Source organism: Anser brachyrhynchus, assembly GCF_964034855.1.
Source record: "Anser brachyrhynchus genome assembly, chromosome: 28".
Classification (NCBI taxonomy): Eukaryota; Metazoa; Chordata; class Aves; order Anseriformes; family Anatidae; genus Anser; species Anser brachyrhynchus.
In genome coordinates, this window is record NC_137721.1 from 2,437,439 (window position 1) to 2,577,023 (window position 139,585).

At 47.1% G+C, this 139,585-nt stretch overlaps 9 protein-coding genes and 3 long non-coding RNA genes across 19 annotated transcripts; 8 read left to right on the forward strand and 4 right to left on the reverse strand.

Annotated features, from left to right (window-relative positions):
* Positions 1-15,723: 15,723 nt before the first annotated feature.
* Positions 15,724-37,482, forward strand: LOC308183802 (uncharacterized protein). 4 transcript variants are annotated; one of them, XM_080570214.1, is made up of 3 exons: positions 15,724-15,884; positions 30,982-31,800; positions 34,977-37,482. In XM_080570214.1, the coding sequence occupies exon 3, from the start codon at positions 34,997-34,999 to the stop codon at positions 37,064-37,066; it is 2,070 nt and encodes a 689-aa protein (XP_080426340.1). In that variant the 5' UTR covers positions 15,724-15,884; positions 30,982-31,800; positions 34,977-34,996; the 3' UTR covers positions 37,067-37,482. The 4 variants fall into 4 exon arrangements, with proteins under 4 accessions (XP_080426340.1, XP_080426341.1, XP_080426342.1 ...); XM_080570215.1 differs by lacking the exon at positions 15,724-15,884 and adding an exon at positions 21,581-22,592; XM_080570216.1 differs by lacking the exon at positions 15,724-15,884 and adding an exon at positions 21,581-22,592 and having other exon boundaries at positions 31,014-31,800.
* LOC308183803 (uncharacterized protein) lies at positions 17,805-21,563 on the reverse strand. The gene is made up of 3 exons (XM_080570217.1): positions 20,749-21,563; positions 20,109-20,268; positions 17,805-19,975 (listed from the first exon to the last, which is right to left on the reverse strand). The coding sequence occupies exons 2-3, from the start codon at positions 20,244-20,246 to the stop codon at positions 18,347-18,349; spliced, it is 1,767 nt and encodes a 588-aa protein (XP_080426343.1). The 5' UTR covers positions 20,247-20,268; positions 20,749-21,563; the 3' UTR covers positions 17,805-18,346.
* Positions 37,483-42,421: 4,939 nt separating the features above from the next.
* LOC308183816 (uncharacterized protein) lies at positions 42,422-44,510 on the forward strand. 2 transcript variants are annotated; one of them, XM_080570242.1, is made up of 2 exons: positions 42,422-42,529; positions 43,516-44,510. In XM_080570242.1, the coding sequence occupies exons 1-2, from the start codon at positions 42,437-42,439 to the stop codon at positions 44,074-44,076; spliced, it is 654 nt and encodes a 217-aa protein (XP_080426368.1). In that variant the 5' UTR covers positions 42,422-42,436; the 3' UTR covers positions 44,077-44,510. The 2 variants fall into 2 exon arrangements, with proteins under 2 accessions (XP_080426368.1, XP_080426369.1); XM_080570243.1 differs by lacking the exon at positions 42,422-42,529 and adding an exon at positions 43,127-43,147.
* Positions 44,511-50,064: 5,554 nt separating this feature from the next.
* Positions 50,065-54,092, reverse strand: LOC308183916 (uncharacterized protein). Its single transcript, XM_080570480.1, has 2 exons — positions 53,908-54,092; positions 50,065-52,056 (listed from the first exon to the last, which is right to left on the reverse strand). The coding sequence occupies exon 2, from the start codon at positions 52,033-52,035 to the stop codon at positions 51,091-51,093; it is 945 nt and encodes a 314-aa protein (XP_080426606.1). The 5' UTR covers positions 52,036-52,056; positions 53,908-54,092; the 3' UTR covers positions 50,065-51,090.
* Positions 54,093-63,492: 9,400 nt separating this feature from the next.
* LOC308183496 (uncharacterized protein) lies at positions 63,493-67,450 on the forward strand. Of its 2 annotated transcripts, XM_080569693.1 has the most exons (3): positions 63,493-63,514; positions 64,208-64,251; positions 65,148-67,450. In XM_080569693.1, the coding sequence occupies exons 1-3, from the start codon at positions 63,508-63,510 to the stop codon at positions 66,552-66,554; spliced, it is 1,458 nt and encodes a 485-aa protein (XP_080425819.1). In that variant the 5' UTR covers positions 63,493-63,507; the 3' UTR covers positions 66,555-67,450. The 2 variants fall into 2 exon arrangements, with proteins under 2 accessions (XP_080425819.1, XP_080425820.1); XM_080569694.1 differs by lacking the exon at positions 63,493-63,514 and having other exon boundaries at positions 64,213-64,251; positions 65,032-67,450.
* Positions 67,451-69,536: 2,086 nt separating this feature from the next.
* On the forward strand, positions 69,537-73,378 carry LOC308183497 (uncharacterized protein). Of its 2 annotated transcripts, XM_080569695.1 has the most exons (3): positions 69,834-69,885; positions 71,484-71,580; positions 72,007-73,378. In XM_080569695.1, exon 3 carries the CDS (start codon positions 72,028-72,030, stop codon positions 72,994-72,996), a length of 969 nt encoding a protein of 322 aa, XP_080425821.1. In that variant the 5' UTR covers positions 69,834-69,885; positions 71,484-71,580; positions 72,007-72,027; the 3' UTR covers positions 72,997-73,378. The 2 variants fall into 2 exon arrangements, with proteins under 2 accessions (XP_080425822.1, XP_080425821.1); XM_080569696.1 differs by lacking the exon at positions 71,484-71,580 and having other exon boundaries at positions 69,537-69,885.
* Positions 73,379-77,437: 4,059 nt separating this feature from the next.
* On the forward strand, positions 77,438-81,057 carry LOC308183498. Its single transcript, XR_013942451.1, has 2 exons — positions 77,438-78,001; positions 79,825-81,057. It is a non-coding gene; the product is annotated as an uncharacterized lncRNA (long non-coding RNA).
* Positions 81,058-88,312: 7,255 nt separating this feature from the next.
* Positions 88,313-90,801, forward strand: LOC308183557 (uncharacterized protein). 2 transcript variants are annotated; one of them, XM_080569762.1, is made up of 2 exons: positions 88,313-88,470; positions 89,744-90,801. In XM_080569762.1, the coding sequence occupies exon 2, from the start codon at positions 89,779-89,781 to the stop codon at positions 90,373-90,375; it is 597 nt and encodes a 198-aa protein (XP_080425888.1). In that variant the 5' UTR covers positions 88,313-88,470; positions 89,744-89,778; the 3' UTR covers positions 90,376-90,801. The 2 variants fall into 2 exon arrangements, with proteins under 2 accessions (XP_080425888.1, XP_080425889.1); XM_080569763.1 differs by having other exon boundaries at positions 88,330-88,470; positions 89,761-90,801.
* A 25,273-nt stretch (positions 90,802-116,074) lies between these two features.
* On the forward strand, positions 116,075-118,781 carry LOC308183662. Its single transcript, XR_013942481.1, has 3 exons — positions 116,075-116,099; positions 117,309-117,377; positions 117,699-118,781. It is a non-coding gene; the product is annotated as an uncharacterized lncRNA (long non-coding RNA).
* Positions 118,782-119,444: 663 nt separating this feature from the next.
* On the reverse strand, positions 119,445-121,036 carry LOC308183499 (uncharacterized protein). The gene is made up of 2 exons (XM_080569697.1): positions 120,919-121,036; positions 119,445-120,406 (listed from the first exon to the last, which is right to left on the reverse strand). The coding sequence occupies exons 1-2, from the start codon at positions 121,019-121,021 to the stop codon at positions 119,982-119,984; spliced, it is 528 nt and encodes a 175-aa protein (XP_080425823.1). The 5' UTR covers positions 121,022-121,036; the 3' UTR covers positions 119,445-119,981.
* Positions 121,037-124,591: 3,555 nt separating this feature from the next.
* Positions 124,592-125,786, forward strand: LOC308183817. Its single transcript, XR_013942503.1, has 2 exons — positions 124,592-124,808; positions 125,112-125,786. It is a non-coding gene; the product is annotated as an uncharacterized lncRNA (long non-coding RNA).
* An 8,017-nt stretch (positions 125,787-133,803) lies between these two features.
* On the reverse strand, positions 133,804-134,145 carry LOC308183537 (feather keratin 1-like; the record flags this gene model as incomplete). The annotated part of the gene is made up of 1 exon (XM_080569731.1): positions 133,804-134,145. The coding sequence occupies one exon, from the start codon at positions 134,143-134,145 to the stop codon at positions 133,804-133,806; it is 342 nt and encodes a 113-aa protein (XP_080425857.1).
* Between the last annotated feature and the right edge of the window lie 5,440 nt (positions 134,146-139,585).

Here is a 139,585-nt window from a genome sequence, read left to right on the forward strand (position 1 = left end):
CGGCTTCGGCGCTCGTGGACCTCCACCTCCAGGTCCCGTTGGCGCTCGAGCCTCCTCTCGCGCACCACGGGCTCTTCCCTGTCTCGTGCGCGGCAAATCCTCGTCTCGTCCTCTGGTTCCTCGCACTCCCGGGAGCGGTCCCTCCGTTCTCCCTCGTCACGAGGCTGCAGTTCCCGGGACACGCGGTGGACCTTCACGTCCGCTTCTGCGGAGACCTCGGTGGTCTCCCGCGTCCTTTCGTACCTCACGGCTTCACGGCGTCTGCTGGCATCGTCTTCGGGCTCCCGGGTGCGACACTCACGACCATCGTGGGCCTCCCGTTCTTCTCTGGGGGCGCCTCGCTCTTCCCTCTCGCGAGTGAGGCGGCTTCGGCGCTCGTGGACCTCCACCTCCAGGTCCCGTTGGCGCTCGAGCCTCCTCTCGCGCACCACGGGCTCTTCCCTGTCTCGTGCGCGGCAAATCCTCGTCTCGTCCTCTGGTTCCTCGCACTCCCGGGAGCGGTCCCTCCGTTCTCCCTCGTCACGAGGCTGCAGTTCCCGGGACACGCGGTGGACCTTCACGTCCGCTTCTGCGGAGACCTCGGTGGTCTCCCGCGTCCTTTCGTACCTCACGGCTTCACGGCGTCTGCTGGCATCGTCTTCGGGCTCCCGGGTGCGACACTCACGACCATCGTGGGCCTCCCGTTCTTCTCTGGGGGCGCCTCGCTCTTCCCTCTCGCGAGTGAGGCGGCTTCGGCGCTCGTGGACCTCCACCTCCAGGTCCCGTTGGCGCTCGAGCCTCCTCTCGCGCACCACGGGCTCTTCCCTGTCTCGTGCGCGGCAAATCCTCGTCTCGTCCTCTGGTTCCTCGCACTCCCGGGAGCGGTCCCTCCGTTCTCCCTCGTCACGAGGCTGCAGTTCCCGGGACACGCGGTGGACCTTCACGTCCGCTTCTGCGGAGACCTCGGTGGTCTCCCGCGTCCTTTCGTACCTCACGGCTTCACGGCGTCTGCTGGCATCGTCTTCGGGCTCCCGGGTGCGACACTCACGACCATCGTGGGCCTCCCGTTCTTCTCTGGGGGCGCCTCGCTCTTCCCTCTCGCGAGTGAGGCGGCTTCGGCGCTCGTGGACCTCCACCTCCAGGTCCCGTTGGCGCTCGAGCCTCCTCTCGCGCACCACGGGCTCTTCCCTGTCTCGTGCGCGGCAAATCCTCGTCTCGTCCTCTGGTTCCTCGCACTCCCGGGAGCGGTCCCTCCGTTCTCCCTCGTCACGAGGCTGCAGTTCCCGGGACACGCGGTGGACCTTCACGTCCGCTTCTGCGGAGACCTCGGTGGTCTCCCGCGTCCTTTCGTACCTCACGGCTTCACGGCGTCTGCTGGCATCGTCTTCGGGCTCCCGGGTGCGACACTCACGACCATCGTGGGCCTCCCGTTCTTCTCTGGGGGCGCCTCGCTCTTCCCTCTCGCGAGTGAGGCGGCTTCGGCGCTCGTGGACCTCCACCTCCAGGTCCCGTTGGCGCTCGAGCCTCCTCTCGCGCACCACGGGCTCTTCCCTGTCTCGTGCGCGGCAAATCCTCGTCTCGTCCTCTGGTTCCTCGCACTCCCGGGAGCGGTCCCTCCGTTCTCCCTCGTCACGAGGCTGCAGTTCCCGGGACACGCGGTGGACCTTCACGTCCGCTTCTGCGGAGACCTCGGTGGTCTCCCGCGTCCTTTCGTACCTCACGGCTTCACGGCGTCTGCTGGCATCGTCTTCGGGCTCCCGGGTGCGACACTCACGACCATCGTGGGCCTCCCGTTCTTCTCTGGGGGCGCCTCGCTCTTCCCTCTCGCGAGTGAGGCGGCTTCGGCGCTCGTGGACCTCCACCTCCAGGTCCCGTTGGCGCTCGAGCCTCCTCTCGCGCACCACGGGCTCTTCCCTGTCTCGTGCGCGGCAAATCCTCGTCTCGTCCTCTGGTTCCTCGCACTCCCGGGAGCGGTCCCTCCGTTCTCCCTCGTCACGAGGCTGCAGTTCCCGGGACACGCGGTGGACCTTCACGTCCGCTTCTGCGGAGACCTCGGTGGTCTCCCGCGTCCTTTCGTACCTCACGGCTTCACGGCGTCTGCTGGCATCGTCTTCGGGCTCCCGGGTGCGACACTCACGACCATCGTGGGCCTCCCGTTCTTCTCTGGGGGCGCCTCGCTCTTCCCTCTCGCGAGTGAGGCGGCTTCGGCGCTCGTGGACCTCCACCTCCAGGTCCCGTTGGCGCTCGAGCCTCCTCTCGCGCACCACGGGCTCTTCCCTGTCTCGTGCGCGGCAAATCCTCGTCTCGTCCTCTGGTTCCTCGCACTCCCGGGAGCGGTCCCTCCGTTCTCCCTCGTCACGAGGCTGCAGTTCCCGGGACACGCGGTGGACCTTCACGTCCGCTTCTGCGGAGACCTCGGTGGTCTCCCGCGTCCTTTCGTACCTCACGGCTTCACGGCGTCTGCTGGCATCGTCTTCGGGCTCCCGGGTGCGACACTCACGACCATCGTGGGCCTCCCGTTCTTCTCTGGGGGCGCCTCGCTCTTCCCTCTCGCGAGTGAGGCGGCTTCGGCGCTCGTGGACCTCCACCTCCAGGTCCCGTTGGCGCTCGAGCCTCCTCTCGCGCACCACGGGCTCTTCCCTGTCTCGTGCGCGGCAAATCCTCGTCTCGTCCTCTGGTTCCTCGCACTCCCGGGAGCGGTCCCTCCGTTCTCCCTCGTCACGAGGCTGCAGTTCCCGGGACACGCGGTGGACCTTCACGTCCGCTTCTGCGGAGACCTCGGTGGTCTCCCGCGTCCTTTCGTACCTCACGGCTTCACGGCGTCTGCTGGCATCGTCTTCGGGCTCCCGGGTGCGACACTCACGACCATCGTGGGCCTCCCGTTCTTCTCTGGGGGCGCCTCGCTCTTCCCTCTCGCGAGTGAGGCGGCTTCGGAGCTCGTGGACCTCCACCTCCAGGTCCCGTTGGCGCTCGAGCCTCCTCTCGCGCACCACGGGCTCTTCCCTGTCTCGTGCGCGGCAAATCCTCGTCTCGTCCTCTGGTTCCTCGCACTCCCGGGAGCGGTCCCTCCGTTCTCCCTCGTCACGAGGCTGCAGTTCCCGGGACACGCGGTGGACCTTCACGTCCGCTTCTGCGGAGACCTCGGTGGTCTCCCGCGTCCTTTCGTACCTCACGGCTTCACGGCGTCTGCTGGCATCGTCTTCGGGCTCCCGGGTGCGACACTCACGACCATCGTGGGCCTCCCGTTCTTCTCTGGGGGCGCCTCGCTCTTCCCTCTCGCGAGTGAGGCGGCTTCGGCGCTCGTGGACCTCCACCTCCAGGTCCCGTTGGCGCTCGAGCCTCCTCTCGCGCACCACGGGCTCTTCCCTGTCTCGTGCGCGGCAAATCCTCGTCTCGTCCTCTGGTTCCTCGCACTCCCGGGAGCGGTCCCTCCGTTCTCCCTCGTCACGAGGCTGCAGTTCCCGGGACACGCGGTGGACCTTCACGTCCGCTTCTGCGGAGACCTCGGTGGTCTCCCGCGTCCTTTCGTACCTCACGGCTTCACGGCGTCTGCTGGCATCGTCTTCGGGCTCCCGGGTGCGACACTCACGACCATCGTGGGCCTCCCGTTCTTCTCTGGGGGCGCCTCGCTCTTCCCTCTCGCGAGTGAGGCGGCTTCGGCGCTCGTGGACCTCCACCTCCAGGTCCCGTTGGCGCTCGAGCCTCCTCTCGCGCACCACGGGCTCTTCCCTGTCTCGTGCGCGGCAAATCCTCGTCTCGTCCTCTGGTTCCTCGCACTCCCGGGAGCGGTCCCTCCGTTCTCCCTCGTCACGAGGCTGCAGTTCCCGGGACACGCGGTGGACCTTCACGTCCGCTTCTGCGGAGACCTCGGTGGTCTCCCGCGTCCTTTCGTACCTCACGGCTTCACGGCGTCTGCTGGCATCGTCTTCGGGCTCCCGGGTGCGACACTCACGACCATCGTGGGCCTCCCGTTCTTCTCTGGGGGCGCCTCGCTCTTCCCTCTCGCGAGTGAGGCGGCTTCGGCGCTCGTGGACCTCCACCTCCAGGTCCCGTTGGCGCTCGAGCCTCCTCTCGCGCACCACGGGCTCTTCCCTGTCTCGTGCGCGGCAAATCCTCGTCTCGTCCTCTGGTTCCTCGCACTCCCGGGAGCGGTCCCTCCGTTCTCCCTCGTCACGAGGCTGCAGTTCCCGGGACACGCGGTGGACCTTCACGTCCGCTTCTGCGGAGACCTCGGTGGTCTCCCGCGTCCTTTCGTACCTCACGGCTTCACGGCGTCTGCTGGCATCGTCTTCGGGCTCCCGGGTGCGACACTCACGACCATCGTGGGCCTCCCGTTCTTCTCTGGGGGCGCCTCGCTCTTCCCTCTCGCGAGTGAGGCGGCTTCGGAGCTCGTGGACCTCCACCTCCAGGTCCCGTTGGCGCTCGAGCCTCCTCTCGCGCACCACGGGCTCTTCCCTGTCTCGTGCGCGGCAAATCCTCGTCTCGTCCTCTGGTTCCTCGCACTCCCGGGAGCGGTCCCTCCGTTCTCCCTCGTCACGAGGCTGCAGTTCCCGGGACACGCGGTGGACCTTCACGTCCGCTTCTGCGGAGACCTCGGTGGTCTCCCGCGTCCTTTCGTACCTCACGGCTTCACGGCGTCTGCTGGCATCGTCTTCGGGCTCCCGGGTGCGACACTCACGACCATCGTGGGCCTCCCGTTCTTCTCTGGGGGCGCCTCGCTCTTCCCTCTCGCGAGTGAGGCGGCTTCGGCGCTCGTGGACCTCCACCTCCAGGTCCCGTTGGCGCTCGAGCCTCCTCTCGCGCACCACGGGCTCTTCCCTGTCTCGTGCGCGGCAAATCCTCGTCTCGTCCTCTGGTTCCTCGCACTCCCGGGAGCGGTCCCTCCGTTCTCCCTCGTCACGAGGCTGCAGTTCCCGGGACACGCGGTGGACCTTCACGTCCGCTTCTGCGGAGACCTCGGTGGTCTCCCGCGTCCTTTCGTACCTCACGGCTTCACGGCGTCTGCTGGCATCGTCTTCGGGCTCCCGGGTGCGACACTCACGACCATCGTGGGCCTCCCGTTCTTCTCTGGGGGCGCCTCGCTCTTCCCTCTCGCGAGTGAGGCGGCTTCGGCGCTCGTGGACCTCCACCTCCAGGTCCCGTTGGCGCTCGAGCCTCCTCTCGCGCACCACGGGCTCTTCCCTGTCTCGTGCGCGGCAAATCCTCGTCTCGTCCTCTGGTTCCTCGCACTCCCGGGAGCGGTCCCTCCGTTCTCCCTCGTCACGAGGCTGCAGTTCCCGGGACACGCGGTGGACCTTCACGTCCGCTTCTGCGGAGACCTCGGTGGTCTCCCGCGTCCTTTCGTACCTCACGGCTTCACGGCGTCTGCTGGCATCGTCTTCGGGCTCCCGGGTGCGACACTCACGACCATCGTGGGCCTCCCGTTCTTCTCTGGGGGCGCCTCGCTCTTCCCTCTCGCGAGTGAGGCGGCTTCGGCGCTCGTGGACCTCCACCTCCAGGTCCCGTTGGCGCTCGAGCCTCCTCTCGCGCACCACGGGCTCTTCCCTGTCTCGTGCGCGGCAAATCCTCGTCTCGTCCTCTGGTTCCTCGCACTCCCGGGAGCGGTCCCTCCGTTCTCCCTCGTCACGAGGCTGCAGTTCCCGGGACACGCGGTGGACCTTCACGTCCGCTTCTGCGGAGACCTCGGTGGTCTCCCGCGTCCTTTCGTACCTCACGGCTTCACGGCGTCTGCTGGCATCGTCTTCGGGCTCCCGGGTGCGACACTCACGACCATCGTGGGCCTCCCGTTCTTCTCTGGGGGCGCCTCGCTCTTCCCTCTCGCGAGTGAGGCGGCTTCGGCGCTCGTGGACCTCCACCTCCAGGTCCCGTTGGCGCTCGAGCCTCCTCTCGCGCACCACGGGCTCTTCCCTGTCTCGTGCGCGGCAAATCCTCGTCTCGTCCTCTGGTTCCTCGCACTCCCGGGAGCGGTCCCTCCGTTCTCCCTCGTCACGAGGCTGCAGTTCCCGGGACACGCGGTGGACCTTCACGTCCGCTTCTGCGGAGACCTCGGTGGTCTCCCGCGTCCTTTCGTACCTCACGGCTTCACGGCGTCTGCTGGCATCGTCTTCGGGCTCCCGGGTGCGACACTCACGACCATCGTGGGCCTCCCGTTCTTCTCTGGGGGCGCCTCGCTCTTCCCTCTCGCGAGTGAGGCGGCTTCGGCGCTCGTGGACCTCCACCTCCAGGTCCCGTTGGCGCTCGAGCCTCCTCTCGCGCACCACGGGCTCTTCCCTGTCTCGTGCGCGGCAAATCCTCGTCTCGTCCTCTGGTTCCTCGCACTCCCGGGAGCGGTCCCTCCGTTCTCCCTCGTCACGAGGCTGCAGTTCCCGGGACACGCGGTGGACCTTCACGTCCGCTTCTGCGGAGACCTCGGTGGTCTCCCGCGTCCTTTCGTACCTCACGGCTTCACGGCGTCTGCTGGCATCGTCTTCGGGCTCCCGGGTGCGACACTCACGACCATCGTGGGCCTCCCGTTCTTCTCTGGGGGCGCCTCGCTCTTCCCTCTCGCGAGTGAGGCGGCTTCGGCGCTCGTGGACCTCCACCTCCAGGTCCCGTTGGCGCTCGAGCCTCCTCTCGCGCACCACGGGCTCTTCCCTGTCTCGTGCGCGGCAAATCCTCGTCTCGTCCTCTGGTTCCTCGCACTCCCGGGAGCGGTCCCTCCGTTCTCCCTCGTCACGAGGCTGCAGTTCCCGGGACACGCGGTGGACCTTCACGTCCGCTTCTGCGGAGACCTCGGTGGTCTCCCGCGTCCTTTCGTACCTCACGGCTTCACGGCGTCTGCTGGCATCGTCTTCGGGCTCCCGGGTGCGACACTCACGACCATCGTGGGCCTCCCGTTCTTCTCTGGGGGCGCCTCGCTCTTCCCTCTCGCGAGTGAGGCGGCTTCGGCGCTCGTGGACCTCCACCTCCAGGTCCCGTTGGCGCTCGAGCCTCCTCTCGCGCACCACGGGCTCTTCCCTGTCTCGTGCGCGGCAAATCCTCGTCTCGTCCTCTGGTTCCTCGCACTCCCGGGAGCGGTCCCTCCGTTCTCCCTCGTCACGAGGCTGCAGTTCCCGGGACACGCGGTGGACCTTCACGTCCGCTTCTGCGGAGACCTCGGTGGTCTCCCGCGTCCTTTCGTACCTCACGGCTTCACGGCGTCTGCTGGCATCGTCTTCGGGCTCCCGGGTGCGACACTCACGACCATCGTGGGCCTCCCGTTCTTCTCTGGGGGCGCCTCGCTCTTCCCTCTCGCGAGTGAGGCGGCTTCGGCGCTCGTGGACCTCCACCTCCAGGTCCCGTTGGCGCTCGAGCCTCCTCTCGCGCACCACGGGCTCTTCCCTGTCTCGTGCGCGGCAAATCCTCGTCTCGTCCTCTGGTTCCTCGCACTCCCGGGAGCGGTCCCTCCGTTCTCCCTCGTCACGAGGCTGCAGTTCCCGGGACACGCGGTGGACCTTCACGTCCGCTTCTGCGGAGACCTCGGTGGTCTCCCGCGTCCTTTCGTACCTCACGGCTTCACGGCGTCTGCTGGCATCGTCTTCGGGCTCCCGGGTGCGACACTCACGACCATCGTGGGCCTCCCGTTCTTCTCTGGGGGCGCCTCGCTCTTCCCTCTCGCGAGTGAGGCGGCTTCGGCGCTCGTGGACCTCCACCTCCAGGTCCCGTTGGCGCTCGAGCCTCCTCTCGCGCACCACGGGCTCTTCCCTGTCTCGTGCGCGGCAAATCCTCGTCTCGTCCTCTGGTTCCTCGCACTCCCGGGAGCGGTCCCTCCGTTCTCCCTCGTCACGAGGCTGCAGTTCCCGGGACACGCGGTGGACCTTCACGTCCGCTTCTGCGGAGACCTCGGTGGTCTCCCGCGTCCTTTCGTACCTCACGGCTTCACGGCGTCTGCTGGCATCGTCTTCGGGCTCCCGGGTGCGACACTCACGACCATCGTGGGCCTCCCGTTCTTCTCTGGGGGCGCCTCGCTCTTCCCTCTCGCGAGTGAGGCGGCTTCGGCGCTCGTGGACCTCCACCTCCAGGTCCCGTTGGCGCTCGAGCCTCCTCTCGCGCACCACGGGCTCTTCCCTGTCTCGTGCGCGGCAAATCCTCGTCTCGTCCTCTGGTTCCTCGCACTCCCGGGAGCGGTCCCTCCGTTCTCCCTCGTCACGAGGCTGCAGTTCCCGGGACACGCGGTGGACCTTCACGTCCGCTTCTGCGGAGACCTCGGTGGTCTCCCGCGTCCTTTCGTACCTCACGGCTTCACGGCGTCTGCTGGCATCGTCTTCGGGCTCCCGGGTGCGACACTCACGACCATCGTGGGCCTCCCGTTCTTCTCTGGGGGCGCCTCGCTCTTCCCTCTCGCGAGTGAGGCGGCTTCGGCGCTCGTGGACCTCCACCTCCAGGTCCCGTTGGCGCTCGAGCCTCCTCTCGCGCACCACGGGCTCTTCCCTGTCTCGTGCGCGGCAAATCCTCGTCTCGTCCTCTGGTTCCTCGCACTCCCGGGAGCGGTCCCTCCGTTCTCCCTCGTCACGAGGCTGCAGTTCCCGGGACACGCGGTGGACCTTCACGTCCGCTTCTGCGGAGACCTCGGTGGTCTCCCGCGTCCTTTCGTACCTCACGGCTTCACGGCGTCTGCTGGCATCGTCTTCGGGCTCCCGGGTGCGACACTCACGACCATCGTGGGCCTCCCGTTCTTCTCTGGGGGCGCCTCGCTCTTCCCTCTCGCGAGTGAGGCGGCTTCGGCGCTCGTGGACCTCCACCTCCAGGTCCCGTTGGCGCTCGAGCCTCCTCTCGCGCACCACGGGCTCTTCCCTGTCTCGTGCGCGGCAAATCCTCGTCTCGTCCTCTGGTTCCTCGCACTCCCGGGAGCGGTCCCTCCGTTCTCCCTCGTCACGAGGCTGCAGTTCCCGGGACACGCGGTGGACCTTCACGTCCGCTTCTGCGGAGACCTCGGTGGTCTCCCGCGTCCTTTCGTACCTCACGGCTTCACGGCGTCTGCTGGCATCGTCTTCGGGCTCCCGGGTGCGACACTCACGACCATCGTGGGCCTCCCGTTCTTCTCTGGGGGCGCCTCGCTCTTCCCTCTCGCGAGTGAGGCGGCTTCGGCGCTCGTGGACCTCCACCTCCAGGTCCCGTTGGCGCTCGAGCCTCCTCTCGCGCACCACGGGCTCTTCCCTGTCTCGTGCGCGGCAAATCCTCGTCTCGTCCTCTGGTTCCTCGCACTCCCGGGAGCGGTCCCTCCGTTCTCCCTCGTCACGAGGCTGCAGTTCCCGGGACACGCGGTGGACCTTCACGTCCGCTTCTGCGGAGACCTCGGTGGTCTCCCGCGTCCTTTCGTACCTCACGGCTTCACGGCGTCTGCTGGCATCGTCTTCGGGCTCCCGGGTGCGACACTCACGACCATCGTGGGCCTCCCGTTCTTCTCTGGGGGCGCCTCGCTCTTCCCTCTCGCGAGTGAGGCGGCTTCGGCGCTCGTGGACCTCCACCTCCAGGTCCCGTTGGCGCTCGAGCCTCCTCTCGCGCACCACGGGCTCTTCCCTGTCTCGTGCGCGGCAAATCCTCGTCTCGTCCTCTGGTTCCTCGCACTCCCGGGAGCGGTCCCTCCGTTCTCCCTCGTCACGAGGCTGCAGTTCCCGGGACACGCGGTGGACCTTCACGTCCGCTTCTGCGGAGACCTCGGTGGTCTCCCGCGTCCTTTCGTACCTCACGGCTTCACGGCGTCTGCTGGCATCGTCTTCGGGCTCCCGGGTGCGACACTCACGACCATCGTGGGCCTCCCGTTCTTCTCTGGGGGCGCCTCGCTCTTCCCTCTCGCGAGTGAGGCGGCTTCGGCGCTCGTGGACCTCCACCTCCAGGTCCCGTTGGCGCTCGAGCCTCCTCTCGCGCACCACGGGCTCTTCCCTGTCTCGTGCGCGGCAAATCCTCGTCTCGTCCTCTGGTTCCTCGCACTCCCGGGAGCGGTCCCTCCGTTCTCCCTCGTCACGAGGCTGCAGTTCCCGGGACACGCGGTGGACCTTCACGTCCGCTTCTGCGGAGACCTCGGTGGTCTCCCGCGTCCTTTCGTACCTCACGGCTTCACGGCGTCTGCTGGCATCGTCTTCGGGCTCCCGGGTGCGACACTCACGACCATCGTGGGCCTCCCGTTCTTCTCTGGGGGCGCCTCGCTCTTCCCTCTCGCGAGTGAGGCGGCTTCGGCGCTCGTGGACCTCCACCTCCAGGTCCCGTTGGCGCTCGAGCCTCCTCTCGCGCACCACGGGCTCTTCCCTGTCTCGTGCGCGGCAAATCCTCGTCTCGTCCTCTGGTTCCTCGCACTCCCGGGAGCGGTCCCTCCGTTCTCCCTCGTCACGAGGCTGCAGTTCCCGGGACACGCGGTGGACCTTCACGTCCGCTTCTGCGGAGACCTCGGTGGTCTCCCGCGTCCTTTCGTACCTCACGGCTTCACGGCGTCTGCTGGCATCGTCTTCGGGCTCCCGGGTGCGACACTCACGACCATCGTGGGCCTCCCGTTCTTCTCTGGGGGCGCCTCGCTCTTCCCTCTCGCGAGTGAGGCGGCTTCGGCGCTCGTGGACCTCCACCTCCAGGTCCCGTTGGCGCTCGAGCCTCCTCTCGCGCACCACGGGCTCTTCCCTGTCTCGTGCGCGGCAAATCCTCGTCTCGTCCTCTGGTTCCTCGCACTCCCGGGAGCGGTCCCTCCGTTCTCCCTCGTCACGAGGCTGCAGTTCCCGGGACACGCGGTGGACCTTCACGTCCGCTTCTGCGGAGACCTCGGTGGTCTCCCGCGTCCTTTCGTACCTCACGGCTTCACGGCGTCTGCTGGCATCGTCTTCGGGCTCCCGGGTGCGACACTCACGACCATCGTGGGCCTCCCGTTCTTCTCTGGGGGCCCCTCGCTCTTCCCTCTCGCGAGTGAGGCGGCTTCGGCGCTCGTGGACCTCCACCTCCAGGTCCCGTTGGCGCTCGAGCCTCCTCTCGCGCACCACGGGCTCTTCCCTGTCTCGTGCGCGGCAAATCCTCGTCTCGTCCTCTGGTTCCTCGCACTCCCGGGAGCGGTCCCTCCGTTCTCCCTCGTCACGAGGCTGCAGTTCCCGGGACACGCGGTGGACCTTCACGTCCGCTTCTGCGGAGACCTCGGTGGTCTCCCGCGTCCTTTCGTACCTCACGGCTTCACGGCGTCTGCTGGCATCGTCTTCGGGCTCCCGGGTGCGACACTCACGACCATCGTGGGCCTCCCGTTCTTCTCTGGGGGCGCCTCGCTCTTCCCTCTCGCGAGTGAGGCGGCTTCGGCGCTCGTGGACCTCCACCTCCAGGTCCCGTTGGCGCTCGAGCCTCCTCTCGCGCACCACGGGCTCTTCCCTGTCTCGTGCGCGGCAAATCCTCGTCTCGTCCTCTGGTTCCTCGCACTCCCGGGAGCGGTCCCTCCGTTCTCCCTCGTCACGAGGCTGCAGTTCCCGGGACACGCGGTGGACCTTCACGTCCGCTTCTGCGGAGACCTCGGTGGTCTCCCGCGTCCTTTCGTACCTCACGGCTTCATGGTTTCTCGTTCCATCTCTTTCATATTCTTGTGGCAGACTACGTTCTGTTTCATATTCTTCTCTTTGGTGTCTCCTTGGCTGATCCTTTCTCTTTGCATCATCTTGTTCTTCACACTTGTGCACCTGATAGCTGCGTCTCTGAGTATGTCTGTATTCATTCTCATCTTCTTGTTGCTTTTCTTCTTCATAGACAGTTTCTTTTTGCCCACATTTCTCAAAGTATCTTTTGTCCAGTTCTAGCGGTTCCTGGATATATGACTGATGGGGCCTTTCTGAATCCAGGCATTCAGACTCACATGGCTGGCGGCTGCTTTGTTCAAGTGCTTTTTGTTCCAGCTCACGTAGGTGGTAGCGGCTTCTCTCATCTGTGAGTAATTCATGCTTACGTGGCCATTTGTGACTTCCCCTATCTGCTTCTTCTGGTTCATGTGGCCAACGACTTCTTCCTCCATTTGCCACTGCTTGTTGGTGTTGTAGCTGATGGTTTCTTTGATCATATGCTGGTAGTGCTGGCTCACGTGGCTGGTGGCCACTCCACTGGTCTGGCAGTGGTTTTGGTTCACAGGGATGTCTGTGACTCTTCACGTCTGCCAGTTGTTCTGGTTGTGGCCCCTCTCGGTTTTGTCTCTCATCCGCCTGTGGTCCAGGCTGACGTGCCTTCGAGCTGCCGCACTTGCGGTGTTGTAAATCTTCTAGCCTGTCCTGCTCAGGTGGCTGACGTTTTCTCTGGCTGTTATGTTGGTCGCATGGCTCTTGGCTTCTCTCTTCATGTACCTGAGGGATCAGCTCTCTTGTCCTTGTGCTTCGTTTTGCATCGTCTCTGCTTTGTGTGGTCCGTTGCTGGTGATGACTCTCCGTCTCCTCTAGCGTTTCAAGCTCCTGGATCCTGGTGTCTCGCTGTGGCTCAGGTTCGCAGGGGGGATGGCGATTGGTCTCACGGGTTCGTGGTTCCTCTTCCTGCAGCTGCCGACGGCTTCCTCTATTCTTAATTTCAGGCTCTTGCAGTGTCTTGCCACTGGTTACCAGCTTTGTTTTTTGCAGAAGGCATGGTCCCTTCTGCAGGTACCAGTAGCAGGCCTTAGCCACTCTGAATACCAAAAGCAGGAACTCATTAAAATCTATTTCCCCATCCCCATCCCACTCCAGAAACTGCAGAATCTTGTCAATCGTCTGAGGGTCATGTGGGTTCTGCAGGAAAAAAACACACAGGCAAACAAAAAAGGGATTTTAGCCTTCCTGCTCCTCGTCAGAGAAATGCAAACTCAGGGATAATGGCCATCTTTTCTCCTTGCATCTCTCAGGTTCTCTTTTATAGCTCTGCATCTCCTCCGTGTCTGTGTTCTCCTTTTTCCTGATGGCCACAACTAACAAGCTCTCTTTTTGGGAGATGCTGTACTGCTCCACTGGATACATTTCCTTCCACTCCTTGAAGGTAACCACACCTCTCCACAGTCCATTCTCCATTTTTTTCCCATTTGCTCTTTACAAAATTGATAAAAAAGAGCTGTTGCGGACAGTGCAAAAGCACACATCTGCTGCTCACCCTTGGTAAAAGCCTCTCCATCCCTATTCGATCTGATCATATGAATTACCCCCTCTCCAGGACATTTTGTGATCCCGACCTCCAGTCTCAGCCTCAAGCCCTCCCCATTGCTGCAGCACTCACCGCTATGGCATCTGCAAACTCCTTCTGGATGAACTCTTTCATCCTCCTTCGACTGAGTTTGGACTGGTCTCCATCTTCCTTTGCGTGTTTGCAAAAAGTGCTAATGATGATGGAAACGCTGTCTAAGAAGCGAGACATCTTCCTGCAGATTCACGAAGCCTGCAAGAAAAGTAGCAGACCTAAGGATGGGAGCTTAGCTTGCCTCTGAGAGTGGGAACTGGGGGAAGAATCACTGGGGCCAGCTAACAAGATGCGGAGTGCCGTGAGCTCTGTGTCCACTCGTCTGCCATGGTGAGCTCGGCTTCACCAGAGCACTGGGAAGATATTCAAATGCTTAGGGGTTTTGGTGGGATGGGGAGTGTCCTCCAGCTTGTCTGCTGACGTATTTGAATGATGTTTGATATGGGATGGCAGGATGCCCGTGTTTGTGGGTCGCAGGGAGGGGTCTGGGGGTGGTGACTCAAGAGACACCCCAAGAACCAGTCTCCGTGGGCTCTACCCAGGCATTCAGTCGCCAGGCTCCATGCTTCTATCTCTGGTTGGTGCCAAGACACAGCAGCTACTCTGGAGCATGTCAGAGGTTGTCTAACACAGCGCTGGCATGGCCTGAGACAGGACCATGCTAGGGCAGAGGCAGTTAGTTAGAGTGCTCACAGAGAGGTAAAACAAGCCCTGTGGCCAGTCCTCCTGTGGCCAGTAGTAACGCAAATGAATTGATGAATCTTTCCTTACACCACTGAATCCTTGACAACTAGATTTTGGCCAAGAGGGACCTGTCATATCACCTAGGTCAGAGAAACTTATTTAATTTTACTGCAATCTGCTGGGCAGAAAGCACTGCTCCTGATCGAGTTTTGTGTCTGGAAACCTCGAAAGCTACCTCTGTCCTTCTCGCAGGATCCCCGACCCTGTTATTGGGTACATCAGTGCTGGGATCTCAGCTCACAGCCAGGGAAGCTGTGCCCTGCCTGCCTCGCTGCCGCCGTTAATGAGCTCAAAGCAGGAGCGAGCGTGTGCACCTCTGTGTACGAAACCCTGTTTCTTGGCATTTCTGTAGAAAACTGAAAATTTCGGCAATCTGTCCATCCTGGCTGGGAGATGAGTGCAGACCAAAGTAAGGCACCAAATCTGGCTCCCACTCTCTTTTCTGTTTGGAGGAAAGCCGCCTTGCCACACCAACAAAGGAGAGCATGCAGGTGGCCAAATTGCACAAAATAGCACTTAATTGCAGATAAACCCAAAAGGCTCCCGGAAAATATTGAAGCAGGAATGCCATTGTCACCCAAGATGAATCCTATAGAAATAACTCATTTTCACCCAGCAAAGTATGCATTTCAGAAGGAATGACTTACCCAAATCACCAGCGGGATCAAGTGGGATTCCTGTGAAGCCGTGCGGAGTGATCAGAGGACCTGGGTGCTTATATAGGGTCCCCGACAGAGGAGCAGAAAGGAGCCACCCTTTGTGGACGTTGTCCTGATTCATCTTTGGCCAAGCCCAGCTGCACCTTCATGTCCTCAAACGGGTTATTTAACTTATCATCCCCTTACCTATCATTTTAACCCAGAAATAGCAGGTGCCATGTGGCAATTCAGGCATCAGCTGGTTCCACCTAATCCGGACTGTAAAGTTGTTTTACAGGTGATTGTATTTCAGATTTTTTTAAAAAAATATCTAGAATAGCTATGAAGCAGATATATATGTATTAATGGGAGGGTGTATTTTTTATGAATGCCCGTTTTTATAGGTATGCACTTATATATGTATAATACACACCCATAAAAGTAGTACCAGATTTGGAGGATGTCGATAGAAGTGCTGACGTTTGCAGAGTTGTTGTAAGCACCCTGGGGACAGAGGGGATCTGCATGGCCCTCCAGCTTGGTGCTACACCACCAGAGGTGATTTGTGCTTCCTTTTTCCTTGTGCTTTGGCTTTGGGGCTGGTTTTTGCTCATAGAGAAAGGACAGATGAAGACCTAACCATTCTGAACGTGTTGAAATGCAGGTGCACAGCAGAGAGATCCCAAAATCTTCCAGGAGGTCTAGGCTTGTGTGGTGTCCTTGTAGCACGTACTCAAAAATATCCTTTTTTTTTTTTTGATAACTTCTTATTAAGGAGCCTTTTCATTGTATTATGCAGGTTTTTGATGAAACAAACAAAAAAAACCGCAACAAATCGAAACATTTGTAAATGGTAAAGTTTGCAAAAATATATATATATATATTTACAAGAAAATGCCTATTAAATAAGCAATGACTTTTCATTGAGAAAAATTGTGATAAAGCATTTTTTATGTTAACTGTCTTCTGTGAATGACTTCTATTTTCACTTTGCTTGATCTTTAATTAAAAATGAAAGCAGAAACCTTTTGGCTGGGAGGTCAATTCATGTTGAAGCTTCATCTGGTTGCTCTAGGCAGCTTTTCCTGTAATTACCTGTACAATCTTCTTTTTTTTTTTCTTTTTTTTGTGAAATCTTTTAAGTGTAAATTAATTAGAGACCAACAGATTCCTTTATTCATTCTGAACTTTCCGTGTGCAGGGAGCAAATAAGAGAGACATCAGCCATGCCACTTGGGCCCCTGCGTTTGGTTTTGGAGCTGGGCTGCTGCCTTGACAAGCGTGCTGGAGACATTGCGGAGAGCCTCCGGAGCATGAACCTGTCACGCAGCCTTGGGTGAGTTGCTGATCTGGCCCATCTGTAAGGTAAGATCATACTGGGTGTAGGAGCCTAATTAATTAGTGCTGGTAACAGCTTGGGGATACTCATATAAGTGCGCACAGAGGATTGTTACTAACCATACTTCATTTTTGAGCTTTTTTTCAAGATTAAATTATACTTGTGTAAATTATACCCCACCTGTGGGATAATGATACCCTTGGGAAACTGTAATTTTATGGTAGATTGGGGTTATTATTAAAATTAGAACATTACAGTGCGGCTGGAGCTTGTACGCACGGTGTCCTATAACAGTTTGCAATCCCCTGCGGGCGCTGGGGACGTCAGGAGACACTGGGCAGATTTCGGGAGAGGTACATCAGGGCAGCACCAGCACCCCAGGTCTCTAAGGGCTTGGCTTTCCTCTAGGACGCTCTCAAAAGCAGGGACTCGAGTTGGTTTTTCAAAGCTGTTACCCAACAGGGTGGGCACTTGCTTCCTACCCAGTTCTGTGCCCATCCCCGTTGCCATTTCTATAGGGTGGCCAAACCTCTGTTGCATTTAATCAAGGTGGAACTGGGCTCCCCACAAGACATATAAAAGACCTTTTCTCTTCTGACACCTCCCAGCCTTGCAGGTTTCTTAAATAGGTATTTGTGTCAGTGGGATAATATTCATTGGGCTGTAATGTTCTCCTTAAAAAGAACCAAAAAAAATAATCCACCCCAACTTCAAATACAGCACTCCTGATGGCAAAAGTAGCGATATTCAGAATAGAGCATATAATTAGCCCGTCACTAACAGGGCTCAATGCCTGCTGAACTGGGAGGTCAGTTTTTTATTGAAGTTACAAAAGGCAGCAGCTGCTGGATGGGCAGATGGACAGGGGGCTGGCTGGGTCTGGAGGTTTTAGACCCTCACCCAGAGCTAAGAAGTAGCAAAGAGCTATTTGACAGTCCTCCAGCTGCGATCTATTTTGTAAGGAAAATGTTTTTGTTTTTTCTTTTTTCTGGAAAATGAAATGTTTCAAGGAATGAATCAGTCGGATTGGGAGTTTTGATGGATAGGTGATGAAATTTAAGTCTTGACTGTCTCATTTCGTTTTGACAATGTCCACAGCTGTCATTAAGGTAGGTCAGAACCTGTTTTTGCTAAGGTGTTTTATCAGCGGTAGAGCAGACTGGTGTATTTTGTGTCTAACACATTTAACTTTGACATCAGCACTTTTAGGCCAAATCATTTTTGCAACGTGTTCTAGGGATCATTTTGAAACGCTGGTTTTTCAGTTCTGATTCAGCGTGCAGCAAATTGTGAAATTTTGGGGTGTCCCAGAGGAGTGACGTTTTATTTCCTCGTGAGGTCTCTGTGTGCTGCTTGTCACCGGCCACAGAGCAGGAGGTGCGGGTGCATTTGTCGTCTGCTGATTTGGCTGATAGGTCGCAAGTGAAAGATAGTATGGGGAAAAACAGGCTGAGCATCACCCTCCCTGCGGGATGCGGAGTCCTGGGCCTGCCTGGTGGTCCAGCACGTCCGAACCCTCTAATAATCCCCACTGACTTCACCGGGCTGCTCGTGCCTGCAGAGTTACCCACATTCCTACATGCACGTCTGGACGAGTGCCCAGGACCCGGTACCCCAAGCCACCTGAGTCTGAGGTTGGCTCCACTCCACGTGAGCTTGGTTTGCGTGTCAGCTTTTTGTCGCTGGCCTCCCAGGTGTTGCTGGGACTGCATGTACCTGAATAACATTTTTTTCTGTTGTTTAGTATATCTCAACTCCTTCCTTTGTAACCTTCTGTAGCTAACAAGGTTTTTTTGATCTTCATACCATGCTCCACATTCCCCTTGCTTCTGAGATTATTAATAAATGAGGTTAAATAGGACAAATCCCTCCCATGGAGTGTTAAGCAGCTGTTTATTCTTTTCACAGCAGACATGATCAACGCCCAGAGCAGATGGATGCTGCAGGGGATCTGTTCAGAGGCTGGTCATGCCATTGTATTAATCCAGACACCTACCCTCTCTGAAGACATCTCTAGCCAGGATGTCACATCCCTGCCCATGAGAAGTGATCAGTTCACCTTGGCTAAATTGCAAAGGTGAACAGCAGCTCCTGCAGGCTGCTTGTCCCCGAAGCACGCTGCCTCCCTGCAGCCACCCTGGGGCAATGTGGCCGTGTGGCATGCAAGGGACAGGTGCCCGGGTCCTCTGCACCGCGTCAGCCTGCTCAGAGCTGGGCCAAGGGCACGCTTGCAGCAAAACACCGGGACACTGTGCTGTTTTGCCTTCAGTTTTATTGATTTGCTTACACAGGCAGAGGCAGTCTAACACAGGATAAGAGAAAAGGTCTCAAGCCTCGAATAATTCTATACAAACCAGGGGTGTGAAGCCCAGGGTTAATAAAGAGTGGGACAAGACATAACAAATAGGAATGTAAAATCAGGGTGGCATTGGACAAAAAGTCCCACCTTGCAGGGGGCAACAGCCTTGGTCACACAGGGTTTCAGCCTTCACTGCTGTGGTGGCCACTGAGGCTGCAAGTGCTGCTGCTCCACAGGGTGTTGTCCTTTGCCGTGACTGCCCTGTTGCTGCTGTCCCAGAAAAGGCTGAGCCTCAGCCCCCCTGTTGTCCTGCACCTTGGGTTCGGGGAATGCAGGTCGAGCCTGGTTGTCGTGCGTTTCCCAGGGCCTGGGGTCTGGCTGGGGGCTCCCACCCCATCCTGGGGGCAGCAGCTTCTGGGTCTCACCTGGGTTGGGATCCTGCCAAGAGGTCTTGCAGACCTGGGTCTTGTTTGTGTCTCTCCCTGCTGTCTCAGAGGAACAGCTCAGGTTCTGCTCTGCTTGCTCCGTCTGCGGGCTCTGATTGGGGTTTGGACCCAGCTTTGATGCCTTCGTGTCTTGGGCCTGGTGACTTTTTGGGTTCTGTTTTGGTGTCTTTGCAGCTTTATGCGTATTTCTGTCCTGCTCTGGGGTCTCAGTATACAGGGTCTCACCTCTCTTTGGATCCCCTTCTGGTGCCTTAGTCTTGTCATCCTGATGGGTGTCCTGGCCCTTCTTTGGTGTCTCTCCCTTCTTGGTGTCCTGATTGGTGTCCTGGCCCTTTTTTGGTGTCTCGTCCTTCTTGGTGTCCTGATGGTCATCCTGGTCCTTCTTTGGTGTCCTCTTGGTATCCTGATGGTTGTCCTGGTCTTTCTTCGGTGTCTCACCCTTCTTGTTGTCCTGATTGGTGTTCTGGTCCTTCTTTGGTGTCTCACCCTTCTTGGTATCCTGACTGGTGTTCTGGTCCTTCTTCGGTGTCTCACCCTTCTTGGTATCCTGATTGGTGTCCTGGTCCTTCTTCGGTGTCTCACCCTTCTTGGTATCCTGATTGGTGTTCTGGTCCTTCTTTGGTGTCTCACCCTTCTTGGTATCCTGATTGGTGTCCTGGTCCTTCTTTGGTGTCTCACCCTTCTTGGTGTCCTGATTGGTGTCCTGGCCCTTTTTTGGTGTCTCGTCCTTCTTGGTGTCCTGATGGTCATCCTGGTCCTTCTTTGGTGTCCTCTTGGTATCCTGATGGTTGTCCTGGTCTTTCTTCGGTGTCTCACCCTTCTTGGTATCCTGATTGGTGTCCTGGTCCTTCTTTGGTGTCTCACCCTTCTTGGTATCCTGATTGGTGTCCTGGTCCTTCTTTGGTGTCTCACCCTTCTTGGTATCCTGATTGGTGTTCTGGTCCTTTGGTGTCTCACCCTTCTTGTTATCCTGATTGGTGCCCTGGTCCTTCTTTGATGTCTCACCCTTCTTGGTCTCCTGAGCATCCTGATCCTTTTTCGGTGTCTCAGTCTTCTGGGTATGTTGGGTGTCCCGTTCCAGCTTGGTTGCTGCACCCTCCTGCACCTGTTTGCTCACCCGCTGCTCAGGGTCCTGCTGTTGGGGGGACACCGGCCCTGCCACGCGCGGCTCTGGCGTCTGCTCCTTGCCTGCCTCCTCTTGCACCGTCGTCTCCTGACCATCTTCTGGTGCCTGGCACTGCTGGAGCTGCCTGTAGCAAGCCTTGGCCACCCGGAAAACCAGGCTGAGAAACTCACTGAACTCAACCTTGCCATTGCTGTCTTCATCCAAGAAGCGCAGCACCTTCTCGACGGTGTTGGGGTCCCGGGGGTTCTGCATGGAGACAAACAGCATTGGCAAAGCCCGTGAGCCTTTTGCTACATCTCTCTGGGACTACTTGAGCAGTCTTGGGGCAGAGCCAACCCCCGTGCCCCCCTCCCTGTGGCTCGCCTTGCTGGATCCTCACCACTATCACGTCCGCAAACTCCTGCTCGATGAGCTGCCTCAGCTCCCCCCTGCTCAGGGCGCTGCAGTCGCCGTCCCTCCTGGCGTAGTTGTAGAAAACAGCAATGATGCCGTTGATGTTTTCCTGGAGCTGGGCCATCTCCCCACAAAGTTGAGGCAGCCTGCGAGAGAAACACGGGCAAAAAGGGGCTTTTGTCTGTTTGCTTGGTTTTCAGGTAAATTACACTTGAACAATGCAGCTGGACAGGCAGAGAGGAGGACGAGCCAGAAGGACACAGATAAAATGATACAGAATAAGGGAGGGAAAGGAGAGAGCAAGAAGAGACTTGCAGGAAAGCAAATCCCTGAAAAAATGAAGCTCGCCATGGAGACGGCTGGGTGCAAGGATGGGCGAGCAGTGGCCGGAGAGATGAGGGACAGCAAGAGCCAAGCTGCTGGGGGCTCAGAGAGAGGAGAAAAAAAATAAATCCCACTTGGCTTTCTCCGGAGCAGAGCCGTGAATGCAGGGTGTCTCTAATGAACCAGAGAACAGCATAACTCCCAACCCCTTTCCATATTTTTTCTCTAGAGGAGCTCAGCTCCAGGAAGAAGCTCTTGCGTGAGTGTGGTGGCAAAGTCCAGCAGCGTCTGTCCAGGCTTACCTGGGCAGGAGCAGGAGCGCTGGCCTCGGGAGCGCGATCTGGAGCGGCCCTGCTCTCAGCAGCCTTATATACAGTCGTCAATCACGGCCCGCACCTCGCAGAGGAGACACCCCATCAGCAGGGTGCCGCATCTCGCGCCCAATTACACTGTCATCCCCCTGTCTTCATTTGTCTCTTTCTCATTAACTTCGGCTCTGATGCTGTTCTCTGGAGTTAAGCCATGATCCTTCCTAAGCTCGCCCCACCTGCAGACGCATTTTAGAGGAATTAAGTAGAAAAGGCTATTTTTAGTGCTGCAGGATTTAGTTTAAGGTGATGCCCAAGCAACGCCCGGGACTCTTGTCTTTGGCGAATGTGTTTGGTGAGCAAGCGATCCGAGTGACTGACACCAGGGAGGAGGCTGCCCGGGAGCGCTTGCATGGTGGATAAAGAGAAAATAAAACAAAGGTAGAAAAAATAAGGATATAGTGATGCCAAGATTAAAGTGATTCCTTCCAGAAACTCCCACTTCTGGAACCCGACAGGGAGGCAGGCACCCAGTGAAGAAACCTTTTCCAACAGTGCCACCAAGTGGCACTTGGGGTGGGACAGAGGGGTGACACGGCGTGGCCAGGGGCTGCAGTCACTGCGGTACCAGGCAGGGAAATTGAGGCACGGTGCGAGGAAGGGGCTTCTGCTCCACCTTTGTATGTCCTTGCACTGCCATATCCCCCCTGCTGCTACAGCTGCAGTGTGATATGGAAGTTATTTCCTAGGCAGTTTTGTGCAAGACTTTTAATTGTCCTCGCTTTAGCTGTCTGCTTTTAAAAGTCCTTTTCTTGGCGGTAAGAGAGTCTGAAAAAAAATACAGCTGGAAATGCACGTAGCTTGTAAGGTACAAGGTGTTTCGGGCACAGACAATAAAACACAGCCAATTTTGTGTAAGGAAAAGGACTTTCAGGAAGATGCCCCAGCTTGCTCCATGCCTGGCATGGGGAGGGTTAATGGGAACCAGTGTGTTTGGGTGTAATACTTGCAGGTGGGCAGGGGCACTGGGAGGGGATAAACTGGGGGGCCAAGGAGCCCCCCTAATGCAATGGGGGTGCTGCAGAGCTGGAGGGCTTTGTGGCTGTCCTGTGCCTTGGTTCCTGTTACTCCAGCAAGCTCTGTCTGAAGCCGTGCCTTTTCCTTAAACCGGGAATTTTCTGATCCATCCCCGCTTCCATCCCTCATGCAGGGGCACCGGCTGCCCCCGGTTCCCGAGGCGCTGCCAGCTGCAGGCTCGGGGCCTTTGGGAGCCTCTTCTGATGGCTTCTGGTTCTTCTCCCATGCTCAAGCTTCGGCTCTGAACAAAGAGTCAGCTTGAACCTGAATGAAGGAAGGGAATTTGAATCTTGGAAGCAATAATTCTGCTTTTATTCCTCTCTATTAATCTATCGACCTGTCTGTTGTATGTGCGCGGGGGCACACCACTTCTCCTCTGGCGGGGCACGTTTGCTGCTAATCCCATTAAGATGCAGGGAGGGTGGGGGGCAATTACTGGGGTTGCCTTGGAGAGGCAGAATTGCTCAGGGTGTTCTTGCAGAAGTTATTTCTGGCCAAATCACCCAGACCCTGGGCAGGGCCGTTTCTCCCTCATAGACAACCATAGACAATAAGAGGTTTATGTTGTGCAGGACCTCATACGTGCTTTACAAAGCAGAAAAGGTCAGGGGGTCAAATGGGACGTGAAGAAGTTGAAAGAATGAAGTGAGAACGGCATAACAGGAGGCACTGCTTGCAGGAGAGCTGGAGCTAAATGAGGAGGAACCCAGAGGGCAGGTCCTTCTGGTTAACAAAATCCCCGGGAACTCAGCGGTGCTGCGGTGAGAGGTGTGGGGGAGGCTTTGCACGAGCTTGCAGCTGGTTTCTAATAATCCGGGGGGGGGTTCAAACAGGGCTGGGGTGAGGTTGGTGGCTGGTTGCTGAGCTTTCCGACAGCTCTTCCTGCAGCACAGGAGCAGTGTTTCGGCTGCTCTTCGCCAGGAAAATTGCTCTGCCAGTCTGCAGAGCCTAAACTTTTTGTGCAATTTGGCTCAGGTAAAGCACGAGCTGCAGTTTCTGTGTTTTTCCCCCAGTATCAGAAGAGGCTGGCAGCCTCCGAGGCTGTGCCCCACGTGTGAGAGGCCGGTGCTGGGAAGGCGTTCGCACCACGGTTCTGATGTCAGGGCAGGATCTTGCTTTAACATGAGCGATCGCTCCTTCCCTTGTGATGCCACCCGTGCTCATGAGAACAGCAAATATTTTGGGAGCTTGCGTTTGAAGCAGCCAAAATGCACATTAATCTGGGCTGGCTTCCCGAGGCTGGTTTGCCAGGGAGGCGCGGAGGGACGGGGCAAGGTGTGGCGGGGGAGTGAGCGAGGCTGCAGCCTTGTTTGCTTGGCAACTGAGCTGCAGTGATAATCGCAGATTTTGGAGGCGTGTTTGCCAAAGGAGCTCTGTCTCCTGAGCTCACCGGTAGAAAATGTGCTGGGGCAATGGGCAAACCAGCTCCTCTGGCTAGGCAGTGTGCACTCAAACTTGGTCTGTTTGTAAAATACTCTGGTTGCTTTCTTTAAAGAGTTTGGACGCTAATTTTATCCTCATCCATCCAGTCTGCCTTTCTTTCTGCTGTGGGTTCTCCGGGCTGGGGACCTGCACAGCCACAGGGGGCTGGGGGTGATGCTGTGACCTTGGCGTGGCCGTTTGGAGCGTGATTCTCGTCAGGTGGGCAGGAAAAAAGAAAGGCGTGGAAAATCTAAGTGTGCACGGTTGCACAAGAGGCTTTAAATAATTTAGCAGCTGTTAGCTCTGGGGTTGCAACGAGCAGGCGTCGGGCGGTAACAGCAGGGACCGGTGTTGAGCTGGTGTTGGGACTGGGGGTGCCTGGGGGTGCGGGTTCGGTCACAGCGGTCAGGTTTCTCAACAAAAAGGAGCAGGAAATTATTGTTTGTTCCTGCATGAGTCAGTGGGATTGTTCCTGCTCGGCAGGGAAGAGCAGAGGTGTAGGTTAGCGCTGAGGAAGGAGGGAAAGTGTTACACTGAAGGTTTAACCTGATAAAGTGTTTAAATGCAGGTTTTGGGGGCTTGAAAGAGTTGGGGTTTGCTTTGGGACGTTAGAAGAAAAAGCAAAAGCCTGCTGTAGTGTCTTCACTGTATGCAGCAACAGGATCCAGAGGTTTGTCCGCAGTTATTGTACTTTCTGCCTGGTTTTTCCCCCTTTTTTTCTTTCGTCTGCTGAGAGCAGTTGATGCTGAGGTTCCCTTTTCTTGCCTCATTGCACACACAAAGCGCAATTCCCAAACTTTCCCAGAGCTGGAGCCCATTATGCAGAGAGCTTTATCACTACATCTATGTCATTATCAGGAATTAAGCTAATTGCAATAAAATGCTTTATTTTCCTATGCTGCCTAGGCATTTCAGCAAGTTATTTCTGTTGCTGCCTTCTTTACTGCTAATTCATTGTGACATTAAGGAGTGTAATACATCAGCTTTTCTCTAATACACATTTCTACTTTCTTACATGTTAATGAGCATATTTAACATTTCTTCAGAGATAATTGGATTCCGAGGCTCCCTGTGGTAATGCACTGAAAGCCAGCTAGCAGTGCCTTTAATATCTAAAAGACTTTCTGCATTTGAATAATCCCACAATTAAAATTAGGAATTAATCTCTTGGCTGAAACAAAGCTTTCGAGGATACTTTGTTTTGAGGCAGTTTTAATACATATGTTAACCATAGTTACGGAGAAGTTAATTAAAACCTTCTTTTGCATTTCTACCCCAGATCTCACAAAGGGGCACAGGTATTTCAGATTATTTTATTCCCCTTGATCCTTCTTGTGACAGCAGGATTTTTCTGTGCTTCATTTGCTCATGGCTTATCCAGATGGCTGTTTTAATGCAAAATATAGAAGCCATCTTCAAGTAAACTATTTTCTGAAGGGGCAAAGGGACTCCTAAGTTTCTTTCCTCTTCCATACCCAGAGCTGTTTAAGTAAATGATGATAGGTGCACTGCCATGCATGGTGTTATATGGAGAGCACATATGAATTTCTGTATTTCATGTTAAGCAAACCTTTAGTAATTAGAGATCGAGAATAAAGCTAAGGGAAGCAGAGGTGAGATGAGATAATTCTTCATAGCAGAAAATGTGGGATAATCTCCCCTCCCTCTGCAGGCACCTGCCTTTCCCTGCCTGCAGGAGGATGCAGGTGCAGCAATGTGTGTGCACACACGACCACAGCTGTGTGTGCTTGGGTGGTCAGCCAGGACTCCAGCCCTCCCGCCGGGTCTGCTGCCCACCCCCAGACCTTGCTTGGACATGTCCGGCTACGGGGATTTTTGGAAAATCCTCTTCTAAGCATTAACCAGGTTTTCGTGGCAGTGCGCAGAAGGCTGGAACTCTCCTCTGTGCTCTTCTTCCCCTGCTGCACACGGTTGAGCTCGGCGCTTCTGCTGGGCTAGGGATGGAGGCAGCAGCAGCTTGTCCCCACCTGTCCGCAAGCTGTCCTCACGCTGTCTGCGGGGCAGGTGGGATGGGGCAGCAGCTCCCTTGTGGTCCCTCCTGGCTCTGTCTGAGAAGGCTGAGGGTTGGGTGCAGACCTGAGTCACCTCCTGCGGCCGCGGTGGAAGTGAGTCACTGCTGCGCTCCTTCGGGCTGCTCCCCTTGGTGGTGGGGACGATTTCGGTGCCTTTCCCCGTTACCTTCCTCGCTGCCCGGCACTTCAGCGGGAGAGTTTTGGTTCTTTTTTTGCTAGCTGGTTTTAGAAGGAAGGTGTGATTTCAGGGAATGGATTTTCTCTAGCTGGGGTGGAAAGATGCTTTCTGCTGCCCCAAACAGCAGCTCCAAGGAACGACTGCGGGAGCATCCAGGGCGGGTGGGGAGGAAGCGATGGGGAAGGGCTGGGAGGCGGCCGTGCTGCAGGGATGGGAGCGTGTCTGCAGCAGGGGGTGGGAGGGGGGGCAGCGAGGACGTGTTGGGAAACTCGACCTGATGGAAACCCCACCAAGGGCAGGCCGGCGGGGTGGAGGAGCTGGCTGGATGAGGTGCGCCAGGGAGGAGCAAGGCATTGCACTGGGCTGGCAGCCGAGCACCGGAGCGGGTGCTCTGGGGCACGACAGCGCTCACCTGGCAGGGACCCGTGTGCGGTGGCAGGAGTGGGGCAGGCAGCTGCCTGCACAAGTCAGGAGGGATAGTGGGGCACAGGGGGTAAAGCCAGGCTGGTGCCCCTCGTCCTGGCTGCATTACCCATGCCACTTTCAGCACCGCAATCCCTGACTGCCCTGCCCACTCCACTCCTGTTTTCCCAGGAGATGGATAGACAGGGAAATCACGAGCTTTCTCTTAAACACTGGGATTGATCTTCCTTTAGCCTGACTTTCCCAAGAAGGACAACTTCTACGCTCCCAATTTTTATACCCTAACCTGTTATTTGCAAACAAATTTGACACAGTGGTGTGGTTCAAACAAACGCTAAACTTCTACCAGTTTTACAAAAAAAAAAAAAAAAGAGGCAGTATAGCTTTGGCTAATGCTGCCGCCGTAGAAAGGATGGGCCAGTTCTCCCTTTGTCGGGCAGTTGGACACAGGAGAGACGGTGGAAACCAGGCTCTACCAGTTCTGCCTGTGGGCTGCCTTGTTCCAGAGACATGTTTCTGTTTGTTTACGCTGCGAAGGCGAACACGGAGGAAGAAGCTGGGCTCTGGCAGGCTCCCAGCCAGTCTCAGGAACTTCTCCCCATGCTGTATGTTTCTGCTGAAGTTCAGAGCTGTGCTGTATGGCAATGGAGCCGGTCACAGCCTATGGGCAAAAGCCACCTGGCCCTGAATCCACCGAGATGCTGAGCTGAAGCCTGAAAACCAGAGGGGAAAAATGGGATTTTTAAAAAAAAAAAAAAAAAAAAAAAAAGGTGAATCCAGATCCAATCTGATGGTGGCCGAATGCTATTTGTGCTAAATGCTTCACTTTGTGCAGCTTGGGTGTGCTGTGAAGAGTTTCCCAAGCATGCTAACGGGGTGCTGAGCTCTCTGCTTTCAGCAGCGGGTGGGAGATGCTCCTCGTAGCCCTGCTTCCTGGTCTCCCTGTGCCTGGAAGCCCCTCCGGAGCTGGTGACTCAGGCCAGGGGAATGAGGACTCCAGACTGGCACCGCTCAGGTTCAGACGTGCAGCGGCTGACCGGCTCTGAAGGATCGGCTTCCTCAAATGACTCACCTAGCTCCATGGGATACGCAGTCCCAGCCTTGGGGACAGCAGAGCTGTCATTACAGCGATGCTCCTGCCTCTGGCTTGAGAATCGTGGGCAGGGAGGACTTGTAGCAGCCCGGCTCATGCTTGCTGTTCCCACAGGCTGAAGTTGATTTGGGGAATTAACAACATTTGCCCTCCGAAAGGCCAAGAGAAGGATGTTGGAGCTTGCCACCAAGTGGCTCATGCTCCCTGAAAACAGTGCGTCCCCCAGGGGTTTCTTATGGCAGCTGTGGGTTCTGGATTTGGTGCCAGGCTTCTCTCTTGCCTGTTGGATGCTTTGGGAAATGGGATTTAAGAGATGTCCCGAGAATGCTGAGCTCCCACCCCGTGAAAATGAGAGCAGCTGGGAGGTCTGTATGACAGCTCTCAGCGGCACTGGCTGTGCCTGAGAAATGAGGCCTTTGCCTGGGGTTTGCAAACAAAGTTCGGCCAAAGCCAGGCTAGCTGGCATTTTGTCTTTTCCTTCCTCTCTGCAGGGAAGCGATAAATGGCTAGCTGATATGTTCGGAATGCCACAATCACACCTAATGCCTCTTTTCCAGCTGTACCAATTACGCTCCACCCTGATGATGATGAGCTGTCACAAGGCAGAATAATGACAGACAAGTGAGGGGAGGAGATCATGGCGAGGGGAACATGAGAACTGCTAAAGGAACAGAGAGCTGGGGAAGGCAATGAAAGGGCTGTTCATGAGTGCTGAGATGCAAACGCAGCACGTTGCCAGAAAACATGGACCAGTGAAAAGATCTAGCTGGATCTGGTCCTCTTCTTGATTTCTTGCTTTGCCATCAGCACTGCAGCGCATGCTCAAAGCCTCCCTCTGCCACAGATTGTTTGAATGAATAAATATTCACTGAAGTTACAACTGTCGTGCACAACAAAAAAGGAGATTTTTTTTTTTTTCAGGCTTAATTTTCATATAAAACATGACAAACTATCGATACTTGTGGCCCTGGGTAGACTCGCCAACTGAAGAGCTAAAGAAAACTTTGCTTGTCTTGATGAACTCCTCCAGCTTCCTGAAGGCAATGGCTCTGCCTCCAGATTTTGTTTTGTTGTCGTTGTTTTGTGCTCAGAAGCACCCAGGATGATGCCAGCAAGCTCTGAGCATCAGAGGATGGGTGTTTGCGTGTCAAACCCGCCGGCACGGAGCAGGCTCTGTTGGCATAGCCATAAATGCTGGGGTTGCGACGAGAAGTGCCAACCGGGACGATGAGAGTGTGTAATGAGAAGTTATTTTGGTAATTGAGATCATGTTGGAGAGCACAACAATTTGTAAAGGACAGCTTACTAATACCGTGTCAAAGGAATATCTATCTTGTAACAATGAGCTGAGCTTATCTGACTTTGCAAGCGCACATTTGGGACTACAGTAAACAGTATTCCTCTGGTTCATCCTAGTTATTTTTACATTACTATAGGCTATCTTCACTAATGTTTGATTTATAATTGTTTCCGAAGTCTGATACTGCAGATCTAATCTAACTCGTAAAAGAATTGTATTACAACATAATGGGTAATATATATAGTTCCAGGCACGATAATCTGGCACGGTGTCTTGAGAATGAAATCTGTTGATTTATTTAATGGGAGGGAGGTGGGGTGGGTGAGGAAATAGCTGACAAACTTTTCAGATTCATGAAAATTTATTCCCTCAATCCAGTAAGCTGCAATTATTGCTACAATATGAGGAACTCATTTAATCTCTTTGCAAATGCACGCAGTGCACTAACACGTAGGGATGTTTTATTTGATGTGCATATGGAGGCAGAAAAATCCTTCCTAACAGAAGACATTAAAGACCCAGCCATAATCCAATAAAACCGGCTTCCATCGAGCAGCTGTTTTGGATGCCTGAGCTTGTTCCCATCATTTTTCCAGGCTGCCCTGAGCCGGGAGCGGGCTTGATTGCAGTGAGCAGCCATGCCAGCAAGCAGAAGCCTGCGAGCGAGTGCCCCTGGGAGCACAGAGAGCCCGGGGTGCCAGCGCTGAGCCGGAGGGGGATGCAAGAGACATCAGGCTGTGGTACCCCATCTGCACGGCGGGCAGCTGCAGAACGACTGGCGGATCCTTCTCCCCCTGGCCTTTCTATTACTCATTTTTTTAAGGCTTTATCCATCTACTGCATCAGGCTGCTGCTAGTATTCAGAGATATAGCTCCATTTCTGGGGAATGTTACGTGCGGGGAACTTTTAATTACGCATCATTTTACTCAGTCTTAACTGGACGTTGTGCAACAAAACTTGCATTTCTCAGCATTATTCTTTGCCTGGTGTTTTCTGCAAGTTCTTCCTATTCAGCATTTGCTCTTTCTTCACCTGAAATACCTTCTGTCATTTTATATCTCCTTAAAAGACCTTTCTCGAGCTATGTTAAAATCACGCCTTTGAGCTACTTTTCTCAATATTCTCATAACAATTTCAATCTAAGAGACCATTAAAAAAGAAGATAGAAAACCCAAAGGCAAAATCCTAACTGAATTTAAGGCAGATTGTGAAAGTAGTTATTTATATGTGGGAAGTAAAAAGGTTGAAGATGATGAAACGGGTCTCTGTGAATTCAGTTAATATGTGCATTGCACTTTTGCCATTATTATTGCAGTTAATATTAGGCAATAAAAATAAGGGCTGTAATTATCAGATGATTGAAAAGTATTTTTTATTTAATGTGAAGCAATTTTCTCTCCTGTTGATACACAAGAAACTAAGAGACTCACCAGCAGAGGTCTCGTTGATGCAGTGGATCCTTTCCCATCTGGTGCGCCTGCTGCTGATGCCACTCAGTTCTTGCCTCGCAGCCAGTTCTGACACCGGGACAGGCACCGCTCCACGATGGCCGCGGTGCGGGTGTTGAGGCGGAAAGGTGCTCGTGGGGACGGGCAGGCACCAGCACCTTTGCTTGTGCCCTTGGTGGAGTCGGTGGCCGCGGGTTCCCCGGTGCTCTGGGGTGCGCAGGGTCCCGCAGTGCTCTGGGGCATGCACGGCTCTGCACAAACCACGCTTAGAGGCGTACAGGGATCCACGTGTGTAACCGGGCACTGATCGGGGCAAGGATCACTGCTGATCGCAGCCTGAGCATAGCAGGGCTCCACCGGCAAGGCTGTGCAACCGACGGGGAAGGTCTCCATGCCGGTCTCAAGCACTTCGATGGTGCAGGGTTCCATCGGTGACACGGGGTGCTGGTGAGGGAAGGTCTCCCCGCATGTCCCCACGATCTCAGGGCTGCAGGATTCTATTGGCAAGGCTGTGGGCTTCAGCGGGAAGCTGGTCCCTCCCTGGCTTTGCTGGAGGTCACAGGGGACAACCGCTGGACACACACAGGCGGTGACACACGGAGAAGCGCAAGAGTTGCAGGCAGGTGGCAGCTCGGGGCAGCAGGCGTCCCCAGGCACAGGGACAGTGGGGGGTGCGCAGGCAGGACCCAGCTGAAGGCACACATCCAGGCACGGGGCTGCACCCTGGCATTGGCAGGGATCCACCTCAAAAGTCTGCTCCGGACAGGGATGCATATCCTGTTTGGGGCAGGTGTCTTGGTCCACTGCAGCACAGCACGATGGGCACGCGTCAGTGAGCGCAGCCGCCCCCATGCAGGCAGGAGGGTGAGACATCTTTCACCACTGCAGGCAAGCCTGAAAGAAAACAGATCAGTTTGGTGTCCAGCAACACAAAACTTCATACTGTTTGCTTTCTTGGCTGGTGAATTCTTCAGCAAGGTACTTGCTGCTCATGCCACAATGTGGGCATGACATAAGGAATAGAGAGAAAATTGGCTGTTTGTTATTTCAAATTCTGCAACCATTCCTTACAAAGAGAACTTTGGTCATGCTGTTTTTCTTTATGAACATCCAAACTCAACTTTTCTATTTAAAATTGGTTTTCAGCCAAACAGTTCCACCCTAGTAGTATTTCCTTGCACAGATAGCGATGGATTTAATTAACGTTTTCAGCAGAGCTGTAAACTTCAAGATATTCTCCTCTCTTTTGCAGGTATTTTCTAATTGCCCTGTTTGCCCTTGCAGAACACCCATCTTGCAGCCGCTGCAAGAGGAGCAGCTGTCACCATCCTGTCTTTGCCATTGCTAAAGGCAGCAACAGGCTCAACAGGAAAAAGCCAGGACGTGCTGCCTACCATGGGGCCAGGTGCTCTTACCTTGGCCGCTGCCGTACCGATGCTGTAGTCACTTCACCGCTTAGATGACAGCCACATGCACAGCAGTTTCGTCTCCTCGGTGAGCAGGATGGTGTGTTAGCCCTCTAAATCCAGTGCTGGGACGCCAGAAATCATTTTGCAGAGCATCCATGGGAGTTACAGCAAAGTAAGCATGAAGGGAGAAGATTATTACTCTTTCAGACTCTTATCACCAATGAGATGTGAGAGCTAATAAACAATTTTCCTTACACAGCGGGTAGCAGTAATCTATCTCAGCAGAAGTTTCACGCCAGTAGTAGGCTTAGATCTGTAAATCCTGAAGATACTTACCCGGCTCAGTATCAGCAAATAAAGCCAGCAAGCAGACCCAGCAACTTTAACCTGGGATCTGCCTTGTATATTCAAGAGCCTGGCCTCCGGAGATGAGGTGCCTCAGGCACACAGACAAGCAACCCTTTGCTAACATGGACCTGCTCCGCCTCTGCCCTGCCTAATTATTTTTAATGGAAACCATCTATTTCCGTGGCTGCAGCATAACCTCGAGTGAGCCCAGATAGCTTGCGAATTCACGTGTCCTTCCAGCAGGGCTGACGTCAGAGAAGAATTTGGGAAATGAATGGATTCAGGGCTTGCTGTCAAATAGTCAGCCTGTCATGGTCAGTTTTTCTGTGACGGTAAAACATCCTCCAGCCCAACACATCATTGAGGGCCATTAGAGACTGGGTGGGATGTGGGATGTGGGAGATTCCTTTACTTTTAGCCATATCTGACCTGCTTCTGTCACTGCCCCTGTCCTGTTTGGATGTGGCACTACTGGTTGTAGGGTCCTGGTGTGCTTCTGGAAACTCTTATATCATCGCCGGTCTCGTGATGTTTTGCATTTTCTCCTAGAACTCTGACTCAGGTAGCAAAACAATATTCCTTCACCAGGTTTTTGCCTTTATCCCCGTGCAGTTGCACCCCTCAAGAGCAGAGGGCTGACAAGAGGATTGACCACCACCCTTTCCCCTTCAGCCCACTGGTTTACCAAAGGCAGATGAATTACGCCAAAGGTTTACTCAAATCGCTGTGGTCGGAAGAACATTGGCAACCCAAGTGGTCACGCATCCTGAATTTATTTCTTTCAATTTAAATAACCAAAAGCCACTATGTGGGGCATCACCATGCTCAGCAGCATGTACACCACACACTTAGAGGGAGGTCAGAGCGCAGACACAAGCATGCACCTTTGTCTCTGGATGATGTATGAGCTCGTCTCTGCACGCAAGTAATACTGGTTCGATGTTTGTGTCACTGAGTGACTTAGGGCTAGTTCGGAGTGAGTAGAGAAGGAAGTCTCAGCCTCTTTGATCTCTCAGAGGCAATGCACTCGCTGGCTCTCCCTTCTCCCTTATAGTGAGGGGATTTCAAATGAGAATTTCTTTACTTGACCACAATTGTGGCAGGCAGAACCCAGCTGCTCCATGCTGTTGCAGTCACACACCATTTGCTATCTTGTGAAGGGTGCATCTCGGTCTCATTTTAGCCCACATTGTGAGCACAGCAAATCAAACAGGGGCCCTAATATAGCGACTGCGGGAGGAACCTAAATGACATTAAAGGTCTTAGCACAGTGAAGTCTTCCCTGGCTGGCTTGCTGCCAAAATCATAACAAATTTATGTTGGAATACTGAATATATATATATACATATATGTATATATGTTGTCCATAGATTCGTGCCCGGTGTGCAGTGCCCACAGAATCAGAATCCACTCAAAGGCCTTTTAATTAAAAAATTAATTTCATTCTTTCCTTATTTTCTCAGCTAAAAGACTACACAAGCTATAGAAAGACTATACACTACACAAGCTACAGGCCTCCCTATTTTCTTCAAGGTTTCTTTGTCTTTTTCCCAGCTTTGGGACTACATATATATATATGCATATATATATATACATATTTATATATATTTTTTCTGGAATACTGAGTTTGATTGAGGAGCACTGATGTTATGGAGCCACCCAGAAGATGTGGGTCCTCCCATTGCTCTGCTGCTCTTTCAGGAGCTCACCCTCAGGTGCAGGGTCTGAGTGCTCCTCTCCTGAGACATGTCTGTGCTCCAGTCTGGGGCTCACAGTACAAGAAGGCTTCCAACAAACTGGAGCAAGTCCTGCAGGGACCCCCAAGGTGTCCAGGGGCTGGAGCAGGTGGTGGATGGGGAGGAGGCCAAAGGACCTGCTCAGCCTGGGGAGGAAGAGGCTTAGGGGAGATCCTTGTGCTCCCTGCAGCTATCCATAGGGTATTAATGTTGAAGACAGGCTCTTCTCAGAGGCACCCAGAGACAGGGTGGGAGAGAATGACTGCATGTGGCAACAAAGGAAAGGCCAGGTTACCTGGAATACATAATTTTTGTAAAAAATAAAATATTTTTTTGGTGTGAGGGATAGTGTATACAAGGAAGAGCATGGAAACTGACACTAAAGCAGAACAAAACTGTTCTGACTCCTATCCCACGTACAGGTCGGGGTGTCACAGCAGAAGGTGCAAGAAAATGTACTAAATTAACTTTTATTGAAGGATCAATTTAATCCCAAGGGGACTGTTTCCATGCTGTATCACCTGTTCTTTGCTCCCCACCCCCCATACGAAATACGTAGATGAGGAATTCAGGCTTGCAGGCAGATGTCATAGGTTGCATGTACCACCTCAATGGAGAGGTTTCATTAAAAATTATAATGTAAGCAGGTAATTTAAGGATTGGAGGTGGAGCAGGTCTGGATTATTACAAATTTTATTTCCATACCCCTGAGGTGTCTCACTTCCGGGGACACTGACACTGAAATCGTATAAAAGGGTTCATATCGTGGTGTTTCTCAAACCATTTTGGTTTCGTATGCTAGTTCCCGGTGGTGAATTGGGTAAGTCTCTCTTGGCTGACTGGGAAGTAATGTAAGGGCTGGGGTTATTTAGTTTTAAATATTATCTGCAGAAGCAAGCTAGAAGACTTACAAGTGCTTCTGCTTAGCGAGATTTGTATGTGGTACTTATCAAGCAGCTAAGTTAAGGGTGACTGGTCATTCCGTCTTCTTCCAACCTGTGTTTGCTTTATGTTTTGCAATTGCTGCGTGCTCTCCATCAAGGTGCGTCTCAGGGTAGGCGAGAGTGGCCCAGCCTCTCTCCTTCCCCAGTGACACTGTTGCCCGGTTTTAACCAGGAAATTGTTGGGTTTGAGAGAGATCAAAAGGCAAGGCAAGGACTTCAAAGGCAAAAAAGTGGGAGGGAAGATAAGAAGTGGAGCCTGGCAGGCTGCAGGGGTAAGCGGCGCCTGGAAGGGTGTCTGGGTGGGGAGAGCTGCGAGGAGCTCTGTGGGAGAGCCGGCGAAGCCGCGGCCCATGAGGGCCAGGCCCTGTCCTGGGGGAGGATCCCAGCACGGGGCCTCGCCGCTCGGCCTCCAGCCTGTGTGCGGACAGGGAGCCTTCAGAGGCTGGAAGTATCCTTCTTGGGCGGATACCAGGAGGTAGTGGCAGAGAGGTAAACCTAAACCGAGGGGAGCCCTGGGAAGGTGGAGGCAGTCGCGCCTTCAGACCCCGTCACGTAATCTACCAAAGTCCGAGTGGCACTGCTTCTCACGCCTCTTTTGAGAAGTTGTTTGTGACATACGTGCAGCTGGTGGCTACAACCTAAAATGCTTTCATGTGGTGTTAGTGCCCTGCTATGGGTTTCATTTTGTTTCCCCAGTATGTGGCTCAGAGTTCCACTGGAAAAAGTGCGGATTAACTCAGTCTGTGAAATAGCCTTGGGAAAGCTGAACGCCTCTGTTTTCCACACAGTGTATTCCTTTCCCTCTTTCAGACATTCTCCCTCCCTCAAAGATGCTTTGCCAAAATGACTGCCAGCGCAGACAGCCCTGCCTCCCTCCTCACGTCGTCTTCTTGAGGAACTTACCCATGAATAGAAGCGTTGGTCCCTCCAGCGGCGTCTGTAACATCGAGCGCTTGCCACCCTGTGTGGATCCCTGCTACTATGCCAGGGTTCCTCGCGGCACCACCACGTACATAAACCTGTCTAATCTTGGCAGGAGACACATTGCGCTGGATCCGTGCTGGTTCGGGATCCCCACGTGTGTGGATCCCTGCTGCCAGGACCAGAACAGGTGCACTACCAGGTGTGTGGATCCCTGCTGCCAGGACCAGAACAGGTGCACTACCAGGTGTGTGGATCCCTGCTGCCAGGACCAGAACAGGTGCACTACCAGGTGTGTGGATCCCTGCTGTCAGGACGTGACCAAGTGCACCACCACATGTGTGGATCCCTGCTGTCAGGACGTGACCAAGTGCACCACCACGTGTGTGGATCCCTGCTGTCAGGACGTGACCAAGTGCACCACCACATGTGTGGATCCCTGCTGTCAGGATGTGACCAAGTGCACCACCACGTGTGTAGATCCATGCTGTCAGGATGTGACCAAGTGCACCACCAGATGTGTAGATCCCTGCTGTGAGGATGTGACCAAGTGCACCACTAGATGTGTGGATCCATGCTGCAAGGAAGTGACCAAGTGCACCACCACATGTGTGGATCCATGCTGCAAGGAAGTGACCAAGTGCACCACCACTTGTGTGGATCCGTGCTGCGAGGAAGTGACCAAGTGCACCACTAGATGTGTAGATCCCTGCTGTGAGGAAGTGACCAAGTGCACCACCAGATGTGTGGATCCATGCTGCAAGGAAGTGACCAAGTGTACCACCAGGTGTGTGGATCCCTGCTGTAGACCGGTGACCAAATGTGCCACCACATATGTGGACCCATGCTGCGGCAGGTTTACCAGGTGTACCACCAGATGTGTGGATCCCTGCTGCAAGGAAGTGACCAAGTGTACCACTAGATGTGTGGATCCGTGCTGCGAGGAAGTAACCAAGTGCACCACCAGATGTGTGGATCCCTGCTGCAAGGAAGTGACCAAGTGTACCACTAGATGTGTGGATCCGTGCTGTGAGGAAGTAACCAAGTGCACCACCAGATGTGTGGATCCCTGCTGCAAGGAAGTGACCAAGTGCACCACCACATGTGTGGATCCCTGCTGTGAGGAAGTGACCAAGTGCACCACCAGATGTGTGGATCCATGCTGCAAGGAAGTGACCAAGTGTACCACCAGGTGTGTGGATCCCTGCTGTAGACCGGTGACCAAATGTACCACCACATGCGTGGATCCATGCTGTGGCAGGTTTACCAAGTGTACCACCAGGTGTGTGGATCCCTGCTGTGGGGGTGTGACCAGATGCACCACCAGATGTGTAGATCCCTGCTGTGAGGAAGTGACCAAGTGTACCACCAGATGTGTGGATCCCTGCTGTGAGGAAGTGACCAAGTGCACCACCAGATGTGTGGATCCATGCTGCAAGGAAGTGACCAAGTGTATCACCAGGTGTGTGGATCCATGCTGTGGCAGGTTTACCAAGTGCACCACCAGGTGTGTGGATCCCTGCTGTGGAGGTGTGACCAGATGCACCACAAGATGTGTAGATCCCTGTTGCAAGGAAGTGACCAAGTGTACCACTAGATGTGTGGATCCATGCTGCAAGGAAGTGACCAAGTGCACCACCACGTGTGGGGATCCCTGCTGTGGGGAGGTGACCAGGTGCACCACCAGGTGTGCAGATCCCTGCTGTGGAGGTGTGACCAGATGCACCACCAGATGTGTAGATCCCTGCTGTGAGGAAGTGACCAAGTGCACCACCACGTGTGTGGATCCCTGCTGTCAGGATGTGACCAAGTGCACCACCACGTGTGTAGATCCATGCTGTCAGGATGTGACCAGATGCACCACCACGTGTGTGGATCCCTGCTGCGCGCCCTGCTTTATGCAGCCCACCCCCCTGTGCGCCAGCGTCTGCGGCCAGCAGTACTCCATCAGCTGTGCCGATATCTGTTTGCGTAAGTGATGGCTCCCTGAGCGGCTGTGAGCAGGGGGCTCCTGCAGCGGGAGCCACCAGGGGACCCCCTGAGGTTCCTCTGCTCTGTGGTGTCCCCAACAGCTACGGAATGAAAACGGTTTGCAGACCCCTGAACCCCTTGACGTCTTCCTCACCTCTCGGCTTTCCTACTGCCCTTCCTCCCCTAGGAAGGGTAGAACCACACATGGTTTTCCTTGCATTCTGCATCGTTTCTAATGTATTTATCTAAAGCACAATGCCTTTCCTTGTAACACAGAACCACTTGATTTTGTGCCCCCAGGATTATTGCCTGGGAGAGGGATTCTGTAATTCTTTTCTGCATTGATGTGGATGGAGGAATTTCCCTGTTTGTTCTTCCTCACCATCTTCTCCTTTTCTTGTATGAAGCAATAAAAACAATTAATCTTGGCAACAGCTGGCTGCAAGTTTTCCTTCCCTTTTGCACACCCCCAGACTCACACTTCCTCCTTTTAATTTATTCCTAAAAGTCTGATCTCTGCAGAGTGGCAGCTCTTGCTAGAACACATAGCAAGGTCTAAGGCAATAGCCAGGGTTCCCCAGATGATGCCTGCGGAGGGGGGTGTTTGTTGTGTGTGTCGAGGAAACACAGCTCTGCCATGGTTCTGAAAGACATTGAAAATGCAGCTGAAGTGCTCCTGAAGCTGGAGGAGCTTAGGGCCAGCTGTGTTTGCGTCCCACAGGCAGAAACAAAATATTCCCTTACTAGCAATGGGTAAAAGAGCCACTAATGAGGGGAAGACAAGCAGGGCTGGGAGACTGCTTGTGCCTTGTGACATTGTCACCTGTGCGCAGGAGGTTCTGTCTCAGCCTTTTGCAATCGACCTGCACTTCCTTGTCTCTGGTGGCAATTGGGCAAGTCTCATCAGCTGGGGAAAGCAACATGGATTTGCTCACCACTGAATTCTGCAGAAAGGATAGCAGTATTAGCAGGGTATCTTGGACAATTTTAGTAGCCCTCCATGAACATTTATTGACAAGGATCTGAGTGCTTCCTCCTTAGCACTGTATTTGCTTGCAAAGCTCTCCTCCAGGCATGAGCAACGTCCCCAAGGACTCAAAGTCATGCTGTTCTGCGTGCCAAGGTTGTGTTCTGTGGGTTCCCCGAGTGGAGATGGTGCAGGGTGGGCTCAGAGCCAGCAGCAGCTGCTGCAGGGAGGAAAGATGGGGAGGCAGGTGTGGGGCAGCCAGCCCAGCTGCTGAAGCAGCAACGTGGGCACATCTCTGTCTGCAAGCACCCACTGCCTTCTTTTTAAAGATGCCCCAGAGGCACGAGGCTGGTGACTAACCTGCAATTATCACCGTCTCGCTTTTTCTAGTAGAGGAGATGGACCAATAGTGGGACGTGATAACTCATACCTGGCGGACGTGGCATTGCACGCGGCTGGGGAGATCCGGCCTCGCGCAAATCACCCCACCCTCGTGGCTCTCCTGTTTCCATCCTCCCCTCCCAGTGGGTCGTGGAAGAGCCCAGCTCTCCCTGCTGATTGTGCAGCACTTGCGGGCGCAGGGTCCTTGCCAAGGGCTAAGGCATTGCCTAAGCACAAATGCTGCCCAACAGAAACACCAAAGCAATTGAGGCTTCCTAATCACCCCTCTGTGGAGGTCTGGTTTGACTCCAAGGCTCCTCTAAAACTCACTTAAATGTTCTGTGCAAGCAAATATTACTTTTGCTCCTGCTCCCAAATCCAATGGAACACTCTTCTGGGAAATAAGAAACTGTAGATGGAAAAAAATAACATTCAGAAAAGATTATTCCTTAAAATCTTTCTCTAAGGCATCCTTCTGATCGCCTGAATCTTGCATTATCTTTAATCCTACATATGAACTTGGAAACTCAGTGTTTTAAAAGGATGGGGCCTTTGTAGCAGAGAGCAGACACTTCATCACTAGGTGGGCATAACAAGTTTATGCCATAGGACGAGGAACAGAGACCCTTCTTCCTGAACCACTGAAAATTTACACTACCTCTATGAAACTCTCATAAACGTTTGGGAGAAAAGTGAAGTTCAGCATGAACAACTACAGAAGGCCTGCAGTTTTTGCTCTCAGGCAACATGCTCTGAGCTCTAACATGTATTCCTCAGAGATCAGGACACTGCTTTGTTCAGTAAAATAAAAGTCCTAAAGAAATCCAGATTCCCATTCCAAAGTGTTGGGAAATCAGAGCAAATACCTGCAGTAGTCGGAAGGCAAAAGATAAAATGGATGAGTTATTTTTTGTCAACCACAGCTAGTTCCTCTTTTTCAGATTTAATTGCATTCAGATGCTCACTTGTCATTCTTCATGGAGCACTCACCTTCCTGAGTAAACAGGAAAAGAGGCGGATAGTGCAGTTTGGGATCCTCTCAGCCCCAGAAGTAATGATGTAATTACTTGATCAAATAGTCCTGAGGGCATGGACTAGACAAGCCACTTGTTTTCATGTGAGGCTAATTGCATTCTGCACTCAGACTCCTGGCATCTCAGCTATGCGAGGATTTCCAAAGCTGGAGCGAGGTCGGGCAGCCTGGGACCGGCCCGCCCTGGAAGCTGCCCTCTGTGCCGTGCATGTTCCCAGTTGTGGTAGGGAATGATGAGAGGGGAAAGTCAGGTGTAATGACGCCAAGGACTTTAAGATTTAATTGCAGCAAAGTGCAGGAATGTCCTGGGAAGGCCTTGCCATGTTGAGAACAGGGGGAGAATCTTTGATTTCTATGAAAATGCTTTGTTCACTCAAATGTGGGTAGTGTACTATATGGGATGTTGCGCATACACAAAGCTTCTTCCAGTACAGGGTCTCATATGAAATCCCCAATGCCAGCCGGTGCTAGATGCAACAGAGGAACAAATCTTATTTAGGAAGTTTTTGGGTAAACCAAAGGATTCAAAGAAAGCCACAGGTGTCATACTTTTGACATCTTTAGGAGTTTTTGAAATAGTTATTTTACATTAGCAGAAATCCAGCTAACAGCCCAAAGCAGTGCATACTGAAATAGTTGCACAGGGAAGAATTTCAGTTTAGGAGGTTTCCATCAAAAATTATGACATCTACAGATATTGAAGTTGTGTATTTGTGTTAACAATCACATCTCTGTGACCATGGTGTGTTTCACATCTGCAGGCAAAATTTTTATAGGTATAGGAAGAGATCTCCAGTCTGGATGTGCCACCATCTTTGGTAGCTCTTGGTGGTGAGATATGAGGTCTCTCTTGGATTATTGGGAACCAAGTGTGTTGACTATGCCTTTTTTTTTTTTTTTACTGATTTCTTCATAAACATTTTTCTGAACACCAGAGTACTTTGCCCAAGGGGCTCCTCTTCTGCAGCACCAGCCAAACCTCTGGGTAGAAGAAGTGTCACTCTGACTCCTTCTGGGATCCAGGAACCTCTTCTTGTTCAGGTTGCTCTCTGCTGTCCTCTTTTCATCAAATAGCTACTCATTGCACCAGCCACTGCTTCTGCAAGTGAGCTTAATGTCTACCATTTAATTAAGTAGATCCCAGGAGCTGCAGCTTTGGAAAATCATTTCTTTCCAGTTCTTTTGCCAAAAGATGATGGCCGTAAACGGATGTCGCTGTGGAGTCCTGACTCACTGAACTTAATGTGACTAGTCAAATAGCCAAATTGCTCATAAATATAATAGAGATCCACAAATAAGTGTCAATTAAAAATAATAATCCATCCCTCTGGTGTTCCCACATATTACAAATGCAGATCAATTTATATCTCCTAAAATATCTATTTCTCCTGGAAGTTGTTACAATTTCTTGCTAATCAAATATAACAATAGGGTTCACAATAACACACTATAGAAAGGGAGACGTAGAACCAGTCATCACCATTGGTTTCAGAAATGAGCCTGGAGCCCCAGGAAAGCATGAACGGTACAAACCAGGCCAAGAGAACCCCCCCAGCAGGATAAGCGATGGAGGTAGCTGCTGCGAGGGGACCTAGAGGAGCTGGAGGGCAATTGCTGGTATTGCATAGCAGGGTTAGTGCTAGGTGGAGAAGATGGGGAGATGTTTATCCATCAAAATAGTAGACACATAAATCTCATCTGGTTGCTCTCAGTATGGTTTATCATCTGTGGGGCCTATTTGTTGCAGTCATGGCTCTTCCTCCTCACCCTGAAACAGATACGTAACATGAGCAAGACCCACTCTACAAGTCCCTATTCCTGTCATCCAGAAAAGCTGCTGGTGCAAGTCTGGGGGGAAAAAAGGCACATGATGCAGCACGTCTATGCTGCAAATGAAGAGAGGAGTGGAAAGAATGAACAAACCATGAAGTGCTCCCAGGAAGATGCCAAGAGCAATGCAAATCTGCTCACATGAGTTTAGGTCAGGAACTCCAGTTCCCCCATGTAAACACTAGAAAGGAATTGGCGCCGATGCCTGTCATTCTCCAGCAGAACTCCTGATGTCTAGTATAAACAGGATGCACTGCTCGTGTTGAATGGATTGTTGCTGTTTTTTTCCGCCCATTCAGCAGTTTTGTAAGTGATCTAGTTGGGGAATTTGGCCACCTAAATGTAGCCCAGTGATCATATTCCACCTCTGTGATTGGAATATCTTGGAGAAATAAAGATTTTCTGTGCTGTGAAGCTGAGTGACATATCACAACTAGGAAAATGTTTCAATAGCTAACATGGAGTTCTGGGCCTAAAATCCACTTAAACTGAAGTACTTTACACTGCTCTGGCAATGAAAAAATAGGCCTTTAAAACGTGTGCCCCTCTGTTTTGCCCCGAATGGCTTGAAGAGGTCCTCAGGGTGACTGGAGTTGTGTCACCATTGGCATTGCCAAGCATGAATGCTGTTAATAGGGCAGCAGTATGGAGAGGAAGGGGCTGGGTGTATTTAATGTTTAAAAAGGTCCTGGAGAAACAGAAACCTCAATATACTGTGGAAATATTGATGGCACACTGTAGCATTAGCTCCCTCTTACCATGAGAATTAGGACAAAAGATTTCTCATAGTAAATCAAATCAATTGCCCATCTTTACTAATAATAGCCATCTGTACTTACTTCATTGAAAATACAACTAAGGTATCATTCAGACATTTAGGAAATAAGGAGTTTAAAATATCCAAGCATACTAAATCTTTTTGGAAAAGCAATTAATGCTGTACCTATCTGATTATTATTTTTTGATTACTGTGTCATTCCCGTTGGGAACCGCATGACTTGGGTATTAGGTGGAAACAGAATTTGCTCAGGATCACATGCCTTGCCTGGAAGAAGGTTTCCATCAAAAATTAGGTTGTAAACAAATATGTAAAGCATGTATAGGTGGAGCTTATTCAAGTTGTTAGTGGTCAGGTGTCCATACCCCTGGGCTCCTTCGTTTCCGGAGATGACGCCACGCAAGCCATATAAAAAGGTTTGCATTTTGATGCCCACATCAGTTCATTTGACTTCTCCCTCACTCACTTGTGTTGGTGAACTGGTAAGTCTTTCTTGGATTTATCAGGGAATAATATGATAACTGTGTTACTCGGTTGTTCTGGTCAAAAGAATATACTAGCTATCACAGGAGAGCTTTGCTTCAAGTGTTCCTGTTCCAGGATTTTGTCTTGGGATAGGGGGGAGAAATGTTTGACCCTTTTAGAGTTTGCTCTTCCTTAAGTAGCTTGCAAACATCCTGTCACCTCTTGAGAAACTATCTGTCTCTTATCCTCCTTCATATTCAATCTTCATTAATTTATTTAAACCTCATTAAGTCAGGAAATTATATAAATTACTGGATGCTGCAGAGTAAGACCTGGGACTTCAAAAGAGATGGCTGGGAAGAAGCACTGTCAGTAAGAAGGAAGCTGCAGGACACCTGAGGGTTGCACTGCAGGAGGCATCTGGGAGAAATCAGGATGAGGAATTCAATCAGAAATAGGAGCTGCAGCCTCTGGCCCAACCCTTCCCTTATGAAGGGATAAGCCCATTAATTTTGATGCAACTCCAATGATGAACCACGATATACAGCAGGGAGAGCGTCTGAACTTGTGGTCTTTGGGCTTTATCCTCTGGGATTAGCAGCTCAACATCTACACAAACAGGGATGTGCTCTGTGGTATGTTTGAGGAACTGAAAAACTGGGGGCTCTGGAACATCTGACGACTTAATTAAGAAAATAAGGAAATAGACTATTTTCACGTTATGGCTTCTTCAAAGTTAAACTGTGTGCAACTGTTAAGGGTTTATGGTTGTAGTTTCTCTAACAGCGATGCTTGCAGGTTCCCAAGAAAGGAATAATCTGGTAGTGCTAGTTGTATGTATTTGAATGCAGAAATCATTCACACATGCAACTTTTCCTAAGAGGCCTCTTCTGAGTCCACCAGCTAACTGCTATTTATGTTTTAAGGGCTTAGGTTGGGAACTGTGGCTTACGGAGAAAAGACAAATGTCCTGATCTTGTCTCTCTCTTGTCTTTGCCTCCAGCTTTGCCAGCACCCCAGAAGGATGTCTTACTACGAGCAGTGCAAGCAGCCCTGCCTGCCCCCTCCCATCTGCGTGCAGAAATGCAACCAGTGTGTGGAGCCCTGCAAGACAGTGTGCGTGGAGCCCTGCAGCAACATCTGCGTGAAGCCATGCTCCACGCAGTGCGTGGAGGTCTGTGCCCCTAAGTGTGTGGAAGTCTGCCCGGCTCCCTGTGCCTCCGAGTGCACCACATGCTGCACCACCCAGTGCGTGGAGCCCTGCAGCACCCAGTGCACCACCCAGTGCACCACCCAGTGCACCACCCAGTGCGTGGAGCCCTGCAGCACGCAGTGCGTCGAGGTCTGTCCCCCCACATGCATCGATGCCTGCATAAAGCCCTGTGCCACCCAGTGCCCGACCCACTGCACCACCCAGTGCGTGGAGCCCTGCATCAGCCAGTGCAGCACCAAGTGTGTGGAGCCCTGCCCGCCGGCATGCGTGGAGGTGTGCGCTAAGAAGTGTGATACATGTGAGACCGTGTGCCTGGAGCCATGCAGCACCGTCTGCTCTCACCCATGCTAATTGCCTTAATTGAATGGGCCTTGCGAGCACCCCCAACACTTTGGTGCATTGCAATATCCACGGGCTCATGAGCATCCATGGAATGAAATACAGATTACAGACCCACCTGCGACGTACCAAGACCTCTCCCGACATGGCTATCCCACATTTTCTTTGACTTGGAAAATATTTCTCTGAATTTTTCCAGCCTGGACCTTTTCTTCCTATGCTACTTCTGCTAGTTCTACCTCAGCGCCTTTTTCTTGGTAACTGCGGTTGGCCATTATTATACCACGGGGCATCTTGGGAGGATATTCTGCAGAGGCTGTGCTGTGAGCAGTTGGTGTTGGAAGATGTCTCCCCTTCTATTCTATAATTCTCATCTTGTCTTTTAATGCATGTCTTCTTGCCTTTCAATGTCTATGTGCAGCAATAAAAATTGACCATCGATGGCATGATGTGTCTTCTGTCTTTCTTTTGTCCCCCAGTTGCTGTGTCTTTGGACCCAAGAACATCTTCCTTTAGTTTCCTTTTAAAAAGCTGGTGTGGCTGTAGAGGATTTGTGCCTAAAATGCAGTGCTGTGAACAGAGAGAGCACGCATTAAAACGTTGAACAATATTAATACCATAAACAAAACATCAGCTGATGAACACTTTCCTGACAGATATCACAGTTCTGTTCTACCTCAGAGTAATGATACAAAATTATTTTTGATCTTTATGTCTCTGGATTTTGGGGCCAAATCTTAGGAACTGTTAAAACATAAATTTAAGCAGAAGAAAGCCCCAAACCCAAGAGAGAAAGCATTGAAACATACTGGTGGGTTTTTAATTATTTATTTAAATCAATCTGATGGAGATGAAAATGGTATTTTCAGGGAACCTTTCCCACGATCCTCACTGACTAAAGATAGAAAGTAGGGGATTCGGCTTCAGGAGATGAATGTTTTTGTGGTTCAGGAACAGGTCCTAGCCCTGCAAGATTGCAGTTTTGGTCCAAAGTTTGCTGTAGATACTTCGTGCGGCTTTGGGCAAGTCTCGCCGTTGTTATCTATCCATTCCCCGTCTGCAACGAGGAGAAGTTACCTCCCCAGCTGATAAAGTAGTTGGCATTTCAGGTTCATTAACACCTGGCAGGGGACAATAATATTTTAATCCACTTACATATGCATCCTCTTTATCTAGAGACACAATTTTGAAACTGAAGGAGGCCCATTGTCTGGATGGATGTTGTACCCATTTAGATGTCGAGTTTTAGAGACAACGCTCCCATTGTCTTACATACCGTGCATGTGACTTGCTTACCTCTGTCTCCATGATGGCCATACAATTTCCATGTCTGGGATGAAGAGAATTATTACCTACCTACTATATCATTATGTCAAGGGTGGAGAAGGACTAATCTAGAAAAGAAAAGAGTTATATTTAGGTGTGTGTAAACACTGTTACCAAATCAGCATCTAATGAAACCTTGTGTGCAGGCGTAGAGAGTTTGACAGTAGATTACTTTTTGTCTTATTTCTGTCAATGCCAAATGGTGATATCATCAAATAGGAATAATAATAGACAAAATACTGTATCTCACTAAGACAAACAAATTCTACACCGGAACATGCCTTCAGTTCAAATAAACAAACCAGTGGTGGACCAGATATTTAACAACAAGAAGGGGGAAGGGGAGACTAAGAACATGCACCTCCAATTCTACTGTTGAACCCAAACCTTTAGGGATCCAACACAGAACTTTGCCATCCACAACCTCACAAATGACTGCTTGCTGCTGCCACATACTTCACATCAATGCCCAGTTTCAGGCATGGAAAATGTCTTAGTCAGGAAGTCATATGCAGCTACTAAGGAGCTCTGTCCCACAGGTTAGTCACCCATAATTGATGTCCAGTCTTCTTCATCCAGATCTATAAGACATGTTAGTCATTTAAAATTTCCTCTCTTTTCTTCTCTCTCCGCTGCAAACTCTGGACCAGGCACAGTAATGATAGATGTGAGCACGCTGCTCCAAAAACCCTAGAGGAAGTGGACAAAGAGACCTGTTGGGCTGTGCTCATCATGCTTCCTGTGCCTGTAGGAACATGTGTTGCAAAAGCCCTGACACATTGCTCTCCTATGCACCTGTGGTTAATGTTGAGCATTGCTAAGGTTCTCCTATACATTTACAAAAATTAATGATGTTCGGTCCATGTTAACCACGCGATCATTAAGACCCCTGGTAAATCAGCAATGAATGGGCGACATTAAGGTGTGGGATTTTCCATTAGCACCTTCTGCTCTCCTACACCCAGTGGAAGCCATGCCCGTCATGTCTTTGCATATCACACCACTATAATGGACACTGGGCTGTAATTCATAGGGCTGAATGTGACCCCACAGGGCATAGCATTGAGGGATTCACAAGGAAGGTTGAACTACCTTTTCCACTAGAGCTAGGAGCAATGTTTCAGTTGAAACAATTTCTCTATTCCTTCCTGGGAAAAAAAAATAAATCAAGAGGACTCTCATTTTTCTCTAACATAGGTCCATCCCCAGAAAAAGAAATCCTGCCACAACCCCAGCAAGCCAAACCCAGTGTTTGTAAATAAGAAGATTTATTTCCATCAGTGAAAAACTAAGGGAAATTCTAAGAAAAGATAAGGGGAAAACTTTCCAATTTCTCAGTAGTATAAAAAGTTTCAGTCCCCTTTTGGGGAAGGAAAATGGAGAAGGACAGAAGCAAGAGCTGAAAACATGGAGTGCCAAATGTAGGCCTGCTGCCCTTCCTGGGAGCCAGGAAGGACGGGTCTCCTGCGTCTAGCTCCAACATATCTCATCCAGACAGAGATCTACCCTGGTGATCACAGACAAAAATTACTGGGGGACACCTAACCTTTATGCAAATGTCTTACTAACTCCAGAGTGAATCTGAGCTGGCCCAGAAAACTGAGTTCAGTTGTGGGATCTTTGCCCAGGGTCGGGACAAGATGAATTAATAATAAATTAGCCAGTTATTACCAGACTGGGTGTGCCTTACATTAAAAACAACAAATCCCCCGCACCCAAAAGAGGATGCATCTCTGACAGACCTTGACTGAAGTCCAGGAGTATGGAGGTGTCAGTGGAGCAGGTTCTGGTTGTGAAAGATTCTGGTCATCACATTAATCTGTTGTCATCAACTCCCAGGGCTGACTTCTGAAAGCGTATAAAAGCCTCCTGGTTGGGAGGCTCCTTAAAGTAGGTGGCTCTTTCTTCCCTTCCTCCAACAGCAGAAGACGCTAGGTGAGTCCCTTCAAGCAGATTTTGCTCTACAGATCGGGGGTTCTGGTGCTCTGTTATTGGGAAACAGGATGATTTTTCTTCATTTTGTTTCTCTAGTAGCAACTCCAACCCATCTCACTTTCAATTTCACCTCCATGAAGGTGAACACCATATTATGCTATTTTGAGACGGTCTGAGGCTCCATAGTGGCTGGCTGACTCTTTGATTCAGCAAGCCTGTGTTATCCCTCATCATTTTTTCGAGCTGATAAGAATCCTTTTGGATAACCATCAGGTATTTTGTATCAGATACCAAAGGATAGCATCCACCAACTCATTGTGCATATGTAGAGTAGCCATGTGCTGATCACCACAGCCTCCTGCATTTCCAGGGGCTCTGAGTTTCACTTTTTTGTACAAGATGGTAGCAGCACACAGAAGGAGAACAGTTCACCTACGCCTACAGCCAGAGACATGGCTCCTGCTCTAAGGCTTTCTATGGTATTAGCAGAGACGTGGCTGTAGCCAGAAGGGATTGCTGTCAAGCTATTGTCTCTTTCAAAAAACATTTGCAACACAGAAATATCACTGTCTTTTTGCTCCTCTTGCAGCAGTTTTAAATATTGCTCTGAGGTTCTTTATGATCTAAGCATGCTTTCCTTACAATTTGCATTGCTTTTTAATCTGTCACTTGAAATATTCAGAAAACAATGAGCAGAAGGAAAGAAGGAAAAACCCTCTCATTATTTCTCTCCCTCTTCTTCTGTAACCGTTTACCTGTTGGGATCAAAACTTTGTTAGGGCAGTGCTTGCCTCTTATCCTCTTTTATGCTTATATACAGTTATGCCCCAAGGCCTCAGCAGAGTGGCTGAGCACCGTAGAACCCACACAAGAAGTGTGGGGAAGCTAAAACAAACTGGAGTCACAAACAAAAATTTGTGTGAACAGCAGCATCCTAAGTGATTTCCAAGTATTTTTTTGTTTGATTGTTTGTTTGTTTCTGTTGTTACTTATTTACTTATTTATTTATTTATCTATCTATCGTGTTTTTACTGGTAGAATTAGATTTTAAAGGCTTTTCATTCTTAGCTTGATATCAAGGCTGAAGAACTGACTGAAACCTTAATATCAAGAAAGGAGAATTGTGTTGGGCTCAATTTAACTGGAATGGCACCTTGTTTTTCTTCCAGGTTTAGCCAAAATGTCTTCCCACCAGCAGAAACAGCAGCAGCAAATGCCTTCAAAATGCCAGGAAAAGTGTCCTCCAAAGTGTGTGGAGCAATGCCAGCCTCCAAAAGGACAAGCCAAGTGTCCTGTGAAGAGCATTCCGCAGCAGCAGCAGCAGCAGCAATGCCCAAAGCAGAAGTAGCACTAACAGCAATGGCTACGAAGTGCTGTGGAAGAGGCAAATGCATTTTTCCAAGCTCTCCCTCTGCCTGTTAGCTCTGCCAGAATAGCTGGGAATTTGCAACACACCTTCTTTGTTTGCAGGCAGAAATCATGTTACAAAGAGATGCAATTAATTATCTCGGATTTATTCACCTTCTACTATAAATATGTCACGGGGGCATTTCCTTCTGATCTTTAATTTGGGACATGCTGCAATAAAATTGTAATTGACCTCATTATTTGCTGCCTGATATTTTTGTGCTTTACTTGTGTCATTCATTCTCTTTTGATTTCTTTTAGTAGTCAAAGAATCACCTTTAAGCATACACATACATATAGGGCTCACATACACTTGGGCCCATGTACATTTGCCTTCCAGATTTCCCATGGAGGAAACTGCATTCTCAGACATTGAATATTTATGTAGGGATTATAAAATCTTGCAAGTGTTTTTCACCCTGAACTGGAGCAAACTAAGGAAACTTGGTGTTCTGCAAGGTATAATATTCTGAAGTACGTTCCCGTGGAATCTATCAAAGCAATTAATTGTGAATTTGAGTCCCAGATATACTATAACTGCTGAGAGAAAAACAGTCTTTGGAAGTTCTTAACACTGAAAGGAAGCTTTTGCTTGCTCAGAAAGAATATTTTAAGTTCTAAAAGAATCAGAAATGGGATTTTGAATGTTGCCATTTCTCAGCAGGAAATACTGGCTCAGATAATTGATTTCCAGCCAGCTGTATGGCAAGGTGGGGGAGGAAAATTATCATAAAGGCAGAAGCTGTTGAATGCTATGAGAGTGGTGTCTCGCAGACAGACACAAATCTGCTCTGCAAACCAGAAGCCGTGTGTCTCAGAGTGATTCTGTGATCAGACGATGAGGTTGGCTGTATCTAACCCATCTAGCAAGTACAGGGCCAAACTAGCGAGATCACATTGCTCCTGGCTCATCTGAAGTGTGGGAAAAGCTTGTCTGCCTGTGCTTGCAACCCTCCTGATGGGCACACCCATGCCTTCTGCCTGCTGGAGGTCACGGGGTGGCTGTGAATGTGTTTAAATTGGGCAGACTGAGCACTGGGATAGCTGGGCATAAGCTGATGCCCTGTGTCCTGCTTTGGGGTGGGGTGTCTTGCAGAGAGCTGTGTCAGTGCTATTAATTAGTGTTTCTGTGCAATCAGCCATCCCCTGGCTGGTACAGCCAAGGGGCTCTTGCAGGTGCCTGGAGGAGAGGAACAGAAGATCCAGGGTCCTCTGCAAGCACCCAAGTTTCTGAGTCCCAATTTGCCTGGTTTTCAGCCTAAAAAGTGAGCGATTTGCAAGCTGAGACTCCTTGTCCTCTTCATAAGCAGAAGATATTACAAGTATCCACAATTCAGTATTCAAAGTCATTTTTATTGTTGATTTTCACAGTGAAATAAACCTGGATACAATATCAGCCTAAAATAATTAGCGTTAAGCACCAAACACATACGCAACAGCACTGTGTGGTGAAATATGTTCCAGGGTGTAATTCTGACAGCACCGTGTGTGCCGCCTCCTTTATCCTGTCTAACAGCTGGAAGCCATGCATGAGGTTAAACTATTTCAAAACATGTCTGGGTTGCATTTAATTATCTATATCTTTTCCATAAATACTCTCAGCTCAAGCTGCTCTTTACACATCCTAGAAAATCAGAGGCGAGCTCTCTCAGGAAAGCGCTGATGACTACCAGCTCAGCTAAGCAGATAATTAAGAGGTGATGGCTCTTTTGTAAAAATCTTTCCTTTCCTCTAGCTGAATGGATTTTTTTTATTGCATAAAATATTTAGCACTGTGGATTCATGATTCAGAAAGCCTTCTTGCCATCAACCAGAACCCCTTAGCGGCAGGTTCTGCAGAAAACTCAAATCCTATTATTAATAGGCAAAAGCCTTAAATGCAAGGTGGGAGATGGCATTCGCATGCAGGGAGCTGGGGGGGGAGGGGGGGGTTGTTGCATGAAAACCAGGAGGCAGTGTGCAGGTCTGCAGGATGAGCTGGCTCATTGGGTTGAGTTCAAACACTTAGCTTAATGAACCCTGGCTCCAGCCTGCCATCATGCTCTTCGGTTTCTCTCCAGGTGTTTGAAAGCCATGAATGGTTGGGAGAGGGCAGAGATTCAGGTTGCTAGAAAGTCGAATGCACATGCCTACACCACCACTCGAAGCCTTCCTATCTATTGACAGTCCTGATGTGTCGGTTAGTGTGTGGCTGTTAGTATGGGATAACACTAGCGTTAGTGGGGGGAGTTGGGAGCTGTGCTTCTTAACAGAAATTCTGCGGTGAAAAGGGTGTTGGAAAATGACCTTTGTGAGACAAGGGGAGAGGAGGTCTTGCATCCTGCTTCTCTCTTCAGGGCTTCCCTTGTCAGCTGCAAGTTACTTCTGCATCAGTGGCCACTGGTTGGGCTGCTTCACCTGCTGCTGCTCGATGGGAGGATGCTTCTCGGGAAGGGAGCACTGCTCCGGCTCAGGGGTCGGCACCGGGATCTCCTTGCACTCCTGCTTCTCCTGGGCACATGGTTCAGGGTCAGAGCATTGAACAGGGACAGGCTTCGGGATCTCCTTGCACTCCTGCTCCTCCTGGGGACATGGGGTGGGCACCGGGATCTCTTTGCACTCCTGCCTCACCTGAGGACATGGTTCAGGGTCAGAGCATTGAACAGGGACAGGCTTCGGGATCTCCTTGCACTCCTGCTTCTCCTGGGGACATGGTGCAGGGTCAGGGACAGGCACAGGGACCTCCTTGCATTCCTGCTTCTCCTGGGGACATGGTGCAGGTTCAGGGCATTGAACGGGAGTTGGCACAGGGATCTCCTTGCACTCCTGCTTCTCCTGGGGACATGGTGCAGGGTCAGGGCTTGGAACAGGGACTGGCACGGGGATCTCTTTGCATTCTTGCTTCTCCTGGGGACATGGTGCAGGTTCAGGGCAGATAACAAGGGTGGGCTCTGGCATCTCTTTGCATTCTGATTTCTCCTGGGAGCATGAAATAGGCTCAGGGTGTGATACAGGAGGGAAAGTTGGTGGTAGCTTGGTTTGCTGCTGCTGCTGCTGTTCCTGGGGTGGACACTCAGGTATTACGACCACTGGTGCTTCTCCCTTGTCTGGTTCCACCAAGGGTGCTTGCAATGGCTCTGTTTTCTCTGGGCACTGTACCACAACTACTGGGGTTGGGTCTGGGACTTGGACTTCAGGTTGCTGCTGTGGACATGGGACCTGCTCAGGGCATGGAACTGGCTCTTGGCTTTGCTTTGGAATCGTTTTGCTCAGGCCAGGTGGGAGGGTGATTTCCTGCTTGCACTGCGTCTGATTCAAAGACATCTTTGCAGGAAACAAGATTATCTGAAAGAAATGTCAGAGCGTTATTGTGTCTGCTAAATGAACTCCAATGGGATAAGGATGAAACAATTATAAGAAACATTAATCATCTGCAACAGTAAAGTTCTCTTAGCTTGCCCTCAGTTACCCAATGTAGGCTGGCTCAGAAGGAATTATGATTTGCTGTTTCTTTTTCATCCTGTCTTTCAGCTCCTGCTCTGACTCTACCTTATCTTGTTCCTCCTTTCAGTTCTGCAATGTGGGACAGCCCTGTCAGGTCTAACAGAGATGGAGTCACTCCTTTGAACTTGGAGCTGATTTACATTTCAGAGCTATTCCGCCTGTTGCTTAGCCCTTCCCAACGTGTTAACTCCCTTTCATTTCTTTCCTGGGGGACTGATGAGAGGAGCTGGAAAATAACAGATTTTCTGGTTTGATAGAAGTTTCAGAAAGTCAAAATAATAATAATAATAATAATAATAATAATAATAATAATAATAACGATGCTGAAGACAAGCATTTAAAAGCATGTGGTATTTCAAAAAGTAGAAGAATATAAATCTGGGGCCAACAGAATATTCCACACTGAAAAAAATGAAATAATTTGATTTTGCCCATTTTGAAATGGTTTCCAGATTTTTCTTGGAATTCAAAAAATGAGGTGCTAAGGCCCCAGGGTGGACCTCCTCAGTAAGCTAATGTGTTTCTGTAGTATTGAGGGCCTTTACAGTAACTATGTAATAGGCCAACTCCACCTTTTGGTATTGCTATCACTCACTTCACTAATGATGCAATGGACTTGAGGCTACCTGTGTCACGGTCCTGCTAACTGTCATGGAAAAAATTAGCAGTGGTGATGCTGTCCTACATTTCTGGATTATCATGGCCATTAAGGATGCATGTAGCTTGCATGAATCAGAATAATCAGGAGGGATTTCTTCTCCCAAGGTCATTAATATGCAACAGGCCAAATGATTTTTCCTAACAATTTATGAAACTCCCTCTCTTTGGTGTGCTGCTGAAGGTAGGACCAGGTTTGGCTGGCCTCGTGCTGTGTCTCTGGCAATTCCTATGCTGCTCTTTTTCTAAAGTCAATCTAAGAGCACAAATAAAAGGTTAGAACCATGGAAGCATGAATTGGAAAGGGTATTTCTAAGTCCTATCAACAAAGGAATGGAGCCAACACAGGTCAAGTGAGTGTGTGCAAGTTTGTTCTCCCTTCCCCACTGCACCTGCCCCTCTTAGCACATCTTTAAAGCAAATTCATTCCTCTCTTTCCCATCCTCCTAGATCATCTAGATCAGTGTCTGGTGTCTCTTGCTATTTCCTTTATAAGGATATGATAGCATCTTAAGTCCAATTAATATATTGGTTAGCAGGAATGACAAAGCTCAAGAGGGATATTTTCACCTTTCTGCTCCATACAGTCCCTCGTAATCACAGATCTGTCTTTTCCAAATACAATTCTTCGATTAAAGTTTTTAAAACATTCATGTTATAAATAGAAGAATCATAGAAAGTGGGTTTAGATTGAACTTTAGGAGGCCATTAGACTTTCTCCTTCCCTGAAGGCAGGATCAGTTATACTTAAACCAATATAATTTTATCTAATCTCTGCTTCAGAAAGGATCTAATTTAGTACTTGACTATCCTCAGATTTACACACAATCTGAACTTGCCTTGCAGAGTCATCCCCAGCCTACCTGTACTACCCCAATGCCAACAATTTCTCTCCCTTGTAGGAATCCTTTGCATATTCAAAGGTATCAAATAAAACGCTTCTTTAAAGACTCTGCCTACACTAAACCTCAGTAAAATTACAACCGGCAATAAAATTATAGGCATCACAAAAAGGATCAGTATTCTCTGACTTACCCAACCAGTCAACAGGGTGAAGCGTGAAGTCGAGTGGATGGTGGAGCATGGAGATTTGAGAACTTTTATACGGTTTCAAAGCCCTGCCTTCTGGGAATGAGTCCTCCTAGGTAATGAGCTCATTCTTTCACAACTGCTGTTGTGCATTTCCTCCACAGACTTGTTTTACACGTAGGCAGTGTGAAGAGACAGCTTTTGGTGCAGAATGCATTTTAATCCTGATTCTGACTAATCCGATTTACAAAAAACTTTCTCTGTGAATAAAGGTCATAGCCTCCAGTTAATACAGCCATTGCAGAGCCCACCGAGATCAGGGGTCTTGATGTGGTGTCAGCCAATGTGGTTCCACTTCAGCCCATGCAGCTGAGTCATTTCATACCAGCTAATGGTCTTGCCCCCACTTCTTTGGATGTCTTTGTGGTTTAAGACTGGGGGACTAATCTCGACTTCTCTCACCTCCTTTTCATCAATGAATTCTCTAAAGTGACTTTTTTTGTGATTCTATCAGAGCATGATGGATGGGTTTGCTTTTTTCCCATTAAGATCTTTACAGATTTCATTCTTCTTTCATTTCAAAACAGATCATTTTGAATGCATATTATTGTCTATGGTGCAGAAGATTTAGCTCCCACCTATCCAAACATGACAGAATAGGGAGTTGAGTTTATCTCCATACATCATGTGAAAAGTAAAGGGACTTCTAACGGCATACAAAATTTATCACACCCCAACGGAACCAGGACATTGGGCTGCTTTGGTGCTAGGACAGCACTTGAAAAGATGTTTCAATATACCTGTGAAATTAAGGGAGCTGGTAGTGTATGCAGTGTATTCTCTTAACATAATTCCATGTAAAAAGTCTTTTGAGTGAAAACAGTTCACTGATTGTTATCCTCAACATCTCAAGAAGCTGTTGGGATATAAGTCACAGACCTCACTGCTGATGCTAGGATTATTTTCATCAGCAGAGAAGACGTGTCCCACACAGAGGTGAATTTCATCATATTTGGTTGTCTTGGGACTATCTTTGTCCGGTCTCCTCGATTTTACCAGAGCTTTTATCAGCACACGCACTACAGATGCAATCGTTGCAACAGGCTGAGCTGGTACCCGACATTGGTTGGGGTTCCTGGGGTGCAAATATAAAAAGCTGCTTCTAGCTGTGGTGTAACTTCCTCTGCTGATAGTTGTTTAGTAACTGAAGGACAGAACACCTGGATTTGAGACCACATCTTCTTTTCCCATGGCGTGACTTCACCCATGCAACTTCCCTTCTTACCTCACTGCAGGTGGGGCCCTGCCTTGCTGGTGTCAGGCTGGCCCTGGAACCTGCTTCGTTTTGGTTGCCTTTGCTAGCAAGGGGAACATCCCAATCTGGTGCCTACCCTCAGCGAAGGCCTCACCTCACTGCTGCAGCTGCTGCTCTGCTGGCACAAATTGTGGTTGTAGGTCTGGTGAAGGCAGGAACTAGGACACTTTCCAGCATTGGAGAACCTGCCCGTCTGCTTTCTAGGTAGCATCAGGCGTCGCGGTTATCAACATAGCCTTTCTGCTGAGGTTTGCTTTAGGACCTCAACCCTGCGGAGCAGGGCTAAAGTCAGGGGGAATATAGCAAGGGGGAATAAGCTCAGACTCATAAAAAACATATTTTGTAATGCACCTGTTGGCCTGCAGAGGACAGACCAGCTGGGTTCAGAAGAAGACGGTGCAAGTCATTAGATCAAATGTTGCAGCTGAGAAAAGTGAATGTGCACCTCCAGGCCAGAGCTCCAGTAACCTCTGCTCTGCCCATCAGTGAGAGAGAAACTGGGCACGTAGCACCTGTGGACCATTGCTGAGGTGCAGGTGCAACAAACCACAGCCCTGTGTTGTGACACTGCTTTTATTAAAGCAAGCAGTCGGGTTTCTGGAATATGTAGCCAGTTTGGTTGTCAAATTTCCAGCCTCGACTTGCAACATCCAGTGAGCAAGGAAAATCACTTTCCATAGCTGGAGGGGAGACGACCTGAACCATGTCTGGAGACCAGAAGGTGGGGCCATCCTGACCTTAAACCCTTGTTTGGATCCAGGTCTGCAGAGGCTTGGGGAGGTCACTTCACATCCATGTCAGCAACCTCAGCAGAAAAATGATGGTAATTATCATCGAAGAGGCTCTGAAGTCAGCCCGTGGAAAGGGAGTGAATGTTTTTCCCATAGTAGCGGCGTAATTGCTTTCCCCTTCCATGTGAATTGCACTAAGACTATTTTTAGAGGCAAATGCCATATGCAGTGAAACCTGCCTTACTCAAACCTCTGGGGAACTACGGGAGAAACGTGCATGAAGGAAGGCGGCTTGGCAGTGAACGTGGAGCTAAGCAGCAACTCAGCTCTCACCTGGCGGAGCCTGGCTCTGCTCCCAGCTGTTGCTGACGCTGTACCACTAATTCCAGGCAATGCAACACCACAGATGATAAAAATACTGGCCTGAGCCCGTCCTTCTTCCTAGAGAGAAAATGCCACTCCAGGTTCCACACAGCTTGTGCAGGTGCTGAGTTGCCCTCAACCCCTCAGAGGCTTTCCAAATGTTGATCAGGTAATTAATTAATTAGGTCCCCAAGAGTCTAAGATGCCCAGGGAGGTATGCAGCAGTTATGTTAGCAATTCCAAATGGAGATTTGTAGCTAATTTACCATGAGTGTCTCAGTATCTTTAAGGTCCCTGCAGCTATAGTACTTCAGTCTGAAGGAAGGGATGAGCGTTTTTAGAAGCAAAGAGCACTGCAGAGAACTGCAACTCAGGATGTGAAATCCTTGCCTCACGTCTGCAAGCGTGCTCTTTGATTTTTGTCCATCCAGTACTTTGAACCTTTATGCACAGAGAAAATGATTTGTGGAAATTATTGCACTCCTGGATTTCATGTCTTGGTGTGATTCAGAAGTTGCTGAACTGGATCTCCCAAGACATGGCTCGCCCAGTGGCTTAATTAGACACTGTTTCGTTAACACCCCAGCTTGTTCTTTATTATTGTGTCTGTCATCACTTTAGGGTGGACACCTTGATTAGCTCATCTCACGAGACAAAAGACTTAATTACCAGTTACTGAATTTCCTGGTATCGGTCTGTCTGCTTGCAAGTCCAGTAGCTGATACTTCTGTAGACTTGACCTTCTCTCCTAGTGCCCAGGACTCTGAGCATCAAGTCATATTACAGGAGAAGAGAAACCGGTCTTCCACAGAGATGGTCAGATGTGTCAGTTTGCATGCTTTTTTTTTTTTTTTTTCCCCTGCCTGTTCATGAACAATTCCTCTCCGTTTTTGCCATAACAGAGCACCCAAGCTTCCTAGGATTATTTTAACAGCTCTCAGGAAACACACACAGCTAAATCAGTTGTCTGTGACTCTACCTTCAGAGCAATAAAACCTCTTTTGTAAATTCACCAGCGTCCGTCTTCAAGCTTTTTACATATTTTGCCTCCAATTCTCTGAGTTAGCAGCCAGTTCCAGAGCCTCCCTGCACTGCTTCTTGGAAGTCTTCTAATTCCCAGCCTAAATGTATTCCTAACTGCTTGTGCAGGATTACTGTGCTGCTGAACAGATTGCCTCATTGAAAACCCATTGGGCACAACAGAAATACTCTCCAGTCAGTCATCACATCAAAGATCCTAATTCTCAATTGCTTCATTCATGCTCTGGAGCTCAGGAATGAACTTGTTGAAGTTAAGCCTGTCGTCAGCCTTTTCTGGCCCATGCACCAGGACACACAATTTACAGCAGGGCAGCCCGGGGGGTCACCCTGGATTTGTGCTCAGCTTTGCAGCACTGCTGCTGGAGAACAGGGAACAGCTGGGGTGCAGCATACCATTTCAGGCTTCCCATGTTCCTGGAAGGGGATGAAGTGTTGCCTTGCTGGAGTATCAGCCTCATGGTTTTCTGGCAGGTGCCTGGTGCAGCAGGGAGGTTCTTGGGGCACTGCTTGCGTTTGAATTAAGGTTGCTTTATCCTTCCCCCAGAAAGTCAGAAAAGACCTTGATTGTCTCCAAGGTTCAGGCCCTGCATTTGCTGCCTGCATGATTTTTGTGATTATCTCTGGAAGGACTGAAAATATGGGGATTTAGACCACAGTGTTTGGAAAATGCCAGAACAAGAACAAGGCTTCAGGTGTGGCCAGCACAACAGACTTCTGCAGCTAAAATACAAAATGCCTAAGAACAGGGAGTCTTCTCTCCTAAACACCAAGAAGAACAACCTGTGCTGTGAACTGGGCAGTTCTGGAGTCACGAAAATGCGTATATCATTTACAGCACAGGCCCCTCTCTGGGAGGCTGAACTCCTGGGGCTTATAAGGACATTTCTGGGTCCCAGGCTCTTCCACTGAAATCAGTCTTTGCACTGATTTGTTGCTTCACTGTTGGGTTGGGTAAGTTTGCTTCTGATGAATCCATTAAAAATTGGTAATTAGGCTTGCTATATGACTTACTGTGAGGTTATAGTTCAGCGATGGCAATTTCAGACTCTTCCATTTGCAAATTGAATTAATTGAGGTTGAATTTCAGGAGCTGCAGGCTCTAGAAATTAAACTATTTCTTTTCCAACTGTTTCTGCATCCATGTAATGTCGCAGATTAATAGAGATAATCTTGGTTATACCTATGTCATTCCTGTGACTTTGATGGCATCACACCATTGCACAAAGGGATTATAGGAAAAGAATCAGGCCCAGAGGACTGAGAGATTATACAATCATGCCTTACATTATAATCCTAAAACTATGCTGTTAGTTGAATTACTATGGAAAAGGGAAATTTTAAAAGCTTAGTATGTTGAGACCATCTGATGTAATAATATGTTCTGGCTGACAGGACAAACTCCCTGGGGAGGGGAAGGAAGGGCTAAATCCAAGAGCAACAGTGAAGATTTCAAGGATCCGCGCAGCCTTGCACGAATGCTCTGTCTGACAAAACAGATTTTGATCGAACAGTGTTGTCCTCAGAGGCTTTTGGGCTGCAAACCAGTATTAATGTGGTTGAGGGCTGTAAAGTGAATATCTGACAAGGTCTGGGTGGTGAAAGGAACCCAGGCTAAATGAATATACAGCAAGAAGATAGCACGGGAGGGGTAATTATTGGTCTTCAGGTTCAAGAGAGAGAATTATCTTGGGTCCTCTCCTTTACATTGCTCTGAGATACTCATTAAAGTTGTAACAAACCTGAGCTCTCAGTTTGCTTCTTTCTAACACCTGTATGCAGATTAGGGTGCAGTTACCAGGGCTTCTAAGAGAAAGTGTTGCTGTTGCTGCTGCTTGATTCTCTTACTTCTCTTGATTTATTTTACCAAAAAAACAAACAAACAAACTAGCAAACCCAAAACAACAACAAAAGTGCATTTTTTTCTTCCTCAAATACATAAATACATTATTATTTTTTTTTCAGTTCCTGGCTTGCGAGAAGAATGTCTTCCCAGCTAACCAGCAGCAGTGCAAGCAAGCAGCCCCTCTGCCACCTACAGTAAGCAAAAGCCACACTGGAGCCAGTGGCAGAGCCAGATCCAGCAACAGCCAAAGAGAAAAGAAACCTCAGGAGAAGCCAGAGGAGCCGTTTTCTTCATCAAAATCAGAACCTAGGCAAAGCCCACTACTAGCTAAGGCACCACAAGCTCCCATTTCTGTGCCACCCCTGGAACAAAAGCAAAACCTGCTTTGGTAGGGGATTGGACCCGGAGATCTTTCGAGGTCCCTTCCAACCCCTACAATTCTGTGATTATGTGATTCTGTGATTCTGTGATTCTATGAAAACCAGAAGGCGAGTCAGTGGCTTCCCAAGCAAAAGTGGCAGAGGAACAAAATGCAGGGCCTGCTGTGGTAACATCATGTTCTCACGTCTGGTGTGATAGAGCCTCCACTAGACATATTTCACAGCTTCATCCTCTGCAGCTGGGTGCTTCGGTGGCCGCTCGCTGTTGTCCTGTGCAGGGCAGTCAAGTTTTGGGTGCAATCAAGCATTGGGCACGTACCTCTGCACTCAGGTTTCTCTGGTTTTGGAAGCCCAGAAGATGCAGCTAATGGATGTGGGTGCCAGGGGGCAAGAAAGTTGCATCAGTGTTGAAACCCATAGCTTGGCTCATGTATTTTAAAACTCACCAGGGCTATTGCAATCATGTAGTCAGATTTTCTGCAGAGGCTAACCTCCACTGAGCCTGGTAGCAACCAGAACAAAGAGGTGTGTTGGGGCTACTAATTGCAGAACAGCAAGAGTTCATTAAGCAATAAAAAGCTTTTAAAATATAGCAAGGAGTCTAAGAGAGGAGCATTTAATTCTATTGCATGATGGAGTTTGTATTTTGCCTTCAGTGCTGTTAAATCATTGAAGTAACGATACTGAAAATTTACTGCTTGCTGGGCTAATAATATGTTAAGTTTTATTATCTGCAGCCTGTATGCTGCTTTCTAATTACAAGTCTGATACAATACAAATGTGCAATCTCTTCTTATTCTCTTGTGCTTCCCTGTTCTCCATCTTCCCCTCCCTGCACACACCTCACTGCCTTACAGCGATTGAATGAACAGATTCCCTCTCCTGTGAAGCCCAGGGAACGCAGCCCAGCTACCATTTCAGTGCATGTTTTCAATGTCCAGAAACACATGTGCATGTAAGCTGGGATGGGGACAGGAGGCTGTGGCTGGGCTGCAGGGTGTGTTGCTGACTTAGGTTTAACTTCATGCCACTGCTTTGGTACAATAAGGAACACTCGGATATTAGGATGCAAAGGCAGTGGTCTGGGCTGAGTTCACAGGCTACCAGTTCAAACTTTTCCTGGAGAGAGAGGGCATTTGAAGGTGATTTCCCAGCTTCTGTTGGCCTGTTCTGCAAGGCTGTTGCAGGAGGTGGTTGCATGTGCATATGCTGCACTCTAGTGGCTTGTACAGCTCTGAGGACATGGTCTTGCCTTGTCGAGGCTGGAGGACAAGGCCATACCTAGGTGAGGCTGGAAGACAAAGCCATGCCTAGGTGAGGCTGGAGGACATGGCTATCCCAGCCCCATGCACATCCCTAACCAGTGTTTGGTACTTGAAGATTGTTCTCATGGTCACAAGACGTTAAGCTGAGCTTGTCTTTACTTCTCCAAGGCAGACTGATTTCTTCAAGGAAGGACTCTCCTCCTTGCCTCTGCTGTAGCGGCCTCACATGCGCAGTGTCCTTCACTATGTGCTAGTTTTAATCTTTAACAGTTCCCCACTGTAGCTCCCTCCTGCTTTACAGCTATTTGTCTAAATAATCAGCGTTTTCTTGTTACAGTTAATAGAACAAAGCTAATTTTATGCCACTTGAAGTTTCAGGCCAGTATCTGAGATCACACCTAACCGATTTAATTTGTTTCTTCTATCTTCTTTTTTGACTGGCTTGCTCTTCTGGCAGATTTCTATAATTGGAGCAGGCGAGGAGCTTTGCATTCCTGGTGCATTAGCTCATGCTCCAGAATTGCTGCTCTGTGACGGTGTTCCTTTGCATTCCTGACTTATTAAAGGGAAGGCGGTGGATTCCCAAGTGTCTCACCTGGCAGCTCTTCCAGGATGTTTTTCAGCTTCCCTCTTCATACTTCTCAGTGCCATGGCCCTATTTTAACTTCGTTTCCACCTTCATCTTGTGCTGTTGTCCGGGTTGCAAGATGAGTCAGGCATGTTAAAAAAGCACAGGAGATTTTCTTAGCTGCCAACCATTGCAGGGCAGGGCTGCCTTGTGGGAAGAAGGTGGATACTACCAGGATGTGCACAGGTGATGACAATAGAAGCACACATTTTTGACAGGCATTGCTATGTGAAAGTGAAACACTCATTAAACTGCTGCATAGTGAAAGTCTCCAAAATTGCCCTGTTGCCAAAATTAAAATAGACTCTAATTGTCTCATTCTTCCTTTTCTCTTTCTTTCTTTCTTTCTTTCTTTCTTTCTTTCTTTCTTTCTTTCTTTCTTTCTTTCTTTCTTTCTTTCTTTCTTTCTTTCTTTCTTTCTTTCTTTCTTTCTTTCTTTCTTTCTTTCTTTCTTTCTTTCTTTCTTTCTTTCTTTCTTTCTTTCTTCTTCTTTCTTTCTTTCTTTCTTTCTTTCTTTCTTTCTTTCTTTCTTTCTTTCTTTCTCTCTCTCTCTCTTTCTCTCTTTCTTTCTCTCTTTCTCTCTTTCTCTCTCTTTCTCTCTTTCTCTCTTTCTCTCTTTCTCTCTTTCTTTCTCTCTCTTTCTCTCTCTCTCTCTTTCTCTCTTTCTCTCTTTCTCTTTCTTTCTCTTTCTCTTTCTCTTTCTCTTTCTCTTTCTCTTTCTCTTTCTCTTTCTCTTTCTCTTTCTCTTTCTCTTTCTCTTTCTCTTTCTCTTTCTCTTTCTCTTTCTCTTTCTCTTTCTCTTTCTCTTTCTCTCTCTCTCTCTCTCTTTCTTTCTTTCTTTCTTTCTTTTTCTTTCTTTCTTTCTTTCTTTCTTTCTTTCTTTCTTTCTTTCTTTCTTTCTTTCTTTCTTTCTTTCTTTCTTTCTCTTTCTTTCTTTCTTTCTTTCTTTCTTTCTTTCTTTGAGTGTACTGAATAAGTGGATTTAGATACATAATCATATAGATATTACTGGGTTTGAACATAAAAGACAAGTCATTTCTGTGATCAAGTAATTAAATTTCTCCTGGTCTGTCAATAAACTACGTGGCTACTCATGGGTTTCAGTCAAGTATCAAATGAAATCAGGGTTTGTTTGAGGGCTGAGGCAGTGCCTGCATCCAGACTAGAATAAAACCAATATAAATATGAATTACTCACCTTGGTTAACAGGGAGGATCAGACCTGCAATGTTTGGAGCTAAAAAGCAATGAAGAGTTATGACTTTGGATCAAAGAACCAATTTCTGTGGGAGGGAGGCCACAACAAAGCTGCATTTCTTGTGGTTCAGCCAATGATGAATGCCCCCAGTGCTGACCAGCAAGGGTAGGGCTTAGTTCTTGCTGGACATGCATATGGTAAAGGGAGCATTTAATTCCCTGCGATTCTTGCCTAATGAACCCTAAATTTTCACCCATGAATAAACCTTGAGAACCACTTTCATAGTTGTACAAAAGAGTTGCTAGGCTTTATTATTCACTTGTACTACAAAATTATTTATATACGGACCTTTCTCTTGGCCTCAGAAACCACCTGAGGAGTGCCATTTCTCTAGTTCGTAAGAAACCACAGCTTTAATAAATATATGCAGAAGCTGCTCCCCCTGGGGTGGGTTTCATCTCACCCAGTGAACTCCTCTGAGCTGGTCCCCCTGAGCTCTCCTTGGAGCCAGCGGGAAGAAATGGTCACTTTAGGGGAAGTTTCATGTGTCAAAGTACACATGAAAGCATTGACTAGATCTTCAGTGACTTCGACAAATTAATCTCCCAGGTTTCTAACTGGTTTCTTTATTCTGGGCATGGTATGCGATAAGAAGTGGACTCACTGAGAAGATATCCACAGGACTGGAGGCAGTTCATCTGCTCCTGGTGCTGTTTGTGGCTTGTCGTGCTGCCGGTGACAGCTTTGACAGCTGAGCTCATTATGCAGTGGCTGCAATCAAACGTGACTGTAGCTCATCTTTCCTGCTGATCTGTCACTGGATGGTGTATTCCCATCGCTCTGATGACAGGTAATTGTGCTGGGGTCATGGGATTATCGGGGCGCTGGCAGCCAGATGCTCTCCAGACCTAAAGGAGGATGGCTGTGGATGACGCCCACCCAAGGGTGATGTGAAGCTTTTGAGGAGCTCCTGGTTTTTCCCAGAGGAGACAGTGTCCTGTGTCCCACTGCACACATAGCCAACTCCAGCTGCTGGGCATTGCAAGGTGGATGAGAAGGGCTGCTCTAATGAGTGATTAAGGTTAGAGAAGGACATGGAGCACCCAGCGCAGCTCCCACAGCACAAAGCCATCCCCATGTGTGTGTGGCAAGAGGCCAAGCAATGGGATGACCTGTCTCTGGGGACCACTAGAAGGAGTCCAGGGACAGGGAAGCCTGGCTCCACGGAGTCCCCTAGAAAGCCATTATTGCACAGTGTCGTGTGCACTCTGGTCTCGCAAAACCACTGAGGCTGGGTATGCCTCTGCCTCTCCAAATACCATTCAGTCTTACCATGCCAGGGAGGATTATACAACACATAATTACTCTTACTATGGGGAGCTGACATTCAACTACTCATCCCTGGGGATGAGTACACTGGTGCTAGTCACTGCAAGTGTTGCACACAGGACAGCTTGTGCATAGGAGCTAATAGGCTATGTCGTGAGTTCCTCATACCTTCAAGGCACGGTTAGTAGCTATATAAAAGGTCTCCTTCTCTTAGGGCTCACTGGTCACATCACAACGCTGTTCTCACCAAGGAGCTGGGTAAGTCTGGTTTGTGCTGAGCCTTTGTAGCTGTTGAAATGCAGATTTCTTTGTGTTTTTTTACATATGGAAATGCTTTGTGGGAAAGGTTTTTAAAATTAGTGAGTTTGAATTGCTATGTTGGTGTGGGAACGCGCTCTTACAGTGTCTCCAGCGAGGCATCTGACTCCAAGAGCCACTTGTGAACAGTCTAAAGAATAACTGTGAGCAGTAATTGTGGTGCTGCTATTGTCGTTTGCTTTTGGGGTTGCCTGATAACACTCAGAGCTGTTTTGTGTGTATCAGGAAACACAGTGCCAGAAGAGCTGTGAGCAGGTCTGTGTTCCATTGTGGTATCTCTGCCCTTTAATTGGCTTTGGTTCCCTAATGAGCACAGACTTGGTGATGCTGGGACTGGGCTGTGAACCTCTGCATGCCCGCAGTGTTACAGGATCAGCATACAGTGGAGCCTTGGGTGCCGTTTGCCTCTCTTGCTACCGCAGAAGTGGCCAGAGGTTCAGAGCAGGTTTCTGAATTGGGGATTTTTCTCAACACGTCAGCAAGAGGTCAAATGTGGTCCCCAATGAAAAGCAGAGGAGAAAAACTGGATTTGGTAGTTAAAAGGCAGCTCTGAGATGAGGAATTCCTCTGCTGACCTCAAAGATCAGTTCTTCCCCTTGAAAGCCCAGGTGATGGGTGGAGAGGGGGGGCTCAAGTCCAGGGAGATACTTCATGCTGCGTGTGTCTCTGAATGTCCCTACTGTTTGACTTATTGACGTGTTTCTGAGTTAAAAATTACAGGTTAGGTGCTCAGCTGCTGCTGGCGTGGTTTTGAGACAGCGGCGCAGGTGGGACGCAGCTCCAGCACCCTGCCGGGTGCCTGTCTAAGGGCTCTGCTTTCCCACCTCTCGTTCCAGTCCTGCCAAAGCCTCATCAAGATGTTGTGCTACCAACAGCAGTGCTTCCCTCCTCTCTGCCAGGAACCCATCCCCGTTAAGTGCCCCCCCATGTACCCTGCCAGGCACCCGTTGGTGACCAGCTGGCAGTCGGCGCAGTGCATCCCGCAGTATGTGACCCCCTGCGTCCCCCGGCAGCGGTTTCTGTCCTCCAGCTTCTCCCAGCAGCAGTGTGTGACCCAGTGTGTTCCACGGCAACAGTATGCAACCAAGTGCGTGCCGCAGCAACAGCGTGTGACCCAGCTCATCCCACCACAGCTGTGTGCACCTAGGTGTGTGACAACCTGTGTGCCACAGCAGCAGTATATCACCCCGTGCGTGTCTCAGGAGCCTTGCATGACCAAGTGCGTGCCGCAGCAGCAATGTGCAACCAAGTGCACACCTCAACAGTGTGCAACCAAGTGCGTGACCACCTATGCCACCCAGCAGCAGTGTGCGACCAAGTGCATCCCGCAGCAGCAGTGTGCCACCAGGTGTGTAACCACATGTGTGCCACAGCAGCCATTCCTGACCAAGGGCATCCCCCAGCAGCAGTGTACGACCAAGTGCGTCCCGCAGCAGAGTGTGACCACCTACTCCCCACATCAGCAGTGCGCCACCAGGTGTGTGACCACGTGCGTGCCGCAGCAGCGTGCGACCAAGTGTGTCTCACAGCGCTATGTGACCACTTGCGCCCCGCAGCAGTGTGCCACCAAGTGTGTCCCGCAGCAGTGTGCCACCAGGTGCGTGACCACGTGTGTGCCACAGCCGTGTGAGACCAAGTGTGCAACCATCTGTGTCCCACAGCAGTGTACGACCAAGTGTGTCCCACAGCAGCAGTGTGTGACCAAGTGTGTCCCGCAGCAGTGTGCCACCAAGTGTATCCCGCAACAGTGTGCCACCAAGTGTGTCCCGCAGCAGTGTGCCACCAAGTGTGTTCCACAGCAGCAGTGTGCAACCAAGTGTGTCCCACAGCAGTGTGCGACCAAGTGTGTTCCACAGCAGCAGTGTGCCACCAAGTGTGTCCCACAGCAGTGTGCGACCAAGTGTGTTCCACAGCAGCAGTGTGCCACCAAGTGTGTTCCACAGCAGTGTACGACCAAGTGTGTCCCACAGCAGTGTGCCACCAAGTGTGTCCCACAGCAGTGTGCGACCAAGTGTGTTCCACAACAGCAGTGTGCCACCAAGTGTGTCCCACAGCAGTGTGCGACCAAGTGTGTCCCACAGCAGCAGTGTACAACCAAGTGTGTCCCACAGCAGTGTGCCACCAAGTGTGTCCCGCAGCAGTGTGCGACTGATTGTGTCCCACAGCAGCAGTGTCAGTCAGGTGGAGTAAAAATTTCAAGTCACTCTAAAAAGTACTGCTCTGCATCAAAATGGCCCTGGTAAAAAGGAGCGGGGGAAAGGAAGGTCCTTGGAAAAACAGCGAGGTATGGCTTTGGGGCAGGGTTATTTATCTCCTTGTGTCACCTGCCGACTACTTGCTATTGCTTAATTCTGCTTTATCTCTGTTTTCCAGTACTTCCCCTGTAGCTCAGCTCTGTTTTGGGCCAGGGTATGATATTATTTCTATGGTTGCGCTCCAGGTGTCTGTGGCTTATTCCTTAGTCTGCTGCAAGAAATAGTTCAGTGGGATGTTATTAAATTCTCACCTAATTGAAATGAATAGAGGTTTCAAACAAAAAAAAAAGTGTCTAAGGAGTCCAGCTGACAACAGCATCAAGATGACTGGCGGTGCGGCTGGCAGAGGGCTGGCACCAGGTTTAGTCCTGGTCTTGAGACAATGCCCGGGGTGACCTGTAATCCCCAAGACTGCAAGTTCTCCAAAAGAGCTGTTTTCACTCACAGATTTGGAAGCCAAACGTAAATTTGCTAAGCAAACAGTAAACGAGTCTTGTTCCAACAGCCTTCGTTTCGGAAGGTGGCCAGAAGTCCCTGCTGACTCTGCACTGACTTCAGTGGAGTCCCTAAACCAGGCAGGGTTTCTGGCTCGGTGAAGTTGGTTCTGCTGAAATTTTATCCATGAAAGTTTTTATTCACTTGGTTGCTTTGATTAATATGGAAAACACAGCCTGAAACAAAACAAAGTCTTTGAAATGACACTGAAAGTTGTAGCATTACTCTTTTATGAATGTTGGAGATGTTGAAGTGGTTAACTATATTCTTTATGCTGCCTGAAGATGTGTACTCTACACTGTATTGAAAACAAACTATATATATATATGTATACTTATGGTATACATATATATACTTAAATAAATATAGTTCTCTGACCTCACATTAAATACCTTGTCTTTTTGCCCTCTGGTGGTTCGTTAAAAATACAGTGAACTCCTGTCTGAAAAAAATACAAAAATCTTGCAATATGCCCTATCATTAGGAAAATGAATAGGAGCCTGCTCACGCTAAGTAGATCATGCCTATTTGGAGGGCAAAAACAAGTGGTGCAAGAGGATGAGGAGGGTGTGACTAGGGCCGGGACGCTGTCCCGCATCCTGCCCTGCTCCACCCTTGCTCAGTGACCTTGGGGTGCCACCGCAGGCTGCCCACGAAAGCCAAGGAGATGCCTGAGATGGGAGTGGGTGCAATGGGGGGCAGCCCCTTCTCACACCTCCTCGGTGTGCCCATGGATGATGTTTTGGAGAACAGCAGGTAAGAGTGGCAGCAACTGTGGCCCTCCTTCCTCATTTAAGAGCCAGGGAGGCTCTTGCAACCCAAACTTTTGTGTCCCCTTTGCAAGAAGAGAGCATCGCTGTGGGCTTCCAAGGAGCTTTCACACCATTGCGGCTTTCCCACAGCAGGCTGAGCCCAGGGCAGGGTTACCAAAATCCTCCTGGGTGGTGGAGGACCTCATCTCACAGAAGCTGGGTGGCCAAAAGGAGCATGGGGCTCCTTTTGGAGGCAGCTGGGACTGAGCCTGGTGCTGGCCCTGGCTCTGACTCACACCAAGTGACTGTGGTGCAATGTGCCTCAGTTTCCCCTGTGTTTAATTGGGAATAATAATAGCCCCCACAACAATGTCCCATGCAGCACTGTGCGTCTCTTCAAGATGAAAGGATTTCAGGGGACTTTGCAGATGTTAATTAAGAATATTTGTATGACAGGGCATGATGTTATCATTGGGTTAGTATTTCGTTACCTGCACTGGAAACACTAAAATGAATATCAGGATTACTTGAAGGCTACCGGATCTGGGTCTTGCCCATGAACTGGATTTATGGAGCTTGTAAAAAACAGTGGTAATCTGCTTACCTCTTCTCTGACGCCAGCTTGATTCCTAAAATCTTGGGTCAGGCCATTTAACATTAAAAAGGGTGTTGTAGTTTAGGGGAATGAAACACAGCTAAGAGAAACACAGGTAGGATTTAGTGCTTTTGTCTTCAGCTGTGGAAAATAAGCCTAGAGAAAGCACTCTTCCCTTTAGCTATTTTTGCTCTCAAAATGTTGGCATCAACTAGGAAAACGTGCACTCTGTTTACATTTTTGTCTGTGATATTGGGGTGAATTTTTGGTAGAAAATCAAAAATGTAAAAAACAAAATAGCCTGCTGGACTTTTATTTTCTGGCAAAAACAGAAATAGAAAATTAAGTCCATGGGTCATAGGCTGGAGATCAGTATTCTGCTTCTTATCAGTGAGAAATTTTCCACTTACTCCACTCAGAGTACTTATTTCACCCCTTTTTGTTTCAACATATAGGACCTCACCTAAATTCCCAGCATCCTGTAACCCAACTGGTAGATGTCAAATTTGCATTAAAGGGGAAAAAAAATGCCAGGGCCTTTACTTATGCAGATATAACTACGCAAAACCCCCTTCCCTATCGGCACATAGACTCATGCCACTGTTCATCTCCCCTCAGGTTTACACCTGGCATCAGCAGGGAACAGAAATACTGTACAGCAGAGCAGGAAATGGGAGCTGTGTTTTCGGGGCCGGAGCTCGCTGTGATTCAGCCGTCTTTCCCTGGGCTGCCCCTGTGCTCCTGCGCTTCTCCCCTTTGTTGTGCCGGAAAAGCGTCACCTCTTTGGGCAGGTTGTTCGCTTCGTGGCAGGTCATTTTAGCAGCCGACTTGCCCTTAGCCCAAGGCTTTCTCAGTCCCAGTCACCCACCTCTTCCCTCGGTTCCCTGTGTAAGTGAAGGAAGTCTGCGTGCCACAGTAATTATGGTCTGCAAGAAGTCGCCAAGAGTCCTTCCTGGACGGTGTTTTCAAAGGCACCGAAGGGCCTTATGCATGCAGCTTCCATGGAAATGAGGAGTCCCTTGGGCGGCCCAAACCCAGTCCTTTGTCTCAGCCGGCATCTTTTTCGGTGCGGAAAGGAGCATTTTTGCTGCCATGAGTCTGCAAGGGGAAGGCAGAGATGCTGTGGCACTGCGCACAGGCTGCTCAGCATGAGAGCCATGAGCAGCCCTTGCAGGGGATGTGCTAGGCCAGCAAGGCTTTGCTTGGCATGGAGAGGAGCAGGAGGTTCCCGTGTGGAGCTCGGGGCTACACCAGACATCCTGGAGGTGCTGGCCGGCGACGGCAGCCCCGCAGAGTGAGGACGGCCATCCCCGCCGGCGCGAAGCTGCACGTGGCTCAGCCGGGACTGGCAGGCAATTAGAGCATCGCCCAGCCAAACTGCCTCACTCCCCTAGGGCACTTATTCACTGTATAAAAGCTCTGCCATCGCGGGGCTCTCCTAGGCACTTCTCTCCGGTTGTTCTCACTGATGAAGTGGGTAAGTCTGGCTTTTAATGGAGCTCCTGAAATGCTGTTTTGTACCTGGGTGGCTGGAGCAGGCAGAGGTCCTGCTCGTGTACTCGCGGAGATGCAGTCTCTGGGGGATGCTGCCCTCAGCCCCGGCGTGCGCGGCTCTGACAGCTGGAACAGCTCCTGCTTGCTGAAGGGAAGAATATCAGGAAAGCACTTCCAGATGGACCGTGAAGCTGGGAGTGGGATTTGTGGGCTTTTCTACGCTTGCTGTTAGATCTAGTCCGAAGGAAGACATTGACTACATAAAGGGCTCGACGCTGCCAGGAGTCAGATACGAGCCTGTACGCAGAAAGGTGACTCCTCTAAAGAAACTGGCAGAATTCTTCTGCCATTTTATGGAATTTGAATAAAGCAGCTTCTCAAGGAATAGGAAGAAGCCAGTCAACTTCAGTGCCAATGTAAAAGCTAGCAGAGAGACTCTCCAGCTAAACCTGAACACGTTTAACTTTCTGTGTAGGTTAATGGATAAAATAAGTCAGAGATGCAAACAAGTCCCTGGAAGCAAATAATCCCCCTATTTTAGAAGATTTTTATCTTGATGAGCATCACCAGATACTTTAGCATTGTACATGTAGTAGTAGCTTTGCTGTTGTTGTTTTTCAAATGGTTGTTTTTATTAGTCAATGATTATTATAATTGTAGTGATAATGATAGTAACACACAGCATTGTTATTGTTAATAGACACCCAGCGATAGGCTTTTTGGAAGATAAATCAGATTACTGTAATTATAGACAGAACTAGAGGCGTTCAGAAAATGCAGTTTCTTTACAATCATTTAATTCCCAAATGACGTCAGAGAAAAATAATCAATCAGAGCGACTTCTCTATGCCCAGTGGTTCCAGTACTTGCTAAAAACCAGCCAAAAAAACTGAAGGCAGTGTTTTCTGAAGGGGAACACGAAGGGGGTGATTTCCCTCATGCCTCCAAGGACCAGGGCAAAGCACGACATCCACAACAAGTTCAGGAGGGAAGTGTGGATGTGCTGACTGTGCTGCCCCATCCTGTCCCTGGGACATGATATCAGCTGGCCTCCCCTTCATGCTGCTCATGAGGAGCTGCCGGGATGAGGTTTCACCATCCGAGTTGCTGTGGCAGGCAGTTTGATGTGTTCCAGGCTACCGTAGCAAAAACAAGACACTATGGCTTGGGATGAATGCAGTGCAGGACTGGAATGAAACTTGCTTGAGATTTTGCCTTGATGCCTTCTCCTTCCTTCCTGCTGGGGTTTCAGCAAACATTAAGAAACTACCCTGCTGCATTTCTCTTCTTTCTTTTCTTAAATCTTGCCCACGGGACAGTATAAAGTGGGGACTGCAGAGGCAGTGATGCTGATGCTACAGTAGGGAGCTCAGAGCCCCGTAACCGCATGCTGCCCACCCAGCAGACCCCTGTAGGACCATGCTTCAGCAGACAGGCAGGTCGTACGTGCTGCCACAAACCTGTTCTTACCGTCAGCTAGCTCATTTAACCTCAGCTTGGGTTTGCCCCCGTGAACTGCAGCCACGCCTGAGTATTACAGCATGGACACACCTTTAATTTTGGCTTGCCTTTCATCTCCAGTGCTTGGGAGTTGCAGAATATAAACTTGAAAGGACGTCCTGGTGGGGATGGAGGAGGCTTCCAGCCAAACGGAGGGTCATAACGTCAGTTCTCCTTGGTGAGGTGCTCTGAGGAATACTTAGCTGACCTTTGAAGGGCAGCATGAAAACTCTCCGGTTTGCCTGACTGTGATCCCATGTTGTTTCTGGTCTCACATGAGAAGAATATGGGGGCAGAAGTGGAGAACTGTCTCTCCTCTCCTCTCCTCTCCTCTCCTCTCCTCTCCTCTCCTCTCCTCTCCTCTCCTCTCCTCTCCTCTCCTCTCCTCTCCTCTCCTCTCCTCTCCTCTCCTCTCCTCTCCTCTCCTCTCCTCTCCTCTCCTCTCCTCTCCTCTCCTCTCCTCTCCTCGGTAATCCCAGCCTTGTCCCAAATCACCCCAAGCCTCTCACTGCGTGGGGACACCTGTGGGAAACTCGGAGCCCTGCATCACAGAGAACCAGACAGTGCCTGTGTGAACTGTCCCTCTTTTTCCTGCTTCTTTCAGGCATAAGCACCTCGCAAGACCATGCACTATTATGGGGAGCGGTATAAACACCTGTACCTGCCGGGATCGAGCTACATCACCGAAAGCCTCCAGCAGTGCACGCCCCAGCCTGATGCGTGCAGCACCACGTGCCACCCACTGAGCGTGATCAAGAGCCCGATGCCCAGATGGCAAAGCTATGTGCAACCTTTCACTTACATCTGCTCACAGCCGACCGTGACCCAGAGCCAGCTGCTGTCTTGCCAGCCCTATGTCCAGCCATGCGTCCTGCTGTGCCCTGAGCCCTGTGAGACCACTCGCCTGCTGCCCTGCAGGAAGCCCAGCGTGAAGCTGAGCACGACGCAGAGTTTCCAGCCCTGTGAGAATGGCCACTATGAGAAGAAGCGTGTGGCCAAGAGCCTTCCACCCTGTGCACCCAGGTGCCCAGAGCCGGGCAAGCTGAGGTTCCCACCATGTGGGATCAAATACTCGGCCTCCTGCAAGGATGAGCGTGCATCACAGAAGTTATCCAGATGCTCGTCTCAGCGGTATGGCACAGAGCTCCGGTCCCTGCAGGGGATGACCGGCGGCTATTCCCCGCCACTGCGGGGGGTCACCGAGTGTCCCCCGCAGCAGTACGTGACACAGTGCTTCCAGCAGGAGTATGTGAGCACGTTCCCTCACCAGAAGTGCATGAAGGGGTACCCGACGCAGGAGTGCATCACCACCTACACCTCTCAGCAGAATGGAACCAAGAGCTTGCAACAGCCACAGGTGCCTAAGTGCCCCCCCGGCACCGGAATAAAGGAGAGCTCGTCGCAGCAACGTGTGACAAAATGCTCGCTGCTGCAGGAGGGGGTCAAGCACAAGAGCTCGTCCATGCAGCACATCAGCAAGTCCAAGTGCCTCCACTCGTGTGCCAACCAGCACTCGCCACGGCACCACTCAGGGGGGGTGAAGCGTTCGAGCCACCCCAAGAAGAGCCGCTGTGCTTCGAAGTGGCTCTGGTGAAGGAGCTGAAGATGTATCCATGAAAACTGCAAGCTATATAGCTGGGGCCTGTGGTTTATTTTCCCCCATTCCTAACCCCTGGAGATGCTTTGCCCGCACGTTCCCCTTATTTTAATCAATGCTAAACTTGTAGGGTGCATTGCCTTCCTTTCATGGTTATTCTTTAGTTATTAAATAACTCAAGTAACACACTTTAGTTATTCCTGCAACAGAAAAGATGTTAGTGAGAAGTTAAGTAACTCTGAGCAGGTGCTCAGACTTTGAACTTTAAGCTGATACATCTCTGTGGTAATGTTTGCACCCCCAAGAGGTTTTTACTGTTACTGGATCAATTATACTCACCGGTTGTGCCCATTGTATTAAATCTCAGGTTGCAGCTGGATTCCTGCTGTCTGGTGTCTGATTCATTTTCCATCTTTTAAAAATTATTTCTAATACTAGCAGTCAAATTATTCCCTGCTGTTTTGCCACTCCTTTGTGTATAATGCCAGTAATCTCATTTTTAGGGCTAGAAAGATTTACCAGCTGTAGGAACAGATCTTGGTGCTGAAAGCTTAGCCAGAGACACATAAAAGAGCAACATGGGCTGGTATTTAGAAGAAGGCTTGATTAATTCAGTGAGACTCATTAGCAGCTGTCTTCTGCTCTGACAGGCAAGTTCATCCCTAGACAATCAACTGCTGGGCAATGAAATGGGTTATGTGGGATAGCCCCTGGGATAGCAGGGGGAGGGAGGACAGTGCATAAAGCCCCTTGTGATGCTGGGACTCCGAGCTGGCCCAGCTCACATCAAGGATGACCAGCATCAATATTTTGTGGTTATAAAAGTGCAAGCAGAGGGAAAAGCAACTTCCAGCTCCACCTGTTCCTAGATGAGAACGTTCTCCTAGAGAACACCAAATTATCTTGTTTGGTCAATATTTTCATTTCCTAATATATATAAATAAACTCCCAGAGCACATTTCTCTGCACACCTGCCCTACACCATGTCCCTCCCAGGAGGTGCAGCGCCATGCAGTGGCAGCTTTCTGTCAGCACCCAAAGGTGCAGTGCGAGACCTGGTGGCTCCTCCTGGCGTTGCTTTGTTGCCCTGCACTGATGAGCTGGCTCCCTGGGCAAATCCCAGCAGGAAAACCCCCTCCTAACTCCCCAGCTTCCTCTGCAGCACCCCAAACAGACAGAGCAGGATTTCCCTAGACCCTTTTCTCTAATAAAGTGATAGCTTTGCCCATAAAAATAGAGACCAGCTGTCCTCCAGGATTAGGAGGAGTCCTGCGGGGAGAGAGAATTCATTTTACCTTTAACCATGGGGAATTAAATGAAAAGAGAGGAGGCTGAGGAAATAGCTCCCTCCTGATGAACTCACCTGGGATCAGCCCCTTTCTTATCCCAGTTCTGTGTAAAACCTGGCTCCTTTCCACCCTGGCATGATGCAAGGGCCCCGAGGTCTGCAGCTGTTAGAGGGAGCTTCACAACTGCACATGAGGGTGGCACAGCCCAGGCTGTGGGCAGCTCTCCCACCTGCATTTATGCCACTTGCATGGTTCAAAGGGCTCTGCTGGTCTCAGCTGCTCTTGTTCCCAAAGGATCCAGCTTCCCCTTTGGTTAGCATGAGAAAGATGGGATCGAGCAGCAGAAAAGGTTCCCTTCTAAGAATCCGAGGTTCTGTTTCTGTAGTTTTGCTCTTGACAAAGGGTTGGGCTGATAAGATAAATAAAAAGCTGAGCTCTCCAGGCAGCCACTGCATGATGCCTGGGCTTTTACCAGCTCTCTGCACAAGAATGGTTTTTATGATGTTTTGATGGCCACGGTCAGTAATGCAACTTTGTCTTGGAGCCACCATCTGAAAAGAGTCCAAAGACCCCCCACAAGCCTTTGCCCACTTTGCTCACACTCAGACTGCCCCTGCTGTGCCCCAAGCCTGTAAGGCAGCACCGTGCCCTCTGTTCCCCAAGCCGCCCTGGCAGCAGATCCATGCTCCATCACTATTAGTGGGCTGGATCTGCTCATGGAGAGTTCAGAAGCTCTGCAAAGAAATGAGCAGGCAGCCCCAAAGGTGACATGGATCTGGTAATCCCAAAGATGACATGAGGTAGTGCTGCATCCTTGTGGCAGTGAAAGCCAACCACAGGCTGTGTGAGCCAGAGCACAGGCAGCAGCGGGAGGAAAGTGATTATTCCCCTGCAGCTGGCAGTCAGGAGGCTGCATCCAGACCTCCGTGTCTGGCATTGGTGCTCAGCCATGGACAGCTGGGAGCGAGCCTGGTGGCAGCTGCTTGGACTGCTGAGGCACTGGTTGCAAGAGAAAAGGCTGGGAGACCTGGGCAGATTCGCCCTGGAGAAGAAAGCACTGAAGGAACAGCCTATTACTGCTTCTACTCACTGAATGAGTGTTTAGAGCGAGGACAGGCTCTTCTCCGATGTGCAGTGCAACAGGGTGGGCTACAAAGGGCCTTTGTCTGTGTTCAGGTTTTCTTGGCATAGTTTTCCCCATGCAACAGTTCCAGCACAGGACATCCCGTTGAGGCAAGCTCCACAGTGCCGCGTTAGTAAGAGGCATGAGACATTTAAAGCTGTGTTGCTAACCCCATCCCCAAGGTGTTTTTGTGCAGGCAGCATTATAACTTCTAGAAATTGCACAGCAACCCTGCTCTCCTTTCTTCCTACAAGGAAGACTGGGAGGTGTAAATGAGCTTCCAGTTTGGTCAAGTGGGTGCTCTGCAGGTAAAGTAGCCTAGAAACAATAATTTCCATTTTTTTGGATACTTTCTCCTTTTTAAAGAAGGGTATGATCAGAAATTGATTCAGATGTCACCAAGAAATCCATAAGAAGCTGAAATTGGCAAAGAACATGAAACACAATTTTTTTTACATAAAACATCATCAGTCTCTAATAACAGAGCTTAGCAGGGCTATTCTCCATCATGAACTACGAATTCTGGGTCTGGCTTTTCAGATAACTTTGTGTGTACTTTTCATTGTCTCTTGTGAAAGAATGGGGAAAATAATCCTGACAATTAAGATTGGTAATGTGAAGTTTCCACACAGCAAGGAATGTCAGAACATTTCAAAAATATTCATTATCAGTTTATACATGCAAAGAGTTTTATCATTATAATATTAATAGTATGTTAGCTGAGAAACACCTCAGGGCTGAGTAATAGCACCTTTCGAATATGCATTTTTTGATTGAAGTGCCTAAGTTGTTCTCACAAACAGGATGTTGTTTCAAGCCTTGATAACTCACAGCATTTTGCATTTTCATTAAACGTTGCAGTTCTGTTTGCATTCAAAAGCAATCATTTCAACATATGTTAGGAAGGCAGCTTCTGCTAAGCCTGTGCAAGTTGAACATATGACTCTTAACTCTGAGAATCCAACTGAATTCCTGGGAAATTAGTGAGGCCCCACAAAATTCAGAAATACCAAACAGGAACATGGCTGTCCTATATCAGAAAATTTCTGAGGGCCTATTAGGTATTTCAGCCTGTTGATATAGAGGTTTTCCTTGACCCCAGTTACAGACAGATGTTCCCTCTTTAGGTAAATTTCTGAACACATTAAGCCTCCAGAATGAATCTCTCTTGACTTTCAGTCATCTCTTAAATCTTTATGGACATAGTGATGCCTGTCGATGCACTGATCTGCCAAAGTGAGCATTCCTGTGTTGTCTCCTGCTCTCCAATGAATTCAGCCCCAGCAGAGGAAGAAAAATGGAGACAAACCTGGTGATTTATACACCAAATAGGTAGATCAAAGTTTTTAGAAGTGACTTTCAGTGATTTTTGGTACCCAGCCTGAGGCCGTTTTAAGGAACCTCTTTCAAGGCACCTTAAATGAGCAAGGCATGAGATAGTCCTTCATGCAGACACCAAGTTTATCTGCAGAGGTTTGAGAACTTTTGGGTAAATTGACAGCTAAAATCATAGATGCCAACTGTTGCATCACCCTGCCCTAAGTCCTGGCTGTTCATCTGAACCATTCCTGACAAATGTTTGTCTCATCCACTGCTAAAAGTCTCCAATGACAGAGATTCCACAACCTCTCTTACCCATTCCTGCATGTCAGTAACCACATGATAAAATTATTTCCCTGTGTTTAAGTCTCCTTTGACACACTTTTAGCTCATGACTATTATTCTTGTCCTCAGCATGTGTACACCACAGCTAAATCCTTTCACTTTGGCATCTACCTTTTATCTGCAGAAATTCTTACCTTATCTCCCTTCAGTCATCTCTTTTGTAAGCAGACATAATTTGGAGATTATGCTTTTTAACATTCTGATCTCACTTGGTGACTGGTGCCAGATGCTCACCAACTGGTCAGTACCTAGAGCAGGAGAGGGGATCCCCAAGCAGGATGTAATCCTCTGTCAACAAAGCTGTGACAACTCTTTGACATAGGAGAGGAACCAAATAACCAGATTTGTTTCATTGCTGACAAAAAGGGGGGGTGTGCAGTCTGCAAAATTCTGTTCTCCACTCCTCTGAGGCACTTACAGGGTTAACACCATGGTACCTCCATCTAAATGCTAGGGTGGATTTAGGGGACTGAATTACAAATCCCATACCTAGAAGCAACTGGGCATATCTTCATATCATGTTGAGTATTTGCAATACATCAGTTACCATCTGCAAACCACTGCTCGCATGGTTACTGTTTAGATCGAAGCTGGAAAAACTGGAGTGAGATGCATTCCCACGCTAACACAGACGGAAGTGGTAGAATCACATCAGCAATGAATTTAGACCATAAAGATATAATACAAGGGAACCCCACAACATGTAACAGTATGTACTGTCAAGAATTGAATAATGTTGGTAAACAATCTTAAAATAATTATAGTAATTATAAGTGTTACACATGCGGGAAAAATTGTTTGGGAAGTAATTAGGACCTCATGCACAAAGGTTGTCTCATCTTCCTGGAAGTTGAAGAAAGTATATAAAACTCACAGGATTCAGGGCTCCTCTGGCCATTTCTCTTGACTACCTCCTGGACAGCTGGTAAGTCCCATTCGCCTCAATCTAATTATATTGAGCAAGATGTTGCTTTAACGTGAGCTGGGATTTAACAGCAAAGCACTCTGCATTTTCTAAAATTATAAGTGGGATTCTTTATAGAAGAGTCTGCTAGAAATTACCTAGTTGTATTCTTGGACTGTGTTCAGCTGTAAAAATGCATATATGGAGATTGTAATCCTTATTAAAAATGAAATGCAATTTTCTTATTTTCAGATAACTGTATATATCTATACGTTCTCCAATATGAATGGCATTTTAACCTAAATTCAGTTACAATTTAGGTAATATTGTCCAGGTTTTGGCTAGGAAAATTTTCCTCCTTTTTCATTAAAAAATGTAAAAGATCTGAACTATTCAAGCCAGTGTTGAATAACAATTATGTTTGCATCCAAAGCATGGATAGAACCAAGAGTTCATTTCACTAAAAAATGATGCCTGCTGGTTTTCTCCATCAGTTATCCTCGCAGCTCTGTTCATAGCCAGAGCCTCTCTCCTTGGGCTAAGACACCTTCATCGTAGAGCTAGGAAGGAGAAGGATCTCTGCAAGGACAATTGTTTTCATGCTGAATGATTTCAGGGTTTTTCTGATGAGAGTAGCTGACTCTGGGCATTGAAAGACAAGAAATACTAGACAACATAAGTAAGGGGATTCCCCAAACTTTTTGTCCTAATCAGTGACAGAAACAGACATTTCACATGATTTGCTTAAACACCTACCTCTGAATGAGCTTGATCACACTCTGGAAGTGCCTGTTTCTCTCCAGGACAGAAATGAAGTGACTACTTTATAGGTAATCTTCTATATCATGCAGTTTTTAACTTTGACAGATAAATCCCACAATGTGTTTATATAGTTTCCTGTGAATGGCCTAAAAGAAGGATTCAGGGTCTAGGCAATAAAGTAGGCACCAAAAATCTCCAAGAAGTTCTTGGCTCTACCATCAAGGCTCTCTGCAAACCGCCTGGAAGTACCTGGAGGTGAGATATTCCTAAGAGCTTGGGGCACCGAAGCTGGGTCCTTCCACCTCCCGCACAGCAGTCCCAGCTCGCAGGACTAGGATGATGGCCTTTCCTCCCAGCCCTGCCCTGTGTAGGCTCCTCAGCGTGCGTGAGCCTCTCAGAACAGAGCCTCTCTGTAGCTTTGTGCCGATAACAGCACCCAGCGCAACCTCAGCAGAGGCGCAGGAATCCTATTACAAGTGATTATCCAAACGAGGGCTGGGCGTGCTCTATCACAGACACCAAAATGATCCCAGACAAGGACATTTATCCATTCTCCAGCACAGGGATATCAAGTACCCATTCCCCTATGACCAGTGGCTTCAGGGCACCAGCAGTGGTTCTGCTGAAGCCCCCAGCCATGGCTGCGGTACCTCTCCAATTGTCCTTGGTGGCTGCCCAGTGAGCATGTGTGCCTGGGAGAGGGAAAAGAGGTGCTGAGCCCTTTGGAATGGCCTGTGGGCAAGGGCTGGAGGGAACTAACTGGCGTGGAGAATGGTTAGAGCCAGGCTTAGGTGTCCTTTTGGCAGGATGAGAAGGAGTCAGGGTGATGGGGATATGACAAGCAAAGCAAGGGGACAGGAAATGGGACGGGGAGCCTGGACTGACATGGGAGCATCATCTCCTGAAATTAGAATCTCATATCTCCTCTGTGACAGCATCTACATTACCTACACAGCCCCTATAACTAAAATACCTGTGCTGGGCCCTTATCTGCTTGCACTGTTTGTGTCTGTGGGGGAGGGGTAGGGCGTGGGGTGCCAATGTTTCCCAAAACACTGCTGTGCTCTCACTGTGTGCTGCAGGTTTGCCACCATTTCTCCCAGATGTCCTTCGGTGGGGGGTGGCACGCAGGATGCTGCTCCTATCCATGCAACGTGCAGTGCCCACAGCCACTTGCTACCAGCTGCAATGACCCTTGTGTTGTATCCTGCGCTGCCTCCAGAGTCATTATATTCCCCCCTCCCGTCGTCGTGACGTTCCCGGGGCCGATCCTCAGCACCTGCCCACAGGAGACAGTGGTGGGAAGTTCTGCCGTCTCGCAGGGATGTGCACCAGCACCGCTGACGTCTCTGGGGGCAGAAGTCCTGCACTCCGAGCCGTCAGCAGGGAGATTCATCCCCAGATACCTGCCTCAGTGTGCCCCAAGGTGCTCCTATGTGTTTTCTTCCCACTGGATTCATCCTTGCAATAGGCCCAGCTACAGACGGTACCGAACACCTGATAGTGAGAGGGAAGAACACATTCCAGAAAAGGAGAAATCAGAAACAGAAAATACAAATGCAGCAAATGAAGAAAAAGAGACCTCAGAAGCATAGCACAGCAGCACCAACCCCAACGAGCATGTCCAAGGGCCTTGTGGAATCCTAATGCCTCTCTCAAGAAGATTTACCTGTTTTCTTTAAATTATGCTTTACATTAAGTTCGTGGTTTTTTTCCTCAAGTACATTCTCAGGCCAACAGGCAATTTGGCCAAAAAATGCCCCCAATTCTAATTTGCATTATCATGAAACATACATTATTTCATTCTCAGAAACATTTTACTCTTTTTGCATTGTTTTACCAGAAAAATGCAGGGAGCAGTTGTTTCAAGATCAACACAAACGTAGTCAGTTAAGACATTATAAACCTTTTCCCTGCTAAAGCTAGTTAGACTGGTCTTTGCACTTAAGAGAATTAGTCACTTCACTTTTTCCTTTGATAAATGCGTGTACACATATATTATATAAACACATGCCATTTGTTTCTGCCTTTCAACCTCACTGCAGGAAAGCAGTCTAGTGGGAAACAAATCCTGTATTTATATTTTACTTCTATTTAACAACAACAAAAAATTGTTAAATAAAAGTAAATTTTTGTTGCAACCAACAAAAAACCACAATTATTTGGTGATATGTGTCACTGGCATCTAAGAGAAGCTTGAGTGCAGCATGAGAGTGGCAGAATCTGCATCTCAAACTGTGTCACTCCGTCTGTTATTTATTCCAGAAGCCTTGTCCTGTCCTTTCCCTTCACATTAAAGTTATTCTGCATTATTATTGTTTTCTCATTTTCTCTCTCTTCGTGTCCTGATTTTCACACACATACTGGTGAAATTTAGATGGCAAACATCAAAACCAAGTCTGCCAGTCCTGCTCACCCATGAAGTGAGAAAATAATCAACTCCCTCTGCAGTCCCCAGCTCTGTGCACAAAACACTTTCACTCGACCCTCATCCTGTGTCTTGTGGTTTTGAGACTTCACGGCTTAACCTGCCAGCTGAAAACAGTAAGAAGATGAAGAGGGATGATACTGAAAATTTTCTATATTTATTTAGGTTCAAGAAAAAAATAATCAGCTCTCCCCAATTCTATGCTTATTTTCTACTTATGATTTCTACACATTTTAAGCGCAAGCATTGCCCATTAGGTCCCAGGAACATGTGGATACAGTTTGACATCTCTGCCCATCCTCACAAGCTACCAGCTCGTTTTAACCCAAGGGAGAGAAAATTCTCAGGCAAACTCGTTTCTAACCCAGGCATAAAGTTGTTTAACCCCAGTGAAATGTGAAAGCTGGCTAAATGCTAATTCCCCATTGCTGGGCCAGTGAGCCGTGAGCAGATGCTGTGAACACCAGGGCGTGCACCTTGCTCTGCAAGCAGCCTGTGCAGTCCCGTCCAGACACAGTTGTTTTTCCAGAGACTTCAAAGGCAAACGGAATTGCAGGAAACTTTACGGCAAGGTGAAAACATGCGAAGCAGCCTGGATCCCTGCCAGTCTCCTGGCTTAACCTGCCCTGTCTCCCTGGGAAGCTGCCAGGCTCTGGGAAGACAGCGTCTGTCTGTCTGTCTGATGCTGCCTCTGGAATTTCATCCTCACTGTGGTCTGCTCACATGGATGTCCACCTAGGAGATGAGCAGCCTATGCATACCCCCTACCCCTCTGTAAATCTGCGTTTCCTAGAACGAGCCCCCCACATATATAAGGTAGTTCCCTTGCCTAGAAGACCAGCCCTGCTCACTGCAGACATGCCTATCTGCACCCTTCTAATCAAGAAGAGCTTAAAAATTCACCTCATCGCTTTTATTCATCATTCCTCTGATTTTCTGCATGCCAAGGGAATCCTAAAAGGGCAGAAATTGGAGCGATTTGAAGTTTTCTGTTTATAAGACGGGAACTCTTGCAAATTTACTTGTCTTGCAGATGTTACCATGTGCCCTACTTTATTGATCCGATATGGATCAATTACTGTATCTCAGAAGATGAGCTTGTGAACTGTGTCTCGGTGTCACGCCCTAGATAAGACAGGAGGCAGTACAGAGATATTAAGCTTATGTTGTTTGCATGGCTCACGCAAAAAGTGTTGTGAAAAACTTGGTAATGAGGTTGTCAGTGGGGTGGAGCTCTCAGGAACCTCCAGTCCCAAAGACCCTGTCCTGACTCATTACCTCCACCCCATCCAGTCCAGCGGTTCAAGGAGTTTAAGGATAATCCAGTTGCACAACAGGGCTCGGGAACCCATTTTCACCTGCTGAGCATGACTCAAATTATTATTATTTTTTTTAGAGTACAAAGCCTGAAAACAGCTAACTTTGTTTATTCTTGAGAATGAAGCAGCTTGCACAAGATATTCTGTACTCCGAGATCCTTGCTGAGGATTCTTAGAGAAGAGCCACAGGCCATTCATCCCAGGGAATTCGAGCTTGACCCCTTCTGGAGAAATTTGTGTATAGCATCCACCCCCATGCACCATAATGCTCTGCTGCCTGGAATACAGATGTGTCATTTGGGACCATTCTGCATGAATTGACGCACGTCATGTTCACAGAACCCTCAATGTTCTGTACTTATCATGCCTTGAGACATTTAGGTAAACAGTCTAACAAAAAACGGCATTTCTGATAATACTGCATCTTTCTGCCAATTTGACCTTCACTCTTGGTCTTTCCTCCTTTAACTGCCTCTAACCACCTCCTGCAAACACATTTCAATTCTTTCTTTGGCAATGCCAGTTTTAGTGCCTTCCATTCATTTTGCCTTGCATGTAGGAACCCAGCTGTTCCTCTGCCTTCCCCTGCCCTTTCCGTCATTAAGAAGGACACCGCCTTTCATTTTCACTTTAACATCCCACATTGTCTTCTCCCTGTTTCTTGCAAGCCTTAATTCTCTTTACACCTGCATGGCACAGACAATTATCATCTTATGAGATAACTGAAGCCTGAAAGCCACCTAACCTGTCTAAGGGCACTGTATATATAAGGGTGGATCTAGCATTTAGACACACCTAATTATTATTAGCCTTATTACTGATAACCTGTCATTATAATTTCAATACTGCACATTAGCCAAACTTATGACAGAGCCAGACAGGCCAAGGCATGGGACAGACAAGAGAAGGGGCAGAATGCATCTTGCACACAGAGAAGGTGCTGGTGGGAAGGCACTTTTACTGTTTAAATCCCTTTTCAAGTTGTGACTTGAACTACAAGGAGAGCACTGAATCACAGCCTGGCTGAGGTGGGAAGGGACCTCTGGGTCCATCTGGTCCAACCGCTGCTCAAGCAGGGCCACCCAGAGCAAGGTGCTCAGGACCATGTGCAGAAGCTTTTGAAGATCCCCAAGGAGGAGACTCCACAGCTTCTCTGGGCACTGGCCTTTATGGCAGCTTTTTATTCATGTTTTAGCCTTATTAACTTGAGTTGGAAGGGCAAATGCAATGCAGATTCTTACTGCAGAAGAGAACTTGGCACTGTAATTCAGATGTTTCCTCTGGAAGGTATAGCTCTAATATGTCTTTTTATTTATTTGGTGACAAGAGCCTCCTCTGTCTCTAAATTTAATGTGTTTAACAGCACTCTGTGACATCAGAAGTGCTCTTTCAGAGCAATAGGCTTGAAGGAACCAAAAGTCAGCTGCCAGATTTTCTTTCTGAGATTAGAATGTTTAATTAGCTAATGAACTAGAATGAAGATTTAATTAATAGCTTTAGAATTAATAGATTTTTAAATTGGATGCTAGCACCACACCTCTGTGAGCCATAGGAAAATGCAGGGATAAGGATTCCCTCTGACAGTATCAGTGCATAACATGAACACCAAGAAAAATATTTAAAAAGAAATACTAAAAATGGATTATTGACAAGGGCCGAAGTCCTGAGGCTCTACACTCCAAAAGCTGGACCCCCTATCATCAGAACAGGTCTATATACAACTCTACCATACTTGTATTCTAAGAAGACTCAGCTAACCTCTGGCACTTTTCATGGTCTTCACCAAGAGACAAAATTGCTGTTCTGGGCTGTATTTGTCTGAACAGGCAGTGACACTACATCCTTCCTCCTCCACAAACCTCTGGGTTCTTACTGAGGTCCCTCACCCCTTTGCTGCAGCCCTGGTACAGAGAAGACACGAATCTCTTCTTCCGCAGAGCCCAGGTCTTATGGGGTGGGACGGGGTGGGGCTACATTGTGGAGAAGCCTCATCCATTCCACTCTGCCAACTCTTCCCGTGTGTGGGGATTCAGATGGCCCAACATCCTCCCAAAAAGCACAGCCTCATCACTGCCCAAATGAGGTGGCTTTGACCTGAGGAACGTGTCTGGGTGATAGGTATGCCGTGTGCGGCTCAAGAGGTGCACGTTGTCTAGCTTTGATATGAAGCTAAATTATATATGGACATGCAAGCTGCAGTTACACCTTGGGCTGCAATTTAGCATGCCCTCAGGTTTTATCGAGGAGAGCAGTATTCACCTATTAAAGAAATTCAGTTCTGTTTTGTTTTTAAGATGAAAGATGCTCAGTGATATTACAGTAGTGTAATTATTGCAGAGCACCAAGCATCTCATTTAGTGGTGGGAAAGAATTCGTCAGCTTCAGAATTATTTGTGTGTATAACTATTTAATCACCGCGTTTTGTTGTACTGTAGCTAGAAAACCTTTCTGTAAGAGAGGAAATCCACATAATAAGAAAGCTGTATTTTGTCATTAAGTACTTAAAGATGAGACTCAGTATCCAGGGTGTAAGTGGGACATGAGCAGGCTGGAGTTGCTTACTAAGAGTTCCCCTTGGAAGCAGGGTGAATTATGCTGAAAGGGATTAAGTGACAAATGTGGAAAAGGCAAAAAATAGAAGAAAGACATTTTAATGTCAACAAAAAATGGAACACAGTGGTGACTGAATAAAGGATCTCCATGTAGGTGGAGTTTCTGAACTTCCAGTGGTCTCAAAGACTGACACTGCAAATAGACAGCAGAAATTTTATGTTCACTTAGAAACATAGAATTATTTAGAAAAGATTTGGAAAAGACCTTTAAGAACACCAAGTCCAACTGTCTACCTGACCTACCAACTCCCATCACTGAAGCACGTCCTTCAGTGCCACTTAAGTGTTTATGGAAAGGTCTCCAGGCTCCACTGAGTGTGTCTGCGGCCTACAAGAGAAGCTTAAATACATATTTTTGGATACCTAATTGTAGAGATATCCATCTGGAAGTAAGTCTCAACCCAATGTCCTCCTTTCTCCTATGGAAACCACAGAGTTTCACAACCGAGTCCAGCTTTCAGACACAATGATTTGTGTTGCTCTACTGAAAGACTCACAGGACAAGCAACCAGGGCTTTTAGGTTAGTAGAAATTGTTCCTAGAGAAGACGGTTATAAACATAACATAAAACCTGAAAAAAGGAAGGCAGATATGGATCTGATTTTAAGAAGTAATAAAGTTCCTTTGTTTTGGAGTGCTGGTGGAAGCATCAGTTTGTTTTCTGGAAAAATATGAATTCTATCATCAATCTAGACTTTTTTTCTTTTATTTTTCTGTTGTCTTGTGCTGTCCTTGGCCCAGAGTCACAAAGTTTCCCATACCTCCAGCACAGTTTGGTTAAGTCACCTCGAACAGTTCCAAACACAGGAAGAGGAGCTGGCTGCCAGCACAAAAAAGTCTTTTCAATTTGTTTTCTTTTTCCAATAGAGGTGAACAGAGGAAATCAAGTAAGTGTTAAGCACAATTTACAATGAACGTAAAGGTACAAAACTGAGATACTGCTATAGTCTAAGCAATATAATAGCACTGAATATATAGATAATGAAAGATCAGGCAGTGGTGATCCAGTCCTTTGGTTCCCAAATCCATCTTCAGCTTTGCAATTAGGCAGTGAAAAAGCACTCAGTAATATTAACCCTCCAGTCTGAGTTTGTTTTGGAAATAGGTTTCCAGGTGACAGCTCTTAAACCACACTGGAAACCTGTACCAAAATGTGGATATCAGGGTCCGAAGCAGAGCTGTAGACTAAAATCTGCACCCTTCCACCATGATTCTCATCCTTTGGCTTTTTTGTTTTCCTGCATAATGGTGTTTGCTGTTTTCTTGCAACCACTATATTCCACATCTGCCTGGAATTGCTATGATATGATAAAATCTGCAGAAAAAATAAAGGCTAAGGATAATGTTTTGTTACAATCTGCAATAATAACATAGGCAATTTCCTTTCAGACAAATGAACCTTCAGACCAATTTAGAAAATTATAGCATGGCACAGGTGAGAGCAATAGCAATTATGCTGGCTTTGTCTTTAAGATTTAATCTTAGTATGTAAAGCAGCTGTGTAAGCATCAGAGAGCAATATGGGGATTTCTAAAACCAGAAAGTCAGTAATGCACAACAACATCATCATCTTCATCTTCCCAGAAAAAGATGAGAAATCTTTTAGGTAGTTCTTGAGCACTACCTTACATTGTAGTGACTTTAAATCTAAAGCTGTGAACCCTATGTCTGGGGTTCCTCAGCTAGACCTCAGATTTACGTTTTTTGCCTAGTTTGCAGCTTCTGTATGTGAAGCAAGAAATTCTTTAGAGTAAAATACAAGATCCCTGATGTTTTTTCTTTATATTTCAAGAAGCATTTAGCTTTCACCTGTTGAGGGAAGATGCCCATTTCTTTACTTTTAAAATAATTCTTTGGTGGAAGATAACTAACTTTCAGGTGATGTGAAAAAGCATGTTGGAATATTGCCAATTACCCTTGCATTCTATTTATTTATTTATTTATTTTCAAGTGTATCAATAAAATGTGAAGGTTGACTGCAGTTTGGGCTTGAAAGATCTTACTCTTATGGTTTTCTACCTTATATAAACCATCAATTCACTTTTTTTAAAGCTGCCAGGGAAAAGCCTCAGATACCACCACATGGACTGTCAAGCCAGTGTGGTGTTCTGCAGGTAGCATTGTAGGTAGTTAAGAAGCTGTAAGATCAGCAAGTTGTGCATGCATTAGAAAAAACTCAAAATGTTTGAGTCTTTATATACTTTTCTAAAATATTTAGTTTAGTAACTCCTTTAATTGCTTCAGCTGTCAGTCACTGTAATTGTTAGTTACTTCTCATTCCCACAAATTATATGACTCATTATTCTATGCAGCTTGCTGTCATATCTCTATTGGCTGCTTACATTCCTCTGGTTATTACACTGATTTGATGGTCGTGAAACACAAATAAAGTCATCTGTTATGTTTTTTTTTTTTTTTTTTTTTTTTTTTTGTCAGTTTCAGTTTTAATAATTTGCCACAAGAAGATAGCTAGGAGGTTTATGATGTAAATGTGATTAGGTGAATCACAGCATCATTTGACAGGCCTTGTGAATTTATTCTGCTTGAGGTTATGGACCTGTACTTCACATAATGTTTTCTCTGAGACCTCTAATCCCACACATTACATGTATTCTCTCTTCATACCGGCATTCGACATGAATGTTGGAGAAGGAAAAATCAATCTCTTAATAGCTATTTGTATTTTTTTATGTTTATTTTGAAAGCATCTTAGAAAAGGATGAATTCTTGAGAACGTGAACTGATGATAGATTGTAAAAAGCTTGGCCTAGTGCATCTCTTCAGTTAAATTTCTAATTGAATTTTGTGCTCACATGCAGGAGAGCATCTTTTCAAAGGACGGTACCAAGTTATAAACTCTAGTCCCAAAGCCCCTGGACTAGTGTACACAGTGGCTGTGGACATTAATGGCTAATTAATAAAAAAATATTTAATGTGAAAACATTTCCTTTCTTTAAAAAGGAAAATTCCACTAGGCCAATTGTTTTTATTATATGAGATGTCAAATGATAGATTGGAATCCTGCTTTCTTTATTCTTCTGAGCTATCTTCACAATCACAAGTGTTTAAAAGAAATCCACTCATTTTACCATGAGATTTTTCAGCAAAAAGACAAGAGGGGAGGGGGAAGGAGGGGAACGCACGTACCATGATGTGTGGGACTGGAAATTATCTACTAATCACAGGCTGTTATCAAAGCAGTTGCAACAAAGCATGGTATCACTGGGGAAAACATTCCGTTTCACAAGATGTAGAGCATGATTACATAAAGGTGTCTCCCAATTTCTCTTCTCTATGACAGTGTATAAAAGTGCTCATAACTCAGGTGTCTCTAGCTGCCTCTGCTGACTTATTCCTCTTGGTGACTGGGTAAGTCCAATATAACTGTATCTGTTTGTAATTATAGACATGGTTTTATAGGTAGTATTATTATGAGGTTATTTGTCCTACCCCATTTTAGGGTAGGAACTTATTCTCTAATAACATCTTACTTTGAAATTGTCATGTACAAATAGGGTGGATATAGGCATCACCATGAGCGTGTGGAAAAATGAAAGGCAGTTTCAAAAATGTGCATGATAGCAGCTCCTAGGAATTGAGCAGTTGTACCCATTTAGAAGAAATGAAAGATGCTCTTACTTCCTCTGTTGCTCTTTCCGAGTTCACATACAGAAAATGAAACCAAAAAAGTTGTAGGAGAATGATGTAAAACCTTTAGTGAGAGGCAAGGTTTTCATATGTCATATGAGAACAGGATACTGGGACAGGTATTAAGCAGAATATTGTTGTTTCCAAGAACTTGGCAATAGAATTAAATAGAGGATTCCCAACTCTCATGGGACCTGACTGATATTGCTACTTTGAAACTGAGCAAACTCATCCCACATAAGCAACTATTTTTTTCTTCATTAACATTTCCTTTGCTACTTTGTATTGCAATAATTTTCTAAAATTATTTCTGCATCTAGACTACCAGGGTCTGTAGTTTTGACCCTTCACGTGCTTTGGCTGTTAAGAAAAACTTTGTTATGTTTTTCAAACAACGAATGGAACCAAATGTCTGCTTCCAGGTCTTGCTTTCTGGAAGGGATTTGCTTTGTAGTGTTGGCAAGCCCATTGAGAAATTTATTATTTATTTATTTTTTTGCCAGTGCTTTAGTAATGACCAGAAGAAAAATCTGAAATAGAAATAAATTCTGTCATTAACAAGAGCTTGGTGCACTTGAGTTCGTATTCCAGCTCCTCCACTGGTGTCCTATTTCTCTCTGTCCTGTAGTACAAATACAGTGTGACTTTGTGTCTCATGGAACTTATTCTAACAACAGTACCATGTGCAAGAGAGAGTGGTATTTGTTATGATGGTGGAAGGCATGGTGAAAAAAAGAGCTACATATAGATTTTGAATTAAGAAAAAGTAAACAAAAGGGTAAGATTTAAAGTGGAATGGTGTGTGCCTTAGAAATGGTGATTTTTTTTTTTAATTATTAGTTTTTAATCACTAAATCTTAAGTTCAATGTAGACTACTTGGAGGTGTATATTTGCACCTGTTAAGATGACTGCCATTCAATACATCTACACAAACCAAATTACTCTAATACTGTTTGTTCATTCACTCCTCTGGCCTTAACTCTACTGGGCCAGTTCTCTCTACCTTTCAGGTTGACTTGCCTTCTGGAATGATGTCTACCTATGGACAGATGCTTAGCTCCCGCTGCGCTTCACCGTGTGAAGTGACGTGCCCGCAACCATATGTCAACTGTTATAATGAACCATGCATCAGTTCATGTGGCGATTCAAGAGCAATTGTGTACGCACCACCTGTTGTTGTGACTTTCCCAGGACCCATTATCAGCTCATGTCCTCAGGAAAGCTTTGTGGGAACTGCCATGCCTGAAATTGAGGGTCAGATGGGCTCCGGAGGAATGGGAATGGGCTCCGGAGGCGGAGGAATGGGAATGGGCTCTGGAGGTGGAGGAATGGGCTCCGGAGGTGGAGGAATGGGAATGGGCTCTGGAGGTGGAGGAATGGGCTCTGGCGGCTCCTGTGGTGGAGGCAGCTCCTATGGGATGGGCTCCCATGGCTCCTATGGCTCTGGGGGCTCTTATGGTGGCATGGGAGGTAGCTCGTATGGTGGGGAGGGCTCTTGTGGTGGTGGAATCTCTCGTTTGGGAAGCTTTTACCGAAACTCGTTTTTTTCAGGATATGGTAGAAATTATTTTCCCTTTTCTAGAGGGTACTATAGGTATCGCTATGGAAACTGTGGGCCATTTTAAGTCTTTAAGAAAAAGTCATGACTGAAGAAATGATAAGATACAAACTAATGATTGATATATAGGCCTGGAAATTAGACATGCCAAGCAGCCTCTGCTCCAGCTGGTGTCAGTAGGAGTTGGGGTTACTTGGGATCTCTCTGTGCTATGTTTTATCTAAGGCTTACAATCCCAATGTTGCGTCACTTTGTCATTTGCTCATGTTATGTTTTGATCTTTTGATCTTTCTGAAACTGAAGAAAGTAAAACAAATAATGGGACTTAACTGTGAAAGTTTCCAACTGAAAGAAGAATATCTTGTGAGCCCTGTGCTACTCTGACTGATGGTAGTCCTGTTGAAATGGAAATTACATTCTTTGTCTCTGTGTTGCCTCATTCTACAAGAATGTATTCCACTTCTTGTTTGTATTAAAACCCTGTTGCATCATAGCACGGTCTTCTGGCATTCATTTTGCTGCAGTTTCTTCATTACAAACCAGTGTGAAAGAAGTTAACCTTGTGCATTGATTCTGATGCCTCAAAGACCATCATCAGGGAAGAATTAATTACTTTCTATGGACGATATCACTTGTCAGGAATTCATTAGAGTAACTTTCCCCTTTCTGATATATACATCAAAATATACATACTAATAAATAGAACAGAATCATAATTTAGATGGGAAGGTCCTCTGGAGATGGTCTAGTACAACTACTACTCAAAGCCAAGATAACTTTGAAGCGAGGTCAGCTACTCAGGATCATTACCAGCACTACCTTGAATATCCCTGATGAAATCGTTTAGACTTCCTGCAAGGGTCTGAATGACTGCATGTGTCCTGACTCCATCAGAAGGTAAGGTTGTGCTCTGATTTATCTAGTCTAAATGGTGAAATAGCTTATCCAATTATGTGTTAGCTAAGTCCTGGGTATTGCAGGCAGGGCCAAAATGAATGGGAAGAAGTTAGTCATATGCAACAGAGAATCAGACTGAAGTTCTTGCACCCTGTATCATGCCTTGAAGTAAGCTAAGAAACTCACCTTGATGGCTATATCAATCTTTTGGAGCTGTTTTGATTGTGCTGCTGTTCACAACAAGAAAGAGCTCATGCGTAGGCTGAGCAAGGGCTGCTGTGCCAAGCACAACATTCACTTCCTTCCTCTGATTGTCTTAATCATTGTGGTTTGTTAATTTAATTGGAGCATTTATTCAGGAAATGATCTGATCTTTTAGGAACATCACTGTGAGATCCCTCAGGCAACTGCTACATGGATGCCCTCATGCTCCCTCAGAATTAAGGATCATGAAGCATCTCATGAACACATGCTGACAGAACTGGCTAGGAAAAAGTTTCTCCCACCACAACTTCACATCTGAATTTTAAATAAATAAATAATTCATAATCTCTTACATAGACCTCCTAGAAGCCTTCTGATGAAAATGGAATTTCAATCCAAAGATTTAGGAGAAACATCCAGATAGCTATACTCATTTTGTGGTACTTATGCGTGCAGTGCTGTACTGTAGTGTTAACAGAATATTGCCAGAATTATGTCTCCCAGCATTAGCTTATGGAAAGTCTATCACACAAAATAATGATGTTCTGCTAGTCAGACCATAATCCATAGACTTAAGTAATAATACGTAATATGATAGTTAAGAAACTTTTGTTTGGATATAAATCCTTTGTCTTAGTGCAGAAGTGTTGTTCTCAGCTACAGACTGAGAGCACGCACAGAGGTGTACATGTGCATGCATGGGGGTCCCAAAGTACCAAAGGAGTTACTGAACTGCTGTGTCTGCAGTTTTAGCTCAGGAACAGCCAACCTTGCTCTAGTGTACTGCAGATAAGACAGAGGCAGCAATGCCACATCAATTTTTGCTCTTGTTACGTGGTGTTTCATTCCTCAACCTATTGAGTAAGAAGAGTATGAGGGGTGTAACTCTCCTTTGTAAATTGTGAGGCATAACCTCTTAAATCACGTGTATGACAGTTTATATAGATGTTCATGGCTCAGCCTCAAGATCACAAGCTCTGATCTTCTTAGTAATATGCAGGTAAGAGTGCATGAAGCTCAGTGTAGGTACAGTCCCATTCATCTTCTGCAAACCACATTATCCAAAAATCTCAAATTCAAATGAGTACACATAAGTGACTCCTTCCAGGCTGTCACTAAAGAGTGTAGAAATACTTTTCTACATGAAAAGAACAGTGAGATTGGTGCTTTCATGCAGCCATGTATCAGGCTATTGAATTCCACTCCCCTTTGTGTATGTGGAGCTCCACCTGCTATTTTGACTCCTGCTGAGTTCAATTCCACTAAGCCTAGTTTATTAAGCACAGTAGAGGAAAAGAAAAACAGAAAGCCAGTGATATAATTCAACAAGACTTTTAATATGACATGAAATAAGTGCTACAGAACAGAAGAGTGCAGTTCATTAATGGTCTATTCCACAGTCCAAAGGCAGCCAGAAGGTCGGCATTGATAGTAACAGGCACTGCATTTTATAGGGTAAAGCTGAAATCCTGACAGCCAAGTCCCACTTTCAAATACCGAAACATTTCCACTGCACCAGAAAGGACATAGTACAAGGCCAATAACAATTTAAGGAGAGAAGGCATTATATGAAACTATTATTGACAGAAGGTGAGGCATGACACGGAAAAAAAAGAGGTGTGGGCCCAGTTGAGCAAGGGTGGCTCCTGCTGATGCAAAGGGTTTTTGCCATCTCAAAGCCAGGCCCAGCTGCAGACTCAGACCTGGTGTTCTCATCTCCGAAGTCGATGCGCGGTCTGCAGGTGTTCAGGCTGCCTTAGAAGGAGCTGCAGTTTCCAAGTCGGGATCCACGGCGGCTTCTGTAGGTCTGCCTGCTGTAACAGCTCCCTACACCCGAGGCGCCTCCAAGCCCAAAGGAGCCCTCATTTCCAAAGGAGCCTCCTCCCATCCCTGACAAGCCCCCACACCCAACAGAGCCTCCCATCCCTGAAAAGCCCCCAAACCCAGCAGAGCCTCCCATCCCCGACATGCCTCCAAACCCGACAGAACCCCGAGCTCCAATGTAGCTTCCCATCCCTGATATGCCTCCAGCTCCAAAGGAGACCCCCCTCCCAGACATGCCTCCAGAGCCAATGGCACCCCCCATCCCATTAGGTTCATCAGAGCCATATTGGGTCAAAGCAGCATAAGGCTGGGGAATCGAAGTTCCCACAATGCTCTCCTGGGAGCAGCTGGTGAGAGTTGGTCCTGGGAAGGTGAGGACGACTGGTGGGGCGTACACCACAGCTCTTGAGTCGCCACAGGATGCAACACAGGGCTCAAGGCTTCTGCTGCAGGCATAGGGCTGTGTGCACGCCACCTCACAGGCAGGCACGCACTCGGAGTTGATGCTGTTCATCATTTTTCTTGAGGAGTGGAGGTGAAGCTAGAAAAGATAATATGCAGTCAGGAAGCCATCACACTCGGGTGCAAACAGGTTTCCAGTGTAAGTCAAGTACACCTTATCCTTCTGCTGCAGCTGCTCATCAAATCCTAGTTCAAGCCTTCCTTCGAATCTCCATTTCTCTGCAAAATTTTCTACCTGATTGACCCCTTTTTAAGGCTTATCACTTCTTCTTTTGTGTACCATCCACATCTTTCATTCTTCAGAATCTCTCAGAAAATATTGCTTTTTGAGACTAAGTTATCTGATTCTTATATAATTACTTGCTTAGAAAAGTCCCAGTCATTCTCTTTTCAAAGTAAACCCACAGAAAGGTTTCCTTATAACTAAGAAAATCTATGGAAGAAAGGAACAGACTCTTCCCTACTCTGTTTTTTTTTCCTTTACCCTATCTTTTCTAAAGACTTTGCCTGTTCTACTCTTCTCTTTACTTCAGCTTTTCTAAAATTACTAGCGTTTTGCAAGATAAAAATATATATACATATAAATTTCAAGTAATCTACAGCTACAAAGACATGCATCGAAGTTAGACTTACCCTGTTGTCTGGGAGGAATAAGTCAGTGGAGCTCGAAGGATAGAAGACTTCTTAGCTCCATACCCTTTTATACACATTCTTAGACAATAGGAAGGACATGAAGTCATTCATTGTTCATCACATTCTTGTCACTTACAAAGAAAAAGTTATTCTTCTAATCCTTGTAATTGTTTTCCTTTCAATTCATAATTAGTGATCCATTTCCAGCCCTACTTTGAGTGACATCTATCCAACACCCAACAGTTTCCTTTTGTCCAAACTTCATGAAAAAAATCCCTTTGGCATGATTCTGGTTCCAGCTGAAGCAGGAGTTGATCTCTCTGTGTACTTCCTTTAATGGCTTTCAGGAAGGTAGCTTACTAATGTGTCAGTCCCACAATATATTTGCAAGCCTTAGGTTTAGGTATAATACCTCCCAAATTGAATCATCTCCCTTTGATGGGGGAGTCAGCAATCTTTGCATCCCCACCTGTATCTATTGACTGAATGGATGATCCAGCAACATGGCAGAATCAGGCCCCTTGAATTATTCTTGAGCACTGGCCAGGACAAGGCCCTGAAAAAGTCTTTCAAAAAGCAGGTAAACAGGATTGAAGTGGCACATGATGACTCCAATGACTCCTTTAAACTCTGAGCCCTCTGAGTAATTTCACCCAAGTACGAATCAAAATTCACTTTGGGATGTAATGCACAGTGCATTGTGATGGGGATGGCTGTGAGGCCACTGCAAGAGCATGCCCGGATCAATAAATATTTTTGCTCCAAGGTGGACCTCAAGCTTTGAAATGAGGTAACTTTTAAATTATCTCATTTTGCTTAGCACTGGGATCAGGCTGTTCTTGAAAGTTGACTTGCAGGGTTGATCTTTCTGGGGACTCATTCTTGGTGAATAGTCAACAAAAACTAGTAAGCAGGATTCAGTAAGTTTCCACTGTAATTCTAGTGTTGGCAGCAGTACAATATTGTGTAGGAATTTGGCTGTACAATTACAGCACAACAGAAAGCCCAACTTTATTATATGAGAATCATGTTGTGTAGATTTCTGGATGAATTACTAAATGGAAGCTATGTAAATAATTGCAGACATTAGAGGAGTCACCTAGCAAAGGAAACTCATCATTTTATAATTGTTAAAGATTTTATGTGGTGCTTCACATTGTTATTGTCACCTGCAGAAAGGTACAAAAGCATGAACAGTTTAAGAATCTCCTACAAAGTTTCAGGGATGGCAAAAACCCTTTGTGTCAGTGGAAACCACCCCTGCTCCATACCTCTGAAAAAGGGGCCCACACCTCTTTTTGGCTTGACTTAATTAATGACAGCTTCTGTTAATCACCTTATGATTATAGATCCCTATTTTCATTGTGCCAATGTTAAAAAAAAAAATGTTGAAAGGCCTGACACAGCTATTGCAGCTATTGTCAATAAAACTGTGACAGCAGAAGAATAACTGTTGGAAAATGACTTCTTCATAGTCAGTGAATGTTGTGCCCTCCCTGGAAGCAAGGATGGATCTGCTTCATGTTGTGTTGCCATCTCATTCTTCAGTGTGTCCTATTTATCCTTTGTACTACAATTCTCTCACTTCATCAAATTGTGTTCAGCTTTTCTTTCTCTCCAAGACTGTTTTGGTCCTATCTTTTCCACTAGCTCATTCTACTTCCTAGAGCTTTTTACATAGCCTGTGAGTGACAATTATATGTTTTTATGGTAATATGATAGTAATTGCCTAAGTAATAAAGGTGTTGTAAAAATGGATAATTGAATGACGCATTCAAAATTAAATATGCAGAGCTGTTTGGTATTGCATCTCCATAGGGCACAGAGGTTTCTGAAGCTGACGACTCAGTACTTTGTGCTGGTGTATGAACAACAGAAGTCTCTTCTCACAGACAACCATCAGGTAAATCGTTTTCCATCAGTGCAACTATTTAATTTCATGTCAAGTAAGGGATGAGATCTAAACATGCCACACATACAAGCACTTTTCAGAACTGGTCGGACTGTTTAATCTTACTTCTCCCTTACTGACAGGGACAAGTGCAGAAAAAGAAAGTGTAAGGGATGAGGCAGTCAGCTAAGCCTGGAGATTCATGTTTCTTTACTTTTACACTCTGTGGGGTAGCACAGCTTTTCTCTTCTAAATAAGTCCGTTTGATCACTCATTTCACCACTGTATTCCATTTAAAATCAGTTTATGGGAATTACCACGATTCCTTGGGGATGTATGAGGTCCAGTTGATTTAAACACATTACTGAGTGCCTAAAGAATGCAAACCAATACAAAAAGACATTTTATTTGGATTTTTTTTTTCCAGAATTTTCTGGGGATTTTGCATGATAACTAAAGAAAATCAACCACATAAGCTTTATTTCATTTCTGAGATTTGCCACCTAGAATTTGCAGTATAAATTCCAGAAAGAATTTAGGAATTTCCTTTCACTGTTGCTTTATCAGAGGGCTGCGTTTATGTGCCAACGTAATTGCTTTCAGATCTCAGGGGTGTGCAAGGGAGACTTCCATAAGCCATGAGTGACAGGAGACTAAGAAATAATGCCTTGTGTTGCTCTTTCCTGTAGTTATTGCTGGGAGTAGAAATGCAAAGAGATTGATGGGTGAACCTCCAAGACAAGTCTATTGAATGCTAAGGATATGTCTAAACCTGACCCTACTGCTTTTGACTGACATTACACAGAAAAAATAAGACTGCGATCAGGAAACAAGGAAAGATATAGATATATATATTTTATAATTCACGTTGAATTACAAAATCGTTCATGTTTGGACAATAATGAAAGATGAACTGAAACACCAGGTCTGTTAGAAGAGGTATGCTGCTCACACATTCCTGGTCCCACTTTGAAAATCTAACTTTTATATCTTTGACAATGCTAAGGTGAAAAAGGCAATAAGAAAAAAAAATAGTAATTGAAAGATGTTCTGGTGAGAGACCCAAAAAAGTTTTTTTCCTCTTAAAGATTTGAGGTAAAAAGTTTTCAGCTGACAACCAGCTGTGTGGCAATGTGTTTCATAATCAAAGAGGCTTCTAGGTGAAAAGGTGAAAAAGAAAACTTCAGGCGAACATAGTGATGCAACATATTTTTAATGACAGGGAAATACAGCATGCATTTCATGAAAGCAGTCACACAGAGCACGAAGGACATTTCCCAGGCCTTTGGGCAGGGCTGCAGCTCCACATGTGCCAGCAAAGACAAGTGCTTGGTATCACTGGGCTGCAGTTTCCCTTGCGAGGTCAGCACGGGCCAGGGGTGCTGCAGCAGGAGACGTTGCCTCTTCAGAAGTTACCAGAGCTACAGCTTCCTCCGACAGACCTCCTGTAACCAGAGGAGCTGCCGACACCCTGACAGCTTCCCGTGCCAAAGGAGCGTCCTCCTCCATAGGAACCCCCGCCGTAGGAGCTGCCTCCTCCATAGGAGCTTCCAATGCCTCCTCCATAGGAGCCTCCCATGCTTCCTCCATAGCAGGTCCTGGAGCTGAAGGATCTTCCGCCTCTGAATGAACCCCCAGAGCCAAATGACCTGCCACCTCCGTATGAGCCCCCCATTCCTAGGGAACTGCCTCCTCCGTATGAGCCCCCCATTCCTAGGGAACTGCCTCCTCCGTACAAGCCCCCCATCCCCAGGGAACTGCCTCCTCCGTATGAGCCCCCCATTCCAAATGAGCTGCTTCCGCCATAGGAACCCCCAACATTAAATGAGCCCCCTGATTCAGCAGAGCCCAGTGACCCCGAATACCCCCTCCCAATGGGTATTGGGAACGAGGTGCCCACGATGCTCTCCTGTGGGCAGGAGCTGAGGATGGGGCCCGGGAAGTGGATAACAACGGGTGGGGGGTACACCACGGCGCGGGAGTCCCCGCAGGAGGTGATGCAGGGCTGGCTGTAGGCGTTGGCGTAGGGCTGCGGGCAGGTCACCTCGCAGGGGGAAGAACATCCACTGCTCATGAGCTGTGATCCTGAATACATCTTTTGTGGTGCAGATAAACCTGCAGCAGGACGTAAAGCATAAGAACAGTGCTCAGAAGCCGGAGGGAAAAAAGCTTGCAGACCTGAGACCTTACATAAGCACAGAAAAAGAGTTAGAGAAGAGAGTTTAGAAAGATGCAGGCTCATCTCCATTACACATTTTTCTGAGCATGCATGAATGAACACCTGGTTCTTCCAAACTTACTTTCTGCTGCTCTAGAAATACTGATAATCATGGAGAGCAGAACCACACTCTATGTGTCTTTGGATGAAGATCATGCAGTAGATTTTATTAGATCATAATACACAGCTCTGGAGCTAACTGACAATATTGAATTGATCCTTATGCCTGGGAGAATCCAGTCTTATAAATAATTGTCTTTGTCTATAAAGACATACATCAAAATGACTATAAAAATTAGAGTACGACAAAAGGCAAATGACATTGCTTAGCATCCCATTATCTGCAGAAGACTGTCCTCAGTTAAATGAAGAAAATATTTTCCTAACACTTCATATAGAGAACGAAGCAGATCCGACTTACCAGGTCTGGAGAAGTGTAGAGGATGAATGGCTGTTGATGAGACTGAAGTGTTCAGAGAGCCTTTATATACCTTTTCAGACCACCAGTAGGATGTGAGCCACGCTTTGTGCAAGAGCTTCATACGTATTGCCAAACTATGTTTTGCTGTATGGATTATTTCATTAATTGTTCTAATTGTTCACTTAATTGACGTGATCACAACTTTATTCTCAGCTCCAAGTCACGTTACAAGCATTATACAAGCATATATATGTTTCATTTTTTCCTCTGACCACAACAAATTTGGCTTATATTGTCCCTGGCCCCAGCTGGAGTTGAAATGGGAACAAGTCTAGGTGCATGTAAGGATTATACGGAGCTAATAAACTGCCTTTATACATGATATTACATTTTTCTCTTTCAAAGTCTGGATTGGAAATGGTTGGGTGGTTAACAGAATGCTACCACTCACCAGTGGTTCTGAAACACAGGTAGAAGCAAAAGGCAGCACCCAGGGTCCTTCATGTAAATTAGTATTTCTCAACTGTAGGAAGATTGACGCTAACTGAGGAGTTAACGAAGAACTGCTGACTAGCAAAAACGTCAAATCAAGAGCTGCCCACTGATGCCTGACAGAACTCGTTTGCATTCTGATGCAAGGTTTTAACCATATAAGCTCCTCGTGCTCTATTTTCTGAAGGTGTTTGAAAACCCCAGAAACCTGTGACGGAAGCATTAAACGTAGCGTGACAAGTGGAACAGGCTGGAAACCCAACCAGTTAGTTTCAGAAAGGCTGTAGTCTGTGACTGAGAGTCAAAATCTACAATTAATTTGGATTATTTTGGCTTAGAAACAAAACACTTAAGTTGGACGTTTGATATTGCCGGCATGTATCCACGTGACACTTGTTTTAACCCCACCAGAAGGTTGATCATAACTAATGTTTTCCCTGTGTTTCTGGTTATTGGTAAAGGAAATTTTTACTGGAGAGATCTCCTCCCATTTATGGTGTTGTATCTCTGTCTACTAACACATGTGATTTTCAAGCACTGTTCCGGGAATACCACACCAGTATTCCTGGAAAAATAAATAGATAAATAAAAAGAGCCTTTGCCAATCTTAAAATATTAACATTTCATTTTAGTTTAAATTGTCTTCAGACACACTCTACATGCATCCATTCTGTGTCCAAAAAGTCTTTATTTTTTCTCAGATGGTGCCTCCTGGACAACAGGAGTGCATCTTTCTAGGCTACCATAGCTATCCTGAAGGGTGACAAATGGTGAAGGATGACAATAAAATTTTTCTATGTGTTCTCACACAATGTCTCCTTGTACTTAATTGGATAATACTGCCCATTTGATTAAGCATCTCAATAAGCAATTATTTGGGTGGACGTTAAACAGACAGGAGAAATAACCTGCCCCATCTGAGGAGCTGGAAAAATGAAATTTGCAGCTCTCCCAAGTCCGTGAAATTCTAAATTTAAACAGAATCTTCTGCAGAACAGAAAATGTTTCTCCAAAGAAGGCCAAACTGATATATTTCTCTTGCTTAAGAGAAAGACCGATGTCTTATCTTGCTAAGCAAACAGAGCTCAGTTCAGTGCAATTCAAATTCATTGCAATTCAAATGAGGTCAGAAGATGGCACTAGTCATAAAATGAATATAAAAACTATTTAAGGATTAAAGTAAGACAAAGGGTGTGTTGCACATATAGTATGATGTGGGGCTGATTTACTAACCATTATCAGTTATCAAAACAATTATTACAATTAGAAGTAGCTTATACAGCAAAAAAGTTTTGCTGGCTAACTATTATGCCCCATGTGCAGAAGCGTGTTGCATATCCCAGCAGCAGTCTGAAGGGGTATATAAAGCACTGCATTTCTTCCAGGTTCACCAACGACTTCACTTCATCTGATTTTCTCTGTGAACCTGGTAAGTACTCTTTCTGAAGTTCCTTTATAGTTACTGAGATGTTGCTATCACTGTTTAATGGGGGAATGACTTGTATGTCAGTACTCTGTGATGCTCAGCAATGTCAGATTTGTAAAATGTAAGGTCTTTTGTAGCTATTTAGCTGTAGCCATTGGTAGGTAAATGTCTTAAAATGTGTTCTTCCAAGCCACAAAGGGAAGGGGTCAATTAAACCCTTTTAATTTGATAAGAAGGTTACAACTTGCAGCTTGCCAGTTATTAGAATATATGTATATATAAACAGCAGCAAGAAATGCAGTTGACTTCTGCTTAAAAATACATGGACTGTCAAACCTGTTTCCAAAAGAACCCATTAGTTGACATCAAGCAGAAATTTGTCCTTAACAGAACTAGTGGTGGAATGCTAACCAGAGCAAACACTTGTTCAGAACAAAGGCAGGAGGAAGGTACTTTAGAAAGATATATTCTTTTGTGTAAGCTACAATGGACTGCAAGACAAGTTTTATTTGGCTCTTTATTATTTAGATTTAACCATACTGAATAATAATTTCAGACTAGATAAAAGCCAGATAACTCAACAAGAGTGATTCTTATACTATAAGAGAACAATTTATTATACCAGGAAACACATATTTTGGGTCATCATGGAGATTGTATAAAGGCATAGAGCTGTGTGTATATGTTATTCTAACTCCTTAACCTGTGCTACAGGTTTATCTGCACCACAAAAGATGTATTCAGGATCACAGCTCGTGAGCAGTGGATGTTCTTCCCCCTGCGAGGTGACCTGCCCGCAGCCCTACGCCGACGCCTACAGCCAGCCCTGCATCACCTCCTGCGGGGACTCCCGCGCCGTGGTGTACCCCCCACCCGTTGTTATCCACTTCCCGGGCCCCATCCTCAGCTCCTGCCCACAGGAGAGCATCGTGGGCACCTCGTTCCCAATACCCATTGGGAGGGGGTATTCAGGGTCACTGGGCTCTGCTGAATCAGGGGGCTCATTTAATGTTGGGGGTTCCTATGGCGGAAGCAGCTCATTTGGAATGGGGGGCTCATACGGAGGAGGCAGTTCCCTGGGGATGGGGGGCTTGTACGGAGGAGGCAGTTCCCTAGGAATGGGGGGCTCATACGGAGGAGGCAGTTCCCTAGGAATGGGGGGCTCATACGGAGGTGGTAGGTCATTTGGCTCTGGGGGTACATTCAGAAGCAGAAGATCCTTCAGCTCCAGGACCTGCTACGGAGGAGGCATGGGAGGCTCCTATGGAGGAGGCATTGGAAGCTCCTATGGAGGAGGCAGCTCCTACGGCGGGGGTTCCTATGGAGGAGGACGCTCCTTTGGCACGGGAAGCTGTCAGGGTGTCGGCAGCTCCTCTGGTTACAGGAGGTCTGTCGGAGGAAGCTGTAGCTCTGGTAACTTCTGAAGAGGCAACGTCTCCTGCTGCAGCACCCCTGGCCCATGCTGACCTCACATGGAAATGTTCTCTGTACTCTGTATGATTGTCTTCACCCAACGTGTCTGTACCTCCCTGACATTAAAATTATATTGCATTCAAACTCAGTCCTTTTTTTGTTTCTTTCAATCCTTATTTTCAAGTCATTTTGGAGGTAATTCAGCAGTATCCCTGAGAAATGTGAGTGTTCTGAAGGAGAATCAGTCCTCTTTATTATGCCATAATGCTGTGATTGATGGGTGGCAAGCTATATCTCACACCATATCCTTTAGCATTTGCGGTAATGTCACCTGTCATAGAATCAAAAAGTTAAATTAGCTGATGCCTTCCTAGAAATACGGTCTAGTGGCAGACATGTTCCTCTTGCAAACAGGAACCTCCAATATCAGTTTAAATTAATTGTAATGTAATAATTCTTCCATGTGAAGGGCTCTGTTTTTTAGATTAGAACACTGAATATTTGGATTTGTGTGCACATATGCCCTTGAGCTCTAGCTTGACTAAGCGTTCCCTGCTCCACTGAATTCCCAGGAAGGTACTATCATGTAATAATGAAATCATCCTTATGAATTTGGTCATACTTCTCTGCTGACTAACATGAAGCACATGTATGTGTCTTCATAAGACCTGTATGTGAATAAGTGAAAAGACAAAAACCGGAATGCAAGAATAATAAATGAGATTTGCTGTGATCTCTTCCATACCTCTGAATGTTTGGAAAAGGCAATGGAGAGAAAAGCAAGACAAAAGCAGTGATTCCACGCAGACATCACCTGTACAGTGATGCAACAGGAAAGAGAATCATAGATTTCTACCCAAGTCTTAAGGCAATGGGAAGAAGCTCTTTCCATTCCATACCATATTGTCCAAAGTGGGTACACTAACTAGCTTAAAGCTAGTAGACACATAGACTTAAAGACTGTAGACACATTTGTAATGTCAATATAGACATGACCATAAAGTTTATTAAATAATTATACAGCTTTTGATTAAAAAAATAATAAATCAGAAATCTTGTAATGCCTTCTTTCCTCCTGGTGTCTGTGCACAAAAGTTTTTTTTTCTCAGATATCTGTGCTAGTCTGCGGATTGGAATGAAAACATGGAAGCCACAAGTTTTAAGACAGGAAGTTGGTGACACCTTGTACCTTAATTCATAACAAAAACAAGAACAAAAAAAATGTGATTTCAGGTCTATTGCTGAGTAAATTTTTTTGGCCAGAAGGAATCTTCTGGACAATATGAATCAGAAAATATTACCCATTACTTTGTCTTTATTCCATAATTTCTCTTTAAACGATCACATGCATACACACAACACCCACTTCCGATTTAAAGTCAATTGGTAATCATTCATATCTACCAAGTTATTTCAATGGTTAATCATAATTGTAATGAAATGTTTGCGTATTCTTCCTTCTCTAATTACAGTGTTGCCTTATTGGAGAAATCTCCCCCTTGCAGTTACATGCATTTATTCAGAGCTCTTCTTGGTCTTATTTCACAGAAACTAACCAGCACTTTTGATTTGTTTATTTTAGAGAAGTTCACATGGAAGTATATAAAATTGTAATACATTACTTCAAGAAGAAAAGCAATAAAGACCCCTTTATATCCAATGGGATAATAGGAGATGAATTTACCACCTTACATTCCAACAAAGAAGACTGAGGTTAGTTTTAGGTGGAAAAAACCATCCCCTTCCAGTTGCTGGAGAAGCTAGGTGCTGACAGATTAAGAAATGAGACAGTGGCATCCCTGTGCTGGAACACTTTTAAGAACAGCTTACAGAACCTTTTCCAGGAATAATTCAGGGAAAAGTATGAGATGAGCAACCTCACCAGTCTTCTTCCACAGCTGTTTCCTATAATTCCAGTTTTTCCTGAATAATTTCTCTTCGCTGAGCTCAGTGCTCAGCACTGTTTCTGAAGAATGTTCTCCTTCTCAAACAATTCCCATTCATTTAATTTTCCTGTTCACAACAGCATTTGTTACTTCACTAGCTTTCCAGTTACCCCAAAATCCTTTGCCAACAGTGACTGTACAACTTCTTTCTCATCACTGACTTCATATATGTAAATAAATAAATATACCTAAGGGAATACATGTATGCATGGATACAAGAGTTGGGCTCAAAGGCTCCCTCTGGAGCTGCTCCCACATCATAAGCTGATGCTGGGCAAGCTGAGAGCAGCTCCTCCCACAGCCCTGCTCCTGCCACTGGCTTTGCAGGAAATGTGCCCGAGTCGGAAACGTGGCAAAGGATGGGTGGCTGAAGCTGGAGGTGCTGCTGAGGCCGCCAGGTGCAGGTAAAAGGTGTAGGAGGAGGCTGCCATGCGAGCTGAGCATTAGCAAGGGTGCAGGAGGATTGCTGGCAGGGTCGGTACTGCTGGAAGGAGCTGGAGCTGAATGCCAGGCACTCTGCTCCTCCAAAGCTGCCAGGGACTGATGTATGGGGCTGTGCCCGTAACAACAGCACCTGGCAGACACTATTAAAATCCTTTCTCATCTCCCTCACACAGCTCCAGAACAGAGGGTGAAATTTACATCTGCAGCTCTGGCTGGGCAATAATAACTCTAGTTGTCACCATGATCTTGGGATCTGCCAGCCCAAACAAAGGGTACATGTGCACACTGAAGAGTTTCTGGGTTCCTTTCCCCTCCCTCCTTCTCATACATATGCATTTTTGTTTGCTATTGATGTAACTTCTGTGCTATCAATTATCTCTTGGAAGCAAAGGGATTTCAGAGGCTCCTCTAGGCAAGAACACTTACTGGAAATGTTCTGAGGAAATGCTTTCAGATAGTTTTGCAAACACCCACTGATGTTTTATACATGCAAAGTATTGAGGTGTTATGATGTTAATAACAGGCTGCCAGTATTAAACTCCACAGTATTGAATCATAGCGTCACTTTAAAATATATATGTCAGGGCCACCCACGTGATTCTCTGAATCAGGCAATGATAAACACCTTGGGAATTTGGATCTCCCTCTTTTTTTGATTAAAAGCCAGCTCTGCATTTGTTAGCCTAATCATATTATTTAAAACAAGTTGGCCAAATATTCACCTTTCCAAATCGGAGCATATTTAGTGATTTAAATGGTACTATGTCATCCAAGGGGGCTGGGCCTCTGCTTCAAACATGGCATGAGATGCTGTTCATCACAGCAGGTCAAGTTGGGCACAGATTGGCAAGTCTTAGACCTCCACATTGCCAAAGCCTTCCTGAGCAATCTTAACTAAATCAGCTGCTCCTCTTTTCCCTGGCCCACCTGCATGTTAACTGGGGAATTACCAGCTTTGCCAGAGCATTGCTCACTTGCCTTGGTCTTCCCACAGCACAACTCTCCATGCTCATTCATTTTTCTGATGCAACTGTGACCGTAACCACAGTGGAAGGGACTGGAGGGACAGTGACTTAATTCAAACCAGACGGAGCAATTCCTAGATCCCTCTCACCAACCCGCTTTAACCAAAAGGAGCTTTCTCCCTTCATGTTTCTTCCTGGGCTTGGTCAGAGATCTTGTTGCAGAGGAGGACACCTGTCATACTGAAATGGGGCTGAGGCTGCCACGACAAGCCTTTGCACAGTAAGCCATCCTCGCTTGGAAGAGACTTGGACATCAAGTGAGGAGCCAGGGCACCACGGGCAATGCTTGGCCCTGCTAGGAGTGTCTCTCCAAGGCAATCCTAACACTACAGTCATGCAGTGACTACAGTTTCTGTAAACATGTCCTAACAAGCTTTAAACTAGCGAGCACACTTACTACTAATATTAGGTTAGGCTCTTATGCATTCTTGGAGGTCAGGATGTTAAGGAAGAAAAACAAACCACTGTTTTCTAAGGAATAGCAAGGATGAGTTCCACACAGCCTCTGAGCCTGGCAGCATGGCCAGGGCTCCCACTCAAGCCTGACTTTAGTCCCGCGGGCTGTCTTCACACTCTCAGGGCTGCAAGAATGGGTTTGATGCTTAAAACCCTGAAATGAAAGGAATCCGGGGATGGGACTGTTCAAGTCACATGCTGGTGAGAATAGGATAATCAACACAAACAGTAAGCAAAACAATTACTGTAATTACACGTCAAATTTTGTTTGGGGAGTAATGGAACCTAATGCACAAATATGACGTTATTTTCTTGCATCAGCCTGGTGGTCCGGGAAGGTATATAAAACCATTCATGATTCAGAAACCTTCCAGCAGGTTCTCTTCGCTTCTCCACGGTGAACTGAGTAAGTTGGATTCTGATCTAATTTCTTCTTCCTAAAGAGAAACAAAAGAAAAAAAGAAAAAAAAAAAGAAAAAGAGAGGATTACCATTTTTGAAATGTCTGGGTTTATTTCAGGGCTGAATTTTTGATTAATATTTTGTGATTTTGTACTATTGACAGGAATTAATTTTCATGAAAGAGTCATTTGCTTATTAATTTGAAGGCACTGATGGACTGGAGTTTAAAATTATATTTGAAATCTGGGTAATATTAAAGACACCTTCTTCTTCTGTTATATGGAGATTCAATGCTTTGGGGAGCCTTAGAATATCTTCACAAGCAGATTACATCTGGCAGCATTGTTCAGACCTTGTGGCTTCTGATTTGTATCTAATTTTGGATGAAGGTATGTAGAGTATATATTGAGATAGGCAATACAAATATTGAGACGGTGAGAAAACTGCAGTCGCCCATCGGACTGGAGCCAGCCATTGGGACACCAAATGTCTGTGGATGTGGCCCTGCAGGGTGCCCAGTCGGACTTTGGAAATGCTCCATCTGAGACCCTCTTGGGCACTTGCTGCCAGTCTGAATGGCCCAGGACAATGTCTTGGCATTGACAAATTGTCAGTGCAGCTATGCAGAAGAAATTGAGAATGTCTGCTTAAGGTGCATATTCTTCGGGAAGTTGCTTTGGGTGGTTTTGTTCTATTTATGCAAAGCAGTGCTCTTATGCAAAGCACTCAACAGGCTGTGAAAGAATATATTACCCAGTATAAATGTTTTGTACTGTATGTTTGTGTTTGTGTTGATTTCTTAGCCATTCATTTTCTCTGGCTTTCATTCTGCTGAGAGTGTTGCAGGTCAGCTGAAGGGGATGGAATTAGTAGATGAATTAGCACGAAAGGGTGGGAACCTGAAGATAATGTCTGGATTAGGGTTTAAGGGTCAGGAGAAGTTTAGGTGAATAATGTGTGTTTTGGCATTGTGTCTAAAACAACAGTGACAAAATAAACTAATCCAAGAAAAAGAGCTTGAGTCAAACTGAGCTCCACCCAGGCTTTTCTAATATGCTTCTCAACCAGACAAAAAAATAAGTAATCTCTTTGGCTAAAACCGAAGTATTCCATTCAATTTCAGACAACAGATAGCCTAGCTCCTTCATTTGGCCAGTTGATTTGGAATTTGGATAAGTTTGAAATGACATATCAAAATGTAGTTTTATTATATTTTCCAAATTACCTCCCCACCCTTCAATTTGTTTCAAAATAAAAAATAAAAAATAAAAAAAAGGCAGGTCAGGTTTTTGAGTAGTTTCACTCCCTCTGATATTTAAATTCAGGAGACCTGCATTCAAGTTTTTGCTAGACTTCAGCTTTCCCCTTGTGCTCTCGCAGAAGTCTTGTATTTGTTTAATTTTCCAAGTAAGCTTGATATTAAATATACTGGATAGAAGCCACTTGTTACAGACTAACTCCACTGAAAACATCTTCATTCTTTATGGGATTGACTCCTTTACATATAAGATTGGGATTTTACACCTCTCTGCCTTTTGTCTTCCTAGTCCAGAGAATATGTCAATTTGGCACAGTAAAACCTGCCACGTGTTTTCCATTTCTTCAATGTTTGGTGTGGTGTTACCCTAATTTTACTGTGAATTCAGCCTCTGGAGTCCAATTTATATAGGAACGCAGATGTTACATATCTATGTTATTTAAGAAGTAGCCTTGAAGAGGTTTTTGGCATCTGTGGGAAGGAATCTGGCTTTGAAAGGGCATGCAGGGAAGAGCAAAGCAAAGCAGAACAGGATGGGTATTAACCCATCTACCACCTGGTGTCTCTTCAAGGCTCACATTAGCTTAGCTTCAGCATTGATCCTGTCCTACCGGCTCCTGGGGCTTATATTTGCTCCTTTTTTTGCAGGCCTACAGCACGGCTAAACGATGTCCTGTGAGAAAACTGTGTGCGCTGAGCCATGTGCTGCTCCGTGCAACGTGAAATGCCCCGAGCCCCGCGCCGCCGCCTGCAATGAGCCCTGCGTTGTTGCCTGCCCTGACTCCCGCGTCATCATCTACCCTCCTCCTGTGGTCGTCACCTTCCCAGGACCCATCCTCACCACCTACCCGCAGGATACTGTCGTGGGCTCCACGGAATCAGCTGAGCTGGCCACGGTCATCGAGTCGGGTGTACCCATCGGTTCAACGCAGAAGGGTGCTGAGTGTGTGCTGCCCTGCGCCGAGCCATGTGCCCCGAAGCTTGTGACGAAATGTGAGCCCCAGTGTGTGCCCCAGTGCGTGCCCCAGTGCGTGACCCAGTGTGCGCCCCCATGCCCGCCCCCGTGCCCACCCCCATGTGAGCCCCCATGCGTGCCCCAGTGCGCACCAGAGTGCTCCTACACCTATTCCACCCGCTGGAAGCATCCTTGCCAGAGGGGCTTCTGCAAGAAGCTCTGATCAGCCGAAAGCAGAGTATAATCACAGGAAAAGAACAAGCAAAGAAGTGAAAGGATATGGCGCATGATTTACAGGCATGGCTTTCAGGGTTCTTCCTACTATAGAGGGAAGCACTCTGAAAATCAGGACCCTACTTCTAATTCCCATATAGTGCTTTAGCTTAGATTAGTGCTCTCTTTATCCTTGTGGCTTTGCATCTTACATCTGCGCTTTTAACTTTCTCTACCCAGTTTGACTTCGACCATGATTTAAAAAATAAATAAAAGATTAAAGCACACAAAGGGATTTAAATGTCAGACTCAACAAGAATCTCAGGAAAGTGAACATCTCAATGAAATGCATCACACTGGAATGGGTGACTGGTTTTATCTTTTCTTGTCTCCAGAAATATACTCCTTTTAGACTGCATTATTCTTTCTGCAAATGTTTACTCCACTTTACATTTACATTAAAAGGCTGCTGCATCAAACCACTGGCCTTCTGAATCTCCTTTTTCCTCTGCTACTTATTTGCAATTCTCTCTTGGCGACACTCAGCTTTATATAGGGAAACAGAAGCTGGCCTCAAGACTCTTCCTAAGCCACTCAAAACTTGATGTCCATGGAAAATTAAGGATTTCATTTTACAGTGCAGGCACCAGTGCAAAAATGGGATGTCTGCTGTATAATCCAGGCTGCAGCCTGGAAAACGGTAAGCACAAGTCCTAGGGAAATGTGGATCTGTGTTTTCTAAAGTATATACATCAAGATTATAAATGTGCATTTTTAAAGAATGTCATGTTCTCACATATGTCCAGTCCTATTTGGAAGTCTTCTATGAACAAACAATACTGAGACAGGTTGCAGTTATTCTTCATATTTCTGCATAAAAACTTTTTCCAGCCTGCTTTTGCACAGAACTCTTCACGCATAAATATTAGCAGCCATTTGGGGACCTGGAACACCAGTTTCTTACTTGCTCCTGGGTGTCCTGGTCAAAGACCCAGGTAGTTATGTCTGCCCGGCTGGTGCCAGGAGCAGGTCCCTCTGGGCAGACGCCATTTGGGATGTCAAGTGGGTCCTGCTCACGCCAAGCAACTTCACATGCTGCTTTTCTTCTGAAGATCATGTTCGTTTCCTTCTTCTGTAATGGCTACATACGTGTGTTGGCTTATTTAAGTCATGGTCTTTCTGTGCCTAGGAAATACCATGTCATTCTGGCAATTATACCCACCCAGAAATATCCCAAGTCTTCCGCAGAACAAAGGGATGTCAGGGTGCTTCACAGGCACATACTGATGTATTACACATGTAAAGTGGTATGTTAATATAATGTTAATAGTATATTACTTGGGTTACATTCCCCAAGACTCTGTAATAACTCTGATTTGGAAAAAAAGGTTATGATTTCACAGGCATTTATCTCCATATTTACTCAGGATATTTTTTTTCCCAGTAAACTGATGTTTTTCAATATAAAGTTGCTTTTCTTTTGTTTTATGATGGTAACTTTCATGTCACTGATCAAGATGCATGGCTGTTTCCAGTCATCTCAAGTTTAACAGAAGGGCTCATGAAATACTTTTGGGTCCCTTAGCTGAATACTTCCAGGAATACAAGCACACTGTCTAGGAGGTCAAATTTTTTTAAAAGATCATTTTTATAACACTTAAAACAAACAAGCAAACAAAACCACAAAGCTGGTTTTATCTAAGTACACTTTGCTACTTCAAGGGCTAATACCCCAGCAGCCTAAGAGTTTTTGTTAAAGAAGCCTCGAAGACTGCAGTCCAGTCAAGCCCCAAGCTCGCAGGCTACAATAACTTAATGCTGTGCGTTCACAATTAGAAACATTCTCCCCCCAACTCCCCACCACCACAAACCCAGCTTATTTCCAGAGCTTAAACAAATAGGATGTTAGGGAAGATAGGGAAGCACAGGAAAACAGGAAAATCAGAGCAATAATCCAGCTCATAAGACAAAACACAGAAGCTACTAATGCAGACACTTGACACAAGCCAGGAACACATCTTCCTATAGCTGAAATAGTCTGACTGGGCAATTAGCAAACTTCTCCATCACTAGATTCAGAAGCTCCTCCTCATCTCCATCTCCCTTGCCAGCCTTTGGGAACGTGCTCTGGGGCAGGCTGGTGTCTCCTGTGGGGCCAGAAGCTGGTGGGGCAGCAGGATCTGGCTGAAATGCAGGTCTGGGTGCCCAGCTCCGTGTCGGAGCTGCTGCCCTCCTGTGGCATCTGCTTGCTCTGACTCGGGCCCTGGGGTGAAGTTGAGGTGCATGTTCCAAGCACGTCGAGGAGCACAAACTCACCTGCAAGTCAAGGTGCATGCCTTAGACCAAGGTCATGGTGAACCAGCCATGAACATGGTCTAGGTTCACGTCCAGAGTCCTTGCTGCCAACTGCATGCCCAGGAGAGCTGCTGCAAATCCACAGCCTCTGCAAAACCTTCGCTGCTGCCTTTTGTAAAAATAAACCTGGTGAAAAGCCCGCACTAGTTCCTTCCCTTCATCTCTTTTTCTGTTTACATCGTGAGACAGCTCACTTTCCCTGCTGTTTTACTTTTCACCACTTTATGCCATTGCTAATGTTTTTATGGAAAGAGAGTAGTTATTATGTCACTTTTTACAGAAAAGATAATTGCTTCCTTAAAGCCAAATGAATTGCTTCCATGGAGGAGGTTGGATCAGACTCAGCTGTTGCTATCTTTTGACATGTCTAACATAAACTGTAGTATTTCCTCAACACCACAGCTGATTTCTGGTGTGTGGTTGCTCTGACATAAATGAAATAAGACAGATTTCACCATGGTAGCAAGGAAAGGCAGCTAGACAAGAAGGAGAAGAAAGATGGTTCAGGGGAGTAATGGTTCATATTTGCAGGTGAGAAAGGGACACTGGTAAGTGGCAAATTTTCAGAACAGCATATTAAATATAATATCTCTGGAAAGTCTGCCCCCCATGGATCAGTGAAGGGCAAAAAAGCCCCTTTGGGGTGAGTTCAGAAACCTTCACCTTCATGTCACTCCCCTTCAGAGCTACCTGGCCCTGAGCCATGCACTTGGCTACTTATGGTTGTTCTTTAGAACAGCTATGTTAGAATGCAATACAAAGGCCAATACTGTATTAAAAAGATTGACGCGTATCAGCAATTATTGCATTATGAGCAAGCAGCATTTTCAGAGCAGTTAGGAATGTTTCATCACACATTTGGGCAAGCACAATGCTCGCAGTGCCATATCCCTCATCAAGATTTAATCAATGCACATGAATCACCCCTGCAAATCTTCAAGGTAATAGTTTCCAAAACTTGAGTCAGTAAAACATGCAAATGAACCAAAAGATATTCTTTCGCAAAGGTAATGCGTAAGAGGTAGATCCTCCCAGGCAAATTCCTATTCCCTCCCTGCAACACTGCTATGCCAGCCTCCAAAAATCAATCACCATTCTCTAGGTGGCATAAGCAACAGACATATTCCAAATAAGAGAGCTAGAGAGACTTATCTTCAAAATATTCTTTCAAATGTTCACATCTGGAGGTGAGCATCATCCAAAATCAAATCTGATCACAGCATGGCACATACATGCAGACCAAAGCCTATTTGTGGACACAGAAAAAGACACGGTGTATAGCAAAACCAGGCTGGCGACAAAGCTCTTGGTGATGGTGGCTGTTCTTCATTGGAAAAGGTCAGGACACAGCTCTGTGCCCCAGAATTACTCATCACTACTCACCGTATTTGTGTTTCTGTATTTAATCTGCTCATGTTTTTTCTTTGTTGACCTGCTCACTGCCAATGTTTCAAAATGATCTCTAGATTATGTTGAGTCACTATGGAGATCCCTGGAGCAACAGCCTGGGAAAGTCTTGGGCTTGCTCAGAACAGGACTTTCAGGAGATGTTAAAGATGGTTTTCTGGCCACAGTGATGCTCAGGCTTATTAGCATCCTGGTAATTGCTGGAGTGAGACGCCCCACTGTTGAGTAATTATTCCTCTCTGAAACATAACAGGGGTGTTATTTCCCCAAGCAGGTTTTGACTGACAGCCTCAGAGCTGATGGTCCCAGTATGTTGGTTAAACCAAAACTTTATTTATTTTTTTTTTTTTTACTTTTTTTGGAAGCTTCATAGGCTAAGCTGAGAGCATGGCTATGGCAGGGAGCCCCCACTCTCATGGAGATGGCTGCATTGTGCATAGCTGCTGCCTGGAGGATGCTCCAATGCACATCACCTGTGTTTAGCATTTAGAGAAGGGTTGCACAAGCACATTCACTACTTTGATGGTGCGGCATTCCTGAAGCCTGAAGCTGGGCTGGGAAGCCTATTTAGCTTCCTGAGTATAGGGTGATGAATGGGAAGGACCTGTGAGATGGTTAGAGGTGAAGGATTTCCATAATGACAGCTTGGGATCCATCCCAGTGGTGATTTTAATCGGGTCTAATTGATGGGTGTTTGGAGGCAATAGCTCCAAAACATGTGGTATTATACAGTTCATCACTTCTGGATTGTAGGCTTTCTTTAGAAGTTTATGTTGCTGGGCAGCCTTGCAGCATCTAACCTGAGCTATGGGTGTGTGCCAGGGCACTCCTGGGGTCCTGAGGCAGGCACTGTGCACTGCTGCATCCATCCTGTCCTTTCCAAGGCTTGCAGGGGAAGATCTGGTCTGATCTGACAGGACAATGCATACATTCCCCATTAAAATAAATAAATAAATAAATTAATTAATTAATTAATGAAACAAGTCCAGTTTTCCCTGGTCAGCAAACCATCATCAAAGCTACAGGAGCTCTGAACTCACCCAGAAAACTCATCCCTAAAGTCATATTTTGATGCTATAAATTATTCATTTGTTGTTGCTGCTGACTCACAGGTGCTAGAGACCAAAGTGCTGACCAGAGGAAGCGGGACTGCTGAGGGTAAATGTTAGTAAAGGTGCAGGTAAAGCTGTTAAAGTCAGCTTTAAAACAATTAGCATGAGCATTGTTCCTTAACAGTCACTACTGTTCTTGCACCTATTAACTGTTAAATAGAAGTACCACTACTAGCACTATAAAGCTGTCCCCTGCAATTTTGAATGCTATTATTTTATACTTATATGGTAAACTCATAATGTCTCATGACCTGAGTTTGTGCAGTATCTGTCCCTTGAGGGTGTCCAATATAACCTAAGCTTCTAACAATTACTGGACTTTACAAACTACATAAATTCATGAGTCCAAAAGTTCCAATCTGAATTTTTCTACTGATCCCCCAGAAATGCGTCAGCTGTGTCAAAGACAGGTCTGGATTCTTCCTCCAGGAATTCGGTCACATTTGTGTGTTATGTTTACTGATTTATCATTATGGCTCCTTGCCATGTGTTTCAGGCTTAGAGAAACTTGACATTCCATCCCAAAAAACTTTTGTCCTATGCATAGAGAGAAAAAACGTAGGAGGAACTCACTTCAGACACCTCACTTAGAGCTTAGCCAGCCAGCTGAAGTCCCTCTGTAGTCTACACAAAAGGAAATGTTGGCATCAGAGCTCCCCAGCTGCTCTTCTGCGTTTCTGAAGGAATCTTCCTCTTTTCACTGGCTGCAGTTTTTAAACAGCCTGGCGGCTTTTAGATCAATGCGTCACGGCCCCTCTGAGCTTCTGCCCTTGCAGAGATGTCTCTCCCTGCTATGGTGGATGATTTGGTTACATGTCTTAACTTCTTATGTGGTTCCTAAGGAATTCCATAAGAATGAGCCCAGTGCAGTATCTGGTTAATGTAGGTGCTTGTAGCTGTTGATGGTAACACCCCTGGCATGGGGCACAGCGCCTCCCCATCCTCACCTGCTTTGGGTTTGGCTGAAGGTAGCGTCCCCTTGAAATACCATGGGACAAGGATAAAATGTAATGGCAAACCCACAGTTCGCCAAAATGACAGACGCTGACAGAGGCTTTGGTTGCAATAGCCACAGTTATCCTGGCAGAGACATTCCTTTCTCTGGACACAAACCCTGCATTTATAAAAATATAAAGTGGGCCTTCAGACAAGGTCCATTGCCATGGCAGCTGCAAGCTGCCACTGCCGACCCCGATGGGTGGCATGAAGCAGATTTCTGAGCAGGCGTTTTGCCTTTTGGCTTTGTGGGATAAAAGAGAGGGTGCCTCACGTGTAGGCTGAGCAGCTTAAATGTACATGCCTTTCTGCAATTCATTCCTCTTTCGTGCTTGTTTACACTCTTGACAATTTAAGCCCTGTCCATTATGGCATAAATTATGTTTAAAGTATGTGGGATGGTTATGAGGAAGCTCTCAGCAATGCTTATCTAGGTTGTTCTAATTTTTCCACAGAATAAAGGACTTCAAAGTACCTCTGTGTGATTAACGTGGTGTAGATACAGTGCTATAATAAAATTAATGACATGTTACTACAGTTTTAAGTCTTGGTAATGAGTAATAGTTTCATTTTAAAACATGATCTTATCCCCCTAAACAGACCCTTCATATCTCTGCAGGTCAAGGTTATCAGCTTTGCCATGAAAGACAAATTTTGGTCACACTATACTGAAACTGAGTTCAGAAGTATATGAGCCTTCCGATCACAGTACAAATTTGTTCTATCAATTGAAAAGATAGCAAAGGGGATTACCGTACATAAAATGTGGACTTTCATTTTTCAAAAGAGATAGAAAACTGTCCTTGCAGTGTGCTAAATTAATTTCTCCTGATTAAACATATCTAGCACAAATGATACAAGCCCTACTTCTCCAGTGATAGCTTTGTTATTTCCTTGTGTAAAGAAGTTATGATTCTCCGTGGAAATGGAGAGGCCACACATTTATCTAGTTTCCAGCTCTGCTTCCAGCCAGAGGATTTGGTTTTCTTCAACTCATTGAACAAGGAATTCAAGCCAAGCTTTTCAAAAATCTGATCAGGGATTTTGCACACTTTCTTTGAAAATAAACTTTTCAGCTATAACCAATGATCATAAAGAAACCTCAGTCACTTCTGAGATGGGTGTCACACTGTGTGGGGCTCAGAACTGTCTAACAATTAACGCTAAGCAGAATAATTGCAGCAGTTGAATGATCCACAGGTATCATCTGATTTACAAGTAAATGAGATAATCGCCAACAAATAGGTCTTCTAGCCTCCAGGCAGTTGGAGGAAGTATAAAAGCACTTCCAGCTCAAGGCTGTTTACCCACTTCTCCCAGCTTTCTCTCTTCAGCAGCTGAAGTAAGTCTGGGCTTATTATTTTGACTACTGCATCTTTGCTTTTAGTTTTGGTGCAAAGCTTTGTGACTCTCAGAATTGCCAGAGCTGTTGGCTATAACCATGTATTGACTGCAAGCAGTCTGCTGTGGGCTCTGTGACAGGTTTGGGGAGGTAACGAGGGACTTTGAGTCCCACGTGGATTTTAGACATTTGCTATTGAGCATATGGGGTCTAAATTCTCTCCGTTGTTTTGTACAGTCTTGCTATAGAAGTACGGTGATACTGGAGATTATTTTAGGATGGTTATTTAGCCAGATTTTCATCTAATCGAATGTTCATTGTGTAATCTGCATCTACTGAAGTTTAAAATCTTAACCCTTTTTGTCCTTTCAAGCATTCACAGATTCATATCTCCTGTGTGTATTTAAGGTCTAGGTGTGTGGAAACATATAGAAGTCCTCAGTTTTCAGCATAGGGCACAATCTTGTCCTGAAAAATAAGTCCAGCAATGTTTTTCTTGTTATTGGGTGGTGGTTGTTGCTGTTTTTAATACAGAAAGTTAGAAGAAAGTAGGGTAAGTGTCTGTAAGTGAGAAAGAAGTAGGCTAGCCTGATTCCGGATTTGATCTCAAGCAGCAGCTCTCCTCTTCTCTACAGGACAAGCTGTTTTAGCTGTGGGCCCTGTCTGGTGTCATTTATCACTGTACTTGTGCTAATATTTGCTGTAACGGGCTCCTTGACTGCAAGCATTTGTGGGAAAATTATTCTGTATTTAATGTATGCCTTAAGCCAAGAAGATGTACTGCAGTCAGTGCCCCGAGGGATGCTGAAACTCACCTAATAAATACAGGGCACCATCGGGAGAGCTGCTGAGGGCAGGATCCTGCTGCTGCACTGGCTCCACGTGCAACCACAGAAGTCTTGGACAGTTGAGCTCAGAGCTGGAGCTTTTGCTGAGCCCTGAAATGACTTTTCTGTTTCCAAATATTGTTAGAAATCCAGGCTAAGCTTGGAAATGGGATGAAACTTTCCTGATGTTGTTGTTGTTCCCCTCAGGCTAGCTATTTACAGAAAGCAATGTATTCACACGCCTCAGCAAAGCATCCAGCTTCCTAAGCCTCTCTGCCACTTGTGCTGCCTGTGTACCCTCCGTCCCAGGTGCATGAAGGGGCTGGTGTGTGCTAGCCGTCACTGCAAGGGGCGTTATTCTGATCTTTCCCTTGTATTTCAGACCCACCTGCCTTGCAGAGCGATGTCTTACTGTGGAGATGCCTGTGTACCATACAGCAACCCATGCGAGGTGAGCTGCCCTCCACCCCTGGCCAATGCCTGCAACGAGCTGTGCGTGACGTCCTGCGATGACTCCAGAGCAGTTGTGTACCCACCACCCGTCGTCCTGACTTTCCCAGGGCCGATCCTCAGCTCCTGCCCGCAGGAAAGCGTGGTGGGCAGCGCTGGACCACTTGGCATCGGCGTCCCCTTTGGTGCTGGGGGCTCCCTTGGATACAGGGGCTATGGAAATCCCATTGGTTTAAGGGGCTCCCTTCTTTTTGGGAGTGCGTATGGCTCTGGGAGTGCATGCAATTACAGCAGGTCTTACAGTTCTGCATTCCCACCACAGGGCAGGGGGTATTGTAGCCCATACTCTTACCGCCGATACAGCACTTACAGCCGAGGAAGTTCGGGGCCATGCTAAATACAGTGGAGAAGTTCACTGCATGGAGCGACCAGGGTGGCAGAAAATTATGGATGGGAAACTGGGTATGAGTCTGAGCAGAGCTGAGACCTCCCAGCTCTGAATGAAGCCAGCAGGAGCTGGGTGCTTTCTGAAGTGTCCAGAAAAACAGGCTTAGAGGTAGAGTTGGGCACACGCACACAAAGTAAAAAAGATTTCTTTCAGCAAAGAAAACTAATTATTCAAAGTGGAAGAAGATAAAAATCCCCTTTGAAAACAACATAAAAATGATTCTTTTGAAATCTGAGCCCTTTCAAAACAGCACTTTAGATTTTAAAGCAGTGAGTAAAATTGATTAGTCCTAGGGAGAGGTCATAGTTAAACAGTTCAGAACATTTTTTAACTACTCTTCCTTTGTAAAACTGTTATGTCATTTTCTCCTCATGTAGATGGATTTAACTTAAAAGTTTAATTGACCTGAAGCTCCATTTTCAAGAAAATTTACTTTTTATTTGGAAAATATAACCAGCTCAACCTATAAGCATGTTTTCCACTTAACACTTCAAGCTTTTGGCATTTTTTTTTCTACATTTCCACCTCCGCATTTATTGCACTGTCCTTGGTGATGGGCTGGATGTTCAGCTACATAAAAAAACAATGTATATCTGTGCATTGCAAGTATTGTATGAGGTGTCCTTGATGCCCTTGAGGTTAATTTAATGTGTCCAAGAATGTGAATGTGTATGTTGTTTTGTGGTCTTCCACAACACTAGAGCAGAAGAATAATGGAAACCTCATTCGTCTTACTATTATCTGCTTTAAAATGAGTATATTGTACAAGGGTTAAAATAGGACATAACTCAAATTTGCAGCTGTAATAAGAAAAGCAGAACTTGTACCAAATGCATGACTCTGTATCAAACTTTCGTTTTAATACTTGAAACTCTTGAAATGTCTGTCTTTACTCCCAGCATTATTGCAACTGCTAGCTCTGCATCTCTCACACATTAAAAGCCGTATTGCACAGCACCAACCTAGTGTTTGTTCCACCTCAGTCTCAAAGAAAAGACTTCACTTTCTCCTGAGCTACCTCTTTTCTCTTGCAGATGATACGCTAAGTCTCTAGTAGTCACCAAAAAGCAGTTTTCCTCTAGCCAAAAGTACTCATCACCTTGGAAAGAAGAGCTGCAGCTCTTCACTTTTAGCTCTTAGAATGCTCTTAGAGCAAGAGAAACCCCCCCATAGATACCCACAGAGTACTACAAACTGCAGCTTCCATGCTGTTTGGGCCCAGCTCCTGGCAGGAGCACTCGCCAGGGCCTTCCCGGGACAGAAACCTACATTTGTGCCTAGGACTGCCACTGGCAGATGGCTCTGAGCAGCAAATACACTTAAAGTGTAGCGTGGATACTGAGCACAACTCTTTTAAGGCAGTGGGAGGGCAAAGATAACATCTACCAATACACTCTAGCATTGCAAGTGAGTTGTATCCCTTCCACCAGGAATCCTTACAAAAGATCTTGAAGATGTCCATAGCTCGTGAATGAGTGGAGCATGCCCCCAACACCCAGGACACCTTGTCTTTTGCTGTTGATTGACACCCAAAGAAGCCTGCCTCTCAGATGAGAAATCATCTTACCATCTATTCCAATAGTTATAGTCTGAAGGGAAAAGGAAATCAGAAGACAAAGGTTGCAGTGCAATATAAGCTTTAATTAAAGCAGGACAAGGACTTCACAGTAGCAGAACATTACAATCCAGAGAGTACAGAACATATTTGTAGGGTTTGCAGCAAAAGGACATGGTTGTCTTCTTCAGGGGCTGCAGTTCATAATAGATGACCTTCTGGTTTTGTTATATTTAAGTCGGGTTTGGTTTTCCCCTGCTTGTATTTTTAAAAAATCCCGGAGTGCCTGAAACAGAGCAGGTACTTTGAGCAAACAGGCACTTTGTGACTTTTTCCATTATACCTCACAAGTCAGGAAACATCAGTCCACATATCTAGAATGGCTTGCATATATGTCAGCTAATATGTGGTGCTGTTTAGTCTTCTGGAAGCCACTTTAATTCAAAGTGAGGTCTTTTCTGTATTTTTCAAATGTCCTCTTGAATGCAGAGTTGGGATGTTAACAGGTAGCTGGTCTAAGAGGAAGGGGAATAGAGTGTCTGGGCTTGCTTCTCAGGGAGGCAGCAGTGCCAGCCAGCCCCAGAGGATGCCTGCTGCAGGGCTTAGAGACCGCAGGTTTTCTCTGCCCCCTGTGAGGTCTTGGTGCTGGGGAGATCACAGCGGGGCTTCGAGGGGCAGTACGTCGTCTTGCGGGTGTAGGTGTAGGAGTACCGGCCACCTGGGGCGACCCCGGACCCCGAGGGGCTCTGGACATCCTGGGAGCTTCCGAGGGTGAAGGAACTGCCCAGCCCCAGTGGGGCCGAGCTGCCCACGATGCTCTCCTGAGGGCAGGAGCTGAGGATGGGGCCCGGGAAGGTGATGACCACGGGCGGGGGGTAGATGATGGCTCGGGAGTCCCCACAGGAGGCGACGCAGGGCTGGCTGCAGGCGTTGGCAAAGGGCTGTGGGCAGGTCGCCTCACAGGGTGAGGGGCGGCTGTAGTTGCAGGTCTGCTGGTAGGAAGACATCCTTCTGCCTGGAGACGAGCCTGAAAGACACGGGGTGGGGAGAGCACGGGTCAAGGGTGGCAGCGTGGCAGTGTGGCAAAGGGGAGCCCTCACTTATCCACATCACACAGTATTCAGAAAGTTAATTTTCTATAGCTAAGTATAAAATCTGATTGCAATTCATATGAAGAAATACTGAAGATGATCTGTTAGAAGTTATCAAAGCTTCATGAAGGACAGATGACATTTCAGTCTCACAATGTATTTTGAAAATATTCCTGAAAGTATTGTTTTATTTGCAAAGCATTTTAGACCTAGATAAAATTATTAGGTGTTCTTTCACCAAAATTTACAACTAGGTCTTGAAGCCCATTGCTCTCAGAATAAAGCCCTTCTAAGCCTGCCAAGCAGAACAAAATTACAGAACCTTTTATGAAAATAACTTTTTCCAATAATATTCGAAGACATCAAATGCTCAGACATAAGTACATTAAAATTCTTATTAAAGTGGCTTTTAAATTCATAGAACAGATTTAACTGAAGTGCAACTTACTCAGTTCACGATGGAGGAGAAGGCAGGAGTCGAATGAATTGCTCCGTGCTCCAACTGCTTTTATACTTTTCCTCAGAGCAATTCCAGGGTCTGAGCCATGCATCGGGCATGCGGTCCTTCCTCGTTACAAAACAAACTTTCCTTCATTTGTCACGTTTATGGGTGGAGGAATCTCTTTGCGTATTTGCTGTCAAGCAATTTTTAGTTGAATGGTCTCACATCCACGTGGCAGCGTGTGGGTATCTTACACCTCAAAATAGGGACAGTATTAATCCTTCATTTCTTGCTACTCATTGCAGAAATTAACTTCCTTCCTTCACTTGTCAAGCTTCAAAGCACATGCAAATCAGATCAGCAGGAAAGAGAACTCCTGATTTGAAAAAAAAAAAAAAAATGAATTTTTTTGGAGGGGATATAATGCATTGGTTTTGTTCAAACCTTTTATCTAGAAATTGAGATGAAACTAATACCTGAATACAAAACCTAAACAAGAAACATTTCTGGTTTTATTTTTTATGCGTGTGTGTGTGTGTGTATTTTGATGTTGTTTGTTTTTAAATTCCATTCATTTTACTCAACAGGTGGAAAAATCTACAGACGGCAGCACTACAATGCTTAAGTTATGGTGATCATCCTGTTCACAGTTACAGAGAAACAACTCTGTGACACAGGAGCCTTTCTGATGTTAATAGCTGATTTCTACAGCTTATTTTGAAAGGGTTTTGTAGGGACTGGAAACAAGATTTAAACACTAAGAGGTTCAAACAAGGTGAAAAAGAATGTCTTTGCTTAAAGACACTAGGGCAGAATTAATATCATGCACAAGGTATTCCAAAATATATCAGTTTTAACCACTCCTTTATTCTGAAACATCATAGAGGACCCTTTCAGGCAGTGGATCCTGGTCCAGCTACATATGGGAGTTTGGAATAAATACATTTACAATGGGAAATTGTATCCAGCTCCTCACCTGCTGTAAGAGACCATAGACCACAGTGAGTGGTCAAATGATGGGTGCCCTCCTGTATCTAGCTTTAAATTTAGTAATTTTTAAAGGATTTATATGTCAAAAATATGCTTACATGCATACATACAATAAATGCTTACAGCATTTATTAACTGAAGTGCTGAATTAGATTACACATGATGACTACCCCTTGACAGCAAAATTCATGTCCCTGCCCTGCTGTGAGCTGTAATCTGTGCCTCTGTGGATGTATCAGGTGGGATGGAAATGCACTCTGGTCTTTGCTATTTATTAGAGATACATTACCCTGGTCTTGGTCCTGATTCTACTAGGGAAACTACAACACAGAAAACAACTTATCAAGTCTAGACCCAGGACAGGGTAAATACATCCCAGTTAATGCACAGCAGTCAAAACAGATTTCCAGTGGGTCCTTTGCCAAGAATTTGGGGAGAGGTTTTTAAGACACCCTGGTCATCCTACATACACTGGGGTGAGGACAGCCCACCCTCTGCCTAAGCCTCTCCAGTGCAATGAGGGGACAGTAATCCTTCCTCTCATGCCTAGACTTAGCTGGCTGTGATACGGGTTCCTGATAGCAGTGACTGTCCCAACTCTCCATTTTCATGGTATCTGGGTGCCAACCTCATTTACATAAGCTGTCAGATAATAGAGTTACAATTATAAATAATGCTAACAAGTACAAGACATGCCTGAGATCTCCTCCCAAAGTCTCACTTAATTGCCAAGAGATGTTTGGTAAATTATTTGGCCTCCGTCTTAATCACCCCTTCTAGAAATCATCAGTAGTAATTTCCCATTTCATGTGGGTGTTAGACAGGCTTGCACAGAACAGTATTTCACCTGCTGGGCAAAATGCTTAATATGGTACAAAACTGTAGAAGGGAAAGTTTGACTGGGAGGCAGAAGAAATCAAACCAAAAACCAAAACACAACAGAACAAAAACCACTGTAGTGCATACCTAAAGTAAGCAACAATCTATGAAGGCAGTTTAGGTGAAATGAGTTTTATGGGCCAACCCCCAGGATCTGTCAGACCTAGAAGACCATACTGGGGAGTCCTCACACTGGGTTCTCCAAGCCTTGCAACACCTTCTTCTTGGTCCCGTGAAACCCCTCTGGAATTAAATCCTTAGTAAGCCAGATGGATCGTGGTCAAGTTTGGCAATACAACACTAATGATCATCTGCATTAGGGTGGATTCTCAAACAGATGATAGAATGAAGGATGGTGATCCAGGTGGACCTGGATGGCTACAATTTCTTTCCGTATTTACAAGGTGGTTACTACTCTATGGAAATGACTGTAAAAGCAGCCATCTGCTAGTCAAGACGCACGCTGCATAACAGATACCCATGCTGCCAAAACACCTGAAGGTCTGAGGAGCTCACAAGGCAGAGTCAGTTCCTGCTGCCGGAATCAGCACAGTTGAGTGGCAGGGCAGGGGGGTATGGGAAATACCAAATCTATATTTTCATGCAAAAACATTGCTTTTTCACTGTGTTATACAAAACCACTCAAACGAATTGGACTATTTTTATTGGCTTTTAATAATTTTATCATGAAATCAGACTAAATAATGCACTCATCCACCCGTTGATTCAGTCGGAGAGCTGGGAGGAGCACCTGAGCAACCACCTCCTCTTTCTTTTATTTCCCGTATTTTGACACTGAGTCAAGTACCATTGTTTGGAGAACTGCAAGAAACAAAACAGGAGATTGTCCAGCTCCAAGCTACTGACAACCTAAATACGCATCTCCAAGACAAAGGGAAGAAAAATTACTGTACACAACCAGAAGAAAAACTCATTTATGGGAACTTAAGGCTGTACAATCGATACTGTCAAACATAACACACAGAGCTTCTGGCTTGTCTCAGTCTAGAAAATAACAGGGCAGGGATGTGGTGGCTAACACAGGTTGCCAACATGTAACCATATTATTTCTGCACTTCTGTTTCCAAATATGGTAAGCAATGCATGATGATATATGAAATCTTTGAGATTAAAGGATATCCCCCAAGTTAAGGCTGACCAATTTGATAATACTTCTATGCTGGTTCTAAGGCTAGGTACATCAGCTGAGAGCTGGACATGAGTTTCCATGTTGCACGTGTAAAATTTAAGACCTGTCACATTAAACAGTGCACAATCTAGTAAATCTGATTATCTAAATAAACACAAAAGCCTTTTTTGTCATGCTCTGATCTGGGTATTGCAAAACTATTTCCCATAACAGCGTATTGTAACTAACAGTCCAATGCTAAGGATGGACTTTAAATTTAAAAAGAATGATTTGCAAATATTTCTTCTAAAACACAGATTTCTTTCTCTGTAAATGAATTGCTAGAAAAGCTGAAAAGTTAAACTGAAATAGTAATTAAAGAATCAGACTGCTATGGCTTTGGACAGAAGTCTGGGACCTTTAATGCTAGTTTTGACTTAGTATTTATAATACCAAGAAATACAATGAAACACCAGTATGTGACCAAATCATATACAGATGTTAAAGTTAAATGCAGCAACATATTGTGAAAACTTATTTTGCAGCTTCACAGCAAAGTATATCCAATGTCCCTTTACTCACAAAAAAGTCAAAAGAGCTATAGCAAAGACAGAAATTCTCCCCACCATTTTGACATGACATCTGTGGACAGTAACGCAGATGTAATGCCATCTCGGGTGGAGTAGTTCAGTTACAAGACACAATATGCAAAGCAATTACCTTGATTGACACATGCAAACAAAACGTATTTGGTGGTTGGAGGAACAAGGAGGACTAATGAGGACAAGAATGCTTTGCTTCCTCCAGGCAAACTGGGGAATGGTATAAAAGCACCTGCAGCCAAGCACCTCCAAACCACTTCAATTCTCATCTTTTTTTCCGTCTGCTGTTGAACCAAGTAAGTAATTTTCTTTGGGGAACATGGGAGGGTTAAGCTAAAAATGTTAATTCTGTTTACTTTAAAGAAATTCAGGTAGAGAGTGCTGTAAGCATCATTTCAAGATGTGTAACAGAGTAACAGGGAATAGAGTAAAATGTATTTTAGCTTTCTGATCTTCAGTTATAAAGGATTTACTTGGGGCACTTGTTCTCTGAATGTGTTCCTTCACTGTCACTGTTTTGGACAAGGGAAGGCTCTCATATGCAAACACTGCCACGCTGCCACCCTTGACCTGTGCTCTCCCCACCCCGTGTCTTTCAGGCTCGTCTCCAGGCAGAAGGATGTCTTCCTACCAGCAGACCTGCAACTACAGCCACCCCTCACCCTGTGAGGCGACCTGCCCACAGCCCTTTGCCAACGCCTGCAGCCAGCCCTGCGTCGCCTCCTGTGGGGACTCCCGAGCCATCATCTACCCCCCGCCCGTGGTCATCACCTTCCCGGGCCCCATCCTCAGCTCCTGCCCTCAGGAGAGCATCGTGGGCAGCTCGGCCCCACTGGGGCTGGGCAGTTCCTTCAGCCTCGGAAGCTCCCAGGATGTCCAGAGCCCCTCGGGGTCCGGGGTCGCCCCAGGTGGCCGGTACTCCTACACCTACACCCGCAAGACGACGTACTGCCCCTCGAAGCCCCGCTGTGATCTCCCCAGCACCAAGACCTCATAGGGGGCAGAGCAAACCCACGGCCTCTGAGTGAGCAACAGGGCTGCAGCAGGAGTCCTCTGGGGCTGGCTGGCACCGCCACCTCCCTGAGAAGCAAGCCCAGACACTCTGTTCCCTTTGTATTAGATCTCTGCTCATGATCCTGTTCTTCACGTAATCCCTTTTTACTTTGCTGTTGTGTAAATTTAACTTAATTCCTCTGCTTTGTTCCCTGAAGTGTTGCCGTGCTCTGATAAATCCTATTTGTTAGTCCCAATAAAATCCTTTCTACTGCACACTATCATGCTTTATGTCTTTATTAATTTGGTTTCTAAATTTGTAGCCCACTGATGCTAAAACAAACCTTGATGACTAGTCTCTTGCTTAAATTAAGGTCTGAAAAGGGAATCCCAGGCCTTGATATGGATCCCAAATGCTTCACACAGATGTTATATGAGTACTACATTTTTGCTGCATTTGATAGCCTGAGGATCCAAAAGAAAATCTGTCAGAGACAGCGAACACTCCTTCATCCCCCTATTTCTTTAGTATTTTGTGGTATAAATGCAACCATCCCAAGAGCATGGTGAGCTTCCACACCTTGCAAAGCAGTCAGAGGTATCTCTGAAGCCCTTCCTTAGACCTCCTGGCCAGACTTACCTCCCAGCCACCATAGCCATACCATTTCCCCCAGCAGTTCTCAGAAGGACATGAGGAAGGAAAAGCAATGAGGGTCAGGCACAGCAGCTAAAAAATCAGGCGCAAGAGGAGCCTGGAGTCCAGGTGCACATTTCAGGGTTTGGCCTACAGGGAAAGGCTCTATTCAGTCCTTGTCATGACAAGCTCTTTAGGGCTTATCTTCTTCCCTGAACAGAGAAACAAATGCATCCTGAGACAGTAAGCCTGATGAGGATTACTGACTTCCTCTCCCATCAACATTTCTGAGGGCCCGACTTGTGCAGTCTTGAAAACGCTCAGCTTTCTGCAAGCTAGAGAATGTGAACTTCCAGCAGAGCTGGGCTTAGCTAACCACATCACAGCCGTGCTTACTGGCCATGACAAAATTGCATGCTGCAGCCTATTTTTTTTTTAAGGAATCAGCCTGCAATATGACCTTGGAGACCCAAGGCAGCAATGCCCAGCCACAGTGGAGCATGCAGATCACAGACACAGTGGTAGAAACATCTCCCCCTTGCTGATGATGAAAGAAACAAAAGTTCTTCAGACCTGGTGTTCCCTCTACCTGCTGCCCCAGGAATTATGTTCATCCATCTCCTAAAAGTCCTGGAACATGTACCCAGACTCATCCAGGACATGCAATACCATGATGGGTGGCAGACCATAGCCAAGTGGGACATGTCCGTCTGTCTTTTGGACGCCAGCCATGGAGTGCATCCCTCTGGAAGTACCCAGAGCCTGGTCTCACCAGGACCTCACCCTGCACAAAGCCAGCTGCAGGGCAGGTGCAGGCGTGGTGAAGCCCAGCTAGAGACTATGTGGTCAGGAATGCAACTCTTGCATTAAAAGACAGCATTTTCACTACACCCCTATGGACTAGGTGGTTGTTACAGGAAGGGCAACTGAGACATCAGGGTAAAGTGTCTTAGCATCACTTGCTGATTCAGAGGAAGAGGTGGTAGGAAAATACAGGTGTGGCTATTCCCAACAGTGTTACAGTTAACATCTGGGTGGTTTTTACCTTCTGCAGCAGGGTCCTCCCCTGCTAAGCTAGAGAAAAAGGCAGAGAACCTGGCTCCATATAAAAGAAAATAAACACGGAAGGAAAAATGGTGAGTGATGTAATTTTGCAGAAGGGTCACAAAGGTCAAGGAGAAGCTACAGATGCAGCTGAGCATTGCCTGCACTGGGCCTCACTCATGGGTTATGAGCTGTCACCATTAAACCCACAAAGATCACTTGAGAGCAAGAAATTAATTCAGGATGAAGCCAGGGAAGAAGAAGAAGAAAAAGCAAACCGGACCAAAAATCCCAGCAATCTGCACCACCATCAACAGTTTCCTGCCTCATCTTCTCCGATTCATAGTGTTTGGGGTTTTATGTTTGTTTGTTTGTTCTTTGCTGTTTAGTTTTCTATGGTACCCTTCAAAAATTTTGATGAAATTCAGTGAAAGAGATGAAGACACCAGGATTAAGAAAAATGATTAAGAAAAATAAGAACAGAACTTTGGGTATTTCTGCAGGGTTATCTGTTTTTTTGTTTGTTTGTTTGTTTTGTTTTGTTTTGTTTGTTTGTTTGTTTCCATCAGTTCCCAAAAACACAGCTGAGGAGAGGGCAAGGGGCAGGACCACAGCCACTGCTTCCTTGCTTAAATTCAGAGTGGCTGAATGGCTCTAGTACTTTGAAGTTGTAAATAGTGTTTCCTGCTATGCAATCCTTAGTCATCTTTCCATGAAACCTCTGAAGAAATAGTGCTTAGCTGCATATTTTGATACAGTTTTCCTCGTTTCTATCTGTGTCAACTAAAGATCTGTAAGTGGAGCTGTTACAGGTCTATGGTATGGATTAGATATCTCATCTCTGGTGTCTCTGAAATTTGCATTTTTCCCTTGAGACCCTAAATGGTTATAAACCACCTATGGCCACCAGAGATCCCTGAACTGTCTTTGATTCTTGTGAACAGAGTATAGATATATTTTTTATTTTACTTAAAAGTCTGATCATATTACACTTTAAGATGGCCACCTAGAAATTCCTCTTTCTCTAGACGTGTAGAGGATTCAGGAGTGGTGTGAGCTGTCAGTTAGCTGGTGAAGTCCTCCAAGGACACTGACAACCTTATACCAAAGCAGGACGTGCAAAAACTAATGTTGCCTCCAGAAAAATGCTTTCTTGTTTACGTATTATGAAGCTATTTAAAGGTTATGCATTAAAGATTAACCCATGGAAAAAAAATAAGCGCAGTGGGATACCCTAAGCAATCTTCTGCCATCAAAGAAGTCCCCATCTAATAATTTATAAATGAGTTTTCACACTGTTTCATGAAAAAGCTTCCCAGGAGATAGACTCATATCAAACTCTTAGAAGAATCAGGATGTTAGCAGAATAATTGTCAACTGCATAAAGCTGCTCTTCTGACTGCATTTCAATACATGGGAAACTATTGAATAAATTCAGTCTTAACCAAACTAGCAGAGACTGTATAACAGTAGGAGTGCCCAGAAAAGGGTTGACAAGTAAGCACTGTTTTCCTCTTTCTCAAAGTCCTTATGAGTATCAAACAGCATTGTTCAGGATAACATGCTGCTTTACCAACTGATATTTGTTGCATATGCAGCTCATCCAGATGATGTAAATTTTTTTTCTGACTTATCATAATTGCTATGGTGTTCCCTGCTTCATCATGTTATTACACAATACTACACCTTGTGTTTCGGTTCCTTTCAAAACTTCAATGAGCAGATCCTTCCTAGTATCAATCCACTCCCTTAGTTGTTTGTGGGTGGGAATGAATCAAGATTTTTTTAATGATTTTCTGGTTTTTACTTACTTCTCCACCCCAAATAGTATTAGGCACCTGGTTGCATGGTCCGTGATGTCGTGACAGTGTCTAGTGAAATTTACTGCTGTAATTCATTATTTGCTTAGAGTCTGGTTGCAGGCACTTTAAGTCTTGCTCTGGAGAGTCATGTTAGAGGGTAGTGCAAGTAAAAAGAGATGGAATCTTCCTTCTCCAAATGTGTCCCCTGTACTGGATAGGTTACAGGGAAATTCAAGGGCTAAAGCAGTTAACGGTTTCTCAAAATCACTGAAATCCTTTTTAAAGACATCTTCTAGAATTACCATTAATTTTCTTACTCCATTTGAGACATCATGAACAAATTTTGATCATCCTCACGTTCCCTAAATGGGCTGTGCACTGTTGGCTTCCAAAACCAAGGCTGTCTGTGGCCAAGAATACAGATATTGCCCTGTTCTAAAAGTATTGAGTCTTGGAATGAAGACCTCAGAACGATACTGAGCAGCTCAAATGGGGACATGAAGAAGGCAAAATAAACAGACTTGCACCTTGAAGTTTCAAAGATAATACTTACAGTCTGTGCCCCAGCTCTAAGTGGATTTTAAAATAAGTAAATAAATAAAAAGATAAAATATCATACATACGTCAGCAAATTTTATCATAACTGAGCTACCATTCATTACTACAGAGGGCTAAAGACTGGGACTCATTTCATAGAGGCTGAAATCTGGTGAATCTGAATGGGATCAAGAAGTTTAGGGTAGGATGACATAGTAAGGTGTGAGGGGAAGCTGGGAATTGCCTAATAGCTGCAAACAGTGAGCAAAATGATTATACACTGTGAGGTGTTACATGTAATTGCTTCTGTTTTGAATCTAATCAAACCTCATGCGCAAAAGGTGCCTCAGATCCTCCAGGCTATCCGAGAAGCAGTATAAAAGCACGCGCTGCTCATCTCTCTGCCAGCAGCTTCTCCTGACTTCTCCTCTAGGACTCAAGTAAGTTTTTAATTCTCTGTGCCTTTTTGATATGCCCTTTTAATGATAATTCTAATTGAATCCTACGTGGATGTCTGCTGTTGCAGTGACAGGGACAGCAGGTCACGGATCCTGCTGAAGACCTGGGGTTGGCATTACCCAGTTTCTTGAGGGATTCCCACAGATCTTGCTAAGTCTGAGCTTTGAGCATTTTAAGACTTTAGTTCCTAAAGCTAGTGTACAGGCTAGCTGCAGCCTAGTCTTGGATTCAGCAGAAAGTTAAGCTCAGTTCTGAAGCCCTGTGTGAGAGGGTACTCTCAAATTTTTATTGCTGTCATGCCTACTGTTTTTAATTTGGAATTGCCTCATCACTTCACCTGCTTAAATAAAAAATGTCTAGTTCTGATTAAAACTAGGTCCTGTCTTTGAGAAGTCCTGCATTGGACTGGTGTAGAAAGGTCTACTTCCCTTGCTGTAGAAACAACAATTTTTCTCTTTAGGACTAGAGACCTTTAAACCTTTGATAAAAGTGCCAACTGCTGCAATTGGGTAGCTGTAACCAGGGGTGCAGAGAATCCTGTCCTGCAGGTCAGCTACTGAAGAAAGGGTGCTGGGTGCGATGGCTACTGGTCTCCTGAAGTACAGACACATCTGTGCTCCTTTATAAGAGAAGGAAACACAGCTGAACCTGGCACTGCTTATGATGTAGCCCTTATAGATTTGTTCTGGCACACCATGTATAGACATGGCAAAAGTATAGGTTATTTGATGTACTCAGGGTGGTTAGAAGGAGATGAGAGTTTGGCAAGTAGAGAGGATAAATATAACTCAAGCAGTGTGACTAAAAGATGGGAGAAGAGCCTGGAACTAAGGCCTTATCTCTGCTCAAGACACTGCTCAACCATATAGCATCTTCATCTGATACACCTGAGCACACACAAATCTCTGTCCGGCTAGCCACTTATTTTACATGTATTTCTCTGTCTTCCTGTGTTTCAGATCCACTTCCATTGCAGAACCATGTCTTCCTACAGACAGCTGTGCAACTACCAGAGCTTCAATCCATGTGAGGTGGCCTGCCCACAGCCCCTCGCCAGCGCCTGGAACGAGCCGTGCATCACATCATGTGGTGACTCCAGGGCGGTGGTCTACCCACCCCCTGTTGTCATCACTTTTCCTGGGCCAATTCTTAGCTCCTGCCCTCAGGAAAGCGTAGTGGGATCCTCAGCACCAGCTGGCGTTTGGAGCTCACTTGGCTATGGGGAATCTTATGGCTACAGAGGCTCTCTGGTTTATGGGGGATCACAGGGGAGCAAGTTTTCATACCCTTATTGCTCTCAGAGGTTCAGTGGCTACCACTTTAGGAAGAGTGAGCCCTGCCAAGCCCAGCAAGAATATTCTTGCACCAAGAGCAGTCAGGATAGTGAATGCAAGATCCAAACTCAAGCGTAAGATGAGCAAGAGAAGTTTCTAAGATGCTGGCTTAAAAAGGCTGAATCTTGTTAACAACTTATATTTGTGCTCATATCTGCTTCTGCACTTCTTCCTCCTTTGTTATAAGCATGCTCTTCTATTCTCCTTGTGGTCCAGATTTTCAAATGCATTAATATTGCTTCTACATTCAGTCCTGTATTTTACACCAAGCATAATGGAAGAGTTGTGATACTCCCACCTGACACTGCCTGATATCCATCAAGAGCTACATTAAGGGATGAAAACTGGACTACCCCATCACACTTACAGCTACAGAAGAAGAAAAGAACACTGTGCTTGAAATGAAGTTTCCTGAACAAGAAGTCTCATTTGTTAGAGCCTCAAATTCTCCAGTTTCTGTATAAACATGTTTTCCTATTGTAAACCCTCCTGCTTTATCTCCTATTAAAAAATCATGCTGCATTATAATATTAGCATTCTAGTTTTCTTTTTCTATCTGTTTTATAAGACAACATGGTCGAAAGAATCTCCTGCACAAAACATTGGTGCTTCCATTCTAGTTAAGTCCCATAGCTGGAGGGAAACAAAGACCTTAAATAATCAATAGCATCATGCCGGTCTTCTCAACAATGAGTTTTCCCATGCTGTTGTTTACTTTATCCCTTGCACTTCTAGAAAAGTGCCAGGGACAGAAAGCAATACAGGGAATGGAGAGGAGATGTACCACAGTTTTCATGCCAGAACACACCATAACAAAAGAGCATAGGACACTTACTGTAAAACAGGAGCTAGCTAAGCACACCTGGCACAATGTGCAGCAGAGGTGCAGATTTGATCTCCCAGTACACTTATCCTTAAGACAGTAAACTAAAAGAGCCCAGATCTTGAAATCAAGCAGGGTTCTGATAAGAAAAACAAGGTACCATACACTGCTCTGCTAAATAGATTTAATGTAATAGCAAGCTACATCTGAGAGGTTGCTTAGCTAAATGCACTATTTATTGCTTCCAGCCGGTCCCTGAGCACTGCTGGATCACTGCTCCCTACTTTCTGAGAACTTTCTGCACCTGCTTCACTTTAATGTAGCCTTTTCTTGGTCATCTAAGCTATTCTCAGAAACGTGAGTTTGTTGACCTTCCTCAGTTTCCAACTTATGCTCCTTATTTCTTAGGTTTCCGCTAGGATACTCCTTTTCTCTGGACAGTAGTAAGAAGCTAAGCTAGTAAAACATATCTGCTGTTGGTTAATTGCAATCCCAGTTGAGGTAGTTCTATGATCTCAGAAAGCTGGCTATGAAAATACAGAACAGGGAAGAGGATTCAAGTTTCCTGTGTCTCAGACTTGGGTTTCATTGTTAAATAACTTTTTGTCTCTGGGAAGCTGCCTCTGTTGCTGTGCCCCATGTAATATTCCCTCTTCACTTCTCTATGTTACATAGTACTATAATAAGCTAATATTCATTTTCTATTACTCTGTTATATGTAATTAGAATAGTTCTGGTTTAAAAACAAACAAACAAACAAAAAAAAACATAGAAATGCAGAGGAAGTAGGGTTGAACTACACTGGCTATTTAGAACTTCACAACAGTCCTGACAATTTTAACTAAGGGATGGGCAGTTTTCTCACACATGGCTCCTTGTAAAGATTAAATCATATACGCAGGCAAGCCTAGCATGTTGTAAGCAGAGTTTCCTGATGAATGAATCCATAGGCATTAAATAAACACAAGGTCTGTGAGAGCATAATATTAATCTCACTGATCTCTGAGATAAGAGTATGGTTTGGTTCAATTGGTTTGCAGAGGCTGCAGTATCCCAAAACAGAAAGCAAGCACGTGTAGTATTTGGATGCAATCATAAGTGTTTATTGGAAGCAAGAACTATACAGGTTAAGCAAATTAAAGGAAAGTGTAGAAGATGGACCTCAGTGTTTGACAAACAGGACAACTTGGTAATCTACATTGAATGTGTTCAGTATGGTGCTCTTCCTTGCTGTTCAAGGTTCAGATGGGCAGGGCAAATCACAGTGCATCTGTGAATCTTTCGTATATTAAACATCTGGTTATCAAAATAAAAAAATGACTAAAGAAATAATGCATGCCCCACCCCCCCCAAAATTAAAAACATACACAAATTGGTTTCAATGATGCTAGTGTTTTATTGCTATAACAGTGAGGAACATGTTTTGCTTAGTCAAAACTAGGATTTCTAAGAAGGGAAAAGAAGCATTTTCACAGCAGCAACACCAAAAGAAAAAGATCATAAGAAAGCCATGGGTAGGGTGTTGAGTAGCACCCACAGGTCCCAGAGGATTAGCTGAAGTCGTGGGTGACCAGGGCTCGGGGGAGCTCCTCAGCTCAGATGCACAGCCATGTCTCGCCGTTGGTTCCCCGCTGTTTCTCCAGCCATCCACAACCTCTGCGGTGCTCAGCAGGGCCTGCAGTCCCTGTAGGGATACCTTCTGGACTGCTGGGAGAAGGAGGAGGAGGAGGAGGAGAAGCCCCCATAGGGGAGGGAGCCCTGCAGAGCCCTGGGCTGGCCCAGCCCCAGCCCCAGCGGGGCTGAGCTGCCCACGAAGCTCTCCTGTGGGCAGGAACTGAGGATGGGGCCCGGGAAGGTGATGACCACGGGTGGGGGGTACACCACGGCGCGGGAGTCCCCACAGGAGGTGACACAGGGCTGGCTGCAGGCGTCAGCGTAAGGCTGCGGGCAGGTCACCTCGCAGGGGGGGAAGCAGCGGGAGCTGAGCTGCTGGCTGAGGTAGGACATCCTTCGGGCAGGGAGGTGAACCTGCAAGGTGATAGGAGCCTGAGTCAGCCCGGAGCCACCGTGGGGACCTCCCAGGGAGCCCCGCCAAGCTCTATGCACCTCGTGCTGCCAAGGTGGCCAACAAGCTGGAGGTTGCCCATCACCAAGTTTTGCAACAAAACCAACTGCATCTGCCAAAGCCAGTGAGAGGAGCACGTTTTCAAGGGAAGAGAGGCATAAGGATGTCAAGACAAGGAGAGAGTATTTGTCAAAGATTCAGTTAAGCATTTTCTAGCGTGATGCTCTAAGTCAGAAATGTCATACTTACTCAAAGCACCAAAGAGGAGAAGTCAAGAGCAGCTGTCTGATGTGAGCTGTCTGTGCTGTGAGCCCTTTTTATACTGTTTCTTGAGCTGCCCACTGAGTCTCTTACACCTCGTGAACAAAATCTTAATTAGTGCACAAACACACAGATTACACATCACTCCTCATTCACGCTAATGGTTTCCTCACTGTTAAGAAATATTACTCAGCCCAGGGTTTCCTCAGCGTTCTTCCTTCTAAGAAGTCATCTGTTAGACTTCCCTTGATTTGCAATATTTCTCTTTGTTTGTTTTATCTTACAGCTATTGAAGTTTCTGTATCAGAAGCTGTTTTCATACACTGTATTCATTGCTGTGTTTTAATGCCAGATATCTTGTTACTTTCTCAGGGACCATTATTAATTTTTCCTTGGAAATGTAAAGGGATATGGAAGGCTTTAATCCCTTTCTTTTCCTGATGCAGGTCAGTGATGATCCATTGAATCACTGAGGACACTGCAAACATCCAAGTGATTTGCAGCATTGCAACAGTCTCCTGTAGGATTTAAGATTTTTGTGCTCAGCACAAACCGATGGACACGCTCGTTCCCCTCTTGGTAATGGAGCCAGGTGGTTGCAATGCAGCTGTGACACACCGCAATACAACGTTGCTTACCCCAAAGCAGAGTACCAGTTCTGAGAGTAGGAGTGCTGTCAGCCCTGCTGACGTTTTTTTTTTGCCGTGATGAGAAACCAAATGGAAGTCACACAAGATTGTGCTAATCTGATTGTCTTGCTCTTTTTGACATCCAAGCCAAAGAAAAAAAAAAAAGCCAGGAAAAAAAAATTACAAAAAAGCACTATTTTAACAGTTACTGGAGGTTTTTGCTCACATCAGACACAGGCTCACAGTATTGCTGCAGCCAGAAGGACGTGCTAGCCAGGTCTGTGGTCCAAAGGTTTCAGAGGAACACAGGAGGGAAAGTGTAGTGTTCAGGGGCAAAATAAATCACAGCAGATCTGCAAGAATTAGTTAAACAAATCACCTCCATGCTTTAGTGTGTTGTATCAGACCTGCAGGGAATAGCCAGAATGAGAAACTAGGCAGGTAGAATCAATCTACCATCTTTTGTCTAGGTATAAGCCCTACCATGCTTCATCTCAACATCAGCAAGGATTTAAGGGAAGACATTTAGCCCATGGAGTATTGCACTACTTGTGATACTGAAGAGTGTGTGAAAAATACTGGCTTAGTGGAGCAATTGCATAAGTAAGTTTTCCAGCATATTTGGAATGTCAGAAAAATCAGCAAAGCGTTTCAGGAAGTGAAGCTGTTTCAAAGTTTAAAGAAGAAACAAGAGGGTGTAGGAAGAAACTGATAATTGACCAGACAAAGAGTGAATCAAGCAATCATAGGAGCCTGGGGAGTGCCAAGCACTGTTGTGTTTTGCAACAAAATAAACATGAAACATACAGGATGTCTCAACCTCCCCAGGCAAACCAGCGGATGGTATATAAGGGCTCCTGGCTCAGCAGCCCTCAGACCACAGCTCTCCGCTTCTCCTCCTTGTTGATCTGAGTAAGTCTGATCCCTTAACCCTCCTTTATCTCTTTAGGGACAGTGGGTTTGGGATGTTCTTAACTGACTCCTGAACTGCAGCACTGTCAGTCCCTAGCTTTGTGTGAAAACCTTTTCCTGGGTATTCTCACCGGCAAACTGGAGGGGTTGCAGTGTTGGCTGTAAGGGCTCAGGAATGAGTGGGGTCAGCCTGCGTGCTTTTTGCTTTGAGCTCAGGGATTTGTTGCACCTGGCCGCGGGTTCCCACCCACTTCGAGCAGCACGGGGTGCACAGAGCCTGGTGGGGCTTCCTGGGAGGTCCCCACGGTGGCTCCGGGCTGACTCAGGCTCCTATCACCTTGCAGGTTCACCTCCCTGCCCGAAGGATGTCCTACCTCAGCCAGCAGCTCAGCTCCCGCTGCTTCCCCCCCTGTGAGGTGACCTGCCCGCAGCCTTATGCTGATGCCTGCAGCCAGCCCTGTGTCACCTCCTGTGGGGACTCCCGCGCCGTGGTCTACCCCCCACCCGTGGTCATCACCTTCCCGGGCCCCATCCTCAGTTCCTGCCCACAGGAGAGCTTCGTGGGCAGCTCAGCCCCGCTGGGGCTGGGGCTGGGCCAGCCCAGGGCTCTGCAGGGCTCCCTCCCCTATGGGGGCTTCTCCTCCTCCTCCTCCTCCTTCTCCCAGCAGTCCAGAAGGTATCCCTACAGGGACTGCAGGCCCTGCTGAGCACCGCAGAGGTTGTGGATGGCTGGAGAAACAGCGGGGAACCAACGGCGAGACATGGCTGTGCATCTGAGCTGAGGAGCTCCCCCGAGCCCTGGTCACCCACGACTTCAGCTAATCCTCTGGGACCTGTGGGTGCTACTCAGCACCCATGGGAACCGCTCTTCTGATTACCTTTCTTATGATCTTTTTGCTTTTGATGTTGCCGCTGTGAACATGCGCTGGTTTCTCAAACTGTGTCTTTTCCATCCTCACAGGCCAGAGGCAGAGTTATAGGGGTTAGAAACTGAGCGATTTGTTATTTAGCCTGTCTGAGAACACATGTACTGATTTTCTGTTTTTGTGTTTCACCTGGAAGATGTAACAGAACTCATGTTAGGAAAGTTACTTTGCTCTCCAGGTAGGTTTTATCATCAGCAAAGCCTTTCTGCATATTCCAGAGCAGACCTTGGCTGAAAAAATTAGCTCTGTCACAGGAAAGAAAAAGTACCTTGTGTGAAATGCTCAGTGCTTGTTGATGAAATGTTTATAATCTTGTTTGAGAAACTGGAAACATTCTTTCACTTTTTGTGGTTTATTATTGTAAATGCCATTTCTTGTTCTGAATAAAAAATCATGCTGCATTCTACCATTGGCATTTTGCTTTTGTTTTGCTTCCCATGTTCTTCACACCTCTCTCCCTTATATCCATCCCTTATATAAATGGTGATTATAAGCCCTCATACAAACACAGGGCCAACATAAGTCATGTGCAATGCATAATTTCTCCCCTTCCCAGCCACTGGAACAAGAATTATCATCTTACAATAGTGAATGTCATCACACAATTCCCTTTGTGCTGGGAAGTACGCGTGCCTCAGGACTCAGCCAAAAAATATATATGCTGAATGTGGTTATTTGGGTTAGAATATATCAACATTTAGCATAGGTCTATTTTTATGTTCAGATAAATATTGCCACTTTACTATTGTCCTTACTTTGTAACATGACCATCACTGTGCACAAGGTGCTGGCTGAATCTTACTCACTGTATTTTTTGCAGAAAATGCCAAGATTATCATGTCATAGGACATATGGGAATATAGCCTAGAAGGACTTTAATAACAGACTGTGTTAAGGTGGCGCCTGTGCCTCATTAGGCTATTAGGGTTTTGTTCTACTTATATCAGACAAAATAATCTGTTGTTACACAGTTAAATCAACAGAATTATACAAGCACTTCTGATAATTATGGATGATTTAAAAGTCCCAGACTTGCATCATTAATTCTGATCTGGAAAATGCACTGCAATTTTCACGACAAGTTGAGGGTATGCCAGTACTTCAGCCCAGAGATGTGAATTCTCCTCCTCCTCCTCCTCTGGCAGTGCCTGAGCTAACTCGAGTCACACTCGAGTCACACTCTCCACGAAGCCACAAGAGTGCAGTGCTGAGTCCTCTTATCCCTATAAATGTTTATCTTGCGGTCCAGGCTAGGCTTTGTGGCCATCCCAGCCACAGTTTGATGTGGCCACAAAAGCAGTTATGATTTTGGGCTTGAATTATAGTCGTGCCAAGGCATAAGAATTATTTGTAAAGCACTTAGAAATATTTGTGCTCAAACAGAAAGTGCTACTCAACCCCTCCTCCTTAGCAATTGCTCCTTTTCTTTTGCATTTCCCTTCTCGCTTTCAGGTGGCTCATCCAAGTGTGCTGTTATGTGACTCCTCCTAGGGTGTAGTAGACATGCCCTTGCAACCTGGGTGTGCTGTGTTACCAGATGAGACAAATTCCACCCACACTCTATGAGATGCGCTCTCGGATGGATGATTCCATAACCATCCACCATGGGCTTGGAAGAATCATACAGAGATATCTGAGCATCATGAGCAGAGTTAAGATTTCAATTAGAAACTGGAATGAAAGGTGTCTGTTTGTTATTCTTGTGGTGGCACTCCATGCCAGCCAGGAAGAATTTTCGGTCACTCTTATAATTCAATAATCCAAAGTCAATTCACGGAAGTTTTTGCAGATACATCTCAACGTTTTTGATGGTGTTACAATAATATTTATTTATTTATTTTATATAGAAAAAAAGTTATGCTAATTTAGTAAATGTGCTTGCTGATAGTTCACATCAAATAGATGCAAGTGTTCCACAGGGATATTGTCATTTGACATACAAGGAATCTGTGCAGATGTATTCCATGTGTCATGCTAACTTTGCTTTTCAAAGAGCTATTTGTCCCTGAATATTTTTCTGTAATGTATTTGCACTGGCCAAAATCACTGAATGGTTCAGGTCAGTGAAACACACTAAACTTCCATTATATTGGAAAAAGCATAAAGACAGGAATCTAGACCCTGATTTGTGGATCCATATAATTATAAAATTAAAGCATGTGGCTGTCACACTAAATAACATGAGTCAAGAGAAGAACTTTGGGGTGTCAGCAGTATTGATAGATCCTAGTACGTAGCTTTCTCTGCCCTTTCAGGAGAGCAGGATGGATAGGAGAGGGATGCATCTCTAAGAACAATGTGATTCATTTGCAGGTAGCACCATCCCTGTCATCACCCATTTCCAGACGAAGTGAAACCAGGTGTGGTTCAGGCAGGAAGAGGAGACCGGGTGGGTCGTTTGCCCAAAACATGTTCCCTCCTTCCTCCCTTTGTTTCTATTCCTGTTTTTTGTTTATCTGAGTCTTTCACTATCAGTAGCATAAAGGGCGTCTCCATAGGCAGCGCTGGGAAACACTGAGAGAGATCTCAAGGCGTCCCTGGGACAGAGGTTTCTCCAGCCTTCCTGCAAGTGTCACCTGTACAGCCTTACACTGCTGTATTGCAAAAGGTTACCAAGTGCAGGTGGGCAAACTGGAACACAGATTGGAACGTGA

Coding starts and splice junctions, on each gene's coding strand:
- LOC308183803 (XM_080570217.1), bottom strand. CDS start 20,246: ATGGCCCAGCTCCAGGAAAACATCAACGGCATCATTGCTGTTTTCTAC. Junction 19,976..20,108: donor AGTTTGCGGACGTGATAGTG/GTGAGGATCCAG, acceptor GTCTCCATGCAG/AACCCCCGGGACCCCAACAC.
- LOC308183802 (XM_080570213.1), top strand. CDS start 34,018: ATGCTAGTTCCCGGTGGTGAATTGG. Junction 34,043..34,976: donor AGTTCCCGGTGGTGAATTGG/GTAAGTCTCTCT, acceptor TCCCTCTTTCAG/ACATTCTCCCTCCCTCAAAG.
- LOC308183816 (XM_080570242.1), top strand. CDS start 42,437: ATGACGCCACGCAAGCCATATAAAAAGGTTTGCATTTTGATGCCCACA. Junction 42,530..43,515: donor TCACTTGTGTTGGTGAACTG/GTAAGTCTTTCT, acceptor CTTTGCCTCCAG/CTTTGCCAGCACCCCAGAAG.
- LOC308183916 (XM_080570480.1), bottom strand. CDS start 52,035: ATGTCTTTGAATCAGACGCAGTGCAAGCAGGAAATCACCCTCCCACCT.
- LOC308183496 (XM_080569693.1), top strand. Junction 64,252..65,147: donor TGTTCTCACCAAGGAGCTGG/GTAAGTCTGGTT, acceptor CTCTCGTTCCAG/TCCTGCCAAAGCCTCATCAA.
- LOC308183497 (XM_080569696.1), top strand. CDS start 72,028: ATGCACTATTATGGGGAGCGGTATAAACACCTGTACCTGCCGGGATCG.
- LOC308183557 (XM_080569762.1), top strand. CDS start 89,779: ATGATGTCTACCTATGGACAGATGCTTAGCTCCCGCTGCGCTTCACCG.
- LOC308183499 (XM_080569697.1), bottom strand. CDS start 121,021: ATGCATGGCTCAGACCCTGGAATTGCTCTGAGGAAAAGTATAAAAGCA. Junction 120,407..120,918: donor TCTCCTCCATCGTGAACTGA/GTAAGTTGCACT, acceptor CGTGTCTTTCAG/GCTCGTCTCCAGGCAGAAGG.